The sequence below is a fragment of the Coregonus clupeaformis genome, chromosome 7 (genome assembly GCF_020615455.1).
Source record: "Coregonus clupeaformis isolate EN_2021a chromosome 7, ASM2061545v1, whole genome shotgun sequence".
Taxonomy (NCBI): Eukaryota; Metazoa; Chordata; class Actinopteri; order Salmoniformes; family Salmonidae; genus Coregonus; species Coregonus clupeaformis.
In genome coordinates this window covers 12,556,480-12,700,658 of record NC_059198.1, presented here as the reverse complement: position 1 = coordinate 12,700,658, position 144,179 = coordinate 12,556,480, and the positions used below count along the sequence as shown (strand labels likewise).

The window sequence follows — 144,179 nt, the reverse complement described above, 5'->3', positions numbered from 1 at the left end:
TGATGGTAGGCTTTGTTACTTTGGTCCCAGCTCTCTGCAGGTCATTCACTAGGTCCCCCCGTGTGGTTCTGGGATTTTTGCTCACCGTTCTTGTGATCATTTTGACCCCACGGGGTGAGATCTTGCGTGGAGCCCCAGATCGAGGGAGATTATCAGTGGTCTTGTATGTCTTCCATTTCCTAATAATTGCTCCCACAGTTGATTTCTTCAAACCAAGCTGCTTACCTATTGCAGATGCAGTCTTCCCAGCCTGGTGCATGTCTACAATTTTGTTTCTGGTGTCCTTTGACAGCTCTTTGGTCTTGGCCATAGTGGAGTTTGGAGTGTGACTGTTTGAGGTTGTGGACAGGTGTCTTTTATACTGATAACAAGTTCAAATAGGTGCCTTTAATACAGGTAACGAGTGGAGGACAGAGGAGCCTCTTAAAGAAGAAGTTACAGGTCTGTGAGAGCCAGAAATCTTGCTTGTTTGTAGGTGACCAAATACTTATTTTCCACCATAATTTGCAAATAAATTCATTAAAAATCCTACAATGTGATTTTCTGGAAAAAAAATTCTCAATATGTCTGTCATAGCTGACGTGTACCTATGATGAAAATTACAGGCCTCTCATCTTTTTAAGTGGGAGAACATGCACAATTGGTGGCTGACTAAATACTTTTTTCCCCCACTGTAGTTGAGGTACTTGAGGTAATATGTACATGTAGGTTGGGGTAAAAGTGACTAGGCAATCAGGATAGATAATAAACAGAGTAGCAACAGCGTATGGGAAGAATGTGAACGTGTGTGAGTGTGTGGTGTCACTATGCATGTGTGTGTGTGTTTTGTGTGTGTGAGCGTATGTAGTGTGTATGTAGTGTGTGTGTGTGTGTGTGTGTGTATGTGTGTGTTTGAGTGTCAGTGTAGTATGCGTGAGTGTGTGGGTAGAGTCCAGTGAGTGTGCATAGAGTCAGAGCCAGTGCAAATAAAAAGGGGGTCAATGCAAATAGTCAGGGTAGCCATTTGATTAACTGTTCAGCAGTCTTATGGCTTGGGGGTAGAAGCTATTCAGGAGCCTTTGTATAGGTGTCTTATTTGTTTAGGGAAGTTGTTTGACTTTCCACAATTGTATTATTTTTACAAAAGCCTTTTATTCTTTTATCTTAATTTGCAAACAACCCAACCCTTCTTGTTCCGATAGGTCAGGTGTACTGGAGGAGTACAGTTTATGAATAAATATGCCTGTCAGTCTTTAACCAGTCTCTAATTTATAGAAAGGCCACCAGCAGCCTCAGCGCTCTACTGTGCCTGAATGAAGAACAAACTCAAGTCATAGGATGGGCTGCCAACGTACAGACTGCATTGAGAAGCCCTTGTCGAATCTCTTTGAGAAATTTGGACGAATTGTTGGCACCTACCCGGTCTGGTTTTTTGTTATAACTCTGATAGTGTCCGGAATTCTGGGAGGTGGGTTTTATTTTCTGAAAGACAGGGAAGATAATGACATTGAACGACAATTTACACCAAGGAGTGGACCCTCAAAGATTGCTAGGGCTTTTGTCAAAGAGAACTTTCCAAATGACGACGCAGAGTTTTCAAGCCAGAGGGTCTATGAAGAAGGGAATTACGCATCAATCATCATGGTATCCAATGACGAATCAAATATTCTAAGCACAGAACCTTTTGAGAACATTATCAAAGTGAACAATAAAGTTAAAGATATCTCAGTTGATGTAGACCAAAGGGAGTTGAGGTTCAACCATTTATGTGCAAAGACAAATGGACATTGTGTGTCAAATGAGATTATGGAAATTATTGACTTCAACGCAAGCAGAATTGAGCAGACAAACATTACTTTTCCTCTATATACACACAAATCAAGACAAATCTTTCTGGGATCTGCAATAGGTGGGGTTCGAGCAACTAACAAAAGTGAAGTCAAAAGTGCCAAAGCTGTAAAGCTTTTCTACTTCTTGGAAAGTCACACCACCAGAGCTGAGGCATGGTTAAAAGAATTCCTAAGGATCCTATCAGATGAGAGAGACAATGAAAATATTAAGGTATGTATGTCATTGAAATAATAGCATATACAGCTCTGAAAAAAATTAAGAGATCACTGCAAAAATATATGTTTCTCTGGATTTACTATTTATAGGTATGTGTTTGGGTGAAATTAACATTTTTGTTTTATTCTATAAACTACTGACAACATTTCTCCCAAATTCCAAATAAAAATATTGTCATTTAGAGCATTTATTTGCAGAAAATGAAAACTGGTCAAAATAACAACAAATATGCAGTGTTGTTAGACCTCAAATAATGCAAAGAAAATAAGTTCATGTTCATTTTTAAACAACACAATACTAATGTTTTAACTTAGGAAGAGTTTAGAAATAAATATTTGGTGGAATAACCCTGATTTTCAATCACAGCTTTCATGCGTCTTTGCATGTTCTCCACCAGTCTTTCACATTGATGTTGGGTGACTTTATGCCACTCCTGGCACAAACATTCAAGCAGCTCGGCTTTGTTTGATGGCTTGTGACCATCCATCTTCCTCTTGATCACATTCCAGAAGTTTTCAATGGGGTTCAGGTCTGGAGATTGGGCTGGCCATGACAGGGTCTTGATCTGGTGGTCCTCCATCCACACCTTGATTGACCTGGCTGTGTGGCATGGCGCATTGTCCTGCTGGAAAAACCAATCCTCAGAGTTGGGGAACAATGTCAGAGCAAAAGGAAACAAGTTTTCTTCCAGGACAACCTTATACGTGGCTTGATTCATGCGTCCTTCACAAAGACAAATCTGCCCAATTCCAGCCTTGCTGAAGGACCCCCAGATCATCACCGATCCTCCACCAAATTTCACAGTGGGTGCGAGACACTGTGGCTTGTAGGCCTCTCCAGGTCTCCGTCTAACCATTAGACGACCAGGTGTTAGTGGTGGCAGGTAGCTTAGTGGGTAAGAGCGTTGTGCCAGTAAATGAAAGGTTGCTGGTTCTAATCCCCAAGCCGACTAGGTGAAAAATCTGTCGATGTGCCCTTAAGCAAGGCACTTAACCCTAATTGCTCATGTAAGTTGCTCTGGATAAGAGCGTCTGCTAAATGACGTAAATGTGTTGGGCAAAGCTGAAAATTTGACTCATCAGAGAAGATGGCCTTACTCCAGTCCTCTACGGTCCAATCCTTATGGTCTTTTGCAAACCTCGGCCTGGCTCTTCTTTGCTTCTCATTGATGAAGGGCTTTTTTCTAGCTTTGCACGACTTCAGCCCTGCCCCTAGGATCCTGTTTCGAGCCGTCCTCGCCGTGCACTTCACCCCAGCTGCAGTTTGCCATTCTTTTTGTAGGTCACTTGATGTCATCCTACGGTTGTTGAGTGACATTCAAATTAGTTGGCGGTCATCCCGGTCAGTAGAAAGTCATTTTCGCCCTATTGCAAGAGGATAGTGATGACCACAGCAGTGGTTTTTATACTTTTCCTCGTTAAATAAGATTTGGTTCAGGTGATCACCTAATCAGTACCTAATTCATTAGATAGGGTGTGCCTGTGTTGGAATTCAACAGACACTGGAATGGAATGGCTATCATACATGTAGAGATGCTGATTTAAGAAAATGTGCAGTGGTCTCTTAATTCTTTCCAGAGCTGTATATACTATAGCTTTAGCCAATCTTATGAAAGCATTACGACGAACAGGGTTGGGTAGGATACTTTCTAGATGTAATCCATTACAGTTACTAGTTACCTGTCCAAAATTGTAATCAGTAACATAACTTTTGGATTACCCAAACTCAGTAATGTAATCTGATTACTTTCTGTTACTTTTGGATTACTTAAGAGGCATAAGAAGAACACAAAAAGGATCCAACAAATGCATTTGGTGTGTCATCATAATGGTCTCTGACTTGTGGTCAGACTCGCTCAGGTGGAACAAACTTAAACTTGCCCTTTATTCAATGCCGAATTGAATGTCATTGAGAAATAGAAAGGTGCCAATGTATTTTTTTTCTCGCAAACATCATTTCTGAATTTAAAAATAATCCAAGAAGTAATCGTCTAGTTTTTCAAAAGTATCTGTAATCAGATTACAATATTTTTGCTGGTAACGTAACTGATTACAGTTAGTTTTTTGTAATCCGATTACATGTAACATGTAACCACTTGCTTCCCAACCCTGTCGACTTCACAAGAAGGTTACACAAATCAGTGTTAACTAATCATTTTACATTTAGCAGATGCTCTTATCCAGAGCAACTTACCGTAGTGAGTGCATAGATCTCTGTACTGGTCCCCCATGGGAATCAAACCCACAACCCTGGTGTTGCAAGCACCATGTTCTACCAACTGCACCATTATAAGCTAACAATTATCAATTTGATTCACAAAACATGGGCAATACTTAAATATTTGTTTAACTTTTACTGTTGAAAAGCGATATCCCAAGTATAAATACAGGAAAGTACTAAAGTGTAAAAAAATACGTTTTGAGAAAAGTAGCTGCAAACTTCAAGGAGTAGGGCATTCAAGGAGTTGGTCTGATGGAGATTTGTGATGTCATCGGCCTCCCCCCCTTGCTTGAGAAACAATAGAGGAGCAATAGAGAACAAAAGAGGAAAGTGCCATCAGGTCAGCATGGACCAACATCCCTGTAGAACATTTCCGACTTGTAGAATCCATGCCCTGAAGAATACAGGATGTTCTGTAGGCAAAGGGGGGTCCTAGATGGGTGTACCTAATAAACTGGCTGGTGAATGTATGTTCTTGGTAGCAAATAAGTATCTGGTGGCACTAATGAGACATTAAGGGCATTTTCACACATAGTTCTGAGCTATATTTGAATCAGAGTTTGACTATTTGTTACATTGTATTTTTGCCATTTTTAAACTGGTTGGTTTCACATTCCCAAAATGTCAAACAAACAAAAATTCCTAAACAAAACCACGTGTTCTTGCAAGATATTTGTTTATTGGACAAACATACTCATGTTAAATCCATTTATGATTATCATGAAGCATCACTTGTCTTCCAATTTTCATATTACTTTCACTCTGGTCTTCCAACAACATGCGGGAGGAAACCGCAAAAAACGCTCTTACTGCAAGGTGAATAGGCTATATTCAGTAACCTTTATCCCGGTATAGCCCCCATATCCCCTAATCTGCATCGGATGCGCTCATAAATGCACTCCTACTCACAGAATGTTTCAGAGATATCAAGTTATGATGCTGGGTGTATTTCATCAAATGCTCGCAGTCAAACAACATATAACAATGTGCGCTTCTGGTTATTTTCCTGTGTTTGGTCCGGACTGCGTTCTCACCTGCAGCTAACCGCACCATGGTATGAGTTGCAAATGACCGAGACCACCCTTTTTGAGCAAACCACGGTGTGTTGTTAAGTGCGCTCCAGAATGCACACCAGTCCAAACAAACTGAACTAAGGGGGTAAACGGAAATGCACCAAACCAATTTGGTGTGAAAGTCCCCTAATGCATTCCAGACCAAACAGTTGCAGTTTCAAATCCAGAGAGCATTTATGTCAAGTGTTCCCGAGCACTGCTACTTTTTAGTTGGTGTTGTCAGATAATTGCACAATTATTGACTTCATTCTGGGCAACTTTTAGAAGTACACAAATGAATTCTTGCCAATAAAACTCTGGCCAATCTCTGTCATGGCCACAGACCTGGTGGCGTAGCATGAAATTCAGATTGCTGGCATCCCCCTGACACCTGTTGCATGCTTCCCAGTCTAAACAGTTTGCGCATTATGACAACATGTTGTGACGCTTTTGTTTGTTATGGAGTTTGCATGGAGTTTGGATATAATTATTTTTTCTGTTCGAGCACACACATTTTTTTCTTGAGGCTAGTCTGTTCGCACCAGGTTCGTGTGCACACATTTTTTTCTTGAGGCAAGTCGAGGTTCGGTAGCCGAAGTCTACGCCCCTTCATACGTGATTGGTCAACAGTACTACTCTTAAGAGGAGTGAGAACTATGGACGGGATTCTTCAATAAAGTGTTTGTTGTCATTCAATGAGATGAGACTAGTTTTCATGCACATTTTTTCACTTGAGAAATACTGCACCAAACATCGTAGTTAGATGTAAAATTGTGCGACTAAGACCTCCTCGGCAAAAACGTCAAAATTAATTACAGATTCATTGATTTATCTTACAAACTATTTTGAGGAAGTGTGTACTAGCTATGTTGTAGCTATGTTGTCTCAAGAGGGACAAACAGTAACATTGCCGCTTTTTTCTCGTTTTTCAAGCGAAGGTCTTTAAGGTAGTATGCGAGGCACTGTCACTGGTGTAGAGAGGAGGAGGCAGTCGCAGGTTTAGAACTACTGAATTTATTTAAGTACCATAGATCAAAGTGGGACGAAACCCAAACGGTGTTGTGCTCAAAATATATCTTCATAAACAAAAAGGCACAGGGCGAACCCAAAATGCAAAATATGAAGTACTCAGGAAATAGTAGGAGATTCCTCTCATGAAAACAAGTAACATTTACAATGACCGACAAAGACAAATGGCAGAGGGAGTATATAGAGTGATAGAGCGGGGATTGGAACCAGGTGTGTGTAATGATGACGAGACAAGTCCGGGGTTGATGAGTGAAGGGCGTTTTCCAGCAGTAGGTTTGGCAGCAGCTGGAAGGCCGGCGACGCCGAACGCCTGAGCTGGACAGGAGAGGGAGCCAAAGCGAAGGCTGGTGTGACAGGCACAGACATTCACTTCGCCTAGGCGGAATTCTGCTAGGAGCAAATTATGCGGCCGCATCTACAGAAAAAACACATGATTTCACGTGGAAACTTGGAACAGTTCACATGTGACATTTCACATGATCACGTGACATTCATGTTAGGATATTTGTACGTTTCTCAAGACATTTGTTTTACCATTCGTCAGGATGTCAGGTGATGGTCTTTTATAAGTAAAGTAATGAAATTGTTTTAAAGTTAGTGATATGCTGTCAGCTAAAGTATGACCCCACCTGGGATTGCAACTCACAACCTCTGGATTTGAGGTGCACTAAACTTGCTGCTGCGCCACAAAGTCTATAGCATTCCCATACACATTCGTTACCTATAATACATATCTGCACTTAGCAAAAGAGTGCCATCTGCACTGCTATTTTAGTTATCAATTAATCTGACTAATCTCTCATCATTGATTTCATTGACTTATTTCAGCAATTTGAAGGTTTTCTGTATAGTTGACTAATGTGGTAGGGCATATTATTCAATTTTAATGTTACTCCTGAATCACTATGATAAATATAATCGTATATTTTTAACAAAGCTGAGATACACTTTGATGTCCAACCTGTAAGAATACAGGTGACATCAGTTGTTAACAGAGGCGTGGTGGCACAGCAGAAATATTGGAATGCCGAGAACATAGAGGTTGTGAGTTCAAATCCCAGGTGAGAAAATAATATGATCTTCCACATGTGAAATCATGTGTTTTTTCCATAAGGGACACACGTATGGTGAACATAATGTCAGTTCATGTTATGTAAAAGTTTGTTTGTGTTACTATTCACACCGGTACCATTGACTAACTAATGTCCCATGAGAGCGTGTCTAATCTAATTACAAAATTCCCCATCAAAATATGTCTGTTTAAAGTTGAGATATTTTTTGCATGGGCTGCGTCTCAATCCACCACATCCGCCGCTGTCGGTCTTCCGCCTCTGCAGTGGAAGGTGGCAGAGCCACAGCGTTGTTTGTCAGACCAGGAGACATCCTGAATCTCATGAAAACGTCTTTAGCGTCTGAATGGTTTGGGCTATAAACTAATATTACCACTTTATGGAAATATGAGACACTCACGAACACGATTATCTTCTCCGTTTTGCTCTTCGACCCCACAAGTGTCATGGGACTTGTCTGAAGATAACCAGGTACCAGGCCGAAAAATTAATAATGTTAGAAAGCTCCTTTTTTTCTTCTTTTTTGGGGGGAATTCTTTCAGATATAGGACAGACACTTTGTCTTTTCATGTATGAATCTGTTATTCAATGCGTTTCTATGGGATAATAGCAGTAAAGCCAAATTCGATGTTTCATCAAATCATTTTTATATACTGTATGTCTTTTTTGATACTTACAGGGGTCCTAAAATTCCTAATAAAATAGCTAAATGATCCTTGGTATGACCATCTTAAAACAATTCCATATGTTAGCCTAGTAGTAGCCTTGTCGCGAACCAAGCTTCCCTACAATGGGAAGCCTGGGGAAGTTCCATGGCAGAAATCAACTAAAGAGGGGTAAGAACCGGTGTAAATCAGTGACGCCTTGCAACATGTCAAACCAATCAAATGCCTTGCTTGGGCGAAGCTCCAAAGGTGCTCACTTGATTAGTGCCATAGGAGCTACAGTCCGTAAGGACTAAAAATGTCAACAAATCAAGGACTGGTGACAAAACATTTTAGAACAGTTGCAGCATGCTGGTTTTCACAGCATTTCTCTGTTATTTCGAGATGAGCTAAAGCTGCAGCAAGAGGGGAGAAATGGTCTACAATGCTGGCCATATCAATATTTTTGACATTTCTGAAGTGATATTTGGCTGTAAAGGCTAGTATGAGGGACAAGAAGCCACAATGAGGTTAGTTTTGAAAAAAGTAAGCTAACCTTGTAAGCCACATAGGTATAACTAACTAGCTAGCTACTAGCTAGTTCGATTTATCTCATGCTTATAAAGCCAACGAAGTGTTAATAATAACAGCATATTAATGACCTAAAAGGTTAGCTGTGTTAGCCCAGTCGCTAGCTTATCCAGGGTCAGTGATATAGAGCAGCCATGTACTGTCTATTTATGGGAACAACTGCAATCATTTAGCAAGCAACATTGCTAAAATGAATGGAATTAAATAAAATGAACCTCATAAAATGTTACCTGTAATGCTCATCTCCTGTAGCCTAATTGTAATCTCCTTATTTTCATACTGTACCTAAATTACAAGGGTTGGATTTGCACTAAACAATTTTATATGTCAGCACTTAACCCTCTAGGTACTGGAACTGGAGAATATTTTCATAATGTCCTCCCACAATATTACCTGCCCTATCCGGTAGCCTACACTCTCCCTTTACTGACAGCTGGAGCTGCAATTTCACCCTCTTCCATGGCTGTTATCTACAAATGCATTTGGAGACTGTGTTTTCAATTTACAATTATTAAATTAGAGACTAGCTTAGTAGAAACCCAGCCCCGGGGCCTTAGACCTTAACAAATTGTAATTCATCAGTAGTCCATCGTCTTGTGGACACTATAGTAAAGTGGTTACAGTTCACATCTTTACCAATGACTACCGTTGTCACGAACGTTGACTGATGACTCGTGGAACCAAGGCGCAGCGTGATAAGCGTACATCTTTATTTAGTACACAACACACGAACAAAACAACAAAACGATACGTGAAGTCCTGAGGTTACACAACACAAACCTTTACGGAACAAGATCCCACAAACTAACTGGTGCCAACAGGCTGCCTAAGTATGGTCCCCAATCAGAGACAACGAGCTACAGCTGCCTCTGATTGGGAACCACCCTGGCCAACATAGAACTAAATGATCTAGAACAAAAAACATAGAAAACTAAACATAGAAAATCCACACCCTGGCTCAACATTTAAGAGTCCCCAGAGCCAGGGCGTGACAGTACCCCCCCCCCCCCAAAGGCGCGGACTGCGACCGCGCCACACAAACACAAGAGGGTAGGGGCCGGGTGGGCATTCCGCCTCGGCTCCGGGCGTGACCACCACCTTTTCTCCACCTCCCCGTTGCGCCCCTGGTCTGGTCTGGCCCCACTGACTGGAGCTGGACCCGACGACGGTGGACCAGACCTTACCGGCTCCGGACTGGAGCCGCTGGCCGGAGCTGGACTGGACACAGGTGGAGCGGATTGCTCTGGCTCCGGAGTGGATCCGCTGACTGGAGTTGGACCGGACCCCGGTGGAGCGGATTGCTCTGACTCCGGAGTGGAGCAGCTGACCGGTGCCGGACCAGGCACCGGTGGAACAGGCACGGGCGTGCCGACTGAACACCACGCACCACTGGCTTGGGTGCGGGGAGCAGGAACGGGCCGGACCGGGCTGACAACGCGCACCACTGTCTTGGTGCGGGGAGCAGGAACGGGCCGGACCGGGCTGACGACGCGCACCACTGGCTTGGTGCGGGGAGCAGGAACGGGCCGGACCGGGCTGACGATGCGCACCACTGGCTTGGTGCGGCGAGCAGGAACGGGCCGGACCGGGCTGACGACGCGCACCACTGGCTTGGTGCGAGGGACAGGAACAGGCCGGACCGGGCTGGCGACGCGCACCACTGGCTTGGTGCGAGGGACAGGAACAGGCCGGACCGGGCTGGCGACGCGCACCACTGGCTTGGTGCGATGGACAGGAACAGGCCGGACTGGGCTGGCGACGCGCACCACTGGCTTGGTGCGAGGGACAGGAACAGGCCGGACCGGGCTGGCGACGCGCACCACTGGCTTGGTGCGAGGGACAGGAACAGGCCGGGCTGGACTGGGAACACGCACCACTGGCTTGGTGCGGGGAGCAGGAACAGGCCGAGCTGGACTGGGAACACGCATCACTGGCTTGGTGCGGGGAGAAGGAACAGGCCGGCTGGACTGGGAACACGCACCACTGGCTTGGTGCGGGGAGCCGGAACGGGCCGGGCCGGACTGTGGAGGCGGACTGGAGGTCTGGAGCGGAGAGCTGACACAACCCGTCCTGGCTGAATGCCTATTTCCACACAATATGTGTGAGGCATCAGCACAGGACGTACAGGGCTGTGCACTCGTACTGGCGCTACAGCACGTGGCACTGGCGCAGGACATACGGGACCGAGGAGGCGTACTGGAGGCCACGAGCGTTGAGCCGGCACACCCCGTCCTGGCTGCATGCCCATCTTAGCACGACACGTGCGTGGTGCTAGCACCGGACGTACAGGACAGTGCCGGAACACTCGCGGCACAGTACGTGGCTCCGCATAACACGGAGCCTGCCCAGTCTCACGCTTCCTAGCCTGAGTACGGGGAGTTGGCTCTGCTCTAACTCTAGGCTTCGCCAACCACCCTTTTAGCCCCCCCAAAATGTTTTATTGGGGCTGTCTCTCGGGCTTCCTCCTCGGCCGGTACCCTCTGCGTTGCCGCTGCTCCTCTCTGTAGCGCGCCTCCACAGTCTCCTCCCAAGGACGGCGATCCATTCCGGCCTGAATCTCTTCCCAAGTCCAGGATCCCTTCCCGTCCAGGATCTCCTCCCAAGTCCAGGCTGTCTGTTCCTGGACACGCTGCTTGGTCCTCTTTAGGTGGGATCTTCTGTCACGAACGTTGACTGATGACTCGTGGAACCAAGGCGCAGCGTGATAAGTGTACATCTTTATTTAGTACACAACACACGAACAAAACAACAAAACGATACGTGAAGTCCTGAGGTTCCACAACACAAACCTTTACGGAACAAGATCCCACAAACTAACTGGTGCCAACAGGCTGCCTAAGTATGGTCCCCAATCAGAGACAACGAGCTACAGCTGCCTCTGATTGGGAACCACCCTGACCAACATAGAACTAAACGATCTAGAACAAAAAACATAGAAAACTAAACATAGAAAATCCACACCCTGGCTCAACATTTAAGAGTCCCCAGAGCCAGGGCGTGACAACCGTTAACTAATATGCCATGACAGCTGAACTTCATGCTACTTCATCACTTTAAAAAACGAATTCAGAGTAATCTATTTATTTATTTTTAAGCATAAAGACTGACACAGTCACACAATCACACAAGTGTCACACAATTCCATCACAAGCTAAACATGAAACGTTAGCTAGCCTGCTAAACATTGACTGGCACAGCAGGCGAGCTAGGTATGGCAAATTTAATAGAATACAAACTGTAGACATGTACAATGTTCTGTACTTTACAAACCAGCGGAATCAGCAGAAGTACGATGTTCTCAGATCATTGCTTTATCAATGTATTTGTTAATAATTTTACTCATGCTGATGCATTAGTTAATACTTATGTATGTACCGGTAACCTTATTGTAAAGCATTACCAAGTACAGTAATGGCATGGCTACAGCACTTGAAATATAGCACTCTCTGTACTTTGCTAGGCAGCTAAACATTGACTGGAGAACTGTAGCAAGATAGCTAGCTAGCTATATGACAAATTGAATAGAATATGAACTATGGACGATATTTTCAGAACATTGCTTTGACAATGTATTTGGTAATCATTTACTCATGCTAAAACATTAGTTAATGCAAGTGCACGTAACCATATTGTAAAGTGTTACCAAGTACAGTAGTGGCATGGCTACAGCACATGAAATATAACACTCTCTGTCCTTTACAAACCAGAGGAATCTTCTATACCACAGTTACGATACTGCTCTTATAGATTATTTACTTTTAAGTAGGCCGTACATTGAATTATGTATATTTTGTTTAACAGTTGCTTCACCATGGAACATCTAATTTTGTAGGTGTCTTACTATACATCACGATCAAAGCAGGAGGAGATCGAAAAACACACCACAGATGGGATTCCATTGTTCTCAACCACATATGCCCTTGCCATCGCCTTTTCAGTCATATCTTGCCTAAGGTAAGAAAAATACAATTGAATTTCAGACCAAATTGACCAGTCGCTGTCAAAGTATGGTAAATTGCCATTCAAATGTTGATCATTCCAAGTAAATTCGGTTGTTAGTTGATGACAACCATTTTGTCTTAGGCTGGACAATGTGAGGAACAAAGTGTGGGTGGCTGCCATTGGTGTCCTCTCTGCTGGCCTGGCTGTGCTCTCCTCATTTGGATTGATGTTTTACATTGGAATGCCCTTTGTCATTACTGTGGCAAACTGTCCTTTCCTTATACTTGGTAAGATAATTCATGGAGTCAATAATAAGTCAATTTTCAATGTCAGGTTAAATGCATTTCAAAGCTCCAACTGACTCTGTTCACTAGATGACAACAGCATGTATACTTTACAGGAATTGGTGTCGATGACATGTTCATCATGGTGTCAAACTGGCAGCAGACCAATGTCAAAGACCCCGTGGAGAAACGCATGGCACACACCTACAAAGAAGCTGCCATGTCTATAACCATCACCACCTTGACTGACGTCCTTGGGTTTTACATTGGACTCATGTCCGACTTTCCGTCAGTACAATATTTTTGCCTGTATACAAGCACTGCCATTATATTTTGCTACATTTACAATATAACATTCTTTGGAGCTTTCCTGGCATTGAATGGGAGGAGAGAAAGAAGCAACAGACACTGGTTGACTTGCATGAAGATTCCATCTGAGAATCCCAAAGAATGTTCTAATGGGTATAGTATGTGCTGTGTGGGAGGGAACTATGATAAAGACACTGGGACAGAGAAAGAACAACCAATCAATAATTTATTTAAGAAATACTATGGTCCTTCTCTGACAAAACCATGGACCAAAGTAATTGTAATCTTTATTTATGCTGGGTATTTGGCCACAAGTATCTATGGGTGTTTTCAAATACAGCAAGGAATTGATCTTCGTGATTTGGCAGCTGATGACTCTTACGTTATTCCATATTATGACAATGACAGGCAATACTTCTCTACTTATGGTCCTAATGTCATGGTAATTGTCAGTGAGAAATTTCCATATTGGGATAAGAACAAACGATCTGAACTCCACTCCTGCATGGATGACTTTAAAAAGCTTCAATTTATTGCGGATGATTTGTATACATCCTGGCTTGATTACTATGAAGGCTATGCACGAAGTACACATTTAAATATTGATGATGAAATTGTATTCAGTGCAAATGTATTTCTTTTTCTGAATTTGTACCCTGATTTTAAGCAAGATGTGAACTTCACCAGTAATGCTATCCATGCTTCTCGATTCTTCATCCAAACTGTTAATATAGTCAATGCCAGTATGGAAATTGAAATGGTCAACAGTCTTAAAGAAACAGCAGAGAGTTGTAGTGTTGTCCCATTGATGGTTTACCACCCAGCATTCATCTACTATGACCAGTATGCTGTTATAGTGAGTGGCACCCTCCAGAATATTGGAGTCACGACAGCAGTCATGTTGATTATCGCCCTCCTACTGATTCCTAACCCTCTCTGTTCTCTGTGGGTGACATTCTCTATTGCTTCTGTCATTGTGGGCGTCACTGGTTTCATGGCATTGTGGGACGTCAATCTAGACTCCATATCCATGATCATTCTTGTTGTCTGCATTGGTTTCACCGTTGACTTTTCTGCTCATATATCCTATGCCTTTGTCTCGAGCAAAAAATCGAGTGGCAATGAAAGAGTTGTTGATGCTCTCTTTACTTTGGGCTATCCCATAGTACAAGGGGCTAGTTCGACCATTTTAGGTGTGGTGGTTTTGGCTGCCTCAAATAATCATATTTTCAGGACTTTTTTTAAGATTATGTTCTTGGTAATGCTTTTTGGGCTGATTCATGGCATCACTTTCCTCCCAGTGTTTCTAACTTTATTCACACGCAACTCAGAAAAACAAAAAAGTGATCTGAAACAAGATTTTAAGAGCAGGGTTGTGCCTTATAATAATACTATGCAAAATGAAATGAAACTTGACAAGTGTGTAGCCTGTGACAACAACGCATTTGTTACTGATAATGTTTGCTATGACAAACACGCAATATGTACACAGAAAACACACATTTGTGTAATACAAAACAAAAACTATTTGGCTCACACAATTTGGGCCACAGACCCTGACTGCCCATGAAGAAGTATGGTGAGACTAGCCCAGAATGTCTTCATGTACTGTACAGTTTTGATAAATCTGTGACTGAATATATTATTGACCATGTGTGTCAATTAAGGTGCTGTTTACGGTTGTATTTTTTGGGTTTGTCTATGTTTTTTATCTTTAATATGTTATACAAAATCAGCTTATTTTGTACTTTGACTGTATCTGTTGACTTGTGTCCTAGAAGGAACAGTTTTTTAAAATGTCAAATAAAGTTTGTTTAACACGTCCTATTTAAATGTTATCCAATGGGTATCCAATTATATCACAAGTAGAAATCCTATTTTACAACAATTACCTGATGTCTTAGCTCACCAAATCAGCTAAATAACCTATCAACACAAGTCTTACAGCTTTTTCAATTCCAGAAGAATTGCTAACTACTCTCATCTCTAAACTGTCAGAGAGATCTGGACTTAATGTCTCTCAAGGTCCCAATTATTCTGCATTAGGGTCCTCTGATAAAGTATAGTGTACTTTAAACACTGGCATGTCTTTTTAAGAGACTTAGGGTGCGCTCGTAAATTCACTCTGGAGTGCCAGAGAGCGCTCAGAGTGTGCTCTGGGTGTTTGTAAATTCAGAGCGTTATCGGATTGTCCGTTCGTCAATTCAGAGCGTTTCGCTCTCGGAGCGTACACTGGACGCTCTGGCCAAGGAGTAGGGTTGATCCGAGCATCTGCAAGAGTTCAGCAAGCTGTGATGGATGTGGCTATATTGATACACTTGAAGTTATAATTCAACATATTGCCAAATGTAATGGCAAAACAAACCAAGGAGGTAATTTAGTTATGTAGCGTATGTATGTGTTCATGAAGATTGAAGGTGTATGTAATTTATTACATTCACCTACTAGGTAAGCTAATGTTAGCTAGGTAATTTAGCTAACGTTAGCTAGCTGTGACGAGTACTGAGGATACGAAGAGGCAGGACGCAGACGCAGGAATCAACAATGTAAAGGTTTACTTAACACTGAGCAAGAGAACAACAAAGAGTGAGTACATGACAAGACACTAACAATCTCTCACACACACACACTGAACAGTCCAGGGCTATATAGGGGTGGTGAGGAGATGAGGTGCAGGTGCGCTGGAGGTGATTATGGTGCGTTGGGTTTCCATTCCGGTGTTGCCGAGGTGGTGCGCTCAGACCGGTGGCTCAGTAGACCGGCGAATCAGAGCGCCGGAGGGGAGCAACGGGAGGAGACGTGACACTAGCCAAGTTTCTCCATCCAATTGATCTAGGGGTTGTTATCTTCAACCTAGTAATTAATCAGCCGACAGTAGCCTTATATTGTTGTATTTATTTATTTATTCTTTTGTAGAGTCAGGATCACTGCAGGAGCCAACCAGTGGGGGAGCAAGGGATTCAGGGATTCAGGGAGCCAGTGAAGAAACCTCAGCTGTCAGTCAGGGAGCCATTGAGTCAGGGGTAGCAGGGTTCACCTGGGACCAGGCAGCGTTCCTTCTCCTCATTGCACTTTATGAACAATACAGATCAAATTTCCATTCTTCAAAAATGAGAAAAAAAGCTGCCTGGGAGGTCATAGCACTAGAAATGCAGAAGAAAGGCCATCAGGTCACAGGCCCCCAATATGACAACAAGTGGAAGGGCATGTTAAAAGTGTACAAGGAGACCCTCTCTAATAACAAAAGATTGGGCATAGGAATGGCAATATACCCATATTTGAATGCGCTAGACACCCTCCTTCATAGATACCCCAACATCAACCCTGTGTCAATAGCCCATGTTAGGTCTACCAATTGCTCCAAAGCCCACCGCTCAACCTGACCTGACACAAGCAGAGTCCACCGAGCCAGAGGACAATGCACACCAGCCAGAGGATGAGGGACAAACAACACAATCTGTGAAGCCACCACATCAGAAAAAGGAAACCTGCAGAGGAGCCAGTTTGGCTTAAAGGTTACAGGGTGGAGGATGATACACGACAGCAGGCAGCTGAAAAAAGGGCATTGGAAGCACAGACACGCCACACAGAGAAGATGGCCATGATGAAACAACTACTGGAGCAACAGAGAACTGTAGTAAACATCCTCCAAAGCTTGAAGAAGTGAAGTGTCAAAAATTAAGAACCTGAAAATGGTATTTATTAATTCTGTCAAATAAATATAGTCACATCAAAACAGGTTTAGTTTTGATATAGGCATATCAAAACAATTATTTACAAGTTCATTATTTGTAGTAAATGAAATACATTGACTTTAATTATTCAATAAAAACTATTTAACATTTGTTTCTGTTTTTGTTTGTGGGGGGAAGGAACAGAGCGAGAGCTGCAGTGGAAAAGTAGGTGCTGGCTCCATGGCATACACACATCTTGAGGTGGGGTGCCCAACGCTGGTCCAGAGGCATTGGGTGGGTTTGGGTTTTAGCCTACAGCTCATGAGACAACAGGTGAGCAATGTAGTTCCGCTTCTGCGATGCAACAGGCATCACCCTCTCTTCATCATTGTGGTCCTCTGTAGCTCAGCTGGTAGAGCACGGCGCTTGTAACGCCAAGGTAGTGGGTTCGATCCCCGGGACCACCCATACGTAAAAATGTATGCACGCATGACTGTAAGTCGCTTTGGATAAAAGCGTCTGCTAAATGGCATATTATTATTGACATCCTGCTCTTCTTCCTGTTCACCATGTAGCATGCCCCGGAGCAAACCATCTATGGTATCATCATTGCAGAGGCAAATGTTGTGTAGCACACAACATGCGAGTATACAGAGTGGGATCAGGTCAGTGCGGTTCATATCAAGGTACTTCAGCGCCTGAACCTTTCCTTCAGATGGGTGAAGGACCTCTCTATTGTCTATACCTTGTGGTGCAGAGTGAATACCCTGAGTTGGGATAGGCACTTAATACACTGGTGAAAAGCATTTTGTCGTCGCAGACGGCCTGGAGGTGCATAGAATGGAAAGACTTTTGGTTGACATTTGTCTCAGGGTATTCTCGGGGGGCCTTGATGGGAATGTGTGTTCCGTCAATGGCTCCGATCACCCCAGGGAACTTAGCTGCCGTTGCGAAGCCACTGATGACCTCTTGTGCTCCGGCCCCTGTTGGCCAGACGATGACTCGTGCAGAGAGATGAGATACTGCTTCGATCACCCTCTGGAAGCAGGCCTTGACCGTAGATTTAGAGACATCGAACCTGTCGCTGATTCCCCTGCACAAAGGAATATAATTTTATATTATGATATTATATACATTATGATATAACTGTTATAATAACATTATAACATTACTCTGAACCTAAATTCATTATTTGCCAGCTAGGCCTATCAGTCATGATTCGAGATCAAATCCAAATGATGCTGCAGTAACATGCAGTTCGTCATTAACACAACAAGGCGTAAGCGCTACCATGTGCCTTTTAATACAGTGCTTGATGACAGTTGAAAGGTAATGTCAATATAATGTAAACAAAACCGATTGACCATTTAGCAGGATGGATTTCTGGTGAGTTTTATTGCAGATCGCTTGCCGTTTATTTTATTATATATTTTGAAATGTGCGAGTAACAGTCTGTGGCCCTGTTTACCTGTTGTCTGAGCATTATGACAACGTATTACAGTGTTTGAAGTAGCTAGGTCTATAATTGTATGTTGTTGGTCTGTGCACGTGTATGGACTACAGTAGCTAGCTGTGATGGAGTTGGCTAGTTATGACGTTGCTTGTCAATGGTGTGGTACTGTAGATTTTGACATAATTTTGTCAAGTTCTGTATCTGATCACATCCATGATCATGATTAGTTTATAATGGCACAACAATATTCACCTGAATGACTCCTGATTTCCTAATAACCACAGAACAATCATGAGCTGTTTGTCTGCTAGAATGGCTGGCCGACCGACTGCCTGGTTGGTTATTTGGTTAGCTGTTTCCTAGCAGAGGGTTTGGAAGGTGCTCCTTTTCATTCTGAAGTGCATTTTGAAGTCGTCATCATAAGTACACTTTTTTCGGCATAGTCTGGAATCCGTGTGTGTGTAAATTGCGGATTGGGTGTTAACATATTAAGGATTTCCATGTCAATGTTGGCAGTGTCATACTCCTAAAAAAACCAAATGAAAGACATTGTCCTGTAGCAAGCTAGCTATCTAGAATAGCCTGCTATGTTGCTAACTAAGTAAATTCTGTTATACTACTCTAGCTATTGCCATTTCATCTGACAATCAGCTGACTGCACTTGCTAACGTTAACTAGCTAGCTAGCTTGATGTTACTGTAGCTAAAAACAAGGTTAGTGACACACTGACACGCCAAATTCATGATGCAAGGCCAATGTGTTGATCTTACATTGTCTTCATCACTGTCGCTGTCAACCAGAGTCTCAAAAATAGATGAAACAACATTGTTTACTACCCAAAAGAGAGCAGTCACGCCTTCTCTGTTTTCAGCCATTTTTATTTGTGAACCGTTTTATCATTCGTAAATTCGTCGACATTAACAAGCGCTCTAGACGCTAAAACTAGAGCGCTCGCATTTTCAGAGCAGAGCGTCCAGAGTGAATTTACGAACGCACCCTTAAAAGTCACCTTCAGTTTGTTTATCTAGAATAAATAATTTGAAATGGTTTACATTTGATTGTCTGGGTATGAAGATATTGAACAATCTGTCTAGAAAATGTACACAATACTTTCTAATCGCTACTGTTAGAAAACTGGTTGTTTGGATCCTGGATGGTGATTGGACGAGCAGCGTTCCAAGCCGTGCTGTATTGGCCGTCATAGACACACCTATGCCTGATAACGGTTCCATCTGAAAAGTATCACTGCGCTTCCATAAGAATATCATGTTCATGTTGTTGTCCGAATCATCTCTTGTATTTATGCCAACTCGCACGTTGTTTCCCCTTGCTTCCAGCCTAGCATTTAGTTTGGTACAGCCGGGGTTAATATAAGCCTTGCTGTCTGCCTGTCCGACCTTGGAAACAATATTTCACTTTTGAATTTCGATCTCTAGTAACATACATAGAGTGAACCGTACCCAGACGAGACAACTTTTTCTGAGCCAGTCGAAATCACGCATCAACGTTATTATCATGGACATATCCAAGTAAATGCCAATAGAAAAAAAGTTAAGACAAACGAAAATGCAGCGAGTCATTTCAGGTTCAACGTTTGAGTGACTGAGTTAGCTAAAGTTGGCTAGCTAGCTAGGAAGTGACAATAACGTTAGCTATCCAGCCTGCATAGCAACCATTTTGTTTAGAACGGATTGTAGTCCTTTTGCATAGCAACTATGTAAAAATAATTAACCACTGGGTTGTTAAATCAAAATAACTAACAACCAGATTTTTGTCCGGACTATATCTTCTGGTGGAAGAATGAAATTGTATTAATGTACTTTTCAAAATAACGGTTTAATGAACATATGTAATTCATTGTTATTTTAAATATGGTAACAGTTTTATAAAAGCAATAAGGCACACATTTTGCCATTATATTTAAGTAATCAGGCACAATAGGCAGTGCTGTATCATGAATACAGTCACAGGTAAATGGGTTGACTGGCCCACTGCCTATTGTGCCTGATTACTTAAATATAATGGCATAATGGTGACCTCTTTCAAAATGAACTAATCAGCATATGTGTTTGCTTATGTATCAAATTGCTTTATCTGTGCCATTTACATTGCATCACTCATGGGGATACGGTTGCTATTTTGAATTGAGCCACAATTTATGCAATTCCTCAACCAATATTTTGGAAAAGCAGAGGTTTGAGATGTGGCTGATAACAATGGGTGCACCTGCTGATCCATAAATCTGTCTTGGATGTTGGGTTTGGTGCCCCAGTGGCCCTCAGGAGATGCCCCAGCACCCAGCTGTCACACACCCCCCCTCCCCTCCGTCACGGCTGTATTCCCCCAGCCTCAGCCTCCTCCCTGGATGAGATGCCTCCAGCCCAAACAGCGTGACTTGACATGCCCCTACACCCCAGAGAGAGATAGGGGAGAGAGAGAGAGAGAGGTAGAGGGGGAGGTGGAGAGGGGGATGGATAGAGAGAGGGAGGGAAGGAAGGCGGGGGTGGAGAGAGAGGGAGAGGGGGGGGTGGAGAGAGAGGGAGAGGGGGATGGAGAGAGATAGAGCGAGAGATGGAGATAGAGGTGTGTGTGTGTGTGTGTGTGGGGGGGGTGAAAGACATGCAATGAGATAGATAGATAGAGAGTCCACATGAGTTAATAAAGCCATGATCTTTCAATGATGCTTGCTTGAGTAACACAAATGAGGGACCCACAGCATACTTTAGATGAGTTTATTGATTGGAAGGTGCACGGGTCTATAGTAGATTGTAGGGGAAATACACACCTGAATTTGCAAGGTGCTGCTGGCAGGATATAACATGCTTAAAGGGATGCTTCACCTCATTTTATGCCTCACAAGAGGTATAAAGGAGAATTGGAGTCCATATTCTATTCTATTCTATTAGTCTGATTAGTTTGGAATCATAGAAATGGCTGCATTCTTTGTATATTTTCTTTATTTATTATCTTATTGGGAATACAGTACCACCCATGAGGTGTAGAGAGTTATAGCTTGATTGACAACTTGATTGATTGTGAGGATAGCGGGACCCATTGAAAAGGTGTCAAAAGACTAAGATGCAAAGGTGACAGGAAATGTGTTGTGAATGCCTGACTGTTGTATTGATGGTCTTGGTTGTACAGAATGTTGTTGATGAAGCGAAAAATGTTCTTTAAATATTCATGCCCATAAACATTTATGAGGGTTAAAGTGACACCCTATGGACAACAAGATATCACAGACTCACGTCATTTCTTGACATCCTTAGAGAAACGTTTTTTTTTTAACTTGTAACCTGACTTCATCTCCCGTCATCCTGTATTTAGGCACATAGCTCCCGCATAAGCTCCAGACGATTTAGGCATATATTAGGCACACAGAAATGACTACTGTGTGCGTGTGTTTAGTGGCACAGAATGCATTGATTTTAGTACAAAATCCATAACCATATGATATATTCTGGATATGGAATTGAGTAAGAATGTTGGCCATTTTGTGTGTGACAGTGTTTCACTGCAAATTGCATCTCACATATTGTTTCATTTATAAAGATGAGTGAAATTAACATTGCATAATATGACAGTATGTATTTGTGCAACTCAATCTCGTCACCATTTACCAAGGTTCAATCAGCCATGCCCTAGCATTCATTTAGGATGTCTAAAACGAGAAAAATCTGTTTTTGTGCCACTTGATCCAGTGACGCAAGTCCAAAGAAAGATGAAATTGTTTGTTATTCAATATTACCTTGTTTTCAGACATGAGCCAACGGATTAAGTGGTCGTGCAGCTGCAATGACTCATTGCACCATGATTCACAACTTTAAACGTTTTACATTCAGCTTGTTCTATGTGCCTGTGGTCCCTCATCGCCTTTTGTTGCACCATGTTTGTCTGCGAGGCAGAAAGGATATGAGACAATTTCGATGCCATATAGCCTACTTTGTCTGCGTCTACAGGCAGCCCAATTCTGATCGTTTTTTTCACTAATTGGTCTTTTGACCAATCAGATCAGTTCTGAAAAAGATCTGATTTGAGAATATCTGGTGTGATTGGTCGAAAGACCAATTAGTGGAAAAAATATCAAAATTCGGTTGCCTGTGTAAACGCAGCCATTGTGACCTCTTTCAATATTGTTTTGAAACCTGGAATCAAATGTGTCCAATCAACATCCCATTTGTGATAAAATACAAATTGTGGTTGCCTCCTAGGCCTATAGTCACTAACGGATTTATTAATAAAGACGAAAGCAACGTAATCTTCGCTGTGGCATGTTTTTAGCATTAATCATCAATCCATTTGTAGCCTATACCGATTATAGAGTAGGCTTTAGCGCCTCAGCAGATTGACTATGCACAATCTTAACCTACAACTGACAATCTACTCCGGTTACAACGTATACATTTTCAATTTGTAGTCAAATCCTGCTGTTATCCCTGTTGACTAGCCTATGGACAGCATATTTTATACCACTTCGCCTAAATAAATCAACACGGCGACATTTTACGACATCAGACCTTTATCAATAAAATCTCAAAATCATGTAATCCTATCTTTAGAACGTTATTAAAGATTAGAATAACCGAAAGTCTCCCTCTAAAAAAACATCGTCCGAGAGAGATCACAGTTTGCTGAGCGAGCGACTCCTTTCCTTGGCTGTTTTTCTCGAGCGCAGCTTTCAGCACGAGACAGCTCCTTCGCCTCTCCACCTAACCCGCGCTCCCAGTGCAATGATTGACAGAGGAAACGGCCATTCGCGAATCAAGGGCACTTTAGAAATCCTATAAGATAATGAAAGAGACGGGCTTTAAGAACGAATGGGTCCCGATGTCCCCACGGTTTAGTTACTGCTTGTTGTGGACGGAAGAGGGCGGAGTGTGTTTGTCACCCAAGTGTGAAATCCTGACTCCGTGCTTCCAAAAATCGGAGGATTTTTTTCTCTTTTCAATTCAGGCTGTGTTCAAACATCACAGTCTAAGGAGGACGCCAAGCAACATCCAAGCCCGTCTTCGATGTTCTTTAGATTGGTTTAACCAAAAGGAATCAGAGAGGATAAAACAGCTTCAAGCGGGAGACACATAAACAAGCTAAACGTGACATCTGTTTGGAGAAAAGAAGAAGGGATTTTACTAGAGATTTCAAGATAGTTATCTTATTTTCACGAGCCAAGTGTGGAACTCGCGTGAATATCTACAGGTGAAAAAAAAAAGATTTGTAACTGAGAAATTGGCCTGCTGTACACTGCCCAACGCAATCATTTGCTGAGCATCAATCCAGTCGCCAAACATCTGTAAAATGATTGGGGATATGGCTGTTTTCCGGTTATCATTACTGTTGCAAGTGGGATTTGTTATTGGATCAAATGATCGATTCGTGGAGTGGCCAGAGCACGAGAAAGATATCAGAGCACAGCAGCCGATCTACAACACTCATATCAAGTACCAACAAGCACATCTTCGTGCGTCTCATCCGCCAAAAGGCGCGACAGAGCGCTCCGTCTTGCCGCAGACTATTGAGGAGCATCTTCCTCGGGTCGTCACGGCGTTTTTACACACGGGGGATTCTACCACCTTAAAACATGCCAACTGCTCACGGAGATACGAGCTCAGTGCTCTGCGAGGGAGGTCTCATACAGCCCCGCATTATTCCATGCACAGCGTGCTAGACACTGTGATGCACGCTACTAACTTCCTAAACATGATACTGCAAGCCAACAGGTCAAGGGAGCAGAGTCTCCGACGAGACATTGAGTGGTACCACGCACTGGTCAGGAGTATACTAGAGGGGGACTCCAAGATCCACAGGGCCGTGGTCATATTCAACACTGAGTCGTCTGCCCAAGGGCGCTCTGTCTTTCTCCAAGCTACGAGAGCAGGAGGCGAGATAGTTCTCCAGGATCTCTCCAGCACCGCGCACCATCACCTCAAAAACAGAACGACCGAGACAGAGTGGTACCACGACATCAAAGACAAGAAGAAGCCCCATTTCCACAAAAGGGTGTTGAGCCAAGACATTACATCAGTTGACGCTTCTCTGAAAAGAGGAGAGAGTTTCATACCTGACAAATCCCATATCAAATGGTCAGCACCGTACCTGGAGTGTGAAAACGGGAATTTCATCCCGCGGTGGATTTTGACCCTATCAGCTGGTTTCTATGGCCTCAAACCCAACCTGGCACCAGAGTTCAGGTATGGTTGAACTACTACTGTTGTTTCAGTCATTATTCATAAGCATTGCACCCAGAGGAAACCAGAATAGTAGGCCTATGCTGCTGCTATAACGTAACGTTACTTTTGATTTATGGCACGTGCATAAAGTAGTGAGGCAGCTGCATCCTGGTGTCCTTGTGTAGCCTATACTTTTTTTGTTTAAGTCATCTTTCTTAAAACACCCCAATGCACAAATCAATATAAGACTTTTCAGTTGGTGTGGTAGGTCTACTGGTACTCCTTACTTTTGCGTGAAAGCTAAATATTCATTTCAAGTTGTTATCTACCGCCGCCGTTATTTCCAACTGGTGTCGCTCCTTCTCTCGTCTAAGAACGCGCGTCGTAAAGCGTCACTGCAGGTGCAGAGGATGATGCTAAAAATAACTCCCGATGTTATTCCGTTGCAACGATGGAAACCTCTGGCTAATTAATTTTTCAAACTCGCACACCTCCTTTACGACTCATACAGTGTTGGGTGCGTGCTTTTCCCTTCTCAGAAAAGGAAACCTTCTTTTTTCATATCACTCACATTGTGCATAATAAACATAATATCCTGGTCTTTCGAGTGAAACTGCATCCAAATAAAATGCGAGACAGTCACATGCAGGCTCCAGGGTGGCCAGGTTGCCTCTCAGCTGTAACGAGGAATGTTGAAAAATATATTCTTGAATATGAGTGTTTTATCTATTATTCATGCTCCAATATGTTTACCACCACTACCGCCTAATAGTTCGCCTGTAAGTGTGGTATTGTCATGTTTACGTAGCCTAGCCCAAGTGAGGCTCAATAGAATTGTGACCGACATCTTCGTGATACATTTTTTATTCAGATAGCTAGTTGTGTGCACTGCGTTCAATTAATCTTTAATTGATACACACCAGGGTTGCTCACGGAAAGGCATGGATTGCAAATTAGACATATAGTGCTGAACATTGTATAGGCTCATTCACCAACGTAAATATTGCTGATAGGTTATATTAAGCTTTGGAACCAAATTCATTTTCTATTCAGTTTCTCTTCCCTCATTGCAGACAGCATCATGTCCATTTGTGATAACAATGTTAAGTCAATGTAACAACAACATACAACAAGAATGTTACAATGCATTTTTACCCCATCAACTGTGTAAACTCAATAACAACATCATACTGGTTAAATAGTGGATGTTATGTATTGTCTCAGGTCCTTGGGGAGTGGCCACAACAACAGCAATCAATGGTGCATCTTTTCAATCCAATTGATCCCACAGGTACTCCTGATTCAGGATTATACATTGTCCTCTGAGAATCATTATTGTGAAGCAGTATCCGTACATAAAACATTTGTGTTTCACCTCAATGATTAGTTCAATAACAGCTTGTATCTGTCTGGTCTATTCTTACCCCCACATTCGAACTAGATGAGGACATATTGTGATGCTGTGTCATTAAGACTGCTGTGTTACCTTTTGTTTAACACAGAGGATAGGCCTATCTGGTTATAAGATGATATGTGGTTCATCAGGTTTTTACTTAGTCAACATTTTGTTTTGGTACCCCTTTCCTTCACTCTCTCTTTGAATGGTGTGTTGGTCAATTACCCCCTCTCAGACTAGATTAAAAGTAACATATTTCTTCTCTTAAAACCTTCCTGTCCCTTACCTCCCCCATACACAGATACAAAGGGGGAAATGTTTTGTAATATACTGCGTAAGACATCACTTCTCAGTCTCCCCTCCAGATCAATACGCAATCAATACAATGATGAATTAATAATGAAAGATGTTCAACAACAACCCTGGGCCATTTTAAATCCTTTATTTCTTCAATAGATACATTTTTAAACTAATAATGCCCTCAGTCTGAATTTGAGATTTGTGCCTCGTTAAAATTGTTGCCCACAACACAGAGAGGGAAACTATGAATTTGTTAATGTCTTCCTACAGTATTCAAAGTAGATTAGAGTAAACTTTGTAGTGGTGCAAACACGTACTAATCTGTCCCTATACGGTAGAGTAGATTGGTACAATAGAATGAGTGAGTATCTATATGAACATGTGTGGATGTGTGTGTGACAGATCAACCTGCTCATGTGGAGGTGTGAGAGCTCACACTTTGAACCTCCTCTCAATTCCTCAACATTTGCCTCAGGGGACAAGAGAAGGCCACAGGGTGTAGTTAGAACAGTGTAGAGAGACAGGTTGTCTCTACAGTTCTGGCCCTTAGCTACACCCATCGGGGATGTGTGTGTGTGTGTGTGTGTGTGTGTGTGAGTGTGTGTGTGTGAGAGAGAGAGTGTGGATTTTTACATGTATTTATCCGCTTATTTTAGGCACTAAACTCTCCATATATACTTCCATTCATATTAGTTTGTAACCCAAACTGTTCGGAAACTACAGACAGAAGTTGGCAGAAGAGGCTGTACCAACTTCAGGGGAGTCTTGCGAGGCTTCTGGGCGTCCTAGAGCAAAACGGAGAACACCATCATGTTCGTGAGAGTCTCAGCTTTCAATAGGGTGGTTTGTAGGCCAAACCGTTTGGATGCTACAGACGTTTTCGTGAGAAGACCGATTTTCGGGATGTCTCATGGTCTGACAAACACCGCCCTAGCTCTGGCACCTTTCACCGCAGATTCGGATGGGCGATATCGGCGGATGCGGTGGATTGAGACGCAGACCATGCAAAAAAACACATATCTCTAGCTTAAACAGACAGATTTAGATGGAGATCTTTTTATTATGTTAATTTAGGTTTCAGCGGGGGGCGCAACCATTGTAGGCCAAGGGTGAAATAAAACGCCTCCCTTTTTCCTACAATATTCCCTATCTTTGGTTATGTTACATTGGCCTTAGCTTTCACTGCCTTTTTTCAATTTGCAAGTTTTGGCACATTCATTCCAGCAACATAGCACACTGCATAGCACTGCTGGTTTGCTTCTGAAGCTAAGCAGGGTCTGTCCTTGGATTGGGGAGAAGATGTAGATGGAAGTTAGAAAAATAAACGTGTGAAACATCCCTTCAAATGAGTGGATTCAGCTATTTCAGCCACACCCCTTGCTGACAGGTGTATAAAATCGAGCACACAGCCATGCAATCTCCATAGACAAACATTGGCAGTAGAATTGCCTTACTGAAGAGCTCAGTGACATTCAACGTGGCACCATCATAGGATGCCACCTTTCCAACAAGTCAGTTCGTCACATTTCTGCTCAGCTACAGGTGCCCCAGTCAACTGTAAGAGCTGTTATTGTGAAGTGGAAACGTCTAGGATCAACAATGGCTCAGCATCGAAGTGATAGGCCACACAAGCTCACAGGACGGGACCGCCGAGTGCTGAAGCGCGTAGTGCGTAAAAATCGTAGTGTAACACTCACTTACTACCAAGTTCCAAACTGCCTCGGGAAGCAACGTCAGCACAATAACTGTTTGTCGGGAGCTTCATGAAATGGGTTTCCATGGCCAAGCAGCTGCACACAAACCTAAGATCACCATGCGCAATGCCAAGCGTCGACTGGAGTGGTGTAAACCTCGCCGCCATTGGACTCTTGAGCAGTGGAAACGCGTTCTCTGGAGTGATGAATCATGCTTCACCATCTGGCAGTCCAACGGACGAATCTGTGTTTGGCGGATGCCAGGAGAACTCTACCTGCCCGAATGCATAGTGCCAACTGTAAAGTTTGGTTGAGGAGGATTAGTGATCTGGGGCTGATTTTCATGGTTCGGGCTAGGCCCCTTCGGTCCATTGGAGGGAAATCTTAACGCTACAGCATACAATGACATTCTAGACGGTTCTTTGCTTCCAACTTTGTGGCAACAGTTTGGGGAAGGCCCTTTCCTGTTTCAGCATGACAATGCCCCTGTGCACAAAGCGAGGTCCATACAGAAATGGTTTGTCGAGATCGGTGTGGAAGAACTTGACTGGCCTGCATAGAGCCATGACCTCAACCCCATTGAACACCTTTAGGATGAATTGGAACGCCGACTGCGAGCCAGGCCTAATCGCCAAACATCAGTGCCTGACCTCACTAATTCTCTTGTGGCTGAATAGAAGCAAATCCCCACAGCCATGTTCCAACATCTAGTGGAAAGCCTTCCCAGAAGAGTGGAGGCTGTTATAGCAGCAAAGGGGGGGACCAACTCCCTATAAATGCCCATGATTTTGGAATGAGATGTTCAACGAGCAGGTGTCCACATACTTTTGGTCATGTAGTGTATATACAAGTATATGTTTTTTAATGTGACATTTTTCACAACTTCCAGCTACATCTTGTCTCCCATCCAGGGACCAACCAGGATTTTTTAATGTTTTTCTTTGTAAGGGAGCTCACACTCACATTCTGATCAAGCTGGTAAGAACCCAGCAAGGAAAAGTGTCCTTCCCTTCTGGCCATATAATTAGCACTTTCTAAACAAATAGTTCTTCATCTCATGTACTTGAATTGACTTTATTCCCAGTAAGCAACTGAACTCAGTGTTAGAGGATAACATACAGTTGAAGTCGGAAGTTTACATACACTTAGGTTGGAGTCATTAAAACTTGTTTTCAACCACTCCACACATTTCTTGTTAACAAACTATAGTTTTGGCAAGTCGGTTAGGACATCTACTTTGTGCATGACACAAGTAATTTTTCCAACAATTGTTTACAGACAGATTATTTCACTTATAATTCACTGTATCACAATTCCAGTGGGTCAGAAGTTTACATACACTAAGTTGACTGTGCTTTTAAACAGCTTGGAAAATTCCAGAAAATGATGTCATGGCTTTAGAAGCTTCTGATAGGCTAATTGACATCATTTGAGTCAATTGGAGGTGTACCTGTGGATGTATTTCAAGGCCTACCTTCAAACTCAGTGCCTCTTTGCTTGACATCATGGGAAAATCAAAAGAAATCAGCCAAGACCTCAGAAAAAAAATGGTAGACCTTCACAAGTCTGGTTCATCCTTGGGAGCAATTTCCAAACGCCTGAAGGTACCACGTTCATCTGTACAAACAATAGTATGCAAGTATAAACACCATGGGACCACCAGCCATTATACCGCTCAGGAAGGAGACGCGTTCTGTCTCCTAGAGATGAACGTACTTTGGTGCGAAAAGTGCAAATCAATCCCAGAACAACAGCAAAGGACCTTGTGAAGATGCTGGAGGAAACAGGTACAAAAGTATCTATATCCACAGTAAAACAAGTCCTATATCGCCATAACCTGAAAGGCCGCTCAGCAAGGAAGAAGCCACTGCTCCAAAACTGCCATAAAAAAGCCAGACTACGGTTTGCAACTGCACATGCGGACAAAGATCGTACTTTTTGGAGAAATTTCCTCTGGTCTGATGAAACAAAAATAGAACTGTTTGGCCATAATGACCATCGTTATGTTTGGAGGAAAAAGGGGGGCTGCTTGCAAGCTGAAGAACACCATCCCAACCGTGAAGCACGGGGGTGGCAGCATCATGCTGTGGGGGTGCTTTGCTGCAGGAGGGACACAAAATAGATGGCATCATGAGGAAGGAAAATTATGTGGATATATTGAAGCAACATCTGAAGACATCAGTCAGGAAGTTAAAGCTTGGTTGCAAATGGGTCTTCCAAATGGACAATGACCCCAAGCATACTTCCAAAGTTGTGGCAAAATGGCTTAAGGACAACAAAGTCAAGGTATTGGAGTGACCATCACAAAGCCCTGACCTCAATCCTATAGAACATGTGTGGGCAGAACTGAAAAAGCGTGTGTGAGCAAGGAGGCCTACAAACCTGACTCAGTTACACCAGCTCTGTCAGGAGGAATGGGCCAAAATTCACTCAACTTATTGTGGGAAGCTTGTGGAAGGCTACCCGAAAAGTTTGACCCAAGTTAAACAATTTAAAGGCAATGCTATCAAATACTAATTGAGTGTATGTAAACTTCTGACCCACTGGGAATGTGATGAAAGAAATAAAAGCTGAAATAAATAATTCTCTCTACTATTATTCTGACAGTTCACATTCTTAAAACAAAGTGGTGATCCTAACTGACCTAAAACAGGGAATTTTTTCCAGCATTAAATGTCAGGAATTGTGAAAAACTATTTAAATGTATTTGGCTAAGGTGTTGGTAAATTTCCGACTTCAACTGTATAATGAAGGGATTATCCTCTCTTTGCTTGACATTTGGAGTCCGTTAAAATAAGATTTGTTTTAATTTGTGCACATTATCGCAGTTACTAGGAACAACTTTCCTTGAATATTGACGGGCCAATATTCAAGCCATGATTGCATGGTTGGATACATTAGTCGATCTAGTTTCACAATGCGGTGTCTCTATTACATCAGAATAGACATTCAGAGGAGCTTTGAGTTGAAAAGACCCCATCAAAACACAGATTTTCTACTCTGTTAATGTGATTGCAAATCAATTAATTCAGCACACTACTGTAGAAATACAATGAAAAGAACAAGAAGGCTCATGGCTGATATACTATCTACATGTTTCTTACTCTGTTCAAAATACAAATGTCCTATGAAGTTACAATATGAAACATACTGACTGTACTGTAGACTAGAGCATTAGTGTCGGAGAATGGATGAGGTGGAGTCTACTCTTGGAAAAAAAAGGTTCCAAAAAGGTTATTCGGCTGTCCCCAAAAGAGAACCCTTTTTGGTTCCAGGTAGAACTCTTTTGGGTTCCATGTAGAACCCTCTGTGTAAAAGGTTCTACCTGGAACCAAAAAGGGTTATTCAAAGGGTTATCCTATGGGGACAGCTGAAGAACCCTTGTAGGTTCTAGATAGCACCTTTGTTTCTAAGAGTGTAGAGAGAGGACAAGGCCAACCATTTAATATAGTTATATACAGTATGCAGTGGTAATATCTTGGCACCGCCATGATGACTCTACACTAAGCCAGGCATAATATACATGGTCACTTCTTCATGTGTTATATTAAATCAAAGCTCCTCTGGCCAGAAGTCATTTGTTTAGCCAGCCCAAGTCACATGCTAGCCCACATATATAGCCCACATATAACCAAATATATAATATCTTTCAGAAGAGCACAACAACTTATGCATTACGTCAAAGAATGATCACAATGTCCGATTTTCTCTGGGAAAATGTCTCCAATGTGATGGAAATGCATTAACCTGACAGGACAAGCGGAGACTAATCTGACTAGCTAGCCGCTGGCTGGGCTCTGCCGCTGATGCCTCCATGAAGCAACTAGGGGTCATTTTATTGAGTTCTGTCGCCGGTCATCAAAGCAGACGGAACGCCCATGGCGACTTTAATGTCACAGAAAGCACTGAACGCCGTTCTCTTGAGTGCTCTCGCTTTTCTGTCATAGTGGCACTGCACTCTAAACACCCTCACGTCAACCCTCCTTTCTTTAGACTCTAACCCAGAAATGATTGAGATGATTGAGAAATACCCCCATCTTTATCAAATGAATGAAAGGTGAAAGTATCCATAGTATCCATAGTATCCATAGTATCCATAGTATCCATAGTATCCATAGTATCCATAGTATTGAGAAGATCAAATTTAAGATAATCTCACCATTACTTTGAGTTCAGCTAAACATACAGAGACATGGCCATAGCTGAACTGTTTATCCTTTATTATGCCCTATATTGTTTACAGCATGTATCTTTACCCCTAACTAGCCAGCCCAAACACATCTCTCATTAGGCCATCTCTACTGTATTACAGCTCTAGCTCACTGCAAAAGATTACAGGGGGATAAATCTAAAGACATTACAGGATTAAAATCCCTGTTTGGCGATCTGTAATGCAACAACAGATGGTGATTTGATTATCATTAATAAAACCACTGAGATGGTTATTATTAATGAAATGGTTATTATTAATTGCTTTCTCTCTCTATGTAGGGGAAGTCGTGTTTTTGTGCGTCCTCACTGTGGACATTTACCTGATTGGCGACAGAGTATTGACAAGCAACCTTACTGAGCAGTGGAGCCCCCATGACATCAATGGAAAATGTAGGCAAACCCCAGGGATTGTTAGCTAGCCATTGCACATGTCAAATACAACGTTGCTACAATGCTGTAAACCGTTTAATATACCCTGGCTTAATGTTATTGCAACATTATGGTATGTTTTGTGTTTGTTGCAATTTGAAGTCCCTGATCTTAGAGAGTATGGCTGTCAAAATTATCATGTTCTGTCCTCTCTGATCTTCACAGTTTACTAGCATATTATTCCACTTAGCTAGAGGCATACTGGGGCTTCCTTACAAGCTGTTTCTGGAAGGCCACCATCTCAGCAGATGCTATTGGCACCTCACTGTGCTCCCACTCTGGAGGACAGTGGGATATCCCGTAGCAGTCAAGCTGTCCAGATAGCAGACAGCTGCTGAGCCAAACTGAAAGCCGGCTACCCAGTTCTCTAATGGAAACCATTTGACCATTGGAGAAACATAACAATTTGTTTTGCATTTGGTCTTTCTAGTTATCCAATTCTGAACAACTATTTTGCCCCATTTAGCATTAGGTCTCAGCATTTCTGCAAATCACTGCACATATTAGCTATTGACTTTGAAACACGTGGAAGAGACTTCCGAGTACGTGGGCTAATATTAGCATGGCATTGTGGCTGACTGGTCCATTAGAGGAAGTGGAACCCCCCTGTCCGATGCTCATCCTTTCTCCCACTGCTCTTTAGACCCGCAATGAATGGAGAAGGAGAAAAAAAGAGAGCTCTCTGATTCCTGGGGCAAGACTCTTTCCTGTTCCCTGTGATCTTTCAGCCTTTGTGCCTGAGGGCCCAATGACCACCATGACACCTTTGGAGCCTACTCCTGGTGGCTGCCCAGATTAAATTGCACTCCAACGGTATCGTTCTTATTCATTCACTGCCTCTGTCGGAGAGAGCCATGGTTCTAGGCATTTGGACGCTTCGGAAAACTGCACATGCTCGAGTCTTTTTGCGTACCATATGGCCACTTTAGCTCGGCTGCTGAAAATTGCCTGGGGAATTTGGCTTAGGCTACAAAAGAGATGGATGAATTCGGAAGAAAAAGCCAAGTGATGCTTTTCAGGGTATTTTGGACAAGATGTGATGAGAAGACAGTGTGTTATCTCAGGATCCAGGGGGCAGAACAGAATTGTTTTGTTTGGTGGGAAAGCAATGTCTTGTTATCTGAGCACTGGCTGGGGGTGTGGGTCAGGCGAGGTCGTAGCAAGAGTTATTAATAACAGCATACTGTAGGTAGGGAGTGTTTGTGCACACATTACATTCTGTCCACTGGGTACACTATAAACCAGTTCACTTGCACCTGGAGAAGGTACTTCACCAGCAACATTAACTTGTATGTATGTGTGTGTTTGTGTGCGTGCTTGCTTGCTTGTGAGTGTGTGACTGGAAGGAGTAATAGGAGTAATATTAATATGTCCTAGTACATAGTATCCATTTATGTACACATCCAAATCTTACTTTTTAGGTAGTTGAGACTGAATGATTGTGTCAGAGGCAGAACACTGAAATTCATTCATTTCAAAATATTGTTTACCGGTATCTAGTTTTGACAGCAGCTGGTAGCATCATAGGAGGACGGAGAAATGGCACCTTTTTTCTTTTCTCGTTTCTGTCGGTATCTGCTTGTGCCAAGCTGTTCTCCAAATCACAGTGAGGTTGCCAACAGCAGGTGCAGGTAAATCAGGTGCAAACACCTGCTGCAGCTAGAGTAAAAATAAACAAGGTGAAAAGATAGCAAAGCCTAAACGGCATACTGTGACTGAATAGCACAGTCAACCTCCTATATCCTCTCTCCCATCAGAAATCACCGTCCTCATAAGCCTCATAGATCTAACTTATCAACTACAGGTCAAACACTATTTCATGAGATTCTCCCATGTTAAAGGGATAGTGCGAGATTGTGTCAATCAATCTATTTTTATGTCTCTGCGTGCAGTTTGAAGGAAGTTGAAGGTAGTTTCACAACCCATTGCTATCTAGCATTAGCACAATGACTGGAAGTCTACTGGAACAGCTTCTCTTCATTACCACTAATGAGAAAAATAGACTCATTTCCTCAGCTCTTATTGTTGGGGAGGGAGGTGTAAGGATGAGATGTCATTAGGAATGAGTCCTGGGTTGAAACTTGTTCTCTGTTATTGATACACTCTTCGAAAAAAGGGTTACAAAAGGGTTATTCGGCTGTCCCCATAGGACAATCTTTTTTGCTTACAGGTAGAACTCTTTTGGGTTCCATGTAGAACCGTCTGTGTAAAGGGTTTTACATGGAACCCAAAAGGGTTCTACCTGGAACCAAAAGGATTCTACCTGGAACCAAAAATTGTTATTCAAAGGGTTCTCCTATGGGGACCGCTGAATAACTCTTTTAGGTTCTAGATATCACCTTTTTTTCTAAAAGTATATTGCACAGGAGCATTAGGGTCTATTCTATGGCACTGGGGGCAAAATAACATTAATTATAGAAATCATAAGCACGGTAAAGCCTAATTAACAAAGCAGCAGGTGTAGGGACCTTGTTCCTATTTTGCTCAGGGATAAATCACAAGATAATGGTACATGGATAGTGGTGTCCATTTTTTGTCTTACATATCGACCAGCCTGGTCTCATAGACTAGACGTAACATAGTAAAGCTAAATCCGGGACACTCAAATTAGTTTGATATGTTATGTTTGGTATGGTTACATAAGACAGAAGGTTACTTAAGGCAAAAAAGAAAGTAGAGAGGTTGGTTGCGGTGGATGGATGGATGTATAATGTTAATGTCAAGCAACCCAAAGGTTGCGCGTTCGAATCTCATCACGGACAACTTTAGCATTTTAGCTAATTAGCAACTTTGAAACTACTTACTACTTTTCAGCTACTTTGCAACTACTTAGCGTGTTAGCTAACCCTTCCCCTAACCCTAACCTTAACCCTTTAACCTAACTCTTAACCCTAACCATAACCGTAACCCTAACCTTAACCCCTAACCCTAACCCCTAGCCTAGCTAATGTTAGCCACCTAGCATTAGCCACCTAGCTAACGTTTGCCACATCAAATTGGAATTTGTAACATATCATACGTTTTGCAAATTCGTAAATATTGTACTAATTGCAATTGGTAACATATCATACGATAGCTAGGTGGCTAATGCTAGTTGGCTAACATTAGCTAGGTTAGGGGTTAGGGTTAGGGGTTAAGGTTAGGATAACATTGTGGTCCTCTGTAGCTCAGCTGGTAGAGCACGGCGCTTGTAACGCCAAGGTAGTGGGTTCGATCCCCGGGACCACCCATACACAAAAATGTATGCACGCATGACTGTAAGTCGCTTTGGATAAAAGCGTCTGCTAAATGGCATATTATATTATATATTACATAACATATGAAATGGATAATGGACATCCACAAATGAATACATGTCATAAGAAACATAACATATCATACTAATTGGAGTATCCCGGATTTACATTTACTATGTTACGTCTACCTCTGAGTCCAGGTTGCAGCGACGGGTTGCCTGACAAGGTTACGAAAATTATGTGTGTGTAATGATTCTGAACGGTCAGATAGCAAGCAACAAGTACAATAAGCTGCCATGTGGGGAATCTTATTTGGCTTGTTTTCAGCTAGTTCTTGATACCATATCTTGGTTTGAGGTGTTTATGTCAGCCTATGCTAATATGGCAAATATTCACTAGCTAGCTAACCAACAACTGTAAAAATGTATTTGAAAGACAACAAGTGCTTATTGTGTAAATGTATTTATGTTTTCAATAAACATTTGGAGACTAAATATAGTTCAGATGTTCTCAATCAATAAGCCTTTGAAGTTTACAGTTGTTTTGCCCCAAATCTTGGCCTTACAAGCTCCTGCTTTTCCATTTTCATTAGCAGGCTGACTTCTTCATCAACCTTGCTTTAAGTGTTTTGCCTCCAGCCAAGCGTTTCCTATAATTGTACAATGATTTCTATGCATGTTACTGCAATGTGTCTAGTGCCAATAGCTAATAATAACTCCTACAAGATTTATTGTGAATACGAAATTTACAGATTGGAAGTAGTGTTTACTTTGTAGTACTAGTTCAGGAAGCTTTTCTTATAGATATATTTACAAGTACTGTCAGATATACTGTATGACAGATAGATAGTCTGTAACGGGCTTTGGTAATGCATCATTGTTTCTTCCTCTGTTCCAGGGGTGTGGTTCGAGTGGACGTCAATCTGCAGAGTGTTGACATCGACCAGTGCTCTGTGGACGGTTGGTTTGCTGGGACCCATCGATGCAACCTGACTACTATGGAGGTAGCTACGTCTAATGGATGCATGAATGACTGATTAGTTTGTGTGTGCGTGTGTGTATGTGTGTGCGTGTTTCGGTGTGTGTGTATGTGCGTGTGTGTGTATGTGCATGCGTATGTGTGTGCGTGTGTGCGTGTGTGTGTTTTATGATTCATGCCTTCCATAAACCTGGACACTGACCTGTGGCAAGTCACATTACAATGTCTTGAATGCCATGAATGGGTAAATGCTGAATCATTGCACCACAATGGCAGATACTATATTTCTTGTAATTCATTGATGTTGTACATGTATCACAGCACTTAATAGTCACATTATGTTGCCTGTCATTGTATTGTTGTATTGGCTATATTTTGTCCCATTTTTTGAATGGAGGTCACTCATTTCACTATACATTTTTGTTAAATAAATACAATAATCCCAGAGTTGGATCATGTACAGAAACATATAAACTAATTTCTCATTTTACACTACAATAATACGGTACACTTTGATTGCCTTTACTATTATATTTTTGTACCTACTGTACTTAATAGGTTTTTCTAGTTATCAACTAGTCTTTTGTCGATGGTCTTAATGCTTTAACCTGCTGTTTTAGGATCATCATTGGGAATGATAGATTTTTAAGAGGCACTGTAGATCAGACTGCTTCATAATACATGTGATGTAATGGATTTCAGTGAGCTCTCTGAATAATTAATTAGTCTCTTTGTCTGAGCACTTCCACCTCTCCATGGACAGTTCGCTAGAGTAGCAGACTGGCAGAGTCTGTGTGTGTGTGTGTGTATGTGTGTGTCTCTGTGTGTGTACAAAATAGTAGGCCTGTGTGTTAGTGCAACTGTTTTCTCTCTCTCTGTGTTTGTATGCGGTCATTTTTGTGTGCTTGTTGATACAGTAACCCAGTTCAGTCTGGCCTTGGCATGTAATATATCTGGCCTTGCATACTGTATGTAATAGGAGCTTGACAGCTATATGACAGCTTTGTGAATGTGATAGTAAGCCTTAAGAAAGAAACCCTTGACGGTACAGTATCTACTCCAGCATACACACTCACCGCTATCCTCAGACCTTGTGTTGCTGCCTGCAGTTGCTGTACACATCTGAACGTACTGTAGTGCCATCAATGAGTCGATGTTAGCAATGTATCTGTTACAGTTAACAGCTTGCTTTTTCTATAGGATCGTGCTACAGTATGAGGTAAAGTAAAGGTGGGAGAGTGGGGCTTCTCTAATGATGGAGACTACCCCTATAAATAGCACGTTGGACTGCAATGTAATCAAGACATGCTCAACAGTACTGTAATGGGATAAAAAACAGGGACTCATTTTGTTGTATTACCGTGGTACTTTTTCACACTGAAACTGTACAATCCTCCACCGAAACTATCCCACTGTTACCTAAATAAAAAGGGTTTTGAGGCGTGTCAGTGGGGTGTGAAGAATCAGGAGTCAGGCAGGATTCAGGTGCAAAATGGTGGTATTTATTTACAGATGGTGTGCTGGATCCATTAGTATTTACAAGACATTGGCAAACACTGACATACTGTATAGACTTTCAAGATAACAAGCAGATAAATGTAATAGGCAGAGCACCTTCAAACAAGGTATTGTGCATAAACAAAAGTATTCATCCCCCTTGGTGTTTTTCCTATTTTGTTGCATTACAAGCTGTAATTTAAATGGATTTTTATTTGGATTTCATGTAATGGACATACACAAAATAGTCCAAATTGGTGAAGTGAAATGAAATAAATAATGGAAAAGTGGTGCGTGCATATGTATTCACCCCATTTGCTATGAAGCCCCTAAATAAGATCTGGTGCAACCAATTACCTTCAGAAGTCACATAATTAGTTAAATAAAGTCCACCTGTGTGCAATCTAAGTGTCACATGATCTGTCACATGATCTCAGTATATATCCACACCTGTTCTGAAAGGCCCCAGAGTCTGCAACACCACTAAGCAAGGGGCACCACCAAGCAAGCGGCACCATGAAGATCAAGGAGCTCTCCAAACAGGTCACGGACAAAGTTGTGGAGAAGTACAGATCAGGGTTGTGTTATAAAAAAATATCAGAAACTTTGAACATCCCACGGAGCACCATTAAATCCATTATTAAAAAATTGAAAGAATATGGCACCACAACAAACCTGCCAAGAGAGGGCCGCCCACCAAAACTCACGGACCAGGCAAGGAGGGCATTAATCAGAGAGGCAACAAAGAGACCAAAGATAACCCTGAAGGAGCAGCAAAGCTCCACAGCGGAGATTGGAGTATCTGTCCATAGGACCACTTTAAGCTGTACACTCCACAAAGCTGACAGGGGAGAAGGGCCTTGGTCAGGGAGGTGACCAAGAACCCGATGGTCACTCTGACAGAGCTCCAGAGTTCCTATGTGGAGATGGGAGAACCTTCCAGAAGGACAACCATCTCTGCAGCACTCCACCAATCAGGCCTTTATGGTAGAGTAGCCAGACGGAAGCCACTCCTCAGTAAAAGGCACATGACAGCCTGCTTGGAGTTTGCCAAAAGGCACCTAAAGGACTCTCAGACCATGAGAAACAAAATTCTCTGGTCTGATGAAACCAAGATTGAACTCCTTGGCCTGAATGCCAAGTGTCACGTCTGGAGGAAACCTGGCACCATCCCTACAGTGAAGCATGGTGGTGGCAGCATCATACTGTGGGGATGTTTTTCAGCGGCAGGGACTAGTAGACTAGTCAGGATCGAGGGAAAGATGAATGGAGCAAAGTACAGAGCGGTCCTTGATGAAAACCTGCTCCAGAGCACTCAAGACCTCAGACTGGGGGCGAAAGTTCACCTTCCAACAGGACAATGACCCTAAGCACACAGCCAAGACAATGCAGGAGTGGCTTCGGGACAAGTCTCTGAATATCCTTGAGTGGCCCAGCCAGAGCCCAGACTTGAACCCGATCTAACATCTCTGGAGAGACCTGAAAATAGCTGTGCAGCAACGCTCCCCATCCAACCTGACAGTGCTTCAGAGGATCTACAGAGAAGAATGGGAGAAATGTCCCAAATACAGGTGTGCCAAGCTTGTAGCGTCACACCCAAGAAGACTCGAGGATGTAATTGCTGCCAAAGGTGCTTCAACAATGTACTGAGTAAAGGGTCTGAATACTTATGTAAATGTGATATTTCAGTATTAACCTGTTTTTGCTTTGTCATTATGGGGTATTGTATGTAGATTGATGAGGGAAAAAAACAATTTAATCCATTTTAGAATAAGGCTGAAATGTAACAAAATTTGGAAAACGTCAAGGGGTCTGAATATTTTCCGAATTCACTGTACCTGGAAATTTGTATCTGCGATAAATTGTCTTATAAAACACAGTCTTAATTGAAGTATTTGTGTCTAACTTTTAATGTGTAATTGTTTGCTGCTTTTGAGACATTGGTCTCATTGGGACTCAATGGGACATGTTTAAAGGGATATTTCGTGATTTTGGCAATGAGACAGATGAACTCGTGGATACCATTTTTATGTCTCTGTGTCCAGTATGAAGGAAGTTAGAGGTACTGTAGTTTTGCGAGCCAAATTCACTAGAGGCTAGCGTTAGCACAATGACTGGAAGTCTATGGGTATCTACTAGCATGCTAGCAGTTACCCATAGACTTCCGGTCAATGCGCTAACGCTAGCCTCTAGTGAATTTGAGAATGATTAGTTGCTGCATTCAAAGTCGGCCACGCTACACCACTAGATGGCATCATATAGGACTATAAGGGCTGAACCGATGGACATGGGGCCATGAAATTTGGTATGTAAACCTTATGTACAGTGGGGGAAAAAAGTATTTAGTCAGCCACCAATTGTGCAAGTTCTCCCACTTAAAAAGATGAGAGAGGCCTGTCAATGTCATCATAGGTACACGTCAACTATGACAGACAAATTGAGAGAAAAAAAATCCAGAAAATCACATTGTAGGATTTTTAATGAATTTATTTGCAAATTATGGTGGAAAATAAGTATTTGGTCAATAACAAAAGTTTCTCAATACTTTGTTATATACCCTTTGTTGGCAATGACACAGGTCAAACGTTTTCTGTAAGTCTTCACAAGGTTTTCACACACTGTTGCTGGTATTTTGGCCCATTCCTCCATGCAGATCTCCTCAAGAGCAGTGATGTTTTGGGGCTGTCGCTGGGCAACACAGACTTTCAACTCCCTCCAAAGATTTTCTATGGGGTTGAGATCTGGAGACTGGCTAGGCCACTCCAGGACCTTGAAATGCTTCTTACGAAGCCACTCCTTCGTTGCCCGGGCGGTGTGTTTGGGATCATTGTCATGCTGAAAGACCCAGCCACGTTTCATCTTCAATGCCCTTGCTGATGGAAGGAGGTTTTCACTCAAAATCTCACGATACATGGCCCCATTCATTCTTTCCTTTACACGGATCAGTCGTCCTGGTCCCTTTGCAGAAAAACAGCCCCAAAGCATGATGTTTCCACCCCCATGCTTCACAGTAGGTATGGTGTTCTTTGGATGCAACTCAGCATTCTTTGTCCTCCAAACACGACGAGTTGAGTTTTTACCAAAAAGTTATATTTTAGTTTCATCTGACCATATGATATTCTCCCAATCCTCTTCTGGATCATCCAAATGTACTCTAGCAAACTTCAGACGGGCCTGGACATGTACTGCCTTAAGCAGGGGGACACGTCTGGCACTGCAGGATTTGAGTCCCTGGTGGCATAGTGTGTTACTGATGGTAGGCTTTGTTACTTTGGTCCCAGCTCTCTGCAGGTCATTCACTAGGTCCCCCCGTGTGGTTCTGGGATTTTTGCTCACCGTTCTTGTGATCATTATGACCCCACGGGGTGAGATCTTGCGTGGAGCCCCAGATCGAGGGAGATTATCAATGGTCTTGTATGTCTTCCATTTCCTAATAATTGCTCCCACAGTTGATTTCTTCAAACCAAGCTGCTTACCTATTGCAGATTCAGTCTTCCCAGCCTGGTGCAGGTCTACAATTTTGTTTCTGGTGTCCTTTGACAGCTCTTTGGTCTTGGCCATAGTGGAGTTTGGAGTGTGACTGTTTGAGGTTGTGGACAGGTGTCTTTTATACTGATAACAAGTTCAAACAGGTGCCATTAATACAGGTAACAAGTGGAGGACAGAGGAGCCTATTAAAGAAGAAGTTACAGGTCTGTGAGAGCCAGAAATCTTGCTTGTTTGTAGGTGACCAAATACTTATTTTCCACCATAATTTGCAAATAAATTCATTAAAAATCCTACAATGTGATTTTCTGGATTTTCTTTTCTCAATTTGTCTGTCATAGTTGACGTGTACCTATGATGAAAATTACAGGCCTCTCTCATCTTTTTAAGTGGGAGTACTTGCACAATTGCTGGCTGACTAAATACTTTTTTTCCCCACTGTATATGTCCTTAGAAGATTACCTGCTGCATTCAAAGATAACCAACCTACAGCACAAGACTAAACTTCACATTCGTCAGTTGTTGTTATTAGTCCCATCCTTCAGCTCCATTCAACACCTCCCATCTATCTCTTAACACCATCCATATTGGATTTCTATTTGCCATATATCTTTCAACTGTACTGTGATGTTTTACAAAAGTTCTGAACCTTTTGTATTCTCATTGTTTCTACAGTTTGTGAATTGAAAATAAACATCTTTGCTAAAAGTATTATTATATTATTGATCGATTGACTATGACTTTTCAGATCACCCAGTAGTGCTATCTGCAGGGTCAGCTCCATGCAAATATTGCAATCCTTCAGCCATTCCTGAATCTGTGTCCAGAAACAAGCTACAAATGGACAGTACCAAAACAAATAATCTAATGATTCTGTCTCTTCACAGCCAAATCTGCAGAGCTGGGAAGATTGTATCCCCCATACAAATAACATTCTATTGGTAGCAATAATTTTATATAATAATTTAAATTGAAAAATTCGATGTTTTGAGAGATGATTTTACATAAAGGAAGATCGTTCCTATATGATAGAGTGCTTGCTTTGTTATACAATTGCTATTTTGTCCTTTCTGTCATCCTGTGAACCCTGTTCTTTGCTGCTCGCAGCTATATTTGCTATTTGCAATTGAAAAGATTGTTTGGCAAAGGGTACTTCTTCGACTGAAGTGTCTTATTTCCCAATTATCATCAATGTATCCCCCTCTATCCAAATAATGGTATTTATATGTTAGCTATTTTCCTCCTTTCTTCCTACAATAGTGCCAGTGTAATTGATTGTTTCCCTTCATTGAATGTTTGACAATGTAAGGGGTTAATACAGCACCCCACCCATATCTTACCCCACTGTTCAAGCTGCTGTTTGGCCAGCCAAGCATGCAACTAGCCCAAACTGAGATGGAGGCAGACGGATGTTTGATTCATCACAGAGAGAAAAAACAAAATGAGGCCCAGTCTGTCTCTCTGTCTGAAAAAGAAGACCCAAAGAAACAGCAACAACCCGACAACAACAACCAATGTTTATTTTCTGCCAGACATCGTTATTTTAAGACCCAACCCCCATATCCGTTTGAATCGATCTATTCCCACTGACTCATCCAGCTTTTGTCCTTATTGATCATTTTCACTATCCTTTTTTTTTTTGCCAACCTTTACATAAAGTAGACTGGGCAAATATGAGCATTTGAAGGAGCTGTTTTGTAACATAACTGACTGCCAAACAAACACAGTGGATTGCATAAGCCGTAATATGTTTTACCTTTGTAATATCTTAAATAATCAGTGGTTGTGTGTGTGTATGTGTGTTTGTGCGTGCATGCACAGTTGTGTTCTCTATCGTGAAGTTTGTTAAAAGTACATATTTAGCAAGCCTTTTCTCCTTGCCTGTCTTTTAGAAGTGTCATGAAGGAGATACGTCTTCAAAGAGACGTGGTGGTAATGAGGGGGGCTTCGCTGCATGGTGGCTCAGGAGCAGTTTCTCTGAGGCCTCTTAGAATCAGAAAACAACCACAATGATCAGTTAAAGTTATTCACACTGTCTTCTCCTTTCAAACATCAACATACTTACATCTGTATTGAAATGTTTGCATCCACCAAGTCTCCTTGTACAATCATCCTACTCATTCTGAATTCTGAGATCCACCCGAGTTAATGTCAGATGTTAGATTTTTTTTACCTCTTCCGGCTTACATTTCTGCTTATGGTCTGTTTATGAAAATAACAGCACTCTGATTAAGGCCATTGTAGGCCGAAAAGTTTATATTTTAATCTTACTTAAATAAAATATATATATTTTAATGGTGAGCGAGTGTTGTGCCTTTTCCTTTGCAATGAAAATGAGAGCAAGGCATGAGGAAGTAATATTTGGAAAAGGGTAGCCTGGTGGACCAGCCAGTGATAGCTAGCTAGTTTTGCGCATGCTTCAGGTGATAGAAATCTGAACGCACTACCAACGTTTTTAAAAGTTGGTTTAATAATACTTTCCTGTGGATATATTGTCTCAAATTCCTAGCAGCAAAAGGACCATCCACCCAGACAACCGGTAGAGTGAGTTCAAATGTCATTTTATTCAACATTCCGTCTTGCAGCGGTCCTGGGAGGAGCCTTTCCAAATAATTCCATTCCATTCTACCAGATGGTGCATTAGAGATGTAGGATCTTAATTTGATCACCTTGTAGCAGGAGAACTTTCCTGCAATGCAGGACATTTAAAACTTGTAGTGTATTTGAGGTTAAAAAAGGCTTCTGAAGTTTGTAGATTCCACTTTGGAATTTCAAACTTGATTTTCCCTTACGAAAAATGTATCAATCCATTAAAAAATGTCAATTAATTATAATCCACATAATAATTCACATTTCCTGTTGCTGCAGGATTATTTTCCTGCTGTAGCAAACTGGCTCAAACTACATCTGTAGCTAGCTATCACCGGCTGCTACACCAGGCTAGGAAAAGGGGTGACCAAGCTTTATTCAGTTAACATTTGTAAATACATTTATATCACAGTTGAATACCAGGAAGGCCAATGCATACAGGGTGGAAGCATCAATCAGACTGCTTAGGCCAATGCCAATGTTACTTGGCCTGTCAAGGACAATATATGACAATCAATTTGGTCATGGATTCTAGGCTGTGAACCAACCATCCATTAGCTTAACAGCCAGGCTACTTAGACCGATTGGATCTCTATAAAGTTGTATCAGTAATGCTGTAAAGACTCAATGCATATGAAATGTATTAAATACAGTATATATACAGTACCAGTTAAAAGTTTGGACACCTACTCATTCAAGGGTTTTTCTTTATTTGTACTATTTTCTACATTATAGAATAATAGTGAAGACATCAAAACTATGAAATAACACATATGGAATCATGTAGTAACCAAAAAAGTGTTAAACAAATCAAAATATATTTTAGATTTTAGATTTTTCAAATAGCCACCCTTTGCCTTGATGACAGCTTTGCACACTCTTGGCATTCTCTCAACCAGCTTCATGAGGTAGTCACCTGGAATGCATTTCGACTAACAGGTGTGCCTTCTTAAAAGTTAATTTGTGCAATTTCTTTCCTTCGTTTGAGCTAATCAGTTGTGTTGTGACGATGTAGGGGGGGTATACAGAAGATAACCCTGCTTGGTAAAATACCAAGTCCATATTATGGCAAGAACAGCTCAAATAAGCAAAGAGAAATGACAGTCCATCATTACTTTAAGACATGAAGGTCAGTCATTACCGAAAATGTCAAGAACTTTGAAATTTTCTTCAAGTGCACTCGCAAAAACTATCAAGCGCTATGATGAAACTGGCTCTCATTAGGACCGCCACAGGAATGGAAGACCCAGAGTTACCTCTGCTGCAGAGGATAAGTTCATTAGAGTTACAAGCCTCAGAAATTGCAGCCCAAATAAATGCTTCACAGAGTTCAAGTCACAGACACACCTCAACATCAACTGTTCAGAGGAGACTGTGTGAATCAGGCCTTCATGGTCGAATTGCTGCAAAGAAACCACTACGAAAGGACACCAATAAGAATAAGATACTTGCTTGGGCCAAGAAACACGAGCAATGGACATTAGACTGGTGGAAATGTGTCCTTTGGTCTGGAGTCCAAATTGGAGATTTTTGGTTCCAACTGTCGTGTCTTTGTGAGACGCAGTGTGGGTGAATGGACGATCTCCGCATGTATAGTTCCCACCGTAAAGCATGAAGGAGGAGGTTTTATGGTGTGGGGGTGCATTGCTGGTGACACTGTCTGTGATTTATTTAGAATTCAAGGCACACTTAACCAGCATGGCTACCACAGCATTCTGCAGCGATACGCCATCACATCTGGTTTGGGCTTAGTGGGACTATAATTTGTTTTTCAACAGGACAATAACCCAACACACCCTAGGCTGTGTAAGGACTATTTCACCAAGAAGGAGAGTGATGGAGTGCTGCATCAGATGACCTGGCCTCCACAACCAAATTGAGATGGTTTGGGATGAGTCGGACCGCAGAGTGAAGGAAAAGCAGCCAAGAAGTGCTCAGCATACAGTGAGGGAAAAAAGTATTTGATCCCCTGCTGATTTTGTACGTTTGCCCACTGACAAATAAATGATCAGTCTATAATTTTAATGGTAGGTTTATTTGAACAGTGAGAGACACAATAACAAAACAAAAATCCAGAAAAACGCATGTCAATAATGTTATAAATTGATTTACATTTTAATGAGGGAAATAAGTATTTGACCCCCTCTCAATCAGAAAGATTTCTGGCTCCCAGGTGTCTTTTATACAGGTAACGAGCTGAGATTAGGAGCACACTCTTAAAGGGAGTGCTCCTAATCTCAGCTTGTTACCTGTATAAAAGACACCTGTCCACAGAAGCAATCAATCAATCAGATTCCAAAGTCCAAAGAGCTCTCCAAGGATGTCAGGGACAAGATTGAAGACCTACACAAGGCTGGAATGGGCTACAAGAACATCGCCAAGCAGCTTGGTGAGAAGGTGACAACAGTTGGTGCGATTATTCGCAAATGGAAGAAACACAAAAGAACTGTCAGTCTCCCTCGGCCTGGGGCTCCATGCAAGATCGTGGAGTTGCAATGATCATGAGAACGGTGAGGAATCAGCCCAGAACTACACGGGAGGATCTTGTCAATGATCTCAAGACAGCTGGGACCATAGTCACTGTCACACCCTGGCTCTGGGACTCATTATGTTGAGCCAGGGTGTGTTCATTCTATGTTTTCTGTTTCTATGTTGGGTGTTCTAGGTTGTTTATTTCTATGTTTGACTGAGTGACTCCCAATCAGAGGCAACGAGTGTCAGCTGTGTGCTGGTTGTCTCTGATTGGGAGCCATATTTTACTGTCTGTGTTTCACTTTGTGTTTGTGGGTTTTTGTTCCGTGTTCGGTCATTGTCACTGAGGACTTCACGAGTCGTTTATTGTTTTGTTATTTCGTGTGTATGCTTTAATTAAATAAAGCAAGTATGTTCGCAACTAACGCTGCGCTTTGGTCCACTCCTTCATACGACGTTCGTGACAGTCACCAAGAAAGCAATTGGTAACACACTACGCCGTGAAGGACTGAAATCCTGCAGCGCCCGCAAGGTCCCCCTGCTCAAGAAAGCACATATACATGCCCATCTGAAGTTTGCCAATGAACATCTGAATGATTCAGAGGAGAACTGGGTGAAAGTGTTGTGGTCAGATGAGACCAAAATGTAGCTCTTTGGCATCAACTCAACTCACCGTGTTTGGAGGAGGAGGAATGCTGCCTATGACTCCAAGAACACCATCCCCACCGTCAAACATGGAGGTGGAAACATTATGCTTTGGGGGTGTTTTTCTGCTAAGGGGACAGGACAACTTCACCGCATCAAAGGGACGATGGACGGGGCCATGTACCGTCAAATCTTGGGTGAGAACCTCCTTCCCTCAGCCAGGGCATTGAAAATGGGTCGTGGATGGGTATTCCAGCATGACAATGACCCAAAACACACGGCCGAGGCAACAAAGGAGTGGCTCAAGAAGAAGCACATGAAGGTCCTGGAGTGGCCTAGCCAGTCTCCAGACCTTAATCCCATAGAAAATCTGTGGAGGGAGCTGAAGGTTTGAGTTGCCAAACGTCAGCCTCGAAACCTTAATGACTTGGAGAAGATCTGCAAAGAGGAGTGGGACAAAATCCCTCCTGAGATGTGTGCAAACCTGGTAGCCAACTACAAGAAACGTCTGACCTCTGTGATTGCCAACAAGGGTTTTGCCACCAAGTACTAAGTCATGTTTTGCAGAGGGGTCAAATACTTATTTCTCTTATTAAAATGCAAATCAATTCATAACATTTTTGACATGCGTTTTTCTGGATTTTGTTGTTGTAATTCTGTCTCTCACTGTTCAAATAAACCTACCATTAAAATTATAGACTGATCATTTCTTTGTCAGTGGGCAAACGTACAAAATCAGCAGGGGATCAAATACTTTTTTCCCTCACTGTATGTGGGAATTCCTTCAAGACTGTTGGAAAAGCATTCCAGATGAAGCTGGTTGAGAGAATGCCAAGAGTGTGCAAAGCTGTCATCAAGGCAAATGGTGGCTATTTGAAGAACCTCAAATATAAAATATAGTTTGATTTGTTCAACACTTTTTTGGTTACTACATGATTCGATATGTGTTATTTCTTAGTTTTAATGTCTTCATTATTATTCTTCAATGTAGAAAATAGTAAAAATAAAGAAAAACCCTTGAATGAGCAGGTGTGTCCAAACTTTTGACTGGTACCGTATATATATATATGTTCAATTTTCAATTCAATTTTTCAATTTTATTTTATATAGCCCTTCTTACATCAGCTAATATCTCGAAGTGCTGTACAGAAACCCAGCCTAAAACCCCAAACAGCTAGTAATGCAGGTGTAGAAGCACGGTGGCTAGGAAAAACTCCCTAGAAAGGCGAAAACCTAGGAAGAAACCTAGAGAGGAACCAGGCTATGAGGGGTGGCCAGTCCTCTTCTGGCTGTGCCGGGTGAAGATTATAACAGAACCATGCCAAGATGTTCAAAAATGTTCATAAGTGACAAGCATGGTCAAATAATAATCAGGAATAAATCTCAGTTGGCTTTTCATAGCCGATCATTAAGAGTTGAAAACAGCAGGTCTGGGACAGGTAGGGGTTCCATAACCGCAGGCAGAACAGTTGAAACTGGAATAGCAGCAAGGCCAGGCGGACTGGGGACAGCAAGGAGTCACCACGGCCGGTAGTCCCGACGTATGGTCCTAGGGCTCAGGTCTCTCAGTTGGCTTTTCATAGCCGATCATTAAGAGTTGAAAACAGCAGGTCTGGGACAGGTAGGGGTTTCAGTAACCGCAGGCAGAACAGTTGAAACTGGAATAGCAGCAAGGCCAGGCGGACTGGGGACAGCAAGGTGTCATCATGCCCGGTAGTCCTGACGTATGGTCCTAGGGCTCAGGTTCTCAGAGAGAGAAAGAGAGAACGAGAGAATTAGAGAGAGCATACTTAAATTCACACAGGACACTGGATAAGACAGGAGAAGTACTCCAGGTATAACCAACTAACCCCAGCCCCCGACACATAAACTACTGCAGCATAAATACTGGAGGCTGAGACAGGAGCGGTCCGGAGACACTGTGGCCCCATCCGAAGAAACCCCGGACAGGGCCAAACAGGAAGGATATAACCCCACCCACTCTGCCAAAGCACAGCCCCCGCACCACTAGAGGGATATCCTCAACCACCAACTTACAATCCTGAGACAAGGCCGAGTATAGCCCACAGAGGTCTCCACCACAGCACAAACCAAGGGGGGCGCCAACCCAGACAGGAAGATCACGTCAGTAACTCAACCCACTCAAGTGACGCACCCCTCCCAGGGACGGCATGAAAGAGCACCAGCAAGCCAGTGACTCAGCCCCTGCAACAGGGTTAGAGGCAGAGAACCCCAGTGGAGAGGGGAACCCGGCCCGGCAGAGACAGCAAGGGCTGTTCGTTGCTCCAGAGCCTTTCCGTTCACCTTCACACTCCTGGGCCAGACTACACTCAATCATATGACCTACTGAAGAGATAAGTCTTCAGTAAAGACTTAAAGGTTGAGACCGAGTCTGCGTCTCTCACATGGGTAGGCAGACTGTTCCATAAAAATGGAGATCTATATGATATATATGTATATCTATATATATAATCTAATGGATACACAATGTTTGCAGCCATACTAGTGAGCCATAATGTACTTGCTATCGCTGCATACATTTTTTACAAACAAGATAGGCCTTCAATCAGGAAGCAAATAGGAGACAAACCTGTCATACTTGACATTTTCCTTTTTCCCTTTTTCCCCCATCTCCTAATAATGGCACTTTCATTCGTGTGCTTCGGTGTTCTTCAAAAGTCTTGAACTTTGCCCCGGGGGTCCCTTTCATGCAAATACATAAAGATGATGATGATTGTCTCAATCACTTAGCTTATTGCACAGAACAAGTGGTGAAGCCCTCAGGGACTGGCTGCTGGAGCCCAGTGGAAGCAGTGACACATAGCCTGAATGATTGACCCAGCAGAATAACAGTGACTGTAGGCTTCACAAGGCTCTCAGTTACAAAGACTGGCTGTGGAGAAGTGGTCGTGCTCAGTGCCTGGCTGCACTGGCTGGCCTCAAATCAACAGGCAACAGTGAGCAGGTTTGGGGTCAATTCCATTTCAATTCCAGTCAATTCAGAAAGTACACTGAAATTCAAATTCAAATCATTTTCAATGCTTTTCAATGAGGAAACATTGGAATTGCAATTTGGTTTTCTTTTGGAATTGACTGGAATTTAAATGGAATTGACCCCAACCCTGGCAGTGAGTTAACCCAGTGTTTCATGGAACTTGAGTTCTGATATGTGCTGTTTTTGAAACATAAAGTCTAAGGCTACATCCTCATGTCCATACTAGGATATCACTTAGAATGTCAAATGCATTGCCTCATTCTAGGTAGTATGCTAGTGTGGATATTTGAACAAAGACTTCAAGTGTTTCTCAATATGCATACTTCCGTGTGTCGAACACAAAAATTGGAGCAGGGATTGGTCTTTCAAAGTATGGGAAACAGAGCACCGAGGGCAGTTCTCAGATGCTTACTCCATTTGTACACATTAAGAAGCATGCATCAAAGCAAGCTTCAACTGAAATATTCCCAGGATTGTTAACGTAATATGACGCAACCACATAAAAAACAACGCATGTAAATGTATTAAAAATAATGACGGCTGTTTTTTTTTTTGGGATGAAGCGAGAGAAAATTATTCTCTTACGTCGTAATGAAAAGTTGCCCACTCACATTTTATATACTTTATGTTGCCTGACTTAAATATTTTATCTTGATATGTTAATAAATACATGCTGTGTTCATTTTGACATGTTTAACTCCCTAAAATATCCACTGTAGTGTGCATAGATCGTAGGCTAACTGACAAAGAATTGGTAGCTAGCTAGCTACCCATGAAGAATTTGTAGCTAACGTTGACAATCTACCCTGCATACTACATAGAAACATCCCACTGGTCACAGATGTCAATTTAACATCTAGTTTTGTTTACATTTGGTTGAGTTGTCAACTAAAGTGAATTCAACGTGAAATCAACAAAAAATGTCACCATGTCATTGAATATAGGTTGAAAGTTGTGTGAAAAAAATAGGATGACTATTACGGTGATGACTTTTTGCAAATCCAATCAGTTTTACACGTTGATTCAATAGATGGGTTAGCTGACAATGTCACGAAAACGATATGCGTGGTTCCATGGGGCAGAGGTCAGCGTGTTGTTGTGATTCTGGATGGCCAGATTGTTAGCAAAATGGCAAGAAACTGCGATGTGGGGAATCATAAGTGGCTAGTTTCAGATTGTTTCATCTTGTTATTGATACCATGTCTTGTTTTGAGGTGTTTTGACTGATTCAGTCCAATGCTAGTATGGCAAAAAATTTGGTCGCTAACTAACCAACAACTGTAACGATGTATTTGAGAGACAAAAAGTGCTCATTGTGCAAATGTATTTATGTTTTCAATAAACATCGGAGACGAAATATAGCTTACATGTTGTCAACAATCTAAGCCAACCCCTTCTGTTTTTACATTTACATTTACATTTTAGTCATTTAGCAGACGCTCTTATCCAGAGCGACTTACAGTTAGTGAGTTTTTTTCATACTGGAATCGAACCCACAACCCTGGCGTTGCAAACACCATGCTCTACCAACAGAGCTACATCCCTGCCGGCCATTCCCTCCCCTACCCTGGACGACGCTTGGCCAATTGTGCGCCGCCCCATGGGTCTCCTGGTCGTGGCCGGCTACGACAGAGCCTGGATTCAAACCAGGATCTCTAGTGGCACAGCTAGCACTGCGATGCAGTGCCTTAGACCACTGCGCCACTCGGGAGACATACTGAGTTTTGCCCCATAGTTGCGCACACCTCGGTTTTGTTGCTAAACAACCAACCCGTCTATGTCATCACATTGAATGTTTGTTGTTGAAATGATGTGTAAACAACGTTGGTTCAACCTGGATTTGCCCAGTTGGATTAGTTTTAGGTTGTTTTTTACATGTAAAACTAGCTAGCTAGCTAGATTAAAATAATTCACATATAGCTAGCTGATAATTATGAAGTTAAACTTTTGTGTTTGCTTAATGTAGCCATTTTGTTTAATCTGCGAGTGCTTCTCAAATGTAAAATGTGTTGCTTTCTCCACACTCTCGTCCTCACAAGAACATACGCAAGAGAACGTCCTCAGAGAATGAGCTCAGAGCATGACAGTGTGGAGCACGGTAGTATGCATATTGAGAGACAAGCTTAGTCTTTCCAGTGTGCCACGACCAACTTTATAGTTCCTGAGTGGATAAGCCACTTCTGCCTTTTCAGGTCTTTTCTTTGAATGTGTTTTTTGGTTAATTCTCACCTTGGTTCACAAGGTTATCATTGCCTCACACTGTCATCTCTATCATGCTGTGGTGTTCCCTGTCCCCCTCGTGCTTCTGAATTAATAAGGCAATCTGTGTTCCAGCGACCTGCTGCCCTGTGCTAACACAAACTCCATGAAGAGGAATGAGAAACCAACATGCCTCAGTCTGCTCCATTAATAGTAATCTTTCTCAGTGATACATTTGGGAAAACTTATGATGGCACCGCAGTTCCAATGTTGAAAAGATGTTTGATAGAAGCACTGGCTTCTATCAATATCTATCCATTGAATGTTTAGTAAGGCTATAATGGATTTATGGGAAGTATCACTTATAAATTCAAGGTACCTGATAATTTATAATGTTTAGTGGTGGTAACCAATGATGATGTGGTATTGGCCTCACTGTTTCACAAGTTCAGATAGAGAGATGCAGTATGCATCCCCATGGCCTCAGTGTAATAGCATGAGACAGAGGCCTGCCTTACACTGATAGCTGTGAAAAGAAGTGATCCATCTTCATGTCAACGCAGGACAGTTCATCTGGTGTGCTCACCAGCAACCTGTAGCAACCAGACCCAGCCAAAATGGGTGTCAAAATAACATGCTATAATTGGCTAATGCCGTTTAGATCCTGTCTGGGTGTCCACCCAAAGGGGAGCTCTTAGAGACACTGAGCATTCTCGAAGGGTAGGGCTTTGCAGTGTTAGCATTAGCATTAGCTGAGTAGCATCATTGGACATTGGATTTATCGTCTCTCTAATTGAGTGTGTTTTTAATGAGATAACCAATTAAAGGTCTACAAGGGTATGGTAAGGACTTCACTTTAGTTGAGGCAAAATCGATTGCCGCAGAAATAGCAAACAAAGGATGAATTAGTATAAGTGAGTGATGGGACCCACCCCCTCCCGAAAATGAGCATCAAACACAGACAATAGAAAAAACTATTGAATACATCAACAATTTAATCCAGCTTTTGTTGACTTTGTCTTCAGGCAAGACCCACAAATTACCTTTCAAAGAGCAGGAGAAAACGGCTTTTCTCCACAATTATCTAGCAATTACACTGACAGCTCACACAAAAGCCAGCCAAAGACACTTTGAGATAGTTCAGCCAAGGCTGGCGCTCTCTGAATATGAAGTGGAATATTAAGTTGAGATCCCATGGGTTCCTGTGACACAAATAGGCCTACATGATGCCAAACTTGTGATTCGGGTACTTGAAGCTAGCCATTTTGCCCCCGATAATGTACATAGAATGTGTTGGATTTAGCACTAAATAGGACAAAATTGAATTACAATGTATCAAAACGTACTGTAAATACTAAATAAATAATTAGCAAAACAAAGAATCAAAATGTAACACATGTACGAGAAATATAAAGAAACATGCTAATCACAGTCATCATTGATCAACTGAGATAAAGCAAATCATTGGTTTTTTGTAGTCTAACTATGCTTTCTCAAAGACGTTACTTTGTCTTTGTTTGATGTGGAATACATATACTCCCCCATGCAGCCCTGGGAAAGAAGGGGATATGTTAGCAGAACATCAGTGAGTAACATATTTTTCTGTTAATAACAGTGACAGCTTCTCCGCCTTGGTTCTCCTTCTACACGGATAAAAAAAAAGGGCTTACTCTCTCATCTCCAGCCTTAGTTCCAGATTGCTCGATAAACATAGCGAATTCTCCTGTTCCGGAGGGATTTCCCTGCGTTATAAACATTGTGTCATACTGAGGGCCGGGAGTCCCAAGTAGGGCCCTATGTCAACGAATGAGGGCCCCTGCTTCTCTCTGTGAGAACTCCTCCTCCCCCCACCCCCAATCTACAGTACAACTGATTAGGGGCCAGACAGTGACACTGAGCAAAGGGATTGTGAGTAAGCATACAACAATGATTATTTGCTCTGCCTGTTATGACACACTGGGGTGTATCACATGTGTGAGAGATTTGGGTTGGAAGGGATAGAAAATTATTTTGAACATTTTAGCGCAACCAGTCTTTTGTATCAGACCCTATTGTATGAATTAGCCAGGCACGGTAATGGGACCCCAATGATATTCGCAGAGCTCAAAGTCCAAAGTGGACACCGCTGAGAAATAACATTTCCATAACTCCATAACTCCACAGGGCCAGCCAGATAAAAACATCAAATGTAACATTTGGGCTGTTGCCCGTGATACTGTTAGTGGAGAGATCACAGAACACGTGTGGATTTAACAGTAGCCTCCGGCCTTGTCTGTACGGGCCTTCCTTAAGCACTGTCCCGTTAATTGGCCGTGTGGATAATGTTGGAACTCTGAATTTACATGAAAATGCTTTGAAGACTTGAATACACATGCCCTCAGGCATACTTTCACATTTTAGTTTCCCATGTCTGTGTATGAAGCAGAAAGCTAAAGCAGCAAGGAAACAGATTCAGTCAGGGAAGTATGGGATGATAGAAGGGTTTTCAGATACTGCAAGTCCAGAGCTCTTGAGTTTAAATACGAATGGGATTTGATCTTAAACCTTGGCTGGTAATTAAATGCAAGTTGTTGGTGTACCTGAACAAGAAACTATACACTGTTGGCTTCAGCAAAAAGCCATCGCAATACAGCAAATAGAAAAAGAAAGAAAGAAAGCACTATAATGAGAGACAATGGGTCAGGTCAGTGGAGGACAGCTCAGTATCTCCCCACACTGCATAATTATGATGGGCCTGAGCTTTACTATATCAGCCATGAAACGATTTAGGCCTTCTCCCCCCTGGGGCTGTTATGGGCCTGTCAGAAGGCTGAGAGTGGGTGTCCATCCTCTGCCTACTCTCTCCTCATCTCTGCTCTCCATGCCCCTATGCTTATCAGCGTATGTACGCCTACTCTACGTTTTTAAGAGTGTGTGTGCGTGTGTGTGTTGATATGTGTGGATGATCAGAGCAATATGTCACAAGCTGTCTGTGCTAGTGGCCACAGTCCTTGCATGGTAGGCTGTTTAGCTCAGTGTTGGTCTCAGTGGTTATCTCAGTGCCGTTTAGAGGCTGGCCGTTGGACATTACCCAGGGCATTGCCTCTTGCAGACCAGACTGCTCAAAGGTGTGTGTGTGTGTGTGTGTGTGTGTGTTTGTGTTTGTGTTTATCAGAATGTATTTAATGAGAATAAGTGTGGTGTCAAGATGGTGCTATGTTTAGAAATTCTCACAAAACTCCTCCTGCTGTTTTTCTCTTCTAACAAACAAAACATGCACTGGCTTAATATCCTCTTATTTCCCCCGAGCCTTCACACATACTGTAGTCTGAGCTGGCATCTTAGCTGAAGCACACACACACAAACACACACACACACACACACGCACACACGCACACACGCACGCACGCACGCACGCACACGCACACACACACACACATTTCGACATCATGCCTGGAATTGTTGCATTTATAAATGTCATAGAAATGCATGGACCTCCTAAAAAAGCTACATGTATGAAGGTTATAGCGTGCTGGATCTTATTTCAGTATCTCATGAAAACAATGGGATAAGTAAAATCTTGAAATGTCACCTTGTCATTGGTGTAGCCATAGAATTTGGCTTGGGAGCGAGCCGAATGGCTTATGACAGGACATCATAGCGATTATCACTATGATCATCATTACCATATAACTATCAGTGTTACTTTGAATGTCTTCTATATGGAGGTCCACGATCACGCTAAAATCTCCTTCAACATGATAACTCCCACAGCACTTTTTTACCTTAAAGTGAACATTGAAAAGGTTTCAACTTCATATTCATCATCTCCAGCACCACCCCAACATCAACATATGTGAACATTTTGAAATTCTAGGTTTTGTAGTAAAAGATATAGACGAAGATGAGTGTTTCCAATGACATCATTGGTGTGCATTGTGTGATTTTAACCAATTGTGAGTAGACATTGCCTACTAATTGTCTACTAATTGGTTGATGATGTCATTGGAAACACTTATCTTCCTCTACCTTTTGTATTACAAAACATAGAAATGCACAATTTTCACATATGTTGATGTTGGGGTGGTGCTGGAGATGATGAATATGAAGTTGAAAATTGTTGAAATTTCCCTTTAACTCCCCCCAAAATACCATGCCATATACCATATAGGTTCCTCAGCAGTAACCACTGTATGATGAGCATTCGTTCCTCTGTGCTTTGCATGAAGACTTGGAGGGATCACTCAGTCCACATCCAGAGCCCTATTAGAGAGTTGATGAGGCGCTGTGTTTGACCGGAGGAGTGTGGGCTTAATTCAAAGAGAAGGGGTTTATGGGTAAAGGTCTAATGATCTAGCAGTGTACCTAGGAAGGCTTCTGTATCAATTAGCCCAATCGCAGTATGTTTTTATTCCCCCATTCAATGTCAGAGAGACGTGAATGAGGAGACCCTCTTATATGTCATGTGAAAGTGTGTGTGTTTTTGTGTGTGTGTTTGTGCCCATATTAGCAGACTTATTTAATTTCAAACTTTATATTTCTCTAGTATAGGCTATTTACTGTGATTATCAATATTAGTAAAATGCCCTCGATAAGTGGCCGGTGTCAATAATTTTCTGTTTATCGTCCCAGCTCTACAGTATATTTGTGGAGCCATATACTGTGAACCAAATGTGTAAGTTTTCCTGCAGGCAATACTTATTGTATAATGTGTTTGTGCTGGAGCCAGTGTGTCCACCGTTTATTACTGACTCCTATAGGTACCCTGTCATAAGCTCTCGGTACCGATGGCCCCCTCTGGCGTGACAACATGACGCTCTCCAATAAAAAGGCTCCCGCTCCCGGTCACACACGTCACCATGGCAATTAGCGTGCCAGAGAGTGGGTGATTGACAGCTGCCACAGCTGTGGTGTAAACAAAGAGCAGTTGTGCTCGTAGGGAGACCTACGGCAACCACTGCATCATACCTTTTCTTTTATGATTAATAGTTGAAATACATTATATAGGTATCTCTGTACATCCGCAAGTGCAAGGTGGAAACAGATGGTCAAAAACAGATATCATTATAATGATAATGTATGACAGAATGTATGATAGAATACATATCAGGTATACATCCATAAACTATGCCATATAATACCTAGCATCCTCCTCTCTGTCACTTCTAAAGCTCCTTATCCCTGTGTGGAAAGGTTTATGTATCTTGTCCAAACGGCCCATTTTACGGCCCATTGGAAGTGATACCACTCCTGGCTTGGGCCGATGTTGCTGAGATCACATGTGACGGATGGCAGGTAGCTGGGAGGCAGACTGCTCTGTCTGGCCTCCTTCACCACTCAACACACTCCGGGCACAGCCCGCATCAATCACCTAGTCAGAGTGGTGGGGGAGTGCTGGGACTATTCCCGGCCCCTCACACTTTTATACACACACACACACACACACAAACACACAAACAAACACACACACACACACACAAACACTTCTCATTTCCCAAGCTAATGCAAAGAGACTGTATTGAAAGTGGCAGACAGGTCCACCGCGCCCCACCTTCCCTTCCTTCCCCACACACAGAGTAGATTTCAACAGCTGTTTGTTCTGTCAGATGGAGAATTGGGAATGACTTGCATTTCAAACCAAGTTGCACAAAGTTATAGTCTCAATTGGTAGGAAAATATCTGCAACAAGGCATTTCACTTCATCAACTGAGCTAATTGATCAATTTCAGTGATTTCAGGAAAAATCTCACCTACAGTTGAAGTCGGAAGTTTACATACACCTTAGTCAAATACGTTTAAACTCAGTTTTTCACAATTTCTGACATTTAATCCTAGTAAAGATTCCCTGTCTTAGGTCAGTTAGGATCACCACTTTATTTTAAGAATGTGAAATGTCAGAATAATAGTAGAGAGAATTATTTATTTCAGCTTTTATTTATTTAATCACATTCCCAGTGGGTCAGAAGTTTACATACACTCAATTAGTATTTGGTAGCATTGCCTTTAAATTGTTTATCTTGGGTGAAATGTGTCGGGTAGCCTTCCACAAGCTTCCCACAATAAGTTGGGTGAATTTTGGCCCATTCCTCCTGACAGAGCTGGTGTAACTGAGTCAGGTTTGTAGGCCTCCCTGCTCGCACACGCTTTTTCAGGTCTGCCCACAAAATGTTCTATTGGATTGAGGTCAGAGCTTTGTGATGGCCACTACAATACCTTGACTTTGTTGTCCTTAAGCTATTTTGCCACAACTTTGGAAGTATGCTTGGGGTCATTGTCCATTTGGAAGACCCATTTGCGACCAAGCTTTAACTTCCACATAAATTTTCCTTCCTCATGATGCCATCTATTTTGTGAAGTGCACCAGTCCCTCCTGCAGCAAAGCACCCCCACATAATGATGCTGCCACCCCCGTGCTTCATGGTTGGGATGGTGTTCTTCAGCTTGCAAGCGACCCCCTTTTTCCTCCAAACATAACAATGGTCATTATGGCCAAACAGTACTACCTTTGTTTCATCAGACCAGAGGACATTTCCCCAAAAAGTACGATCTTTGTCCCCATGTGCAGTTGCAAACCGTAGTCTGGCTTTTTTATGGCGGTTTTGGAGCAGTGGCTTCTTCCTTGCTGAGCAGCCTTTCAGGTTATGTCGATATAGGACTTGTTTTACTGTGGATACAGATACTTTTGTACCTGTTTCCTCCAGCATCTTCACAAGGTCCTTTGCTGTTGTTCTGGGATTGATTTTCACTTTTCGCACAAAGGTACGTTCATCTCTAGAAGACAGAACGCGTCTCCTTCCTGAGCGGTATGACGGCTGCGTGGTCCCATGGTGTTTATACTTACGTACTATTGATTGTACAAATGAACGTGGTACCTTCAGGCGTTTGGAAATTGCTCCGAACGATGAACCAGACATTTTTTTCTGCGTCTTGGCTGATTTCTTTTGATTTTCCCATGATGTCAAGCAAAGAGGCACTGAGTTTGAAGGTAGGCCTTGAAATACATCCACAGGTACACCTCCAATTGACTCAAATGATGTAAATTAGCCTATCAGAAGCTTCTAAAGCCATGACATCATTTTCTGGAATTTTCCAAACTGTTTAAAGGCACAGTTAACTTAGTGTATGTAAACTTCTGACCCACTGGAATTGTGATACAGTGAATTATAAGTGAAATTATCTGTCTGTAAACAATTGTTGGAAAATGTACTTGTGTCATGCAAAACTTTAGTTTGTTAACAAGAAATGTGTTGAGTGGTTGAAAAACGAGTTTTAATGACTCCAACCTAAGTGTATATAAACTTCCAACTTCAACTGTACATATGAGATGAGTAGTGCAAGATATGTAAACATTATTAAAGTGACTAGTGTTCCATTTCTTAAAGTGGCCAGTGATTTCAATAGGCAGTAGCAGCATTTAATGTGCTAGTGATGGCTATTTAATGGCCTTGAGATAGAAGCTGTTTTTCATTCTCTCGGTCCCAGCTTTGATGCACCTGTACTGACCTCGTCTTCTGGATGATAGCGGGGTGAACAGGCAGTGGCTCGGGTGGTTGATGTCCTTGATGATCTTTTTGGCCTTCCTGTGACATCGGGTGCTGTATGTGTCTTGGAGGGCGGGTAGTTTGCCCCCGGTAATGCGTTCGGCAGACTGCACCACCCACTGGAGAGCCCTGCGGTTGTGGGCGGTGCATTTGCCTCACCAGGCGGTTATACAGCCCGACAGGATGCTCTCAATTGTGCATCTGTAAAAGTTTGTGAGGGTTTTAGGTGCTAAGCCGAATTTGTTCAGCCTCCTGAGGTTGAAGAGGCTCTGTTGCGCCTTCTTCACCACACTGTATGCGTGTGCACCATTTCAGTTTGTCGGTGATGTGTATGCCAAGGAACTTGAAGCTTTCCACCTTCTCCACTGCGGTCCTGTCGATGTGGATAGGGGGGTGCACCCTCTGAGGGTGTTTCCTGAAGTCCACAATCATCTCCTTTGTTTTGTTGATGTTGAGTGAGAGGTTACTTTCCTGGCACCACACTTCCAGAGAACATCCCTGGTCATCCTACTACCTCTGATCTGGCGGACTCACTAAACACACATGCTTAGTTTATAAAGTATGCCACTGGCTATCCGTACATTAAAATAACAAGAAAATGGTGCCGTCTGGTTTGCTTAATATAAAGAATTTGAAATGATTTATACTTTTACTTTTACTTTTGATACTTAAGTATATTGGAGCAATTACATTTACTTTTGATACTTAAGTATATTTAAAACCAAATACTTTTAGACTTTTACTCATGTAGTATTTTACTGGGTGACTTTCACTTTTACTTGAGTCATTTTCTATTAAGGTATCTTTACTTTTACTCAAGTATGACAATTGGGTACTTTTTCTAGTATTTTACTGTGTGACTTTCACTTTTACTTGAGTCATTTTCTATTAAGGTATCTTTACTTTTACTCAAGTATGACAATTGGGTACTTTTTCCACAACTGGATAGATGGCCTACACGTAGAGAGACCGAGGGGCGCTGTTTCGCTCGTTCTGATGCTTTCTCCTGTGAGATACATTCAGCCTCTTGCGAATTGAAGGAAAGTATGAAACACAGAGAGACAAAATATACATTATTTTATTTTATTTAATTTTGGGGGGGGGGAGCCTGGCTTCCCTTGGCCTCCATAAATACACGCCACTGAACATGACACGTAAAAAATCTGACCTGCCTGCGATACTCCAGAAAAAGGGTTGCCAGTCCTCCCATAGCTCACAGAAAATAAAACATGCTGACACAACATATGTTCTCTGTTCTAAAGGCAATAGAGAGAGAGTGCTGTATGACACTATAGTAACGTGTTGTCCCGGAGTTGTTCACTGCTGGCCGCTTTGTGAAGCAGGGTGAGCAAAGTTCAGTAGGTCAACACACATTCTTAATGATTCATAGGGTTTGGAAGCATGGTGGTCCCAGTTGACCTTACTGAAGGTCTGAGAAGATGCCTGCTGAGTGGGGAATTCAGAGGACTAACGCTAAAAGAGATGGCAAAGATTCAGCAGGAACTGTGCTACACTATCCTATTCCATGGAATTTGAAATATGCTGTATCAGTGAAAAACCTCAGCAGCATCATTTGTTTTCAGAAAAGTATTTAATGCAATTTCAGCCTGAGCCAGTTATAGGATTCTCTGGCACACTCTGAGGATGAGGGGTGGAACCCTCTTCCCCTGCAGCAGATTTGCATCCGATTGTAAAGAAGATCTGCTGGAAGGAGTTTTCCACAGATTGTCATGGCAAATTAGGTGTCACTGAAGTTAGGATTTGGCGCCTTGTAAGGGGAATCTCATCGTACCCTATATGGCAAATTTGATTTGAATGCACATCCCACTTCTGACACCATATAACTCGGGCGGGGCTTGTATCAAGGACCCCACACATGGTCACCCAATATGCCACCATTCTGCTGAATACTGCCCTTTAACAAAGCTGTGTAGTGCTGATTTAGGTGGCTTGGTGACATCAGTTGCTATTTGTCTGAGAAGAGCATCCATTGAGCGGTAACTTGATAATTACCATGCGATTGCAGATGGTCGGGAAGGAGAGTCTCAAAGGATTTGTCTAAGGGTCTGGTTGACTGTTTTCAGATTTGTAAATGCAGATGGCCGGCTCAGAGCTCCTTGAGAGACAGCCAGAAATAGCATCCTGTTAATGCGAAGTCCAGTCATAATAGCCGCTGCTTCTCTTATAGTAGACGGTGCCTCTGCCATTGGCCCTGAACCATAGGTCACCAACACTTCAACACTTCACATCATGTTAAGTGTCTGGTGGAGTACAATACTTAGTCTGGGTCCTTGTTGTTATCCTGGGATTCTCAACTTAAGTTATATTAATAATCTGGGCTGAGAAAATAAAATATTGTTTCAGTTTGAAAATCAGACTGTACTCTTAAAAGAAAAGAAAATTGCATTAGAAAGTTTTGTCTCATTGTGACCCAGATGTTTTAGAAGTAGAATGGAAGATGGAATCAGGTCCCCCGAGACATAGAATTAATAGTTGTCTTTTAATCCTTGCAAATACGCCTGTTCTTAATTTAGATATTAATTACATCTTGTAATTTGGCAAATGCAGAGAAAAGTCTGCCAAGGATGCCCCTTGACACTCCTCTGGAGCTCTCTCTAACAGGCCTCTCTCTGTTTCCTATCAGCTCAATCAAATGAAACAGCCTCGCCTAATTTAATATGGAGCATTTCACTGGTTTTCACATTATGTTCATTGATTAAGACGAGGCTTTGGAGGTTTGTGCTCACTGTTGTAAGTGTTTTTCATTGGTTAATTGCTGAGAGAATTGAGTGTGATTCTTTGTCATATGTTTTTTAAATGTAAATAGAATTACCATTGAGAGCAACTGCTTCTCAAGATGAAGACATATACAGTAAATACATATATTGTCCATTGTATTCAACATATATTGACACCTGTACCTACAGTAGATGCCAAATACTGTATTGTCATCTTTCCTTTCCACAGTGCATGCCTATCCGAGGCCATGGGTTTGTGCTCGACAAATACAAATGCCAGTGCAAGACAGGCTTCTACCACCCCAACAGAGTGGCGGTCAATGGCTTCAAAAGTAAGTAACTTTATTGATATTTGTCAATGTGTTACAAACATGCTCTGCGATGTGTGACATCACTTGGGATGGGAGCAGGGTGAGGACTGAAGGCAAGTCATGGTCCTCAAAAACTCGGACACACTGTCAATCAAGTGATGTTTACCCGATTGATATAAAATATGATCATCATTTGTAGCAGCTGCAAGTCAGTGATGTGTTAACCATGCAAATGTATTCAAGTTCTTCTTCTTTCTGTTGTTCCCTCCAGTCACATAGGATGGCTCCTAATCAGGATGAGGAATTTAGCAGATGTAGCTCTCTGACCCTCCGAACGCTCTCTCGCGACATGTTCAGCAGTGTTAGTAGCATTAGCATTACCGTTGCTACGACGACATTACCATTGTTGCGACAACATTACCATTGTTATGACGACATTATGCTAAACCTCGCCTGGTGTTGGCACCATGTGGTCCTTTATAATCCTTTATTTAAGTGATAATGCCCTCGAAGCCGGTGTTTGGAGGATATAACAGGTTACCAACATATTCAAATAATGATTGACATATTTTCATTAAAAACGTTATTTGATGAATTTATTCATACTATTTCATCCTTCTACAAGATATAGTCCCGACACAAATCTAGGGTTGCTACCCAAGCCGGCTGGTCGTTCGTTCAATCGGTTCGGTCGTTCAGTCTTTTTGTTCTGTATCTATGGACGCAACCCAGTCGTTTGTTCTAAATGTTCCATTGCCATACTGGCTGGCAACGTTCATATCCCTTGCTTGCTAGCTAGCCAGCTATGGCTAACTTACAGTCACGTCAAACAGTGCAGCCAGAATAAGTAGCAGCATTTGCATTTGTTTAAGCTGTTTTCTAATGACATTTATTTGGACACATCCATTACAATGAGCTAATGAGGCGCGATTTCGCCTGGCATAGAAAATGTGCTCTCTCGTCAGGACACTGTTGTTCAGAGGAGCTAGCCAACAACAAACTGAAGCTGGAAAGACTGCAAACTAGCTGCACTTAGTTTCATTTGACCTTTTTTCAATTGACATTTCTTTGTATATATCCATAAAAATGATGCCAGCTGATTCATGATTTCGACAGGCTGAGAAACGCTGCCTGCCTTTCTGTCTCGTCCCGACTCCCGACACGTTCATTACTATGGGATAACAGGAGATCGAATTTGAATATTGAAACAATGTTGCAAATGTCAGAGAGACAGACAGCAAGCTTTATACAAATCTCCGCTGTTGAAAACTAAATGTTAGTCTAAAAGAATTGTGAGATAATGTCTAGATGCTTTTTATAGTGGAGATCAAGTTTATAAAGTGCCTGCCTGGGTTGATGAGACAGTGGATTGCGCAGTCAGATGGAACAGAGTAAATAGGCATTTTAACGTCATAGATTTAGCCAGTGGTAACTTGTGGAATAGACACCGGCTGGAATGTGGTTTCAGCATTCAGGATTAGACCCACCCGTTGTATAATTAAGGAACAATATACAGTGGAATCCTTATTTTGTGACCCTCCCTCTTTCCCTCCATAGTGTTTTAATTAGAATAGGCCCTTGCAGACATGAAGCCCCTGTGGTATTCGGTCGGTCAGCCTTGAAGCCCACTCCCACTCCGGTGTCCTCCTCCCAGCTCTCTCCCTCAGTCTCCTCATCACACCCGGACCTCTGCATGTCTCTCTGTGTCTGCATCAGTCCCCCCCTCCATCCCTCCCTCTATCCCTCCATCCCTACCCACACTCGTCCCTTTTTGCATATGACAGCACAGCAAGAGCTCCCACCATGAAGTTACGCTCTCTCTCATACAGAGAGGGTGGATGTGTGTGTGCATGTGTGCGTGGATGTGTGTGAATGTGCATAGGCGTGTGTAGAGGGCGGGGGGGGGATAATTTAATCAGAGCGAACAGAGGCAAGCGCCTTACAGACATGTTCTTCAGCAGTCTTGCCCACCACCGGGCCAATAACAACAGTTGTCTTAATCTCAAAGGGAACATCCTCCATCCTCAACACTCTTTGTAGAGGAAACCGGCACTGTTCACCTTTCCATCTTGATTCCTTACATTTCCATAGCTTTTGCTTCCAATTATATGGGACAAGTCAGGTTCGCTTTCAGACCGTGAGAAACTGAGTCAACAGGAGAAGCAATGAGCCAAATGAGAGACAGCTATGAGTCATACGATCAAACCAATGGGAGATAAGTAGGTCTTTTCAGGAGATCAAGGATGTGCAGAGTCATAGATTTCTAAAATAGTCTTTGGTTAAGAGCAAAGTCCCAGTAAATGAGAGAAACGGTTGGAGTTTGGATAGTGAAGTGGTTTAAACCCTGTTTTACCCAATATCGCAGCCAAACCGGCATCACTAAAGGGTTTCTCGCTCTCTCCATCGACACCCCTCTTGAGATAATTATCTGAGCCCACCAGCCTTTCCCATGCCCTGAATTTGTCCATGTAGAAATAATGTGAGCCTTGTACATTTCTCTGTGCTTTAGCCATGAGTATTCTCTGCGGAATCCTGTTATGATATGCCAATCGTTGAACCAGGGAAACAGTGTTGACTCTTCATGTTCACACATATGCTTTGATGTGTAGGTGCAGTACGGACACCAGAGAGAGCTTAGGTTTCATCCTCCAGGCTTTCACTCTATCATAGGGTGGAAGGTAGCCTAGCGTTTACAGCGTTGGACCATTAACCGAAAGGTCGCTGGTTCGAATACCTGAGCCAACAAGGTGAAAAATCTGTTGATGTGCCCTTCAGCAAGGCACTTAACCCTAGCTCCAGGGGCACCGTACTGCTATGGCTGACCCTGTAAAACCACACATTTCACTGCACCTATCCATTGTATTATTTTTTAACTTTCATAAAAATACTGTTTACTTAAAGGCCCAGTGCAGTCAAAAACTAGATTTTCCTGTGTTTTATATATATTTCCACACTATGAGGTTGGAATAATACTTTAATAATACTATAATAATAATACTAATTGTGAAAATTATGATAATGCCCTTTTAGTGCAAATGCTGTTTGAAAGACCACCTGAAATTTCTGCCTGTTTTGGTGGGATGGAGTTTTGGCCTGCCTGGTGACATCATTATTAGACCAATAAGAAAGAAAGTTCCAAACCTCTCTGCCAATAACAGCTAGTTTTTAGTTTTCCCCTTCCCACTCAGACCACTTCCAGACAGTCCTAGCAAAATTATTTCTTGAGAAATTGCTCTTTGCTGAGAAGCTATTTTTGTTTCTTTTTGACAATTTTAATTGAAAACAATCACAGCAAGGTATTTAATTGTGTCACGACTTCCGCAGAGGCTGCCCCCCCTCCTGGTTCGGGCAGGCTTCGGCGTTCGTCGTCACTGGAGTACTAGCTACTGCCGATCCCATTCTCATCACTCCACTTGTCATGTCTTGTCAATCACACACACCTAGTGCTCATTCCCCTAATTAGTATGTGTATAAGTGTTCCCTCTGTTCCCCTTGTCTTTGTGAGTGATCGTTTTGTTGTGAGAGCGTGTAGCTCGGTTGAGCTACATTTCACTGTGTTATTTGCCAAGGTGGATGTTTTCCCTTGTACAGTTTCGTTTGACACTTGGGGCGTTTAATTAAACTCTGGAATTCGGTATTTTACCTCCTGCGCCTGACTCCTTCATTCACACCTCGTCACAGAATCACTCACCTGATCTGATATGGAGTCAGCAGGAGAAGACTGCATGCCTGGAGTTGTGGCAAGGGTCCAGGAGCATTCCTCGATGTTGGCCAGCTTGGGGGAAGCGATGGATCAGGTTCTTCAGGTGGTAGAACGCCTGGAGAGGAGAGGATCCGATCTATCGAGACCAGCTGGTCAACCGGATCCAGCCACCTACACCCCAGCCGCTGGAGGGATCCATATATCCCGGCCACCGGCATTTGACGGGACTGCAGCGCGATGTAAGGGATTCCTACTCCAACTGGAGTTGTATTTCTCCAGCATCAGGCCGGAGCCCCAGGACGGGAGAAGGTATCCGTCCTAGTTTCCTGCCTTTGTGGGAGAGCCCTGGAGTGGGCTAACGCGGTATGGAACGAGGGAGGTACCACGTTGGAGAACTACGGGGAGTTTGCTCGCCTCTTTTCGGCCGTTTTTGATCACCCGCCTGAGGGTCGAGAGGCGGGCGAACGACTGGTTAATCTACTGCAGGGGACGAGGACCGCTCAGGACTACGCGCTGGAGTTCCGGTTGCTGGCAGCGGGGTCCGGGTGGAACGAGCGGGCCCTGATAGACCATTTCCGGTGCCACCTAAGGGAGGACGTCCGATGGGAGCTAGCCTGCCGGGATGCCATGCTATCGTTCTCCCAACTGGTGGATATGGCCATCCGGCTGGACAATCTGCTAGCAGCCAGAGGACGTCCTGGTAGGGGTCTGCCCGTTCCCACTCCGGAGACTCTGACCCCGAGCAGATGGAGCTGGGGGGAGCCGCCGGTAGAGAAAGCGCAGGAGGACAGCGATAGTGCCATTCTGGTGGCACGAAGGGACAATCCACCTTACGTCGCAGTCAACGTTATTTTGGGTCTGGAGGCGGTAGGCAGGGTACTCATGCATCACCCCAGGTAACGAACACCCAAACGTGTTCAGAGCCCTTTGCGGCGCATTGTACTTTATCTATCTCCTTTCCAGATCACTTGGTAGGTTCCCAGTGTAAGGCACTAGTCAATTCAGGCGCAGCTGGGAATTTTATGGACAGGGCATTTGCACACCGTCAAGGCATTTCATTGGTTCCCCTAACCATTCCACTCCCCATCAGAGCACTAGATAGTCGACCATTAGGGTCCGGGTTGGTTAAGGAAGTTACTGTACCAGTCACCATGATTACGCAGGAGACACATGTTGAGCATATCACCTTTATGATTATTGAGTCTCCTGCTTACCCTGTAGTCTTGGGTATCCCGTGGTTAGCCCTTCACAACCCCAATTTCTCATGGCCGCAGAGGGTTCTGACGGGGTGGTCGCGTGAGTGTCCGGCTAGATGTCTAGGTGTTTCCGTTGGTGCGACCACGGTGGAAAGTCCAGACGGTACCCCCACCGTGCGCATTGCCTCCGAATACCATGATCTGCCGCTCGCGTTTTCCAAGACGCAAGCGACTAAATTACCACCTCATCGGGAGGGGGATTGTGCGATAAACCTTCGGGTATACGCTGTACCTCCCAAGAGTCATGTGTATCCCCTGTCGCAGACTGAAACGGAGGCTATGGAAATATACGTCACCGAGTCCCTGCGCCAGGGGTATATACAGTCATGGCCAAAATTGTTGGCACCCCTGAAATTTTTCCAGAAAATGAAGTATTTCTCACAGAAAAGTATTGAAATTACACATGTTTTGCTATGCACATGTTTATTTCCTTTGTGTGTATTGGAATAACACAAAAAAAAACAGGAAAAAAGCAAATTTGACATAATTTCACACAAAACTAAAAAAATGGGCCGGACAAAGTTATTGGCACCCTTTCAAAATTGTGGATAAATAAGTTTGTTCCAAGCATGTGATGCTCCTTTAAACTCACCTGGGGCAAGTAACAGGTGTGGGCAATCTAAAAATCACACCTGAAAGCAGATAAAAAGGAGAGAAGTTGACTCAGTCTTTGCATTGTGTTTCTGTGTGTGCCACACTAAGCATGGAGAACAGAAAGAGGAAAAGAGAACTGTCTGAGGACTTGAGAACCAAAATTGTGGAAAAATATCAACAATCTCAAGGTTACAAGTCCATCTCCAGAGATCTAGATGTTCCTTTGTCCACAGTGCGCAACATGATCAAGAAGTTTGCAACCCATGGCACTGTAGCTAATCTCCCTGGACGTGGACGGAAGAGAAAAATTGATGAAAGGTTGCAACGCAGGATAGTCCGGATGGTGGATAAGCAGCCCCAAACAAGTTCCAAAGAAATTCAAGCTGTCCTGCAGGCTCAGGGGTGCATCAGTGTCAGCGCCGAACTATACGTCGAAATTTGAATGAAATGAAACGCTATGGCAGGAGACCCAGGAGGACCCCACTGCTGACACAGAGACATAAAAAAGCAAGACTACAGTTTGCCAAAATGTACATGAGTAAGCCAAATTCCTTCTGGGAGAACGTCTTATGGACAGATGAGACCAAGATAGAGCTTTTTGGTAAAGCACATCGTTCTACTGTTTACCGAAAATGTAATGAAGCCTTCAAAGAAAAGAACACAGTACCTACAGTCAAATATGGTGGAGGTTCAAAGATGTTTTGGGGTTGTTTTGCTGCCTCTGGCACTGGGTGCCTTGACTGTGTGCAAGGCATCATGAAATCTGAGGATTACCAAAGATTTTGGGTCGCAATGTAGGGCCCAGTGTCAGAAAGCTGGGTTTGCGTCCGAGATCATGGGTCTTCCAGCAGGACAATGACCCCAAACATACTTCAAAAAGCACCCAGAAATGGATGGCAACAAAGCGCTGGAGAGTTCTGAAGTGGCCAGCAATGAGTCCAGATCTTAATCCCATTGAACACCTGTGGAGAGATCTTAAAATTGCTGTTGGGAAAAGGCACCCATCCAATATGAGAGACCTGGAGCAGTTTGCAAAAGAAGAGTGGTCCAAAATTCCGGGTGAGAGGTGTAAGAAGCTTATTGATGGTTATAGGAAGCGACTGATTTCAGTTATTTTTTCCAAAGGGTGTGCAACTAAATATTAAGTTAAGGGTGCCAATCATTTTGTCCGGCCCATTTTTTGAGTTTTGTGTGAAATTATGTCAAATTGGCTTTTTTCCTGTTTTTTTTGTGTTATTCCAATACACACAAAGGAAATAAACATGTGCATAGCAAAACATGTGTAATTTCAATACTTTTCTGTGAGAAATACTTCATTTTCTGGAAAAATTTCAGGGGTGCCAACAATTTTGGCCATGACTGTACGTCCCTCCACTTCACCAACCTCCTCGAATTTCTTCTTTGTGAAGAAGAAAGATGGCGGTTTACGCCCGTGCATTGATTATCGACCACTGAATAATGTGACGGTACGATTTAGTTATCCTCTTCCCCTCATTCCTTCAGTGATTGAGTCAATGCATGGGGCCCGTTTTTTCACCAAATTAGACCTCAGGAGTGCCTACAACCTGGTGCGTATTCGGGAAGGGGATGAGTGGAAAACAGCATTCAGCACAATCTCTCAGAATGACCTTCTTGATCCAAACCAGTCAGGTTTCAAGACTGGTCATTCAACTGAGACTGCTCTTCTCTGTGTCACGGAGGCTCTCCGCACTGCTAAAGCTAACTCTCTCTCCTCTGCTCTTGTCCTTCTAGACCTGTCTGCTGCCTTTGATACTGTGAACCATCAGATCCTCCTCTCCACCCTCTCCAAGTTGGGCATCTCTGGCGCGGCTCACTCTTGGATTGCGTCCTACCTGACCGGTCGCTCCTACCAAGTGGCGTGGCGAGAATCTGTCTCCGCACCACGTGCTCTAACCACTGGTGTCCCCCAGTGCTCAGTTCTAGGCCCTCTCCTATTCTCGCTATACACCAAGTCACTTGGCTCTGTCATATCCTCACATGGCCTCTCCTATCATTGCTACGCAGACGACACACACCTAATCTTCTCCTTTCCCCCTTCTGATAACCAGGTGGCGAATCGCATCTCTGCATGTCTGGCAGACATATCAGTGTGGATGACGGATCACCACCTCAAGCTGAACCTCTGCAAGACGGAGCTGCTCTTCCTCCCAGGGAAGGACTGCCCGTTCCATGATCTCGCCATCACGGTTGACAACTCTGTTGTGTCCTCCTCCCAGAGTGCAAAGAGCCTTGGCGTGACGCTGGACAACACCCTGTCGTTCTCCGATAACATCAAGGCGGTGACCCGATCCTGTAGGTTCATGCTCTACAACATTCGGAGAGTACGACCCTGCCTTACACAGGAAGCGGCACAGGTCCTAATCCAGGCACTTGTCATCTCCCGTCTGGATTACTGCAACTCGCTGTTGGCTGGGCTCCCTGCCTGTGCCATTAAACCCCTACAACTCATCCAGAATGCCGCAGCCCGTCAGGTGTTCAACCTTCCCAAGTTCTCTCACGTCACCCCGCTCCTCCGCACACTCCACTGGCTTCCAGTTGAAGCTCGCATCTGCTACAAGACCATGGTGCTTGCCTACGGAGCTGTGAGGGGAACGGCACCTCTGTACCTTCAGGCTCTGATCAGTCCCTACACCCAAACGAGGGCATTGCGTTCATCCACCTCTGGTCTGCTGGCCCCCCTACCTCTGCGGAAGCACAGTTCCCGCTCAGCCCAGTCAAAACTGTTCGCTGCTCTGGCACCCCAATGGTGGAACAAGCTCCCTCACGACGCCAGGACAGCGGAGTCACTCACCACCTTCCGGTGACACTTGAAACCCCACCTCTTTAAGGAATACCTGGGATAGTATAAAGTAATCCTTCTACCCCCCCTTACCCCACCCCAAAGAAAGACAAAAAAAACATATTGTAAAGTGGTTATCCCACTGGCTATAAGGTGAATGCACCAATTTGTAAGTCGCTCTGGATAAGAGTGTCTGCTAAATGACGTAAATGTAAATGTAAATGTAAATCTCGGGGCATTATGAATACCTGGTGATGCCCTACGGTTTGATGAATTCTCCATCTGTTTTCCAGTCCTTTGTGAACGAGGTGTTGCGGGACATGCTTGGTCGTGGTGTGGTGGTCTACATCGATGACATCCTGGTGTATTCCGTTACGCACACCGAGCATGTGTCCCTGGTTCACAAAGTACTGGTCCGACTGCTGGAAAATTATCTTTATGCCAAGGCAGAGAAGTGTGAGTTTTTCCAGCAGTCAATCTCCTTCCTCGGATATCGCATTACCACCACAGGTGTAGAGATGGAGGGAGACCGCATTGCAGCCGTGCGTAATTGGCCGACTCCAACCCCGGTAAAGGAGGTGCAGCGTTTTCTTGGCTTTGCCAACTACTATCGAAGGTTTATTCTGGGTTTTGGCAAGGTCGCAGCTCCCATTACCTCCTTGTTGAAGGGTGTGCCGTCCCGGCTCCGCTGGTCTGCTGAGGCTGATTTGGCATTCAGTAGATTGCGGGGTCTGTTCACCTCAGCCCCGGTACTGGCTCACCCCGATCCATCACTACCGTTCGTAGTGGAGGTAGATGTGTCCGAGGTAGGGATAGGAGCTGTCTTATCCCAACGCTCGGGCACGCCACCCAAGCTTGATTTCACAGTCTCATACATTCCGGGTACGAAGAACGTGAAGGCAGACGCACTGTCTCGGCTGTATGACACAGAGGAGAGGCCCAGAGACAACACCCCCATACTCCCGGCCTCATGCATTGTGGCACCAGTAGTATGGACGCAGATATAGCGCAGGCATTACGCACAGATCCATCTCCACTGCAGTGTCCAGCTGGGCTGCAGTACGTGCTTGCGCTTATCCGTGATCGTCTGATCTACTGGGCACACACGTCACCCTCCTCTGGTCATCCAGGTATCGGTCGTACAATGCGCTGCCTGACCGAGAAGTACTGATGGCCTACCGTGGCTAAGGACGTGAGGGTGTATGTTTCCTCATGCTCAGTGTGCGCCCAGAGTAAGGCACCTAGGCGCCTTCCAGCGGGTAAGCTACAACCTTTACCAGTTCCACAACGACCATGGTCTCACCTGAGTATTGATTTTCTCACTGATCTTCCCCCCTCCCAAGGTAACACCACAATCCTGGTCGTTGTGGACCGCTTTTCAAAGTCCTGCCGCCTCCTTCCTCTGCCCGGTCTCCCCACGGCCCTACAAACTGCGGAGGCTCTGTTTACTCACGTCTTCCGGCACTACGGGGTACCAGAGGATATAGTGTCCGACCGAGGTCCCCAGTTCACGTCTAGAGTCTGGAAGGCGTTCATGGAACGTCTGGGGGTCTCGGTCAGCCTGACCTCTGGTTTTCACCCCGAGAGCAATGGGCAGGTGGAAAGGGTGAATCAAGATGTGGGTAGGTTCCTGCGGACCTACTGTCAGGACCGGCCGGGGGAGTGGTCGGTGTTCCTGCCATGGGCAGAATATGCTCAGAACTCTCTCCGCCACTCCTCCACTAACCTAACACCCTTCCAATGTGTTTTGGGGTACCAACCGGTCCTGGCACCGTGGCACCAGAGCCAGACCGAGGCTCCCGCGGTGGATGACTGGTTTCAGTGCGCAGAAGGCCAACGCTGACCGTCACCGCAGGGAGGCCCCAGTGTTCGTACCGGGGGATTGGGTCTGGCTCTCGACCTGGAATCTGCCTCTCCGCCTGCCCTGCCGGAAGCTGAGCCCGCGGTTTGTGGGGCCGTTTAAAGTCCTGAGGAGAATAAACGAGGTGACATACAGGTTGTTACTCCCCCCTGATTACCGTATTAACCCCTCGTTTCATGTGTCTCTCCTCAGGCCGGTGGTAGCTGGTCCGCTCCAGGAGTCTGAGGTACGGGACGTTCCTCCACCTCCTCTGGACATTGAGGGGGCCCCGGCGTACTCGGTCCGTTCCATCCTGGATTCGAGGCGTCGGGTGGGGGTGTGCGTTCAATATCTCGTGGAGTGGGAGGGGTACGGTCCGGAGGAACGGTGCTGGGTCCCAAGGCGGGACATCCTCTATCCCTCCCTGTTGAGGGATTTCCACCGTCGCCATCCGACTCACCCTGCTCCGCGTCCTCCTGGCCGTCGCACTGCTGGAGCCGCGCGTCGGGGGTGGGGGGGGTACTGTCACGACTTCTGCCGAGGCTGCCCCCCCTCCTGGTTCGGGCAGGCTTTGACGTTCGTCGTCACCGGAGTACTAGCTACTGCCGATCCCATTCTCATCACTCCACTTGTCATGTCTTGTCAATCACACACACTTGGTGCTCATTCCCCTAATTAGTATGTGTATAAGTGTTCCCCTTGTCTTTGTGAGTGATTGTTTTGTTGTGAGAGCGTGTAGCTCGGTTGAGCTACATTTCACTGTGTTATTTGCCAAGGTGGATGTTTTCCCTTGTACAGTTTCGTTTGACGCTTGGGGCGTTTGATTTATGTAAACGGATTAAACTCTGGACTTCAGTATTTTTACCTCCTGCGCCTGACTCCTTCTTTCACACCTCATCACAAATTGTTACCCAGAAATGATTTGATATTGAGATAAAAACGGCTGCATTGGACCTTTAACACTAGAGCCAAGTGAGTCATTTTGACTCAATATGAATTCAAAATGTTAAACAAGATGTGTTTCTATGCCCTCATTCATACAGCCAATCAAACATTCAGCAACATTTAAAGTGTCCATTACTTAGCTATGGCTTTAGTAGTGTCAGGTGTAGGTGTACAGTGCCTTGCAAAAGTATTCATCCCCCTTGCCGTTTTTCCTATTTTGTTGCATTACAACCTGTAATTTAAATTGATTTTTATTTGGATTTCACGTAATGGACATACACAAAATAGTCCAAATTGGTGAAGTGAAATGAAAAAAATAACTTGTTTCAAAAAAAAAAAAATACGGAAAAGTGGTGCATGCATATGTATTCACCCCCTTTGCTATGAAGTTTACACACTGAAAATGATGTCATCAATGATCGAAAGATGTGGAAGTTAATCAATGGCACCCTATTCCCTTTATAGTGCAGTACTTTTGACCAGGGCCCGGGATAGGGTGACATTTGTGGCACATGCTGGGTCTTATCTTAAAAAACAGCTGTGAAATTCCAATAAATGGAGGTGAGATGATATGATGATGATGATGGTGCCGAAGCCAGAGAAGCTATTGGAGCTATAAAGGCCTGGCACAGATGGTGTTCGAACACCCACGTAGAGACCTACAGGAAACCACAGGAGGAGCAGCCATAATCAGAGAGAAGGGCCTATGTTTAACACGTTTAGGGAGAGCCACTTGAACAGGGTGAAAGGTTACGTTGACATGAGGAGTCTGACTCCCTCTAATTGCTACAAAGGAGCAAAAAAATAGCACTAAGTAATTTACCACATAAAGCTACCATAAAGTACTACAAAGTACCTAATTTAGTTGAGTGTTGAAATGCCATTTTATTTGAAATTGTTTTTATGACCCTGGTGAAAAATCTTTAAGAATGATTTCTGTCACAGGTTGGGGCAGAATGGGGAAAACTTCAGACGGCGGTCCTAACCTGGCAGAGGGGTCGTCCAGCGACTGCCTGCCCTGTCAGGAGGGCTGTGCCTACTGCAAGGATGACACGCCCTGCGTTGCTCGAGGCGACAGCGCCCTGCGCATGGCCATGCTCTCCTTCCAGGTCCTGTGTATGCTGGTGGACTTTGTCAGCATGGTGGTCATCTACCACTTCCGCAGGAACAAGGTGCGGCACTATTCAGTCGTAATTCATCCCCTTTTACGTTGATTATAATCACTATTCATTGATATATGAGTTAATTCATGTCTTGATACATGTATTCATGTTATTTCCCATCATTATTCGTCATCTATGTTGATGTATTAGTTAATGGATGACTTGATACATGTTATTCATGTTATTTTCCATCATTATTCATAATCTATGTGGATGTATTAGTTGATGGATGACTTGATACATGTTATTCATGTTATTTTCCATCATTATTCATAATCTATGTGGATGTATTAGTTAATGGATGACTTGATACATGTTATTCATGTTATTTTCCATCATTATTCATCATCTAGCCTATTAGCCTACATTGATTTATTCATTAATATGAAAAATGTATGCACTCACTAACTGTAAGTCGCTCTGGATAAGAGCTTCTGCTAAATTACTAAAATGTAAAAAAAAATTATGGATGACTGGATCCATCTTATCCTTTCCTTTTCTTTGTTCTTGAACCTGAATGAGAACAGGGGCACATACTGTACTGTTCTGGTACAGTTTGCCACATTGATGGGAGAACTAAGGTTCCAACTCTGAGCTTTTATGCTGATGGACATATTTAGTTGGCATTTGCACCAGTATCTTTAGTTTCAACTGAACTGGGGTGAGTTTCCCAAAACATTCCTGGCACTAAGACCAGCGTTCATCCCTTGCCAACCAAATGTTTTACTCTTAGATGAGATGATCTTAGCTACAAAGTTTATAGAGCTGGGCCTCTATTCACGAGGAGTCTCAGAGTAGGAGTGCTGGTCTAGGAACAGGTCCACCCTGTCGACATTATCTTATTCATTATGATCTTAAAGGGAAAACTGATCCCAGATCAGCACGCTTTAAGAATATGGGCCCTGATGTTCAGCATATGTTATGAAGGGAGAATGTTAGGACAGTGAAGTTGAGAACAGTGCTGTAGGTGCATACCTTAGGTAGATGATAATAACTATGTTGAGTCTAAGACAAGGGCTTAGTCTAGGCCTCACTGGTAAGTAAGCCTTGTCAGAGCCAGAACAGCCCAAAGGGGCAGGAGCCTATAACCTATTTCTGTAGCGTGAGGCAGCTTGTACACCCCCTGGACAGGATGCTAGACTTTCGCAGGGCCAATCCATCTCCTTAATGCTGAGTGCCAAGCAGGGCATTAGGTCCCATTTTTAGAGTCTTTGGTATGACTCGACTAGGGATCAGACTCCAAACCTTTCAATCTCAGGGCGGACACTCTAACCACAAGGCCACTGAGTTGGTACAGTTGGGAGAACAAGTATTTGATACACTGCCGATTTTGCAGATTTTCCTACTTACAAAGCATGTAGAGGTCTGTAATTTTTATCATAGGTACACTTCAACTGTGAGTGATGGAATCTAAAACAAAAATCCAGAAAATCACATTGTATGATTTTTAAGTAATTAATTTGCATTTTATTGCATGACATAAGTATTTGATACATCAGAAAAGCAGAACTTAATATTTGGTACAGAAACCTTTGTTTGCAATTACAGAGATTACGTTTCCTGTAGGTCTTGACCAGGTTTGCACACACTGCAGCAGGGATTTTGGCCCACTCCTCCATACAGACCTTCTCCAGATCCTTCAGGTTTTGGGGCTGTCGCTGAGCAATACAGACTTTCAGCTCCCTCCAAAGATTTTCTATTGGGTTCAGGTCTGGAGACTGGCTAGGCCACTCCAGGACCTTGAGATGCTTCTTACGGAGCCACTCCTTAGTTGCCCTGGCTGTGTGTTTCGGTCGTTGTCATGCTGGAAGACCCAGCCACGACCCATCTTCAATGCTCTTACTGAGGGAAGGAGGTTGTTGGCCAAGATCTCGCGATACATGGCCCCATCCATCCTCCCCTCAATATGGTGCAGTCGTCCTGTCCCCTTTGCAGAAAAGCATCCCCAAAGAATGATGTTTCCACCTCCATGCTTCACGGTTGGGGTGGTGTTCTTGGGGTTGTACTCATCCTTCTTCTTCCTCCAAACACGGCGAGAAAAAAGCTCTATTTTTGTCTCATCAGACCACATGACCTTCTCCCATTCCTCCTCTGGATCATCCAGATGGTCATTGGCAAACTTCAGACGGGCCTGGACATGCGCTGGCTTGAGCAGGGGGACCTTGCGTGCACTGCAGGATTTTAATCCATGACGGTGTAGTGTGTTACTAATGGTTTTCTCTGAGACTGTGGTCCCAGCTCTCTTCAGGTCATTGACCAGGTCCTGCCGTGTAGTTCTGGGCTGATCCCTCACCTTCCTCATGATCATTGATGCCCCACGAGGTGTCATCTTGCATGGAGCCCCAGACCGAAGGTGATTGACCGTCATCTTGAACTTCTTCCATTTTCTAATAATTGCGCCAACAGTTGTTGCCTTCTCACCAAGCTGCTTGCCTATTGTCCTGTAGCCTATCCCAGCCTTGTGCAGGTCTACAATTTCATCCCTGATGTCCTTACACAGCTTTCTGGTCTTGGCCATTGTGGAGAGGTTGGAGTCTGTTTGATTGAGTGTGTGGACAGGTGTCTTTTATACAGATAACAAGTTCAAACAGGTGCAGTTAATACAGGTAATGAGTGGAGAACAGGAGGGCTTCTTAAAGAAAAACTAACAGGTCTGTGAGAGCCGAAATTCTTACTGGTTGGTAGGTGATCAAATACTTATGTCATGCAATAAAATGCAAATTAATTACTTAAAAATCATACAATGTGATTTTCTGGATTTTTGTTTTAGATTCCGTCTCTCACAGTTGAAGTGTACCTATGATACAAATTACAGACCTCTACATGCTTTGTAAGTAGGAAAACCTGCAAAATCGGCAGTGTATCAAATACTTGTTCTCCCCACTGTATGTGGAGGGATCTGATTTCTCTTAACAAGATTCAGTTTCTCCATGGCTGTCCTCCATGCTATGGGCTTATAAATAGATCTGCCTAGCTTCTCCAATGCCCACACACTCTCCAAATCCCCCCAGGCTTCTTACAGTAAAATAATATAACATATCTGAGATAGAACAATCTTGGGTACAGTGATATTCTTCGATACAAGTAAAAATGTTAAGAAACCTCCTTGCCATGGATATGGAATCCTCAAGACTGTGTTTACTGGCAAAATATGGCAAGGCCAATACTTAGACTTGACAGTATTAAAGGCAACTTCACTGTTCTACATCCACAATATGACATTTACTTTATATAGTAGATCCGTATAGTCCTGAACCAGTTCACTATTCACAGCCTGGTGAACTTTTGGCTGTGGAACTTTTGGCTCTATAATCGCATTAGCTTTCTGGATTGGAGCACACCACCTAAGCCCTCAGTTGGGTTCTGTCAATTAATTGGCTTCATTTAGGACTTTGTCTTAAGCGTGAGAAATCTCTGGATTAGGATGGAGGTTAACAGATTTACTAACAGGAGAAAATCTCCTTACTGGATCACACACACCTTGGGATGAGTTAGCCCTAATAGGGTTGAGACGAACAATACCTTTTCTCACTAATACAACTTGTAGAAGTTGGAGGTATGTCATATTGAATGACACTGTATGTAATCATAATTTATCCTCTAAAATGAAGTTTAAATTAGAGACTTTACTTCTGTTGCCACTCTATGCATGGTAACAGCACTATCATTTGCTCAAGGTTCAAGAGCAGTAAGCTGTGTATACTGTATGTTTGCAAACCGATGGCACAGCTGTCCATTGCCCCTTGAAAGCATCCTCAAGCACTGTTTACTGTAAAATTATGCATGGCTGAATGTCTGATGTACTGTAAGAGGAGCCTGGAAATATCCATGAAATGGAAAACCATAGAAATACGTAGAATGTTCTAGTTCTGTGGGGCAAACATTTATTTGATGAGGTTTGATAAGCCTTAGGATACAGCTGTTATTTATTTTGTTTGTTTACGAATGAACTATTACATTTACATTTTAGTCATTTAGCAGATGCTCTTACTGAGCGACTTACGGTTAGTACATTCATCTTAAGGTAATTACTGTAGGTGAGACAACCACATATCACAGTCATAGTAAGTACATTTTTCCTCAGTAAAGTAGCTATGAAAGTAGGCTTTATTCATGTCGTCTTGGCTCTTACTAATACGTTGTTAAATGTTGTTTCTGTCTCCTGTGTTCCAGAGTATCAGAGCCTCTGGGGTAGTTCTATTGGAGGCCATCCTGACTGGAGCACTGCTTCTCTACTTTCCGGTGAGTCACAGTGTGTGTGTGTGTGTGTTTGGACGGGGGGAGGGGTTATTTACTACCTATAGTATGATTGGCCTCTGGCCTAGTTATTATTTAAAAGTTTACATCAAAGTTAGTATGTGACTAAAAGTTGCCATTCAGTTTGACCTTTGATCCAGTTGAAGTCGGAAGTTTACATACACCTTAGCCAAATACATTTAAACTCAGTTTTTCAAAATTCCTGACATTTAATCCTAGTAAAAATGCCCTGTCTTAGGTCAGTTAGGATCACCACTTTATTTTAAGAATATGAAATGTCAGAATAATAGTAGAGAGAATGATTTATTTCAGCTTTTATTTATTTCATCACATTCCCAGTGGGTCAGAAGTTTACATACACTCAATTAATATTTGGTAGCATTGCCTTTAAATTGTTTAACTTGGGTCAAACGTTTCGGGTAGCCTTCCACAAGCTTCCCACAATAAGTTGGGTGAATTTTGGCCCATTCCTCCTGACAGAGCTAGTGTAACTGATTCAGGTTTGTAGGCCTCCTTGCTCGCACACACTTTTTCAGTCCTGCCCACAAATGTTCTATAGGATTGAGGTCAGGGCTTTGTGATGGCCACTACAATACCTTGACTTTGTTGTCCTTAAGCCATTTTGCCACAACTTTGGAAGTATGCTTGGGGTCATTGTCCATTTGGAAGACCCATTTGCGACCAAGCTTTAACTTCCTGACTGATGTCTTGAGATGTTGCTTCAATATATCCACATAATTTTCCTTCCTCATGATGCCATCTATTTTGTGAAGTGCACTTGTCCCTCCTGCAGCAAAGCACCCCCACAGCATGATGCTGCCACCCCCGTGCTTCACGGTTGGGATGGTGTTCTTTGGCTTGCAAGCGTCCCCCTTTTTCCTCCAAACATAACGATGATCATTATGGCCAAACAGTTCTATTTTTGTTTCATCAGACCAGAGGACATTTCTCCAAAAAGTATGATCTTTGTCCCAATGTGCAGTTGTAAACCATAGTCTGGCTTTTTTATGGCGGTTTTGGAGCAGTGGCTTCTTCCTTGCTGAGCGGCCTTTCAGGTTATGTCGATATAGGACTCGTTTTACTGTGGATATAGATACTTTTGTACCTGTTTCCTCCAGCATCTTCACAAGGTCCTTTGCTGTTGTTCTGGGATTGATTTGCACTTTTCGCACCAAAGTACGTTCATCTCAAGGAGACAGAACGCGTCTCCTTCCTGAGCGGTATGACGGCTGCGTGGTCCCATGGTGTTTATACTTGCGTACTATTGTTTGTACAGATGAACGTGGTACCATCAGACGTTTGGAAATTGCTCCCAAGGATGAACCAGACTTGTGGAGGTCTACAATTTTTTTCTGAGGTCTTGGCTGATATCTTTTCATTTTCCCATGATGTCAAGCAAAGAGGCACTGAGTTTGAAGGTAGGCCTTGAAATACATCCACAGGTACACCTCCAATTGACTCAAATCATGTCAATTAGGCTATCAGAAGCTTCTAAAGCCATGACATCATTTTCTGGAATTTTCCAAGCTGTTTAAAGGCTCAGTCAACTTAGTGTATGTAAACTTCTGACCCACTGGAATTGTGATACAGTGAATTATAAGTGAAATAATCTGTAAACAATTGATGGAAAAATTAGTTGTGTCATGCACAAAGTAGATGTCCTAACCGACTTGCCAAAACTATAGTTTGTTAACAAGAAATGTGTGGAGTGATTGAAAAACAAGTTTTAATGACTCCAACCTAAGTGTATGTAAACTTCCGACTTCAACTGTATTAATTCAACAAAACACAAAAAAACGTTTTTGTATGACAAGACTAATGGGGTATGTAGGCAGCCATGGAATGTTGGTTTGGTCAGGTAATAGAAAACTGTTGATCAATCACAGTCCCTTGTTTTGGATGGTTTCTACAGAGTAGAGTTAAACAGTGTTTCTTTGTTTGGTGGAGACAAACATCCTGGGCTCTCCTCTGACCTCCTGCTAACTGTACGCTGCTAATCTGGCCAATGAACCCGGCAACCTGTGAAATATACCATCTGTTGACCATCCACTCATGTTAAATGTGCGCAGCACCTATTCAGACCTTAGCAAGTCTCCTATTCAATTATTTTACATTTGCTAACACATTTCTTCACAATAAGGATGGAACATTAACTGTCTATAACCTTATTTGACACATGTTACATCACTTATAACAGATGTTATGCTATTCTAATTGTAGAAACTCATAGAAATGATCAATTATGCTAGATTGAGTATCATTAAGAGCAAACGATACAATTTAGAGGGATATGAAAATAACCAAATAACCAGAGTTTCAATTTGAAGCGTCCGATTATTTCCACAGATGACCAAGCCTCAGGGCGTCTCCACATAACATTGATTTACGCAGATGTACTGTTATGTCTTAGTCAGTGGTGCCCCGGGCCTCTGGGTGATTGCAATTTAGTGGCGATCGCAGCGAGCTATAGGCTTAGCATAGCCACGAAGGGTCAATTAAAGTGAACTGATTTAGAGCACCTCGCTAATCAATGCAATTAGCCAGTGACAAGGAAAGTAATCATCTTTGAAATTGCAATGAAATAGTGAGCGAAAGTAGGGGTTGGTTGGATGAGGATGGGCTCGTCTGTGATTGGATGGACAACGTCAGTCCTGTTGGAGGATTGGTGAACGAGCAGGAAGTGGGCATTTCTCAGATAGTTCATTAAAATATGGAAATGACAACAACAAATTAATTGAAAATAGTGTCTTGTGTTTCCATTGAAATGGAATGGACCACAATTCTTATGTAACACCATTTTGGCAAACATCTTCCATTATCAGAATTAGCCATCCCAATTGAATACTGAACATGCTGGAAGACTGAGCAAATTATTTATACCCATATTTTATAATGATGTATTGAAATCCAAGACACCACAAGACCTCCCTATCTCATTTTGATATGCTGTCTTTCAGTCCCTCTATATGAAAATAGTTTACGTAGCACGCTAGATTGCTCTCCAGCCTGATCCCTTTGCATGTCTCCTCTGTGAATCTCACATGAGCCTTCCTTCCTGCCTGCTAGGGCGAGTCGCATCACTCCCAATCTAAAAATAGATTCAGAAATATTCCATCGCTGCTGCTGCTTCTATTTTAAATAATTCCAGTGTTATTAAGGAGCAATGAGATGCATCTCATCCCAGCACTCTCTTGGCATTCCATTCTTTGGAGTAATGCAATCCCCCCCCTTTCCCCCCCTTTCCCCCGATCTCCTCAGTGTGTCACATGCAATAACTTCAGTCCCTGCCCAGAATAAGGCGGGAGAAGAGACAGGGAGCGAGCAGAAAAAAGGAGAGAAACGAAATTACGGGAGTACCAAAGCTGGCTATTTCTGTCTGGCTGTGTGGAGATGAGAGGAGGGAACAGACACACAAGTTGTGATTCTCCATGTGATCTGTGGATTAGCTTTCCAGCTCTATATTTGTCTCTTATTCAGGTGGCTCGAAAGCCTGAGATTGGAGTAAAGTGACAGTTTGGATTGCTATTTCTCCTCATTTTCAAAATGCCACCAAGTTTCCCAATCAAGGGGGAATATATTCAGATAGAATAATTTGTGGGAGCTGTCCATCGTGGTACAACCTCGCTCACTCACTCACAATTCTCTCCTCCCCTTATTCACTGTTGTGTAGCTCTATCTCTCTCTCTTTCGTTCCCTGTCTTCTCCTCCCCCACAGTGTTTTGTGCTGCTCCCTCTCCCAGCCCATCTGTGTGTGTGGTAGCGCAGGCTGCCACTGAGACCCCCCGTCTTTCCCTCTCCCCCGCCTGGGTACCCCATCAGAGACTCTGGGCTTTTACTCTGCTGCCTTCCTGTCGCTTCACATACATACACCCACAAACATGCACACACACTCACATATACACAGTCAACCACAACAACCGCAACATGCATCCATATACTCTCTCTCTCTCTCTCTCTCTCTCTCTCTCTCTCTCTCTCTCTCTCTCTCTCTCTCTCTCTCTCTCTCTCTCTCTCTCTCTCTCTCTCTCTCTCTCTCTCTCTCTCTCTCTCTCTCTCTCATACATACACACACTCCACCTCTGCCTCCTCCGTTTCTCTCCTACTCCTTCTCCTCCTCCACCTGTCTGCTTGCGTCTCTCCTCTCCTCTTCCATCTCAGGCCTCCCCAGTCCCCATGCAGTGCAGGGCAGACAGACATAGCGTCACAGCACATCAGGGGGCTAATGAGAAACAGTATGTCTGAGGGATAATGCATCCTGACCTGTCAGGCCATGAAACACAGCCCGCTTGGCATCTCCTTCCCCCTTCCTGCTTCCCATCCAAGCTGTTCTGACACTTTCAATCTGCCTTAAGTGGATCTGTTGTGGGTGGAGGGTGAAGTAGCGTGTTTTGGACCCCCCCCACCCCTCCACCGCCAGATCGTGTGCCTCCCTGCTTCCCTGCTTCCCTGCAAAGTGCTGAGGCGTAGGGCACATCCAAAACCCACAGATGGTCTCTGAGTAGAACGTTAGGGGGTAGATGAACTTGTGCTATCGTGATACTTGATGTGTTTACAGAGAAAGAGGAACCTGAGAGAGTGAGATTGAATTTAGATGGAAGAACATGAAAGAGGGTTGGACAAACACAGTACATTGACTTAGGTCAACCAGTCGCCAACTTTCAACCCTCACTGTTCGTTCCTCTTCTTCCTAGAGTGTAGTTTGCATATTCAATGAGGCCATACAATGCATCCCCTGATTTCGTAATGTGGAGGGTTGGAGGGTTGAGTTCAGTTTTCACCTCTCGGACAGTAATGTGACAACATGTGAAGTGTGCACAGCTGAATTCTGAGTAACTTGGGGACCTGTGTGTTGGTGACACATATCAAAATGTCCAGATTAACATCCTGTATGCACACTGTAAATTGTGGGCACCCATGCACACACGTGTATGTACACACACAAGCACGTATGCACACACTGACAGATGCACGCATGCACATACACACAAACAGTCTAACATGTCCCATGTCTCATTGAGAGGGAATATCTCACAGGAAATAGCGGTGACGAGGAGAAGGTATTGTGGGAGGCCAAGCTGGATGTAATTTACACAAGGCCAACCTCAGGGGGACGAGTGGGAGAAACCATTACCTCGCCCATAGACACTGGGCCCTCTCATATCATATCATTGGGGAGTAGCTGTCAGCTTTCATATCAAAACAGATTCATTTCCCCTATCCCATAACAACCCCACCTCCCACCACTCTCTCCCTTTACGGTGTTTCCTCGATTAGAGTGGAATAGACAGAGGAGGGGAAAGAGATGATGACCAGAAAAGAGAGGATTGAGAGAGATGGATGGATGGAATGGCAGTGGGCATGTCAAAGCAGTAGAATTGGTGTTGAAGGACTGTAATGACATGATACTTTCCTGAGGCTCCAGTCTTACATTATCTCCTTCTCAGATGGAAACAGACAGACATGTTAAATAGCTCAAAGTGATTTGTTCTTCTTTTTTTTTTCCTCAGGCCCAACACATGTTGACAGTTATCGTTGTATGAAAAGATTGGAATGCCCCACATAGCGAGCCGTCTTGCATTAACTAGTTAATATCTGCTGGTTGGGGAGCATGGTTCTGGCAATGTTCTAGCAACATTCTGGCAACTAGAGGCGTTTCTAGGATTTGCACACATTTCTTTTTGAGGAGGAGGAGGATCTGGGGGAAATTGTCTTCTTATAAATGCATTTCTTGCAATTCTACGTCATATTACATGACTTGATAAATTACCAGAATTTGTTTTAATAAGGCAAAAATGACAGAAAATACTAGGCTACTATCACGTTGTATAATGATTCGAAGACAGGCGCAGGAATACATATTAGGTTTTTTTATTACCCAAAACAAATGTATATACACTACCGTTCAAAAGTTTGGGGTCACTTAGAAATGTCCTTGTTTTCGAAAGAAAAGCAATTTTTTTGTCCATTAAAATAACATCAAATTGATCAGAAATACAGTGTAGACATTGTTAATGTTGTACATGGCTATTGTAGCTGGAAACGGCTGATTTTTAATGGAATATCTACATAGGCGTACAGAGGCCCATTATCAGCAACCATCAGTCCTGTTTTCAGCTGTGCTAACATAATTGCAAAAGGGTTTTGTAATGATTAATTAGCCTTTTAAAATGATAAACTTGGATAAGCAAACACAACGTGCCATTGCAACACAGGACTGATGGTTGCTGATAATGGGCCTCTGTGACCCCAAACTTTTGAACGGTAGTGTATATAACACAGGGATGGTTCCCAAACAAAAGAGCAAGGTGTAAACCTCTAAACAATACATGGGACGAGACCCGTAATAACAAGAGCACAATACACGGTACTCACGAGATCAACAGACATGGGACAATAATCGACAAGGACAATGGGGAACAGAGGGCACATATATATACATAGTAATCAGGGGAAATGGGAACCAGGTGTTCGTAATGAGACAAGACAGTCCGGGGTTGGTGGTAATGATCCAGGTCAGTGACGCCTAGAAGACTGGTGAACGGAATGAGCAGCAGTACCGGGGGGATCCGTGACAGGACCCCACCCCCTGACGTGCTGCACCAGCAGCGGGACGACACCGGCCTCGGGGACGACCACAGGATCGCGGTGCAGGTCGGTCAGGGCGCCGACGGTGAAAATCCCTGGTCAGCGAAGCGTCCAGGATGTCTACTTCAGGAAACCAGCACTGCTCCTCTGGGCTGTACCCCTCCCAGTCGATGAGGTACTGGAGACGCCCCGTCCGACGCCTCGAATCCAGGACTTCACGGACCGAGTACGCCGGATCTCCCTTGATGTTCAGAGGAGGAGGCGGGGCGTCACTGGGTCCAGCCACAGCGAGGGGACCAGGCACCACTGGCCTGAGGAGAGACACATGAAAAGTCGGGTTAATGCGGTAATCAGCAGGGAGTTGCAAACGGTACGTTACCTCATTAACCATCCGCAGGACTTTAAACAGACCCACAAACCGCGGGCTCAGCTTCCAGCAGGGCAAGCGGAGGGGCAGGTTCCGGATGGAGAACCAGACCCGGTCGCCTGGAGAGAAAACAGGCGCCTCACTGCGGTGGAGGTCGGCCTGTTCCTTGTGCCGACGCACGGCCCGCTGGAGACGAGTGTGCGCAGCGTTCCAGATCTCCTCAGCGCGCCAAAACCACTCGTACACCGCAGGGACCTCGGTCTGGTTTGGATGCCAAGGTGCCAGGGCCGGCTGATACCCCAACACGCACTGGACAGGAGTGAGGTTAGTGGAGGAATGGCGGCGGGAATTCGGCGCATACACAGCCCAAGGTAGAAAATCCGCCCACTCCCCCGGCTAGTCCTGACAGTAACACCTCAGGAACCTGCCCAATTCCTGATTGACCCTCTCCACCTGCCCATTAGCTTGAGGACGGTACCCGGAGGTGAGACTGACTGTGACCCCCAGGTGTTCCATGAACGCTTTCCATACATGTGAGGTGAACTGAGGGCCACGGTCTGACACAATGTCCTCCGGTATCCCGTAGTGCCAGAAGACATGCGTAAAAAGAGCCTCCGCTGTTTGCATTTCCGACGGGAGCCCAGGCAGAGGAAGGAGGCGACAAGCTTTGGAAAACCGTTCCACAACGACGAGAACAGTGGTGTTCACATGGGAGGGGGGAAGGTCAGTGACAAAGTCCACTGAGAGGTGAGACCAGGATCGTTGTGGAACCGGCAGGGGAAGGAGCTTTCCATAAGGGAGGTGTCTGGGTATCTTTGACTGGGCACAGATGGAGCAGGAAGAGACGTAAACCCTGACGTCCCTAGCCAAGGTGGGCCACCAGTACTTCTCAGTCAGGCAGGCGATGGTACGGCCTATACCAGGATGACCCGACATAGGCGGCGTGTGCGCCCAGGAAAAGAGGCGGTCCCGCACACCCATGGGCACATAGGCGTGGTTCTCCAGGCACTGTGCAGGTGCTGGTTCCGTACGCAGGGCCATATGTCGGCATCCACGTCCCACACCACTGTTCGCGATGATATGGAACGGAGGGATGATGGGGGTCTCCTCTCCCTGCCTCTCCTCTGCGTCATAGAGGCGAGACAGGGCGTCCACCTTCACATTCTTCAAGCCTGGCCTATAGGAAAGTGTGAATTGGAACCTGGCAAAGAATAGAGCCCACCTGGCCTGTCTCGGGTTTAGCCTCTTCGCTGCCCTGATGTACTCCTGGTTGCGGTGGTCCGTCCACACCAGGAAAGGGTGTTTGGACCCCTCCAGCCAGTGCCTCCACGCCTTCAGAGCCTTCTTGACCGACAAGAGTTCCCGGTCCCCTATGTCGTAGTTCCTCTGGGCAGGGCTCAGCTGCTTGGAGTAGAAGGCGCAGGGCCGCAGTTTTGGAGAGGTTCCGGTGTGCTGGGACAGCACTGCCCCGACTCCTACTTCGGAGGCATCCACTTCGATGATGAAGGGGAGTGAGGGGTCGGTATGTGCCAGCACGGGAGCAGTGGTGAAGCGTGCCTTCAGTGTCTCGAACGCCCTCTCCGCCTCCGCCGTCCAACGAAGCCGCTGGGGACCTCCTCTCAGCAGGGAGGTAAGAGGCGCAACCACCGTGCTGAAGCCCCGGATGAACCTCCGGACATAGTTGGCGAACCCCAGGAATCGCTGGACTACTTTCACGGAGTTGGGGATGGGCCATGACCTGACTGCGCTGACGCGTTGCTCCTCCATCTCCACTCCCTCCGTGGATTTGAGGTAGCCCAAAAAGGACACGGACCGCTGGAAAAACGAACATTTTTCTTGTTTAACATATAGGTTATGCTCCAACAGTCTTCCCAGCACAGACCTGACTAACGAGACATGCTGGGCTCAGTCAGCAGGATAGACCAAAATGTTGTCTATATAAACTACTACACCCCTTCCCAGCATGTCCCGAAACACTTCGTTTATAAAGGCCTGGAAGACTGAAGGAACATTAGACAGGCCAAAGGGCATTACAAGATACTCGTAATGCTCCATGGTCGTGGAAAAGGCCGTTTTCCATTCGTCGCCTGCACGAATGCGCACCAGATTGTAGGCGCTCCTCAAGTCCAGTTTCGTGAAGTACTGCGCCCCGTGCATTTGTTCGATGATGGTTGGGATGAGGGGTAAAGGATAGCTGAACTTAACGGTGGCTTTATTCAGTGTCCGATAATCAATGCAGGGGCGCAGTCCCCCATCTTTCTTCTTAACAAATAATACGCTTGAGGAGGCTGGTGACGTAGAGGGGTGGATAAACCCCTGCTGGAGGCTCTCCTGTACGTAGGTCTCCATGGCCTCGGTCTCCGAGTAGGAGACGATATAAACGTGTCCTCTCGGGAGGGCTGCGTCAGACAGCAGGTCAATGGCACAGTCCCAGGGGCGATGAGGAGGCAGGCATATAGCCTGGGTCTTAGAGAAAACCCGGTGCAGATCCTGGTATTCCTCCGGTAAATCCACTTGAATGGCGTGGTCCGGACTTTCCACCGTAGTGGTGCTGACAGACACCGCGAGACACCTCCCCTGACACTCCTGCGACCAACCCAGCAGTCTCCTCTCAGACCAGGAAATAACAGGGTTATGCCAACTCAACCAAGGGAGACCTAAAACAACGGGGTGCGTGTGGGTGTCTATAATCAAAAAGGTGTGATCTGTTTTAAATGCTAAATGATTGTCATGGGTCAGCAGAGAAACGGGATCAGTGATGTGATGTACGAGGCCCTTCCCTATTGGACGATTATCCAGGGCTCGAACAGGAATGGGTGACTGTAGGGGAACCAAAGGAATGCATAATGCAGTGGCCAGTGCGCTACCTAAAAGATTCCCGGCAGCTCCGGAATTAATCAGAGCCAACGGGAGTGAGGGGCTAGGGTATTCAGGGAATTTAATGGAAAATTCTGAGTTGACAGAAAAGGAGAGGAGATCTTGCGTCCTACCTGGGTTGGAGCAGGGGAATTCCCCAGCTTGTCACCTCCTCGCCTATTAGTGGATAGAGGGCAGGTCAGGGAGAAATGACCCCTTTCTCCACAATAGGAACAGAGGCCCAGATTCCTCCTGCTCCTACGCTCTGCTTCTGGCAAACGTGCAGAGCCCACCTCCATCGGCTCTGGCCACGGAGCAGGTGTAACCATGGGGCTCCGGATTCCGCGCAGGTCTTCGTCGGGACCGCAGGAGGTTGTCCAACCGGATCGCCATGCTGATGAGCTGGTCCAGTGACAGGTTGTCATCACGGCATGCTAACTCCCTCTGTACCTCCTCCTGCAGTCCACTGCGGAAAACGGTGACCAGAGCAGACTTGTTCCATCCGGTGGAGGCCGCGATGTTCCGGAACTCCAGGGCAAACTCCGAGGTGGGCCTAGATCCCTGGCGTAGTCGGAGAATCACCACTTTATTTTAAGAATGTGAAATGTCAGAATAATAGAGAGAATTATTTATTTCAGCTTTTATTTCTTTCATCACATTCCCAGTGGGTCAGAAGTTTACATACACTCAATTAGTATTTGGTAGCATTGCCTTTAAATTGTTTAACTTGGGTCAAACGTTTCGGGTAGCCTTCCACAAGCTCCCTACAATAAGTTGGGTGAATTTTGGCCCATTCCTCCTGACAGAGCAGGTGTAAATGAGTCAGGTTTGTAGGCCTCCTTGCTCGCACACGCTTTTTCAGTTCTGCCCACAAGTGTTCTATAGGATTGAGGTCAGGGCTTTGTGATGGCCACTCCAATACCTTGACTTTGTTGTCCTTAAGCCATTTTGCCACTACTTTGGAAGTATGCTTGGGGTCATTGTCCATTTGGAAGACCCATTTGCGCCCGAGCTTTAACTTCCTGACTGATGTCTTGAGATGTTGCTTCAATATATCCACGTAATTTTCCTTCCTCATGATGCCATCTATTTTGTGAAGTGCACCAGTCCCTCCTGCAGCAAAGCACCCCCACAGCATGATGCTGCCACCCCTGTGCTTCACGGTTGGGATGGTGTTCTTCGGCTTGCAAGCTACCCCCTTTTTCCTCCAAATATAACGATGGTCATTATTGCCTAACAGTTCTATTTTTGTTTCATCAGACCAGAGGACATTTCTCCCAAAAGTACGATCTTTGTCCCCATGTGCAGTTGCAAACCCTAGTCTGGCTTTTTTATGGCGGTTTTGTAGCAGTTGCTTCTTCCTTGCTGAGCGGCCTTTCAGGTTATATCGATATAGGACTCGTTTTACTGTGGATATAGATACTTTTGTACCTGTTTCCTCCAGCATCTTCACAAGGTCCTTTGCTGTTGTTCTAGGATTTGATTTGCACTTTTCACACCAAAGTACGTTCATCTCTAGGAGACAGAACACGTCTCCTTCCTGAGCGGTATGACGGCTGTGTGGTCCCATGCTGTTTATACTTGCGTACTATTGTTTGTACAGATGAACGTGGTACCTTCAGGTGTTTGGAAATTGCTCCCAAGGATGAACCAGACTTGTGGAGGTCTACCATTTTTTTCTGAGGTCTTGGCTGATTTCTTTTCATTTTCCCATGATGTCAAGCAAAGAGGCACTGAGTTTGAAGGTAGGCCTTGAAATACATCCACAGGTACACCTCCAATTGACTTAATTGATGTCAATTAGCCTATCAGAAGCTTCTAAAACCATGACATCATTTTCTGGAATTTTCCAAACTGTTTAAAGGGACAGTCAATTTAGTGTATGTAAACTTCTGACCCACTGGAATTGTGATAATCTGTCTGTAAACAATTGTTGGAAAAATTACTTGTGTCATGCACAAAGTAGATGTCCTAACCGACTTGCCAAAACTATAGTTTGTTAACAAGAAATTTGTGGAGTGGTTGAAAAATGAGTTTTAATGACTCCAACCTAAGTGTACAGTGGGGAAAAAAAGTATTAGTCAGCCACCAATTGTGCAAGTTCTCCCACTTAAAAAGATGAGAGAGGCCTGTAATTTTCATCATAGGTACACGTCAACTATGACAGACAAATTTAGATTTTTTTTCTCCAGAAAATCACATTGTAGGATTTTTAATGAATTTATTTGCAAATTATGGTGGAAAATAAGTATTTGGTCACCTACAAACAAGCAAGATTTCTGGCTCTCACAGACCTGTAACTTCTTCTTTAAGAGGCTCCTCTGTCCTCCACTCGTTACCTGTATTAATGGCACCTGTTTGAACTTGTTATCAGTATAAAAGACACCTGTCCACAACCTCAAACAGTCACACTCCAAACTCCACTATGGCCAAGATCAAAGAGCTGTCAAAGGACACCAGAAACCAAATTGTAGACCTGCACCAGGCTGGGAAGACTGAATCTGCAATAGGTAAGCAGCTTGGTTTGAAGAAATCAACTGTGGGAGCAATTATTAGGAAATGGAAGACATACAAGACCACTGATAATCTCCCTCGATCTGGGGCTCCACGTAAGATCTCACCCCGTGGGGTCAAAATGATCACAAGAACGGTGAGCTAAAATCCCAGAACCACACGGGGGGACCTAGTGAATGACCTGCAGAGAGCTGGGACCAAAGTAACAAAGCCTACCATCAGTAACACACTACGCCACCAGGGACTCAAATCCTGCAGTGCCAGACGTGTCCTCCTGCTTAAGCCAGTAAATGTCCAGGCCCGTCTGAAGTTTGCTAGAGTGCATTTGGATGATCCAGAAGAGGATTGGGAGAATGTCATATGGTCAGATGAAACCAAAATATAACTTTTTGGTAAAAACTCAACTTGTCGTGTTTGGAGGACAAAGAATGCTGAGTTGCATCCAAAGAACACCATACCTACTGTGATGCATGGGGGTGGAAACATCATGCTTTGGGGCTGTTTTTCTGCAAAGGGACCAGGACGACTGATCCGTGTAAAGGAAAGAATGAATGGGGCCATGTATCGTGAGATTTTGAGTGAAAACCTCCTTCCATCAGCAAGGGCATTGACGATGAAACGTGGCTGGGTCTTTAAGCATGACAATGATCCCAAACACACCGCCCGGGCAACGAAGGAGTGGCTTCGTAAGAAGCATTTCAAGGTCCTGGAGTGGCCTAGCCAGTCTCCAGACCTGAACCCAATAGAAAATCTTTGGAGGGAGCTGAAAGTCCGTATTGCCCAGCGACAGCCCCGAAACCTGAAGGATCTGGAGAAGGTCTGTATGGAGGAGTGGGCCAAAATCCCTGCTGCAGTGTGTGCAAACCTGGTCAAGACCTACAGGAAACGTATGATCTCTGTAATTGCAAACAAAGGTTTCTGTACCAAATATTAAGTTCTGCTTTTCTGATGTATCAAATACTTATGTCATGCAATAAAATGCAAATGAATTACTTAAAAATCCTACAATGTGATTTTCTGTATTTTTGTTTTAGATTCCGTCTCTCACAGTTGAAGTGTACCTATGATAAAGATTACAGACCTCTACATGCTTTGTAAGTAGGAAAACCTGCAAAATCGGCAGTGTATCAAATACTTGTTCTCCCCACTGTATATACACATACTAATCAGGGGAAATGGGAACCAGGTGTGCGTAATGAGACAAGACAGTCCGGGGTTGGTGGTAATGATCCAGGTCAGTGACGCCTAGAAGACCGGTGACGTAGACCTCCAGAGCTGGTGAACGGAATGAGCAGCAGTACCGGGGGGATCCGTGACAGCTACTCTGACACTGATAACCCGAGATCAATAAAAACGACATTGTCTTGAATGCAACCAATACAAAAATTTTAGAGTGGAGACAAATTGTAGCCTACAATATTTCATGCACCGGGAGGCTTTTTTCCCTTTTTGCCCATGTGAACCTTAGTAAACCCAGACTCTCAGACCCTTAGCCATGCATGTTTATTGGCGCCACACACCATCACACACTGCCTTGGCTGAATTCAATCTTCTCCCCAAAACTCACACTCATGAAATGTCATAAGCTTGCAGAGGAGACAGGCAGTCAAAGCAGCTGAACCAAGGTGTGATTTGAAGCTTAAGAAATTTCAGTTTTGGGGAGTAGATTTGATTTCAAGCACTGCTTGGCTTCCTACAGACATGCGCCCTTCCAACTGAAAGTAAGGATACTACCCTGTAGGAGGAAAAAAGAAGGAAAGTGTACCGGACACATCACCATGATGATGTGACCGGTGACACTTTGTGTCTTGAAAGTCCAATATCTTGAAACTTTGACTGCTGACATGCGAAACATTTTGAGACTGTATCAACAGTGGACTAATGAAGAAAAATACCAAAATATTGTTTTAAGGTCACAACTCCACAGCTGGACTTCTGTGTATTTCCCAGTGTCCTGTATGACATGCATTATATTGTATTCATTCAAATCAAGCAGAATAAAGAACAGGCGACTTTTCTATTTAGTGTATTTCTACGCCAGACAATTTACTATGGGGTTACTATGTGTATGGGGGAAATACAGTGCATTCGGAAAGTATTCAGACCCCTTGACTTTTTCCACATTTTGTTACATTAAAGACTTATTCTAAAATTGATTAAATAAAACATTTTCCTTATCAATCTACACACAATACCCCATAATGACAAATCAAAAAACGTTATTTAGAAAAATGGTATTTACATAAGTATACAGACCCTTTGCTATGAGACTCGAAATTGAGCTTAGGTGTATCCTGTTTCCATTGATCATCTTGAGATGTTTCTACAACTTCATTGGTGTCCACCTGTGGTAAATTCAATTGATTGGACATGATTTGTGAAGGCACACACCAGTATATATAAGGTCCCACAGATGACAGTTCATGTCAGAGCAAAAACCAAGCCATGGGGTCGAAATAATTCTCTGTAGAGCTCTGAGACAGGATTGTGTCGAGGCACAGATCTGGGGAAGGGTACCAAAAAATGTCTGCAGCATTAAAGGTCCCCAAGAACACAGTGGCCTCCATCATTCTTAAATGGAAGAACTTTTGAACCACCAAGACTTCCTAGAGCTGGCTGCCCGGCCAAACTGAGCAATCGGGGGAGAAGGGTATTGGTCAGAGAGGTGACCAAGAACCCAATAGTCACTCTGACAGAGCTCCAGAGTTCCTCTGTGGAGATGGGAGAACCTTCCAGAAGGACAACCATCTCTGCAGCACTCCACCAATCAGGCCTTTACGGTAGCGTGGCCAGACGGAAGCCACTCCATAGTAAAAGGCACATGACAGCCCACTTGGAGTTTGTCAAAAGGCCCAAAAGACTCTCTGACCATGAGAAACAAGATTTTCTGGTCTGATGAAACCAAGATTGAACTCTTTGGCCTGAAAGCCAAGTGTCATGTCTGGAGGAAACCTGGCACCATCCCTACGGTGAAGCATGGTGGTGGCAGCATCATGCTGTGGGGATGTTTGTCAGCGGCAGGGACTGGGAGACTAGTCAGGATTGAGGGAAAGATGAACTGAGCAAAGTACAGAGAGATCCTTGATGAAAGTGCTCAGGACCTCAGACTGGGGCGAAGGTTCACCTTCCAACAGGACAATGACCCTAAGCACACAGCCAAGACAACGCATGCGTGGCTTCGGGACAAGTCTCTAAATGTTCTTGAGTGGCCCAGCCAGAGCCTGGACTTGAACCCGATCAAACATCTCTGGAGAAACCTGAAAATAGCTGTGCAGCGACGCTCCCCATCCAACCTGACAGAGCTTGAGAGGATCTGCAGAGAAGAATGGGAGAAACTCCTCAAATACAAGTGTGTCAAGCTTGTAGCATCAAACCCAAGAAGACTCGAGGCTGTAATCGCTGCCAAAGGTGCTTCAACAAAGTACTGAGTAAAGGGTCTGAATACTTATGTAAATGTGATATTTCAGTTTGTTATTTTTTATTCATTTGCAAAAATTTCTAAAGACCTGCTTTTGCTTTGCCATTATGGGGTATTGTGTGTAGATTGATGAGGGGAAAAAATAATTTCATCAATTTTAGAATAAGGCTGTAACGTAAACAAAATGTGGAAAAAGTCAAGGGGGCTGAATACTTAAAATAAAATCACCCGCTGGCCGCCAGTTGGGGAATCCTGCAATATACAGTGCCTTTGGAAAGTATTCAGACCCCTTGACTTTTTCCATATTTTGTTAGGTTACAGCCTTATTCTGAAATTTATTAAATTGTTATTTTCCCTCATCAATCTACACGCAATACCCCAAAATGACAAAGCAAATGAAGTTTGCACACACACAGTTTGCACACACACACACACACACACACACACACACACACACACACACACACACACACACACACACACACACACACACACTGTCAGTTCAGTTGTTTTAACTAACTAAATAACAGTGGAATCAAATAGCTGACGGGAGCTCAATACCCGGGGCCACACGTCCTGACCTTGACAGGAAGGAAGGGGTCCATGTGGGGGATCGATCCCTCAGGTACTCACCCCCCTCCAAGCATCTATCGATACTACCTCTCCATCTCATTTGCATGTTTATTGTCTACAGACTATAAGTCAATTACATAAGGCCCCCCCCCCCCCACTCCTTGCATCACAATGGGATTCGATAAACTATTAGCGGCCCATTCTCTGGTGGTCAAAGGCTATGTTGTTGTGATCTCAGAACTCTATCTCAGTGTCTCATGTGGTCAATAGCTCCCTCCTCACCTCCCCACTGTAGCACGGCTAAATCTCAAATGGCACCCTATTCCCTATATAGTACACTATGGCCATATGGGCCCTGGTCAAAAGTAGTGCAGTTCGTAGGGCATAGGTTGTCATTTGGGACAAACGCAGGGTTTTACACATTGATGTAAAAGAACAACACGGAACAGTCCTACTCAGTAGACTACTGAGAGAAATGAGGTGAATTGAGCTACCCCGGTGGAGTAGGAACTAATGAATAAAGCTCACTCTAATGACTAACACAATTGAGTGGTACACCTGGCTAACGACGTCATAACTGTGTTTATACGTATAGATTGCATTTGGATTACTGTTACAGTGCTATTTGGTGGTTAATTGGGGCGGCAGGTAGCCTAAGAGCATTGGTCCAGTAACCAAAACATTGCTGGTTCGAATCCACAAGCAGACTAGGTGAAAAATCTGTTGGTGTGCCCTTGAGCAAGTGTCACGATCGTTGGTTAGAGATGAGGACCAAGGCGCAGCGTTGAAGGTGAACATATCTTTTTATTACTGATCACACGATCAAAACAATAAACGATAACGTGACGTCTACAGTTTAACACAAACCGAAATGAACAAGAAACCACAAACACAAAGTGAAAGACAGACAGTTAAATATGGCTCCCAATCAGAGACACCCAGCTGACACTCGTTGCCTCTGATTGGGAGTCACTCAGCCCAACATAGAAAATCAAACATAGAATTACACACCCTGGCTCAACATAACATAGTCCCCAGAGCCAGGGCGTGACAGCAAGGCACTTAACCCTAATTGTTCATGTAAGTCGCTCTGGATAAGAGTGTCTGCTAAAAATGTAAAATTGGATTTGTTTAGACATTTATTTTTCTATTTTAATTGTTTTATTATTGTGCATTGTTTAACATTTACTGCATTGCTAGTAGCTAGTTACATAAGCATTTTGCTGCACCTGCTACAACATCTGCTAAACTGTGTAGGCGACCACTAAACATTGATTTGATTTGAGCAACAACACCCATGATGACAGCTTTGCCACAGCTTTGTGGCTGCTTGGCGTCACTCGTGTCAAAAGGGACACACTCTTCTAAGACTCAGGCTGGTCACGATTGAGCATTATGGGTGCTTGAATGAGCTCCATTCTATAGAATTTTCTGCTCATTCCCACCTCTGTGACTGAGATGCTGTGAAAAGTGAGTGGATTTGGTGGGCAAACAGCAGTAAAGTCACAATTATAGACTTATGGCCATCAATACGTTTGTTTATCTATTTGTATCAAGCCTAGAGTCATACAATCTGACGCAGGCAGCTCGCCAGCAGAGCTCTCTACTGTACTGTAGCACAATTACGTTCTCAGGACCCACAGGCCTTTGTGAATGAAGCACAGCAGTCAAAGAATCCCAGCTAATGTACGTGGGTGCAAAAACCAAATCACTCCCGCTGGAATAGAAAGATGTGAATGTATTCTAACTACGCTTTGAACTGACAAACGCTGGTTTTGAGATCCCAGTGCTATGATGCACTGATGAGCAGTGATGAGCAACAATAGGAGTGTTCATTCAGGAAAGGCGGTCATTAACACTGGAATGAGAGCATGATTGATGTATGGTGCATTATGATCTTTCTCTCTCCTTTCTTTCTCTCTCTTTCTTTTTTTTTTCTTTCTCTCTTTCTCTTCCTCTCACTCTGTCATCTCACTCTTTGCCTCTCTCTCTCTACACTCTGCCAATCTTATATTGCCTTGAACAATGTTTGAGCAAAGGACTGAGGTGGTTAATGGGGCGATGCTAACGTATGTCGATGTCTAGCACGTTAAGTGAATGTTGTGGGCTCTTTCAGACTGTGGTGATTGACAAAAGTGTTATTATCAAACTCATCCCTGTCTCCACTCGTGTCTGTGTTCAAACACTTACTGACAGGTTCTCTACTACACCGATGCTCTTATTGTGTTCTGTAGAAAGAAGAAAATGTAATGCTGTAGGACCAGACATAAGGTAGGTAAGTGCTTAATAATATATAAATGGTGAAATCACAATGGACAGAGTATAAGAACTTCTAAGAAAATACTATGAGAGTAATTATGAGATTAAACCATGTATCCTGTCATACATGTAGATAGTTAATGAGTAGTCTTCATAATAGCTTATGGGAGATTCCACCCCAGGAAAGCCTGAAGATATTTTGGTATCTCCGATTTTTCTGGCAATTCTCACATAAAAACCTAATTGGGAGGGAAGGATGTTTGACATGCTTTTTACATTTGTATCACAAACCATTTATTTTTTTTGCATGACGAAAGTGGCCATTTTAGGCCCTTTTTAGACATGCCTCCTGTAAGCCCTATGATCTGTGAACCGTACATAAAACAGACAACATATTGGTGTCATTATACTCCTTATATTGTGTTCTATCATATGGAGTATGTCTAGATTCTGAAATATTTTTTTTCACATTCATTTATTAAACAATACAAATATTAATATTAATATCTCAAAAGTACCCATTTTTTATTCTGCTTATTTTTAGACATGTTGTTTGAAAAAACATACTCTTCAAACATGTTCCTTTCCAGGGTGGGCTCTGTTACTTTTGCACCATTTTGTCGTAGAAATTGACATTATAGGTCATTAACCAATCACAGCCCTCCTTTAGGATTACACATTCAGCAAATCACCAGCTGAGAGAGTTTCCTTTAAATCCATCTTCCCATTCACTGTGTTGGTGGTGCTCATAAAATGTATCATAACTTTAAAAGTAGCAGAGAGCCCACTCTGGAAATGTGATGTACTTATAGAGTATATTGTTTAAAACAATATGTCAGGGTTATTTTGAGAAATCCATATGAATATTTATATTGTTGAATAAATTATTGTGAAAAATTGTATTTCAGAATCTAGACATACTCCATATTTGAGAACACACTATAAGGAGTATAATGACACCAAGATGTTGTCTGTATCGGTTCACAGATCATAGGGTCTTATAGGAGGCATGTATATGTCTAAAAAGGGCCTAAAATGGCCACTTTAATCATGGCTTTCTCAAAAATTGTTTGTGACACAAATGTAAAAAGCATGTCAAACATACTGTCTCGCAATGAGAGAATTCTATGTGAGAATTGCCAGAACAATCTGAGATACCAATAATATTTCCGGCCTACGCTGGCATGGAATCGCCCTATACTGTAAATGGAGCCTTGATGGCCACGGTAGACATTCTAGAGATGAGTGTGTGTTGATAATGGTCTCCAGGATATTGATGTCTGTTAGAAAAGTATAAGGTAGACTACCCCTCCCCCCACCCATACACATCTCCCACACACAAACAACACCCAATCCCCTCCCTCTTCCCCTCCCTCTTCCCCCAGAACAGAGTCCAAGGTTCCAAGCATTTAGGATTGATTATTAATAGAAGGTTTTAAAACAGAAAGGGGAGGGGAATTGTCCTCCTTTTTATGCATACTGGAATGAACGCCCACTTGTCAAAGCATCAGGGCTTTCCTTTTCCCAGAACTGATGCAGTCTGAGGAAAGTGCAGTTCAACAGTGTGTTGCTAGTCTAATGGCTCTCTGCTGAATAGGAGGTTGTGTGTGTGTGTGTGTGTGTGTGTGTTTGTGTATGTATGTGTGTGTGAGTGTGTGTGTGTAGGTAAGTAGGTAGCAGTGCATGGTGGTGGTAAGAGAGAGATGTGTGGGTGGTAGAGGATATCGTATTGGATATCTGATACGTAGCTACAGAGGAGAGTGGAGAATTTTGGACCTTGTGTTTCGGCCAAGTCATCTCCACTCATTGTTTTGGAATAGGAAATTAGAGCCTTGTAAAATTCTCTTGTATGAGTTACTATGAGCAATTATTTTTTAAGCCTTGAGACAACTGAGACATGGATTGTGTATGTGTGCCATTCAGAGGGTGAATGGGCAAGGCAAAAGATTTAAGTGCCTTTGAACGGGGTATGGTAGTAGGTGCCAGGCGCACCGGTTTGTGTCAAGAACCGCAACACTGCTGGGTTTTTCACGCTCAACAGTTTCCCGTGTGTATCAAAAATGGTCCACAACCCAAAGGACATCCAGCCAACTTGACACAACTGTGGGAAGCATTGGAGTCAACATGGGCCAGCATCCTTGTGGAATGCTTTCGACACCTTGTAGAGTCCATGCCCCGACAAATTGAGGCTGCAACTCAATATTAGGAAGGTTGTTCTTATTGTTATGTACACTCAGTGTATGATAATAATTAAACAACTCTCAACTAGCCATACTGTGGGGAATAATACCATAGACACACGTATGTATGCACACACTTCATTCCCCTGATATATCTCACAGTAGTCATCATGACATTGCTTTCAAAAAAAGGTAAATCATTGATCAAATCATTAATACTATTACAATGTACGAGTAGAGTCGGTTCAGTTTCAGTTGTGGCATCCTGCAGAAGCACACCTTATACAGCCACATCACAGATTCAGTGGGTATTTATGCAATTTATCTAAAAGGGTGTCATGATCTGTGTTTTCCCATGGTGCATTTTACAAATCATGTGACCTCTTGTGCCTTGTTAATTCCCAATGGACCTGGGCATGCGTCAGCAAGTTGCTCAGTGCCTGCCTCACTCCTACTCTCTCTCTGTCTCTCACTCTCTCTCTCAGAACTTGTTATTAGGGCATTCTCTTCTATCACTTGCAATTGGGGAAAGTGGGACTTGAGACCAATTGGCACAACTTTCTTTGTGGTCTTTGTGTATTCCCAGGACAAGATGTGGAGGGACATTGATTTGTTTGTTGTATAAATATTGAGTCACCAGTGCAATTTAAGTATACAGTAGCATAGTAACGTCATAGTTAAGAAAGAATAGAAAGAAGCAGACTAACACGTAGGGATGTGAATTGCCATTGACCTCACGATACGATCTTATCACGATACTAAGGTGCCGATACGATATGTATTAAGATCTCACGATTCGGGCCTCCCGAGTGGCGCAGCGGACTAAGGCACTGCATCGCAGTGTTAGAGGCGTTACTACAGACCCGGGTTCATTCCCGGGCTGTGCATTAACCGGCCATGGCCGGGAGTCCCATAGGACGGCGCACAATTGGCCCAGCGTCGTCCGGGTTAGGGGAGGGTTTGGCCGGGGGGGCTTTACTTGGCTCATCGCGCCCTAGCTACTCCTTGTGGCGGGCCGGGTGCCTGCAGGCTGACCCCGGTATCCAGTTGAAAAGTGTTTCCTCAGACACATTGGTACGGCTGGCTTCCAGGTTAAGCTGGCGGGTGTTAAGGAGCGCGGTTAGGCGGGTCATGTGCGGAGGACGCATGACTCCACCTTCGCCTCTCCCAAGCCCATTGGGAAGTTGCAGCGATGAGACAAGGTCGAAATAAAATATTTTTATGTAAATAAAAATAAAAGATCTCACGATTCTGTATGTATTACGATTGGATACTGTGATTTTATGGTCCAAACATATTGCTGCAGAGGGACAAGAGAGAGCCATGAGAACAGGTTTTGATCAGTCATGGAAATAAAATGGCTGAAAACAAATTGGCTCCCTATTTAAAAAGAAGTGGAAAAACAAGCTATGAAGGAAAAATAGTGCAGGTGCAGGCACAGCCAACTAGTGCAAAAATAATATTGCGATATTGTCAATACGATACATTACAATTTATCGTCAAAGATAATATCACAATATGTAACTGATTTTTCCCCCATCACAACTAAGACAGTATGTAGGCCTATGTTTGACTTAAGAGCCTGGAGCTCTGTAATTACAAGACTGGTCCCCAAAATACTTTCTCAACTAAAGGAAGTTAAATAGACCTGCTTCAATCAAAGCAGGTCTATTTCAGGAAGAGTAACTGTAGTTAACGTTGTCCCACTTAGTGCAGTGGAGGTTTTGGTTCGAACCAGTCTACTTTGTTTAGTGTGTTATTAGCCAGTTTAATTCAGTTCAGTCTGCTCAGTGTTGTCGGTCTGCTTCTAAGCTGCTGCTGATGATGTGGGACTCATCCATCTCCAGTGGGGTCCTTCGCTGTCCTCTGACTGACTCAAACCTAGTGAGCACAAAAATTACTATGCTTGCATGCGTCTTCACTAGCCTACTGCCTCTCTGCCTGGGGGGAAATATTAATGCCTCTGCTAATCGGATTAACATGAACTATCCCACATCTGCAATGCACAGATAATTATGTCGCCTCAAATGTTTGTTATTTTCTCGCTTTTAGGTTCTGGATTTTTTTGGACAACATTCAGTGTTTTGTCTGTTGTCTACTAGGCCGGGCATCGTTTCAGTGAGTTTCCGGGGCTTATAGCTAACATGGACGAAAGACCGCTTTCCTTGTCTAAAGGGCAATTTTGGTTGTTGTTGCGATGATTCATGTTTTTAGTATGATTGATTTGTGATTACTGAGCATTAAATTAAGTTTTGTTATAGACGTCTTTAAAGAGAGTCATAATAAATTATGCTCGTAGTGAATACTTACAGTACATCCATACTGTAGATATGCATTTAGTACATTGAGGAACAAAAGTGCAGGAAGCTTAAACCCCATACACTCATTAAAACCCACTGGGCGCAAACTGGTTTCAATGTAATTTTTAAACCAATTTTCAAATCAAATCAAATCAAATGATATTGGTGACATACACATGTTTAGCAGATGTTATTGCAGGTGTAATGAAATGCTTATGTTTCTAGCTCCAACAGTGCAGTAATATCTAACAATTCACAACAATACACACAATACACACACATCTAAAAGTAAAAGAATGGAATTAAGAAATATATAAATATTAGGACGAGTAATGTCGGAGTGGCATAGACTAAAAAACAGTAGTATAGAATACAGTATATACATATGAGATGAGTAAAGCAAAAATATGTAAACATTATTAAAGTGACTAGTGTTCCATTATTAAAGTGGCCAGAGATTTCAAGTCAATGTATATGGGGCAGCAGCCTCTAAGGTGCAGGGTTACATAACCGGGTGGAAGCCGCCTAGTGATGGCTATTTAACAGTCTGATGGCCTTGAGATAGAAGCTGTTTTTCAGTCTCTCAGTCCCAGCTTTGATGCACCTGTACTGACCTCGCCTTCTGGATGATAGCGGGGTGAACAGGCAGTGGCTCATGTGGTTGTTGTCCTTGATTATCTTTTTGGCCTTCCTGTGACATCGGGTGCTGTAGGTGTCCTGGAGGGCAGGTAGTTTGCTACCGGTGATGCGTTGGGCAGACCGCACCACCCTCTGGAGAGCCCTGCGGTTGCGGGCGGTGCAGTTGCCGTACCAGGCTGTGATACAGCCCGACAGGATGCTCTGTAAAAGTTTGTGAGGGTTTTAGGTACCAAGCCAAATTTCTTCAGCCTCCTGAGGTTGAAGAGGCGCTGTTGCGCCTTCTTCACCACACTGTCTGCGTGGGTGGACCATTTCAGATCGTCAGTGATGTGTATGCAGAGGAACTTTAAGTCTTCCACCTTCTCCACTGCGGTCCCGTCGATGTGGATAGGGGCGTGCTCCCTCCCCTGTTTCCTGAAGTCCACGATCAGCTCCTTTGTTTTGTTGACGTTGAGTGAGAGGTTATGTTGGATTTGAAAAATGTATAATTGATATGTTGGATTCACGTCTCCATCTCAACCAAAAAATGTAAGTTAAAGAATAGGACAAATGAACTCAAATCAAACATAAATGCACTTAACATAATGTTTGATTTGATTTAGTCCCATTATTTAACTTTGATTCTTGGTTGAGATGAATCCAACAAATAAATTATTAATTGGTAGACAAACTGGAATTAAAGCCAGACAAATTCAGTGGCACAAAAGATACATCGCCTTCAAATGTTGATATTTGACTGTGTTGACAACCAAACACAATTCAATATCACTTTTGTAATATAGTAAATAGCCTTAAGTTAAGGCTATTTTACAAACATTTTGTTGTACTATTAGATGAACCACAGTGATAACACATTAAGTTGTTGTATGAACACAAAACATCTTTGAACTTTGTTTTGCTTTTAAATAGTTGAAAGTGCAGTGATAACACATTTAGATGACAACTAAACCAAAAATCGGACATTGTTTTCCCTTTGGTATTTGGTATTTGGTTGTGCTTTTAGATGGTTGAAAGCATAGTGATTACAATTCAACAAACTTCTGACTGTCTTTTTGAGAAGTAAATAAAGGTTGAAATCTCATTGATCAACATCACAACCAAATATTACCTATATTTCCACGTTGAATGACTTGGTGTGACCAGTGGGAAGTCTGCTCACAGTATAGACTGTTGGGACTGGGCATCAGACAAGTGTCTGGGGTAACACACTGTGTCTGTCTGGGGATGGAGTCAGACAGACATACCGCCTGGGGCTACAGCCAGATGACCTGTACTGGGGCTATGGTTAGAAACTTTTACTCACCAAGGAAATTAACACAGAGTCAACACAACAGAACCCCTCCACAACATCAGACTTTGACTCCAAAACCCAATACTTTTCCTGATACATCAACACCCAATGGTATTTACCCATTACCAGTTCTCTCTCTCTCTCTCTCTCTCTCTCTCTCTCTCTCTCTCTCTCTCTCTCTCTCTCTCTCTCTCTCTCTCTCTCTCTCTCTCTCTCTCTCTCTCTCTCTCTCTCTCTCTCTCTCTCTCTCTCTCTCTCTCTCTCTCTCTCTCTCTCTCTCTCTCTCTCTCTCTCTCTCTCTCTCTCTCTCTCTCTCTCTCTCTCTCTGTCTCACTCTCTCTCCTCTCCTCTTCTCTCCTCTCCTAACCATCTTAGCACTCAATTACGACCAAACAGTCAGTACTTCAAACACGGCCGAGATGTAATTAATCTGCACGGAAGCAGTTTTAGCTAATCAATCCGATGGACTCACATTGGCAGTGAGCATACAGGCTTTATTGGATTATACAGAGTGAGCATTTCCTCCATTCACACACTACTAAGGGCTAAACCAGGAAGACTCCCTACAGCAGATGCTCGTGGAGGTCCGCAGGAGGCCAAGGCACAGCTGTGCCTCTTTTTCAATTACAGACCCTCATCTGGTGCCCGCTGCCTTGTTTTGGAGGGTGAGAGGGAGAGTGTACGCCCTCAGAATATATGAGAGAGATTAATGTTAACACAGATCCAGCTATGGGTACAGTGTTGATGAGTTTGTGTGTGTGTGTGTGTGTGTGTGTGTGTGTGTGTGTGTGTGTGTGTGTGTGTGTGTGTGTGTGTGTGTGTGTGTGTGTGTGTGTGTGTGTGTGTGTGTGTGTGCGTGCGTGCGTGCGTGTGTTTAGGTATGTGTGTGCGTATGTGTGTCCATCCCACCATACATACATACAATGGGGATCAAAATTATTGACACCATTGATAAAGATGAGCAATAATGACTATAAAATAAATAATTCAAATACTGAGCTAAAATGTATATTGTATGCTAAATTTTTAGGGGAAATTATAATATTTTATACTAATACAATAGTAATCCTGAATTAATCATGAATGAATCGTGAATAATGATAAGTGAGAAAGTTACAGAGGGTCAAAGATCATACCACCAAGACATGCTAACCTCCCCTGTTATTGGTAATTGTGAGAGGTTAGCATGTCTTGGGGGTATGATCATTGACCCTCTGTAACTTTCTCACGCATCATTATTCACGATTCATTCAGGATTATCCGTAATCATGGTAGCATCTACATTAATGAAGAAGTGTTTAGAAACCTATTCTATTCTTATTTATAATAAAAGTGACTCCAAAATGACACAATACATTATGTACCATTCATTTCTATTGGGCACAAATAATCTGAAACGCAACCAAAACAAACTGAAAATGCATCCAACAAGTTTATAGAGTCACAGGGTTGATGTAGTCATTGCGTGCTAGGAATATGGGACCAAATACTAAAAGTTTGACTACTTTATTTATCAGAATCTTTAGGGGTGTCAATAATTTTGACCCCTTTGTCCCCTACCTTTTTGAGAAAAAAAGCATTACTTGTTGAACAAAATCTCTTTCTCTGAGTAATTGTATAATATATTGTATAAAATAATATATATATATTCTGTGCATACAATATAGCTCAGTATTTGAATTATTTATTTTATACAGTCCTTATTGCTTATCTTTATGAAGAGTGTCAATAATTTCACACCCCACTGTACATACTTTGCATACACTGAACAAAAATATAAAGGCAACATGTAAAGTGTTGGTCCCATGTTTCATGAGCAGAAATAAAAGATCCCAGAAATGTTCTAAACGCAGAAAAAGTTTATTTCTCTCAAATGTTGCGCACAAATTTGTTTACATCCCTGTTAGTGAACATTTCTCCTTTGCCAAGATAATCCATCCACCTGACAGGTGTGGCATATCAAGAAGCTGATTAAACAGCATGATCATTACACAGGTGCACCTTGTGCTGGAGACAATAAATGAGGGAGCTCACAATTGGCATGCTGACAGCAGGAATGTCCACTAGAGCTGTTGCCAGATAATTGAATGTTCATTTCTCTACCATAAGAGAATTTGGCAGTACGTCCAACTGGCCTCACAACCGCAGACCATGTGTAACCACACCAGCCCAGGACCTCCACATCCGGCTTCTTCACCTGCGGGATTGTCTGAGACCAGCCATCCGGACAGCTGATGAAACTGTGGGTTTGCACAACCGAATAATCTCTGCACAAAATGTCAGACCTTCGAAGGGAAGTTCATTCTTGATCTGACTACAGTTCGCCGTCGTAACCGACTTCAGTGGGATCTCAGGGATTCCAACATGAGGCCAATGGTGATTTTAAAACAGTTCAAGAGTTTAATGGCTGTGATAGGAGAAAACTGAAGATGGATCAAAACATTGTAGTTACTCCACAATACTAAACTAAATGACAGAGTGAAAAGAAGGAAGCCTGTACAGAATACAAATATTCCAAAACATGCATCTTGTTTTCAATCAGGCTCTAAAGTAAAACTGCAGAAAATGTGGTAAAGAAATGAACGTTATGTCCTGAATACAAAGCATTATGTTTGAGGCAAATCCAACATGCTACATCACTGTGTACCACTCTAAATATTTTCAAGCATGGTGGTGGCTGCATCCATGTTGCTAAATGGCCTAGTTACAGTTGACTTAAATCGGCTTGAAAATCTATGGCAAGACTTGAAAATGGCTGTCTAGCAATGATCAACTATCAACTTGACAGAGCTTGAAGAATTATGGGCAAATATTGTACAATCCAGGTGTGCAAAGCTCTTAGAGACTTACCCAAAAAGACTCACAGCTGTAATCACCACCAAAGGTGCTTCTACAAAGTATTGACTCAGTGGTGTGAATACTTATGTTAATGAGATATTTCTGCAAAAATAATTCAAAAATGTCTAAAAACCTGTTTTCACTTTGTCATTATGGGTTATTGTGTGCAGAAGGGTGAAAAAAACAACAACATTTAATCAATTTTGAATTCATTCTGTAACACAACAACCTGTGGAATAAGTCAATGGGTATTCATATTTTCTGAAGGCACTTCATACAGAAGGTGAATTGATGGCTTATTGGTTGAATGGACACAATTCTGATTACACGACTATACTTTAAAAGTCACCCTTAGAAGTTGAATGTAGGCGATGTCTCACCACTTCACTCAGTGTTTATTTGACCTATGCTCTTGTCTCTCAAAGATAGACCACATTAACATTAAAAAGGAGAACAGAAACAGCAGGGGTTTTCCAGGAACTTATTTTGGCAAATAAGGTTTGTGTTATTTATCAGTCCTTCCATCCTTCAAAGGTCAAGGACAACTAGGTTTGTTACTAATACCATTTTGTATGATTTTACAGTATGTGACTGTCCTAATATGGACACCATAGCAGCATAATCACATACACAGAAACTATTGTAATTTACACTCATGTTCTCTCTCTGTTTGAATGCAGGTGGTCATTCTATATTTCCAGCCCAGTGTATTCCGCTGTATCTTGTTGAGATGGGTTCGCCTGTTGGGATTCACCACAGTCTATGGGACAGTGACCCTAAAGCTATACAGGTACTATTTTACCATGTTTAATCATTATTATTAACCAGGAATGGGATAAATTATGTTATATTGCTACCTACTGAGTAATTACTTTAGGATGAGAGTCATGTCCCAAGAAAGGGACTCTGGAAAGTACTTGATTGATGGGTTTTTAAAGGGTTACATGCAGTGGAAAACACACATGCACGCGCATGTGTAACAGAGTATATTCTACACGCACACACACACACACACACACAGCTCAACATTTTCATAAATAAACAGGGTGATTCATTGGCAGTTTCTAGATGGCCATGTTATTACATGTCACATCCATCTCTAGGTGACTGGGGCTGTCCTCTTTCACAGGGACATCCCAATACCAATGTCCTGTGAACACCAGAGAAAGATGTGCACTAAGAGAGGAAGGGAAGGATTCTACTGTAGTTGATTGTGTACTGGAGGAAAGAAGCTAAGGTTGAACATAGCCAATCACATCCTGCCTGTGCTCTGCCAGCTTTAGAGTTCAGGGTGTTACTCAAGGATATGGTTTACTCTGAACATGAATCAAATGGAATGCTATAAGGGCCATTCTGCAAACATTCAAAGTCTGTCTCATCCGCAATGGTAATGAACTAAAGGAAAGGGAAAACAATGGAAAGGATATACCCCAAGGTCCGGTTTCCTGGACCTACAGTAGATTAAGCTCCTGGACTAAAAATATATTTCACTGCAGATGAGACAAAGTCTGGCACATACAATTACAGTAATTTACAGTAATAATGTATTAAGTCCTGTAAGTGCATTCACATTTACAGTACAATCTCTTGTTTTATCCACCAGCCACCTACATTTGTCTCAACCTCATTAAACAAGCCAGTTAATACCTATTGACCCACTGTGATACTGTGAAAGTAAGAGCCCTGATAAAGTATGGGGTGCAGCTAGTGGTGTTTCTTGGCTTGTTCATCAGGCCACACTTTAGAAAATATTCACTACCTCGTTAAGCGAGACTGAGAGTTTGCCCAGTTAAAGTTTGGGAGGAAGAGAGGGGAGAAAAAACAAACAACAGAGAGCACTTTGGCCCAAATGGTCTCAATTTATTACATTTTATCGAATGGCTGAGACAGGCCATGAGGCAGAAAACAAATAGAGTGAGGAATGATGGTAGAAAGAGGGAAACCACTTAGTCAAAGCTAGCTGTGGGAGAGAGGGGGGGATCTAGAGGAGGAGAGGAGGAGGCTGAGCCCCTGTGAACGGTTGATAATGAGACATGGGGCGGACGTATTTAAAGAGATACAGGAGCGTGATCGGAAATGGCGACAGCGGCAGGGTTCTCGGCAGGTGTAAGTGCCAAAAATACCTAATGAAGCTCTTAATTATGGTGAGGGGAAATTAATTTAGGCAAGGGTAATCGGAAGGTGAGTTGTGGAGGAAGTCATGGAGGGGAAAGTGAGCACAATGCATAGATCCATTTTTGAGAGAAGCTCATTAGGGGGATGCACAGGACACTTCATCAATGTGTCTGGAAGTTTAGGGGCTAATAATGAGGATAGGCTGATGTTAGAACACTTAACGGGGCCTCTCTGTCTCTGAAGGCCCCCATGGCTGTTCATTTGAGAAAAGGGAAGGGAATTAAGAGACATAGCAATGCCACTATTACATCATTACATTGAAATCATTGCATGATGATGCTGATGAGAAAGATGAAAGTGACTATAATGACGAATGTTTAGGTAATTCATAGATGAAGATGACAATAAAACCACAACAATAAAATCAACAAGAAGCACCACAACAGCACCTCTCCTTGTCTTGATGTTGCGCTGCCCCATTTCCCCAGGGTCCTGAAGGTGTTCCTGTCACGAACGGCCCAGCGGATCCCCTACATGACCAGTTGGCGGGTGCTGCGTCTGCTGGCCATTATCCTGCTCATCGTCTGCTGGTTCCTGGTGGCCTGGACCTCGGCCGTCTGCCAGAACCTGGACAGGAACCTGGCCCTCATCGAGGTGGGCTACACCCCTGACCCGGACAGCCTCCAGTTCAGCATGTGCCTGCTAGATAGCTGGGACTACATGATGGCCGTCGGTAAGTGACATTTTAAAAATCTTTATTTAACCTGGAAACTCTTTTGTGTTGGCGATAATAATACATGCCACTTAGCAGACTCTGCAAGCGAGTGCATTTTTAGTATGTGATGCTTGCGGGAATTGCCAGCTCCTTTCGCTCACCAACTGAGACAGAACCACAGTGATCTTACTGCTTCCTCTTAAAGATACGAGGGCCAATCATGTATTTTATGGCTTAAGAGAGAGAGAGAGAGAGAGAGAGAGAGAGAGAGAGAGAGAGAGAGAGAGAGAGAACGCTTATAAATATATTATATGAATACGTTGTTTTTGGGATAGATTCCCTTTTTATATGGAGTTTATCTTGTGATACATGTGCCTGATTTTGAAAATGGGGTCGTGAGAGAAAAATAAATACAAAATTGCTCTTGGTTCATTGAACCAGAGTCACGTCAGTAGCCGCTAGATGCAGTTGTAATAAACAGAGCGGTTTCGGTTTTCTTCTTACATATGTGGCTCTATCTTTTTTCTTCTTTTTGTTTTGTACGATTTTTTAAACTATTTTTTTATAATACAAAACATAAACATACAAACGACAGTCTCCAGCGCCCGTATCACTCTCCACCACATGGCCTCAAACTGCACCATTTTGTTTCTCTCTGTCGCCCACACACTTTCAACATTTAGATAATAAAGCATTTGATCTTTCCATTGTTTTAACGATGGAGGATTGGTTGATTTCCAGTTTGTAAGTATACGTTTTTTCAAGATGATTGACGAGAAAAGTATTGTCCAACCCATCGGGTATCTTTTGAACGGTTTAAGCTACAAAATATTATGACCCCTTCACTGAAAGATAAGACTCTCAGGAACACGTGTGTGTCTTCTGTTTCCCTCAAACCATGCCTTGGGTAGCCTGCAAGTCAGCCCAAATTGAGAGTGAAAAGCAGACTTGTTTTAAGCATATGCTGTCTAAGGTCCAGGAAAACAGAACGCCGGCCCTGCTTTGTATTTGTGCAACAGGTGTAGCCCAGGACAACCATTACGAGCTGTGATCTAATGAAGCCAAACATCTTTGTGTTCAAGAAGGGCAAAACTGGAGAATGGAACACAGGGTTGTTTTCAAAGTCCAGCTAAATTTGACTCACTAAGCTGTGTATGAGCAACTGGGTCGTTCCACGAAATGAGTCCCTTTATTTTATTTTATTTTATTTTACCTTTATTCAAGCAGTGAGTCACCATTGAGACCAGGGTCTCTTTCACAAGGGAGGCCTGCATATACAATTTCATAAGACAAAATCAAAAATCAAATACAACATAAAACAAGTAAAATGCAGCACAACACAAATATTTAAAAAAAACATTACATTCCTCAATAAGAAGGTTTGATGTTTTAAGTAGAAATTGTGCACCAATATCGGATTTTAAAAGCCTGTTATATTAAATAGAGTTCTCTTTAATATATACTGTAAATAAAATTCAGCATTTTGGCATGTCCCTCTGTGTACCCTCTGTGACTTCTAGGAAGGTTTTTACCAATTTAACCCCAACATTTTCCATGTTTTCATAATCATTGTAAAGCCCTAGTTATTTTGTTGCTTTCACAATGTCATTTCTGAAGATGATTATTTATTTAATGTGATTATTGATTCATTTTAATATTTAAAAAACAACAACAATGTCAACCCTATTAAGTGAACTGAACTCTCATTTTAATATGGTGAAACTATTATTTAAAAAAAAATATTATTCAAAAGAAACATTGAACATCTACAGTGCCTTCAGAAAATATTCACACCCCTTGACTTTTCCCACATTTTGTTGTGTTACAGCCTGAATTTAAAATGGATTAACATGAGATTGGGTGTCACTGGCCTACACACAATACCCCATAATGTCAAAGTGGAATTATGTTTTTTGACATTTTTACAAATTAATGAAAAATGAAAAGCTGAAATGTCTTGAGTAAAGAGTATTCAACCCCTTTCTTATGGCAAGCCTAAATAAGTTCAGGAGTAAAAATTACATTTACATTTACATTTTAGTCATTTAGCAGACGCTCTTATCCAGAGCGACTTACAGGAGCAATTAGGGTTAAGTGCCTTGCTCAAGGGCACATTTACGTCATTTAGCAGACGCTCTTATCCAGAGCGACTCACAAATTGGTGCATTCACCCTATAGCCAGTGGGATAACCACTTTACACATTTTTTTTGGGGTGGGGGGGGTATTCCTTAAAGAGGTGGGGTTTCAAATGTCTCCGGAAGGTGGTGAGTGACTCCGCTGTCCTGGCGTCGTGAGGGAGCTTGTTCCACCATTGGGGTGCCAGAGCAGCGAACAGTTTTGACTGGGCTGAGCGGGAACTATGCTTCCGCAGAGGAAGGGAGCCAGCAGGCCAGAGGTGGATGAACGCAATGCCCTCGTTTGGGTGTAGGGACTGATCAGAGCCCGAAGGTACAGAGGTGCCGTTCCCCTCACTGCTCCATAGGCAAGCACCATGGTCTTGTAACGGATGCGAGCTTCAACTGGAAGCCAGTGGAGTGTGCGGAGGAGGGGGGTGACGTGAGAGAACTTGGGAAGGTTGAACACCAGACGGGCTGCGGCGTTCTGGATGAGTTGTAGGGGTTTAATGGCACAGGCAGGGAGGCCAGCCAACAGCGAGTTGCAGTAATCCAGACGGGAGATGACAAGTGCCTGGATTAGGACCTGTGCCGCTTAAAAATGTGCTTAACAAGTCACATAATAAGTTGCATGGACTCACTCTGTGTAGTAATGGTGTTTAACATGCTTTTGAATGACTACCTCATCGCTGTACCCCACACATACAATTATCTGTAAGGTCCCTCAGTCGAACAGTTAATTTCAAACACAGATTCAACCACAATGACCAGGGAGGTTTTCCAATGCCTCACAAAGAAGGGCACCTATTAGTAGATGGGTAAAAAAAAAATACATTGAATATCCCTTTGAGCATGGTGAAGTTATTAATTACACTTTGGATGGTGTATCAATACACCCAGTAACTACAAAGATACAGGCATCCTTCCTAACTCAGTTGCCCGCGAGGAAGGAAACCTCTCAGGGATTTCACCATGAGGCCAATGGTGACTTTGAAACAGTTACAGAGTTTAATGGCTGTGATAGGAGAAAACTGAGGCTGGATCAACAACATTGTAGTTTCTCCACAGTACTAACCTAAATAACAGAGTGAAAAGAAGGAAGCCTGTACAGAATAACAATATTCCAAAACATGCGTCCTGTGTGCAATAAGGCACTAAAGTAAAACTGCAAAAAACATGGCAAAGAAATGAACTTTATGTCCTGAATACAAAGCCTTATGTTTGGGGCAAATCCAACACAACACATCACGGAGTACCACTCTTCATATTTTCAAGCATGGTGGTGGCTGTATCATGTTATGGGTATGCTTTTATGAGTATGCTTGTCAATGGCAAGGACTAGGGAGTTTTTTAGGTAGAAAAACAACAACAGAATAGAGCTAAGCACAGGCAACATCCTAAAGAAAAACCTGGTTCAGTCTGCTTTCCAACAGACAGTGGGAGACAAATTCACATTTCAGCATGACAATAACCTAAAACAAAAGGCCAAATATACACTGGAGTGGCTTACCAAGACGACATTGGATGTTCCTGAGTGGCCTAGTTACAATTTTGACTTAAATCGGCTTGAATATCTATGGCAGGACTTGAAAATGGCTGTCTAGAAATGATCAACAACCAACTTTATTTTTTTTATTTTACCCTTATTTTACCAGGTAAATTGACTGAGAACATATTCTCATTTACAGCAACGATGTGGGGAATAGTTACAGGAAAGAGGAGGGGAGATGAATGAGCCAATTGGAAGCTGGAGATGAGAAGGTGGCCATGATGGTATGAGGGCCAGAGGGGGGAATTTAGCCAGGTCACTGGGGTTAACACCCCTACTCTTTCGATAAGTGCCATGGGATCTTTAGTGACCACAGAGAGTCAGGACACCCGTTTAACGTCCCATCCAAAAGATAGCACCCTACACAGGGCAATGTCCCCAATCACTGCCCTGGGGCATTGGGATATTTTTTTGACCAGAGGAACTTGACAGAGCTTGAAGAATTTAAAAAATAATAATGTGCAAATATTGTACAATCCAGGTGTGCAAAGCTCTTAGACTTACCCAGAATGACTCACAGCTTTAATCGGTGCCAAAGGTGATTCTAACATTGACTCAGGGGTTTGAATACTTATTTTATTTTACAAATGTTCGAATTTTTCTTCCACTTTGACATATTTTTCTTTCACTTTGAGTATTTTGTGTATATCGTTGACAAAAAAATGACAATTCAATCATTTTAATCCCACCTTGTCACAAAAAAATTGGAAAAAGTTAAGGGGTGTGAATACTTTCTGAAGACACTGTAATAGTCAAATCATAGTCTAAAAGCAGGTGAGCTGGTTCTACTCTTTTTGGCCATTTTCTGGTGTTTTGTGGTGAAAAACTGAGCGGGTCGAGGATAACACGTCAACCCTGTTACCCATAGATAGACAGGCTAGAAATATTTTAACAATTTAATTTTTTTGTAACAAGGGGATTCATGGCTGATTTAAGATTAAATCATCAACCCTGTTACGGTCAACCCTGTTACTTTATTTGGCACATAGTAGACACTTACTATAGAAATTTATTTTATTTTACCTTATTAAAATATGTCATGACAGAATGTTAAAATAAGGTGAGTTACACTACCCAAAAGGGACTTCTTTCGCGGAACGACTCAACTATAGGAAACACAGGGCGGCCATTTTGTGTTGTCGCTTATTGATGTAGACCTAAATATCTATCCAGGGCCATGGTAGATTACAGACTGTCAGAGCTCTTGATGGATCTTAGTCCTTAGATAAACATAGCTCACTCAAAATGCCATTTGTTATGGCACTCAATAGTGTTTATCCTGCTGTGTAATGTACATAGGCCTCTGTCAGACCTTGGAGCACTTCCTTGGAGCACTTTCCATTCATGCAGACAAACAATGTGAATGTCAAAATAATGGTGACTAATTTCCATGGAAACGGCAGACGTTTATTGCTGTCAAGCCGGCTAAGCTACACCCAGAAAACCTTGGACGAATCTCATATAGCTTCATCAGCAGTTGTCACTCATGGAGTGTCCAGAGAATACATCCAGTAGGAGCAGGTTTGCATTTTCGTTGCATTTATTGAACATGTCGTTTTTCAACATGCCAGTGTTAGACAATCTATATTGCCCTGAGTCCATGAAATCAGTTAACTGTGGAGTGCATGGGTGGTCGATGTCGATAGTAATACTGCTAAGGTGAGGAAGGGAGCATTTAAGGGTGAAACCTCCCATGCTATCCTCCTTTGCATTCCAAGCTTAATGCATAGGCTATGTATGTATTGCTTGTTGTTACTCTTATGTCTTTCCCCCTGAGTATAAATAAAGTATTCTATCTATCTATTTTTAAAGGGGCAATCAGCAGTTGCTACATTTTGAAGAATATAACTTATAAATGCCTCATGAGTTTAGTTCAACTGTTGTATCCCATCAGAACCCAAATTATAAGCTTGTTTCACTCCAATGTTTGTAAACAAAGGAAATATAAACAAACACTACAGCCTCAAAACATGCTTAAAACTATAATTTTGATATCATGGATGATCAGTCCTTGCATCCATAGCTATATCTATGAATTTGACTGTGGTTACATTTCTCCAGCCCCATCACTCAGCTTTTTACCGAAACAGGGGCTGGGAAAAAGCGTTGTTATTATTGCTACTGCTGATTTCCGCTTTAACTCCTCTCCTACAGTAGCTGTATAGTTTCCATTGTGTAGAAGTTCTCTATATCCTTCTTCCTGTTTCTCCCACAGCAGAGTTCCTGTTCCTGCTGTGGGGAGTGTACCTGTGTTACACTGTGAGGACAGTGCCGTCGGCCTTCCATGAGCCCCGTTACATGGCCATCGCCCTCCACAACGAGCTCATCCTGTCTGCCATCTTCCATGTTATTAGGTAAAGACCCCAACCTGTGGTGGGGAGAGATATGACAGTATGGATGTGTATTTATTTTGTCATATTTAGCTATATTTAGAGATTAGTATATGGATTGAATATTACACATCATGGACTTTAATATGTTTTATAGATAAACAATCTGACACTTTCTTATCACTCACTGTTGGCTTGCCTATTGCTGTACACCAATTTGCAACTATATTCAATGAGCCACAAGTTTAGTATCTATGCATTTCAAAGGGGAGTTTTGTTATGGTATCCAAGACTGAATGTGCCCTCTGCTTTCCGTGTAGCCTGTATATCAAGTACTAGACATCCTAAATTAGATGTTGCACCGTTTCAGCTGACACCACCAAACCCATTCCCAGTTGGAATCCTCCTTATTGAGAGCTCAGCTACATCAGATTATTCAGTCATTAGGCACGTCATCATGATTTATGTTTTGACACACCATAGATATTCAGAGCTATTGGCAGCATAATTTAAGTTAGACGTTAACAGAAATTACAGAAAAATTGCCCGCCAATGTTTCCCACAAATAGGATGGGAAGGCATGGAGGTTTACCTTTTAACCGGTCTGTTATATTTGTCCTGTTTCACACATGTACAAGTGCATATCCCAACTTCCCATGAGACACCCTTGGAGAGTGGGGTCAAGGCCAGCCATTATCAACGGCAACCCTGGAGCAATTAGGGTTAAGTTGGATTGCTCAAGGGCACATAAACATATTTTTCACCTTGTCAACTCATGGACCTTTCAGTTGCTGACCCAACCTTCTAACAGCTAGGCTACCAGTATTAGCTAGAAATTTGACACCCAGCGTGTGTTTATGCCGTCGTTTGACTTCTGTTATGGCGTTGGGATGGTTTTAGCAGCTAAAAGCAAAGACGAGGCCCAACGTAAATGCAAAATGTGTCTTGTCTGTTTGGGAGATGCTGAGAGCTTGTCACCAGGGAGTATCACCTGGGCTTGTTAGAGCTAAAATAATCTATGGCTGTTACTCATAGAACCTGCATGTGGTCCCACTGTGGCCAGTTAAAGTCAAGGATACTTTCTGTGGCATCTGTAGGGACAATTAGGGAACTCTCTGTGCTAAGTGTTCAGATCATTATTTGTGATTATTTCACAATCCACAAATTTACTCATCGCTCTACCAATGATTTTACTGAATGTTTGCTTAATGAGGTGTTTTGGGAAACACTCATGAAATTGTACCACCCGTTCTCTCTAGACCTTAGCCTCCCCTCATGGTTTTTAGCTATAACTACTTTAACTGTACATTAAATAACCATTCACCAACTCCTGCCAAGTAATGAGCCTGCTGGATGCCATTTACTGGGATGTAGGCTTTCAAGTGGTTAAATTACTGTGTGACAGGACACGCCTCCTAATCACTCAACCTGGTTTCAGAGCAAATTCATATTATTCTGTACGTAAAACCACGACACTCCATTTAATATGATATGTTACATTTCGTATGGTTTGTATTAACTTGTGGATGTTAGGTTAGGGGTTAGGGGTTAAGGTTAGGAGTTTGGTTAATGGTTACGTTACGAATTCTAATTTGTTGTGGCTAACGTTAGCTAGGTTAGGATTAGGGGTAGGGGAAGGTTAGCTAAAAGGGTTAAGGTTAGGGTTAGGGGAAGGGTTATCTAACATGCTAAGTAGTTGCCAAGTAGCAAGTAGTTGAAAAATGGCTAATGAGATAAAATGCTAAAGTTGTCCATGATGAGATTCAAACATGCAACCTTTTGGTTACTAGACGTTCGCGGTATACGCCACCATGACCAACCATCCTCCTTTAGTTTTTGCCTTAAGTAACCTTCTGTCTTACGTAACCATACCAAACGTAACATACAGTATCATACTCATTTCAGTGTCCCGGACAATGAGACCAGGCTGAATCACTACACTGTAGCTACTGTAATTAAAGCACTATTCCACTATTACATTTTGGTCACTCTGGACACTGTTAGTATGTTTCCTCCTTGGTCGTCGGTCCAGAAGTCAGTAGAAAATAGAATTGCAGTGGATCTGTAATCAATGTTGTTGCTGCCTCAAAATGCCTTTTTTAATATAGTTCAGCAAGGAACCCACTGGGCACAGACGTCTATTCCAACCTCTATTCCACGTTGGTTTCAATGAAATTACGTGGAAACAACATTGATTCAACTAGTGTGTGCCCAGTGGGAAGTTATCAAGCTGCTTCTTCTAAATCAGAGAGAATCAGTGCCCTATACAGTAACAATCCAAGGTGAAGACAATCTCCCTGATGGGAAATGGATTACTGAGGCAATAATCAGCATGGATAAACCACTCCAAGCAGTGGAATGAAATATGTTCACGCCCAGACAGACAGTGCATAAATCGAGTTTGGTTTAAAATTAACATGTTATATCCTGTGTATGTCTCTCACACTGTCTGTGTCTGAGGGGTTTACTGCAGCACAACAATACATGTCTTACTTGATACAGTACACAAAAACCACTGTCATTCACTTAAATTCTGCAACGTGCATTATGTGCTTAGTGTGATGCTTAGAATCAGTTGTTTTGTCTGTCACGCTATAATGTTTCTGCCAATGACTTTTTGGTTACGGGTTAGGTTTACAGCTAGAATGAAATAACATTGCCTGTCACAATCTATTAAATATGACATGTATGGATCAGCTATCGAATAAAAACATGCTAACGGTGACATTGTGTAGTGGAGCTAACAGGCCTAATATCTTCACTGTAAACTGTCAGTTAGGCAGATGCCAGCACTCAGTGGATTTCTCAATGAGCTCTATGATTAATGACTCTGCATAGCATTATTCAAATGGGAATCTCATCTGTACCCCAACACAACCTCTGCTAAATATAGAACCGGGTCCTACTGTATGTCTTGTAATGTGTTTTTTATTACAGTTTCACACTCCCTTTTTTTGCTTACCGTCTCTCTCTCTCTCTCTCTCTCTCTCTCTCTCTCTCTCTCTCTCTCTCTCTCTCTCTCTCTCTCTTTCTCTCTCAATTCAATTCAATTCAATAGACTTTATTGACATGGCAAGTTAAATTACTTACATTGTCAAAGTATACATATAACAAAAATGGTGGGACCAACAGCAATAATAATAGTAGTAGTGGAAATTGGATTACCATTAACAGCAACTACAACAACAATATTAATGAGAATAACAATACATTAAAACAAATGAATATTACATTTTATAGTTTCAAATTCTTTGTACTGAATGATAATTTTGGGAAAGAAAGATTCTCTTAGGTCTGAGTAGTTGTCACAGTGTAATAGGAAATGCAGCTCTGTCTCTACCTCTCCCCAGGGGCAGAGTGAGCAAAGCCTGTCCTCTCTGGGCAGCCAGGTTTGCCTGTGACGACCGGTCTCTATAGCCAGACTGTGCTCACTGAGTCTGTACCTAGTCATTGTTTTCCTCAGTTTTCTATCAGTCACAGTGGTCAGATAGTCTGCCACCATGTACTGTCTGTTTAGAGCCAAATAGCATTGAAGTGTACTTTTATTTTTTGTGGTGTCTTTCCAATAGTTGATATATTTTTATTTTTGCTTTGTGATGATTTGGTTGGGCCAGATTTTATGAGTGCTCTCCTGAGGCTCAATGAGGTTGGTTTGGGTTAGTGAACTGTGCCTCAGAACCAGCTGGCTGAGGGGACTCTTCTCTTGTATCATCTCTTGACATAGTAGAGCTGTGTGATGGAATGTTTTGGGGTCACTTGTTTTTAGATGGTTGTAAAATTTGATGGCTCTTTTTTCTATTCGAATAAGGAGGGGGTATTGGCCCAATTCTGCTCTACATGCGTTATTTTGAGTTTTTCTTTGCACTTGCAATACAGTCTTGCAAAACTCTGCATGCAGTATTTCGATTGGATGTTTGTCCCATTTGGTGAATTCATTATTAGAGAGCGGACCCCATACTTCGCTGCCATATAGAGAAATTGGTTCTATAACTGATTGGAAAATGTTGAGCCAGATTCTAATTGGAATTTCGATTTTAATATTCATTTTATATCTCTACTCACTCACTAATTCCCTCTCTCTCTCTCTCTCTCTCTCTCTCTCTCTCTCTCTCTCTCTCTCTCTCTCTCTCTCTCTCTCTCTCTCTCTCTCTCTCTCTCTCTCACTCACTCACTAATTCCCTTCTCTCTCTCTCTCTCTCTCTCTCTCTCTCTCTCTCTCTCTCTCTCTCTCTCTCTCTCTCTCTCTCTCTCACACACTCACTAATTCTCTCCCTCTCTCTCTCTCTCTCTCTCTCTCTCTCTCTCTCTCTCTCTCTCTCTCTCACTCACTCACTAATTCCCCCCTCTCTCTCTCTCTCTCTCTCTCTCTCTCTCTCTCTCTCTCTCTCTCTCTCTCTCTCTCTCTCTCTCTCTCTCTCTCTCTCTCTCTCTCTCTCTCTCTCTCTCTCTCTCTCTCTCTCTCTCTCTCTCTGTACAGGTTTACTCTTGCACCTGAGCTCCACCCAGACTGGATGCTGTTACTATGGTTTGCTCACACCCACCTGACTGTAACTGTCACTCTGGGGCTAATGATTGTCCCCAAGGTAAAGCTCTTATTCTGAGCATAGCATTACTTGCTATTTTACATCGAAACCAAATCAAACTAAGTCATTGCACTCTCTTTTGTCGACTACAGTTTCTGTTTCATGGTACTCACATGAGAGATGATATTGCCTCTGAGGCCTATGAGGATGAGTTGGACATGGGTCGCTCTGGATCTTACCTCAACAGCAGCATAACATCAGCCTGGAGCGAACACAGTCTGGATCCAGAGGACATCCGGGTGAGCAGCCTTCCCTTTCCATTTTTTAAAATCTATTCTCTCATTTAATTGCATAACCTTGTTGATACAGTAGCTTTTGAATCCTTGTCCTCTGACTGTGGCAAAAAGAAAGATTTTTGCAGACATAAGGTCTAGCGACAGTCTTTAGGAAAAATGTAGCAATGTGAGCAGAGGTTTCTGTTTGTTAGAGCTGAAGAAGTCTCTTGCCAAAGACTTGAGCACATTGTCCAAGTGTATTTATCAGTGCGAGAGATAAGATCTCCTATTTCTATGCTACCCATGCTTAGGTTTTGTTTTTGCATCTTTTACTTTCGGTTTTGTACACCAGCTTTAAACAGCTGAAAATACAATATTTTTGGTTATGGAAAATATATTTTACAGCAGTTTAGATGGTACAATGATTCTCTACACAATGACTGCTTGTTTTTTCACATAAACTGAAATTAGGTGAACTGTTAGAGTTTTAGCAACCAGGAAATGGCGAAGCGATTTCTGCCTATTGCATCTTTAATACTGTCCAAAACCTGTCTTTTATTTATGTCAAAGAGCATGTTATACACTGTAGTACGTTGTTGAAGCACTGTCAGTAGTTTAAGCACCGTTCGTGTTTCAAATTCAAATGTGCATGTTCTGTATGCAATAGATGCATCGTTAAAACACTTGGAAGCTTAAGTTGAATCGCTATCGGAAAACAGGCCCAGTTTACTTTTAGTCATATTCATTCATTTTAATGGCTCTTTTTTTCTTTTCTTATTCTTGTCCTTATGTGTTTTCAACAAATGTCCAGGAGGAGCTGAAGAAACTGTACTCCCAGTTGGAGATATACAAGAGGAAGAAGATGTTGGCCAACAACCCTCACCTGCAGAAGAAGCGCAGCTCCAAGAAGGGACTGGGTCGTTCCCTGATGAGACGCATTACGGAGATCCCAGAGACGGTACACCGGCAGTGCAGCCGTGAAGACAAGGAAGGGGGCGATCATGGGAGCAATCGCAACAGCATCTGCGTCTTGAGAAAGAACCCATTCGACCCCTCTCATCCGGGGAAGCCTGCCAAAGAGGAGTCCCTGAAGAGCAAGGTCTTCACCCTGAAGAAGTCGCACAGTAGCTACGACCACGTCCGTGACCAGAGCGAGGACTCCAGCAGCTCTGCTACTGACAAGATGGAGGTTATGACCACTGAGGGATCCCTTATAGACACCTTGATGGGCAAAAAGCTGGTCAAGAAGAAGTCCAATGACAAGATAGACGCTGTGAGCGAATCGACTGAGAACGTTCCCTTGGTCTGCAAGTCGGCCAGTGCTCATAACCTGACACAAGACAAGAAGCCCATCCACCCAAGAACGTCCATGCTGCAGAAGTCACTGAGCGTCATCGCCAGCGCCAAAGAGAAGACCTTGGGCTTGACAGGAGGGAAGACACAGACTGTTGAAGACAGCAGCAAGAAGGTCCAACAGAACGCTAAAGAAACCAAGGAAAGTCCAGAGTCAGAGGATGATTGCTATCCCCACATGATCGGTAGCCAGTCGGTGGAATACAAGCAGACTGCAGCCAAAACTGGGATCATGAAGCAGCAGGTGAGTGGCAGCCAGCCGTCCATCTGTTCCGACCCATCGAAGGCCAAGGAAATCCAAGACCTCACAGAGGTGTGTCCTTGGGAAGTAGAGGACCTGCCAACACCTTCTGAGAACAGGGTCCAGAAGCATGTCTCCATAGCACCCGAGGAAACCACCACAGTCCATGGAAATGGAACCAAGGGGGTCAAGCCCCAACAGCAAAAGCAGAAAGGCAGTGACCAATCTTCCACAAGCTCCCGGCATTCTAAAGACATCCAGCGAGCAGAAATATGCCCTTGGGAGGATGGAGGTGAGAGCAAAGCCCCAGTGGAGGGATCCAAGCCGCAATCCTCCAGTCAGGTTCCTCAACCTGCTAAGAATATCCAGTCTAACCAGCCTCCACCTGCAGCAGAGAGCTCTAAAAAGAAGGTTGATGTATGCCCTTGGGACTTTGAAGAGGTGCCTGCCAAGACAGCTGAGGTAACTTGTTCACCTGACAAGACCAGGCACAACAAGTTCACTACTCCAGTGGAGAGCAAAGGGAATGGTGCTCTGTCAGAACCACCCTGCAAATCACCAGGCAGCTCTCTCCTCCAGCTGGTTGCAAAGGTTGACGTCTGTCCCTGGGATTATGACAACCCAGCTATATCTCCCAATTCTGAGAAAACTCCTAGTCCTACTACGGTTTCCAAAACAAAGGAATTCCCCTCCAAAAAGAAGAGCACACCTTTCACAAGAACCTTTGAGAAGGAGAAAGAGAAGGCAAAATACACTGACGATGACAACAGTAGAGCGAAAGCCAAGGACAGAAGTAAATCCACAGAGAAACATACGAGCCAATCCAAAATGACAGAAGTGTGCCCTTGGGATGTGGAGAGTGGTCAGGAAGTGCCAACGGTAGAAAAACAGAAAAGTGGCAATGTTGGAGCAGTTAAAGGGAAGCCAGTTGAAGTCTGTCCGTGGGATTATGAGGATGCATCAGAGAAAAAAGGAACAGACAAGGGTACTTCTGCAGTGAAACAGAGCAATCCAAAGCCCAAAGGGGGGGTTGTAAGTGGTGGGAAAAAAGCAGATGTATGTCCTTGGGACTTTGACGACAGTACTGCAGGGAAAAAGGCCTGACATAAATCAACATTTATGGACAACTGGAAATGTAGTTGTTGTATACATTGTTTTCCACTTTAGAATCCTCAAATATTGACTTTTACTATGAATATGGTGACTTGGACGAAAATAAGATAAAATTGCCTTCCTTTCCAATATTTCCCCCCCTTTTTTTGTCTTACAAAAACAAAGCAACAAAATCATATTAAGCATTCCAGATTCTTACAGAGTATTCTGAATGATAAATCTTAGTCATACAATTATGCAACTTCCAATCCACTTTATGTGCAATGTTGAATAGACATTTCTCATGTTCTTTATTCAGTGGACATTTGCATTAAAAAAAAATATGTATCTTCTTTCAATCGGTCATATAAAGCACTCCACACACTAACATGGCACACTTAGAATATAAGGTGAATCGATATCATGTAAATAGATGTTCTGCTGCAGGTTTTATTAACTGAAATGTACTAATGGTTGAGCATGAACTACCATGTTTATGTTTAAAGTCAGAGTGGCTTGTTGAACAAATAATAGAATGCCAAAGATATAGGGAACATCTTTAACAAAATGGTGTAAGAACTCACAACAATCGTGTCATGACAAACAACCTAATAACTTTTGTGTGCCCAAGCCAAGGCGCTGCTAGTGAGGGAATCAGCTTATAGCACTTTAGCGAAAACTTTAGTGAAAATTGTTTTTAATCACATACTTTATTCAGCCTCATGGTTCTAGCAAGTTAACACGTATACATCCATGTCTAAATTGCTGAGTTTTTAGATTTCCGTTAGTTCTCAGCAATGTCTAATGCTTCCAAGTTTGCAGAAATGTATTACTGTATGTGCCTAACTAACTAGAACTGTCTTCTTTCAGTCTGTATAAAGTCATGAGTGGAACAGGGATTGTTCTTCAGCATTCTGTGAAGGTGTATTATATAAACAGCATGCACAGCGAGGTAACGAGAGGGGTGGGATCCAAATGGTTTGTCAACTGAAGCAAATAATTCATTTGTGTTAATAATACTTTAGCATGTTTTTTTAACTGTTAGAAAAGCATTAGCTCATCCTTTTAAGCTTTTGCATTCCCAAAAGCGCATTGAGAGTTGAAATGATACAATGGAGGGAGGCAATATGGCATTAATGTGTGTCGAATTGTTCCTCTTTCTGTATAGAACATATACCTGTATTTGTGTTAGTTTTAGCATTTTTATACATACAGTATATTTCTAGTGTTTCAACTTTAATGCTCGTTTTATTGTCTTAGGACTTTTGCTTAACACTGTCTCTACAAATTCTTGGCAGAATAAATTCACACCTGGTTTTCATTATTCATATTCAAAAGTATTATTCATATTCACACTTTATGTCTAACGTTTCCAAAAGCTTCAATTGTTTGAGCAAGCAAAAAATATTTTTGCTTTCATGCATCAATTAAAGATGAATGTTTACAGGAATATCTGAGTTACAAAATAGGAATCATTTATTGTAGTTTAGTAAACTCTCTGGTTCCTAGCAACATCTGATGAAAAGTAATGTAATGGAAATAATATATCAATATAACATTAATATAACAGTGTACTCATTTAAATTAGATGGTATTTTGGACTGCGTTGAATGTTGTCATTGGTAATGATTCCTGTACAGCTATCATAGTTGTTTGTTACAGTTGGCATGGATTACTGTAGGGTATGATGCCTTGCTATGAGGCTTTAAAGTGAAGCAATACAAATGTTCATAAGTGACCATGAATGCGATTAGGTAATCACATTTCTGCTTCATTCAAATTATTACATTATCCTTTCTTTGCTCAGTAACTTAACAAGTAGATTTAACTTGTTTTCAAAAGCAAAATAATTCTCAAATAATATTTTTTAATGCTTTTATTATCTCTTTATTTTATTTCACTAGATCGATTTTGTTTAACAACCAAACAGGTACAGTACAGTGGGGAAAAAAAGTATTTAGTCAGCCACCAATTGTGCAAGTTCTCCCACTTAAAAAGATGAGAGAGGCCTGTAATTTTCATCATAGGTGCATGTCAACTATGACAGACAAATTGAGAAAAAAAATATCCAGAAAATCACATTGTAGGATTTTTTATGAATTTATTTGCAAATTATGGTGGAAAATAAGTATTTGGTCACCTACAAACAAGCAAGATTTCTGTCTCTCACAGACCTGTAACTTCTTCTTTAAGAGGCTCCTCTGTCCTCCACTCGTTACCTGTATTAATGGCACCTGTTTGAACTTGTTATCAGTATAAAAGACACCTGTCCACAACCTCAAACAGTCACACTCCAAACTCCACTATGGCCAAGACCAAAGAGCTGTCAAAGGACACCAGAAACAAAATTGTAGACCTGCACCAGGCTGGGAAGACTTAATCTGCAATAGGTAAGCAGCTTGGTTTGAAGAAATGAACTGTGGGAGCAATTATTAGGAAATGGAAGACATACAAGACCACTGATAATCTCCCTCGATCTGGGGCTCCACGCAAGATCTCACCCCGTGGGGTCAAAATGATCACAAGAACGGTGAGCAAAAATCCCAGAACCACACGGGGGGACCTAGTGAATGACCTGCAGAGAGCTGGGACCAAAGTAACAAAGCCTACCATCAGTAACACACTACGCCGCCAGGGACTCAAATCCTGCAGTGCGAGACGTGTCCCCCTGCTTAAGCCAGTACATGTCCAGGCCCATCTGAAGTTTGCTAGAGTGCATTTGAATGATCCAGAAGAGGATTGGGAGAATGTCATATGGTCAGATGAAACCAAAATATAACTTTTTGGTAAAAACTCAACTCGTCGTGTTTGGAGGACAAAGAATGCTGAGTTGCATCCAAAGAACACCATACCTTGTGAAGCATGGGGGTGGAAACATCATGCTTTGGGGCTGTTTTTCTGCAAAGGGACCAGGACGACTGATCCGTGTAAAGGAAAGATGAATGGGGCCATGTATCGTGAGATTTTGAGTGAAAACCTCCTTCCATCAGCAAGGGCATTGACGATGAAACGTGGCTGGGTCTTTCAGCATGACAATGATCCCAAACACACCGCCCGGGCAACGAAGGAGTGGCTTCGTAAGAAGCATTTCAAGGTCCTGGAGTGGCCTAGCCAGTCTCCAGATCTCAACCTTATAGAAAATCTTTGGAGGGAGTTGAAAGTCCGTGTTGCCCAGCGACAGCCCCAAAACATCACTGCTCTAGAGGAGATCTGCATGGAGGAATGGGCCAAAATACCAGCAACAGTGTGTGAAAACCTTGTGAAGACTTACAGAAAACGTTTGACCTGTGTCATTGCCAACAAAGGGTATATAACAAAGTATTGAGAAACTTTTGTTATTGACCAAATACTTATTTTCCACCATAATTTGCAAATAAATTCATTAAAAATCCTACAATGTGATTTTCTGGATTTTTTTTCTCATTTTGTCTGTCATAGTTGACGTGTACCTATGATGAAAATTACAGGCCTCTCTCATCTTTTTAAGTGGGAGAACTTGCACAATTGGTGGCTGACTAAATACTTTTTTTCCCCACTGTATATCATAATATAGCAACTCCACAGCCAGACTCTATAAAACATGATTTAGATGTTGTGTCTTATTTCTGTCTCCCTCTACAGAGAATTATATCTACCATTGACATCATGGGGCTCGTCTGAAATATGTAAAACCCAGACTATCAGCCTTAGAGCATGAGATTGAGATTTGTCACAGGCTCTGCTTAATGGGCAGCTGGAATGGTGTCTGAAAGGAAATGTCACCCTGCCTAGTTTGATTGTAATGGTTTGATGGACCTTGATGATATTTATGAACTAGGCGTATCAACCATCACATACATTGTAATATCTGTTCCTAAATGCCAACTTTAGACAATCCCAGGGACCTAGCCTGCCCCTAGCTAACATTATTCCCTCAAACACTGATAAGATGAACCCATTGGCTCTTGAGCATATGATACCTGGTCATTTCAGACACTGTACCTCTCAAATGGCGTGAAAGTGCTGTTAAATACCAATAACAAAAATTGGTCACAATAGATACACTTAACCTTCAATGATATGTGCAGCAGTACCCTGTGGCAGTTGAATCAGCTCATGGATTTGTAACAAAGTGTATCAATCTGTGTCTATTTTGTCAGTCCCTCTGGAAATGATCATTGTATTGCAGTATGTCCTACATACTTCGGTTCTTGAACATAATGATGACTAAAGACCCATTGTTACCTGTAACCTTTTCAACATGAATATTGTGTCCAGTTGCTACTCCTTGATCTCCTGATTTGACTTTTTATCATGGGTGATTTCCATTTGTAAGCTTGTTTGATTTAAGCTGACTTCTCTTGTGACCAAACCAAGTCACTGGATGGGAAATACTACTACTACTACTCAGTGCTGTAACGTTGTAACTATTGCTCTCGTGGCTTCTGCATGATATCAATAAATTCGTAGGACCAATGTTTCACTGCCCTTGATAGAACAAAAAAAAAAAGGTATATTTTATGGACTGTTACAAGTTGTTTAGTGAGTGATACTGTACCATTGCCCACTGTATTATGTGCTTGTTATACATATTGCTCTATGACAAGCTTATAGCATCCGTATATGGGAATATTTGGTAGATTTATATTGTGTTATATTGTGATAGCATGTACATAAAAATACCTCCTCTGCAATAAATATTTATATGAAACTCAACTGTCTGCTTGGTGTTTTACAGGTAAGAATTTTCTGACATCGTAGGCTACAGGTGTATCTGTTGATAGCTTACTCCGGCTAAAGCCAGGAGACTGAAAAGCAAACTTCAAGGTATTTCTCAACTAAACAAGGACATTTTTCAAACATTTTGTTTTGCTCATGGTGTGTCTTTTACCTATCTTGATGAATGAGAAAATCTTGTCAAAGATAACAAGATGTAGAAGTGAAATAGTTGACAGTCAAAATCTCCAATTGGGAGTCTCTGAGGTGAAAAGATAGCAGAGGGGAAACAAACATACCAAGAGTTCCTTATTTCCTGCCTTTTTATACTGAGTTATTGTAATTATGCATTTAACCTGTGTTAGAGAAATTGAGCGGAGATCCTAATTAGGCATAGCCTACTCGTCAACTGTATAACGTGAGTGAAGCATGCTTAATTCTTAAGACTGAACAGGTGCCTGCCATAATTGAAATGTGGTAGAAATAAATACAAGCAAATTCTTGAGTTTATATGCACATTCTCAATAGCTCTCAAAATATTTCAACAGGTGCTCCATCTTCAAAGCATCCACAGAACCTATTTCAGCTAAATCCCCACACAGTATGATGATGAAGCCACACTGGGATTTGAGAATTACAGTATCTCAGCCTTTCTCCTTCCACCACCATTGTGTGCATACAATACAATAGCAGTGGCTCCAGTCTAAGATGGACACTGGACACTCCCAGTGTGCATTGTGCCGGGCCAGTAATTTTCCCTCCCCTGTCTCAGGTTACTTTACTGTCTCTGAATCCCGACTTGGAGAAATGTAGTCCTTTAAAAGCATTGTGCACCATAACCACTTTAGGATATTCGTATGCATGTCCTGGCTGCTTTCCTGCAATGCTTTTATGGGATGTTGTGGTCTTTTAAGCCTTATTTATACTTGGTTCTAATATGTGTCCTGTGTCCTGATCTTGTCTATATTCTGATTGTGCACATATTTTCAGACGTGTCTACACATTGTATTAAAATGTGTCTCTTACCCGTCCACTGTGTCCGCAATGTGACCAGATTTTCTGGTCCCTCCCTGTATGCAAGTTATTTGACAGATATTCTTTCAAAATAATATTTATTTTCACACATATTGATGCCACAAGTCAATTATTTCACACATAATTGATGCACAATGGTGCCAACTGTCAAAGATTTTACAGGGTGGAATAATGATGATTTAAATGGTTTCACTGTCCAGATCCGTCCACACTTGTAAGATATCCCACCACAATGCATGCCTGACTACCTTTGGTTGTGGGCAAGAAGATCTGATCACAATCAGATCACAATGTGTCTTTTGATTGCCTACACCTGTGGGCACAATAAGAATGTGGACAAGATCAGGACGAAGGACACATGTTAGGACCATGTATAAACGGGGCTTTATACAGAGATCAATAGTTCCCCTGCAGAAAGAGAGAGCAGGATCAGATGTCATCACATTCTGGCTGGCTTATACCTCCTACAGAAGCTTGAAATCTATTAAATCAAGCTGAGGAAATACAAGTATGCTATTGCCCAATGCCCAGGCTAACAGCCGTTTGAATTTCCAGTCTCGAATGTGTGTATTTCAAATTACTTTGTACTGACCAAAATGAAAGCAATCGTTTCACTATCAAGCCACTATGCTTTTCTCTTTTAACAATGAAGCAGAGAAATAGCCAAACATTAGTCAAAAATCTAATCAAATCACATTTTATTGGCTACATGCCCCGAATACAACAGGTGTAGACATTACAGTGAAATGCTTACTTAGCCCTTAACCAACAATGCATTTATTTTTTAATAAAAAAGTAAAATAAAACAACAACAAACACATTCTGAGAAAAAAAGAGCAGAAGTAAAATAAAATAACAGTAGGGAGGCTATACAGTATATACAGGGGGGTACCGGTGCAGAGTCAATGTGTGGGGGCACTGGCTAGTTGAGGTAGTTGAGGTAATATGTACATGTGGGTAGAGTTAAAGTGACTATGCATAAATAATTAACAGAGTAGCAGCAGCGTAAAAATATGGGGTGGGGGTGGGGGTGCGGGGGCAGTGCAAATAGTCAGGGTAGCCATGATTAGCTGTTCAGGAGTCTTATGGCTTGGGGGTAGAAGCTGTTGAGAAGTCTTTTGGACCTAGACTTGGCACTCCGGTACCGCTTGCCGTGCGGTAACAGAGAGAACAGTCTATGACTAGGGTGGCTGGAGTCTTTGACAATTTTGAGGGCCTTCCTCTGACACCGCCTGGTATAGAGGTCCTGGATGGCAGGAAGCTTGGCCCCAGTGATGTACTGGGCCGTACGCACTACCCTCTGTAGTACCTTGCGGTCGGAGGCCGAGCAGTGGCTATACCAGGCGGTGATGCAACCAGTCAGGATGCTCTCGATGGTGCAGCTGTATAATTTTTTGAGGATCTGAGGACCCATGCCAAATCTTTTCAGTCTCCTGAGGGGGAATAGGCTTTGTCGTGCCCTCTTCACGACTGTCTTGGTGTGTTTGGACCATGATAGTTCGTTGGTGATGTGGACACCAAGGAACTTGAAGCTCTCAACCTGTTCCACTACAGCCCCGTCGATGAGAATGGGGGCGTGCTCAGTCCTCTTTTTTTTTCCTGTAGTCCACAATCATCTCCTTTGTCTTGGTCACGTTGAGGGAGAGGTTGTTATCCTGGCACCACACAGCCAGGTCTCTGACCTCCTCCCTATAGGCTGTCTCATCGTTGTCGGTGATCAGGCCTACCACTGTTGTGTCGTCGGCAAACTTAATGATGGTGTTGGAATCGTGCCTGGCCATCAACCCATCAACCCATCAATGGATTGACTAGAGTTGATCAATGCAAACCCATCAAGTCAAACCCAACAATAGATTGACTAGAGCTCCAAATAGAACCCCAAGGCCTAGATTTAAATGTCCTGGTTCCTGAGAACTGTTCACCGTATGTTCATATCATCAATCAGTATGCTGGCATTTTAGCGCCCGGGTATTAAGAGACTAAACACATAGTAGCGCTTCCTCTCCCTGTCAATCTGAAAATATGATGAGCTATAATGTAACCTAAACGCGCTTCCTCTCCCTGTCAATCTGAAAATATGATGAGCTATAATGTAACCTAAACGCGCTTCCTCTCCCTGTCAATCTGAAAATATGATGAGCTATAATGTAACCTAAACGCACTTCCTCTCCCTGTCAATCTGAAAATATGATGAGCTATAATGTAACCTAAACGCACTTCCTCTCCCTGTCAATCTGAAAATATGATGAGCTATAATGTAACCTAAACGCACTTCCTCTCCCTGTCAATCTGAAAATATGATGAGCTATAATGTAACCTAAACGCACTTCCTCTCCCTGTCAATCTGAAAATATGATGAGCTATAATGTAACCTAAACGCACTTCCTCTCCCTGTCAATCTGAAAATATGATGAGCTATAATGTAACCTAAACGCGCTTCCTCTCCCTGTCAATCTGAAAATATGATGAGCTATAATGTAACCTAAACGCACTTCCTCTCCCTGTCAATCTGAAAATATGATGAGCTATAATGTAACCTAAACGCGCTTCCTCTCCCTGTCAATCTGAAAATATGATGAGCTATAATGTAACCTAAACGCGCTTCCTCTCCCTGTCAATCTGAAAATATGATGAGCTATAATGTAACCTAAACGCGCTTCCTCTCCCTGTCAATCTGAAAATATGATGAGCTATAATGTAACCTAAACGCACTTCCTCTCCCTGTCAATCTGAAAATATGATGAGCTATAATGTAACCTAAACGCACTTCCTCTCCCTGTCAATCTGAAAATATGATGAGCTATAATGTAACCTAAACGCACTTCCTCTCCCTGTCAATCTGAAAATATGATGAGCTATAATGTAACCTAAACGCACTTCCTCTCCCTGTCAATCTGAAAATATGATGAGCTATAATGTAACCTAAACGCACTTCCTCTCCCTGTCAATCTGAAAATATGATGAGCTATAATGTAACCTAAACGCGCTTCCTCTCCCTGTCAATCTGAAAATATGATGAGCTATAATGTAACCTAAACGCGCTTCCTCTCCCTGTCAATCTGAAAATATGATGAGCTATAATGTAACCTAAACGCGCTTCCTCTCCCTGTCAATCTGAAAATATGATGAGCTATAATGTAACCTAAACGCGCTTCCTCTCCCTGTCAATCTGAAAATATGATGAGCTATAATGTAACCTAAACGCGCTTCCTCTCCCTGTCAATCTGAAAATATGATGAGCTATAATGTAACCTAAACGCGCTTCCTCTCCCTGTCAATCTGAAAATATGATGAGCTATAATGTAACCTAAACGCGCTTCCTCTCCCTGTCAATCTGAAAATATGATGAGCTATAATGTAACCTAAACGCGCTTCCTCTCCCCTGTCAATCTGAAAATATGATGAGCTATAATGTAACCTAAACGCACTTCCTCTCCCTGTCAATCTGAAAATATGATGAGCTATAATGTAACCCTAAACGCACTTCCCCTCCCTGTCAATCTGAAAATATGATGAGCTATAATGTAACCTAAACGCGCTTCCTCTCCCTGTCAATCTGAAAATATGATGAGCTATAATGTAACCTAAACGCGCTTCCTCTCCCTGTCAATCTGAAAATATGATGAGCTATAATGTAACCTAAACGCACTTCCCCTCCCTGTCAATCTGAAAATATGATGAGCTATAATGTAACCTAAACGCATTTCACCTCCCTGTCAATCTGAAAATATGATGAGCTATAATGTAACCTAAACGCACTTCCCCTCCCTGTCAATCTGAAAATATGATGAGCTATAATGTAACCTAAACGCATTTCACCTCCCTGTCAATCTGAAAATATGATGAGCTATAATGTAACCTAAACGCGCTTCCTCTCCCTGTCAATCTGAAAATATGATGAGCTATAATGTAACCTAAACGCGCTTCCTCTCCCTGTCAATCTGAAAATATGATGAGCTATAATGTAACCTAAACGCGCTTCCTCTCCCTGTCAATCTGAAAATATGATGAGCTATAATGTAACCTAAACGCGCTTCCTCTCCCTGTCAATCTGAAAATATGATGAGCTATAATGTAACCTAAACGCCTTCCTCTCCCTGTCAATCTGAAAATATGATGAGCTATAATGTAACCTAAACGCGCTTCCTCTCCCTGTCAATCTGAAAATATGATGAGCTATAATGTAACCTAAACGCGCTTCCTCTCCCTGTCAATCTGAAAATATGATGAGCTATAATGTAACCTAAACGCACTTCCTCTCCCTGTCAATCTGAAAATATGATGAGCTATAATGTAACCTAAACGCACTTCCCCTCCCTGTCAATCTGAAAATATGATGAGCTATAATGTAACCTAAACGCGCTTCCTCTCCCTGTCAATCTGAAAATATGATGAGCTATAATGTAACCTAAACGCGCTTCCTCTCCCTGTCAATCTGAAAATATGATGAGCTATAATGTAACCTAAACGCACTTCCCCTCCCTGTCAATCTGAAAATATGATGAGCTATAATGTAACCTAAACGCATTTCACCTCCCTGTCAATCTGAAAATATGATGAGCTATAATGTAACCTAAACGCACTTCCCCTCCCTGTCAATCTGAAAATATGATGAGCTATAATGTAACCTAAACGCATTTCACCTCCCTGTCAATCTGAAAATATGATGAGCTATAATGTAACCTAAACGCACCCTGAAAGAATATAAAGAAACCATTTTAGCATTGATTTCTGTTTTCAAATGCTCTATGTGTGCCTGCCTGTCTAATGAAGAGGTTTGACTGCTCGGCTACAGGGATCTCAAATTTAGAAATATTGGTTGGAGAAATAGTAAACTATGAGAAATGACCTGTAACTAGTAGACATTATTGGTTTTCTCTTATCAATATCTTATAGGTCGTCTTCGAGGTCATTCATTCTACTGTATGTTATGGAAAAATGAATGTTGTGTTTCTGTGATGGAATGGAATGGCAAAGTGTAAGTGCATTTAACTAGGCCTATAAAGAATGATCAAAAATAAGTCAATAGAGGTAAATGTCATGCAATTAACATTCAATTCAATTCAACAGCATTAAATGATACTGTATGAGTATGTTGACTCAATCTGCTGGATTAATCTGAGATGCATCATAATCTAAAAGCAGGTTTGTATATCATACTAATGATGTTATGTTTCATATTTTCCCAATTAAATTAATCAACGTAGCTGACTACAGTAAACCTTCTACTGCACGACAACAGTTCTTAGGCAACTGTTTGTGATTATGCCCATCTAGTATGTGTGTGTGCCTGTGTGTGCAAAATTTCAACATGTGATACTATGAAACTACACGTGACAACATTTGAGCACGTGAAAACCCAGATGTCAAATTCAATTGAGAATATTTTACTTTAAAATGCATAATTTATATTACTTCAATTTAAACAGTCTTGGTCCCCTGCAAGTTTTTATCTAGTTCCCGGTTTGTTCCAGGTTCATCCCCCAGAATATTTTTAGAGCATTGTGTCAATATCCCCTAGATTACTTGGGACTCAACCTTACTTGGGATTTGAACTCACAATCTCTTGGTTGCTAGGTATCTAAAGTTCCTGCTGCACTACCAGGTATGTGGACATAATGCAGATTGGCTATACATACACTCAGTGGGCAGTTTATTAGGTACACCATCTAGTACCGGGTCGGACCCCCCTTTGCCTCCAGAACAGCCTTAATTCTTTGGGGCATGGAAACAATGCTCATTTGGTATCAAGGGACCTAACGTGTGCCAATAAAAAATTCCCCACACCATTACTCCACCGCCACCAGCCTGTACCGTTGACACCTGGCAGGACGGGGCCATGGACTCATGCTGTTACGCCAAATCCTGACTCTGCCATCAGCATGACGCAACAGGAAGCGGGATTTGTCGGACCAGTCAATATTTTTCCACGCCTCAATTGTCCAGTGTTGGTGATCGCGTGCCCACTGGAGCGCTTCTTCTTGTTTATAGCTGATAGGAGTGGAATCCGGTGTGGTCGTCTGCTGCAATAGCCCATCCATGACAAGGACCGACAAGTTGTGCGTTCCGAGATGTCGTTCTGCACACCACTGATGTACTGCGCCATTATTTGCCTGTTTGTGGCCCGCCTGTTAGCTTTCACGATTTTTTCCATTCTCCTTCAATCTCTCATCAACGAGCTGTTTTCGCCCACAGGACTGCCGCTGACTGGGTATTTCTTGTTTGTCGCATCATTCTCGGTAATCCCTAGACATTGTAGTGCGTGAAAAGCTCAAGAGGCTGGCTGTTTCTGAGATACTGAAACCGAAACACCTGGCACCAACGATAATACCACGCTCAAAGTCACTTAGGTCACTCGTTTTGCCCATTCTAACGTTCAATCGAACAGTAACTGAATGCCTCGATGCCTGTCTGCCTGCTTTATATAGCAAGCCACGGCCACGTGACTCACTGTCTGTAGGAGCGAACCATTTTTGTGAATGTAATAGTGTAAAACCTTTTTGTTGTTGTTGTGCTGTGACCACACTTGGGACTCAGCCTTAACTGGGATTTGAACTTCAAACCTCTTGGTTGCTCGCAACTTGAAATGTCCTACTACACCACCAGGTCTGTGAGCAAAAAAAGACTACAGACATATTGGCAAGAATGCATTGCTGTTCAGAAAAAAACAAAAATATTGATTTAGATTTTTTATATCTCCTAGATATAGATGGGTTAGCTGACAACATAACAGAAACTATGTGTGCGCTTCCATGGGGCAGAAGTCAGCGTATTGTTGAGATTCTGGATTGCCAGATTGCTAGCAAGAATGACAAGAAACTGCCATGTGGGGTATCATAAGTGGCTAATTTCAGCTCGTTTCATCTTGTTCTTGATATCATGTCTTGTTTTGAGGTCTGTTGACTGATTTCATGTAAATGTTAATATGGCTAAAATTAGCTAGCTAGCTAAGCAACAAGGGTAAAGATGTATTTGAGAGACAAGTGCTCATTGTGCAGATGTATTTATGTTTTCAACAAACATTGGAGACAAAATATAGCTTACATGTTGTTGTAAATATATATTTTTTATACATACAGGTGTCCTAAAATTCTAAATCAAATAGCAAAATGATCCATGGTATGACCATCTTAAAACAATTCCATATGTTAGCTTAGTAGAATTGTGCTCCTTTGACCTTTTTGTAAACCAGGGAACAACATTATACTGTAACCATACTCTTATTTTCGAGAGTGTGTGGATATACAGTACCAGTCAAGAGTTTGGACACACCTGCTCATTCCAGGGTTTTTCTTTATTTTTAAGAATAATAGTGAAGACATCAAAACTATGAAATAACACATATGGAATCATGTAGTAACCAAAAAAGTGTTAAACAAATCTAATTATATTTTATATTTGAGATTCTTCAAATAGCCACCCTACTGAGTATACGAAGAGGCAGGATGCAGACGCAGGAATTAACAAGGTAAAGGTTTACTTAACAATGAGACCGAGAATAACAACGAGCAAGTAAACGACACGACGCTAACACTTACACACAACAATGAACGAACAGTCCAGGGCTATATAGTGGTGGTGATGAGATGATGAGTTGCAGGTGCGCTGGAGGTGATTAGGGTGTGTTGGGTTTCCATTCCTGTGTCTGCCGAGGTGGTGCGCTCAGACCGGTGGCAACGGGAGAAGACGTGACACACCCTTTGCCTTGATGACAGCTTTGCACACTCTTGGCATTCTCTCAACCAGCTTCACCTGGAATGCTTTTCCAACAGTCTTGAAGGAGTTCCCACATATGCTGAGCACTTGTTGGCTGCTTTTCCTTCACTCTGCGGTCCGACTCATCCCAAACCATCTCAATTGGGTTGAGGTCGGGGGATTGTGGAGGCCAGGTCATCTGATGCAGCACTCCATCACTCTCCTTCTTGGTCAAATAGCCCTTACACAGCCTGGAGGTGTGTTGGGTCATTGTCCTGTTGAAAAACAAATGATAGTCCCACTAAGCCCAAACCAGATGGGATGGCTTATCGCTGCAAAATGCTGGGGTAGCCATGAAGGTTAAGTGTGCCTTGAATTTTAAATAAATCACAGACAGTGTCACCAGCAAAGCACCCCCACACCATAACACCTCCTTCTCCATGCTTTACGGTGGGAAACACACATGCAGAGATAATCCGTTCACCCACACGCATCTCACAAACCCACGGCGGTTGGAACCAAAAATCTCAAATTTGGACTCCAGACCAAAGGACATATTTCCACCGGTCTAATGTCCATTGCTCGTGTTTCTTGGCTCAAGCAAGTCTATTCTTCTTATTGGTGTCCTTTAGTAGTGGTTTCTTTGCAGCAATTCGACCACGAAGGCCTGATTCACACAGACCCCTCTGAACAGTTGATGTGGAGATGTGTCTTTTACTTGAACTCTGTGAAGCATTTATTTGGGTTGCAATTTCTGAGACTGGTGACTCTGATGAACTTTATCCTCTGCAGCAGAGGTAACTCTGGGTCTTCCATTCCTGTCATGAGAGCCAGTTTCATCATAGCGTTTGATGGTTTTTGCGACTGCACATGAAGAAACTTTCAAAGTTCTTGAAATGTTCCATATTGACTGACCTTCATGTCTTAAAGTAATGATGGCCTGTTGTTTCTCTTTGCTTATTTGAGCTGTTCTTGCCATAATATGGACTTGGTATTTTACCAAATAGGGCTATCTTCTGTATACCCCACTACCTTGTCACAACACAACTGATTGGCTCAAACGCATTAAGAAGGAAAGAAATTCCACACATTAACTTTTAAGAAGGCACACCTGTTAATTGAAATGAATTCCAGGTGACTACCTCATGAAGTTGGTTGAGAGAATGCCAAGAGTGTGCAAAGATGTCAACAAGGCAAAGGGTGGCTATTTGAAGAATCTCAAATATAAAATACACTTTTTTGGTTACTACATGATTCCATATGTGTTATTTCATAGTTTTTATGTCTTCACTATTATTCTACAATGTAGAAAATAGTACAAATAAAGAAAAACCCTTGAATGAGTGGGTGTGTCCAAACTTTTGACTGGTACTGTATGTTCTTGGTAACAAATCAGTATCTGGTGGCACTGCTGAGACATTAATGCACTCCAGACCAAAAGGTTGCAAGTTCTCGAGAGCATTAATGTCAAGTGTCCCTGAGTACTGCTACTTTTTTGTTGGTGTTGTCAGATAATCACACAATTATTGACTTGATTCTGTACAGATTTTAGCAATGCAGAAATGTATTCTTGCCAATAAATCTGTGGTCGATCCCTGTCATGGCCGCAGACCTGGTGGCCACAGACCAAATTCAGATAGCTGGCCACATGATTTTACATGGAAAATCACAATTTCACTTATGAAATTTCACATGTGAAATCAAATGAAAACATGTGCTTTTTAAACACATCATGTGGTCTTTCACTTGAAAATATGTGGTTTTTCACATGTGAAAATGTGTTTTTGGAACACTTTCCCATACACATTCATTACCTACACTACCGTTCAAAAGTTTGGGGTCACTTAGAAATATCCTTGTTTTCGAAAGAAAAGCAATTTTTTTGTCCACCAATCTCAACGTCAACAGTGAAGAGGCGACTCCGGGATGCTGACCTTCTAGGCAGAGTTGCAAGGAAAAAGCCATATCTCAGACTGGCCAATAAAAATAATAGATTAAGATGGGCAAAAGATCACAGACACTGGACTTTTTCTTTGCAGCTCTGCCTAGGTCAGCATCACGGAGTCGCCTCTTCACAATTGACGTTGAGACTGGTGTTTTGCAGGTACTATTTAATGAAGCTGCCAGTTGAGAACCTGTGAGGTGTCTGTTTCTCAAACTAGACACTCTAATGTATTTGTCCTCTTGCTCAGTTGTGCACCGGGCCTCCCACTCCTCTTTCTATTCTGGTTAGAGCCAGTTTGCGCTGTTCTGTGAAGAGAGTAGTACACAGCGTTGTACGAGATCTTCAGTTTCTTGGCAATTTCTCGCATGAAATAGCCTTCATTTCTCAGAACAAGAGTAGACTGATGAGTTTCAGAAGAAAGTTATTTGTTTCAGGCCATTTTGAGCCTGTAATCGAACCCACAATTGCTGATGCTCCAGATACTCAACTAGTCTCAAGAAGGCCAGTGTTATTGCTTCTTTAATCAGCACAACTGTTTTCAGCTGTGCTAACATAATTGCAAAAGGGTTTTCTAATGATCAATTAGCCATTTAAAATGATAAACTTGGATTAGCAAACACAACGTGCCATTGGAACACAGGACTGATGGTTGCTGATAATGGGCCTCTGTACGTCTATGTAAATATTCCATAAAAAATCAGCCGTTTCCAGCTACAATAGCCATTTACAACATTAACAATGTCTACACTGTATTTCTGATCAATTTGATGTTATTTTAATGGACAAAAAAATTGCTTTTCTTTCGAAAACAAAGACATTTCTAAGTGACCCCAAACTTTTGAACGGTAGTGTATAATACATCTCTGCACTTAGCAAAAGAGTGCCATCTGCACTGGTGTTAGTTATCAATTAATTCTAAGATATGGGGGGCTTTTTCCGTATTTTGTTACTTTACAGACTTCTTCTAAAATGGATTAAGTAGTTTTTTCCCCCTAATCAATCTTCACACAATACCCCATAATGACAAAGCAAAAACAGGTTTTTAAGACATTTTAGCAAATTGATTACGAATAAAAAACGGAAATGTCACATTTACATTAGTATTCAGACTCTTTACTCAGTACTTTGTTGAAGCACCTTTGGCAGCGATTACAGCCTCGAGTGTTTTGGGGTATGATGCTACAAGCTTGGCACACCTGTATTTGGGGAGTTTCTCCCATTCTTCTCTGCAGATCCTGTCAAGCTCTGTCAGGTTGGATGGGGAGCGTTGCTGCACAGCTATTTTCAGGTCTCTCCAGAGATGTTCGATTGGGTTCAAGTCCGGGCTTTGGCTGGGCCACTCAAGGACATTCAGATACTAGTCGCGAATCGGGTCGCTGTCCTGTTGGAAGGTGAACCTTTGCCCCAGTCTGAGGTCCTGAGCGCTCTGGAGCAGGTTTTCATCAAGAATCTCTCTGTACTTTGCTCTGATAATCTTTCCCTCGATCCTGACTAGTCTCCCAGTCCCTGCCGCTGAAAAAGATCCCCACAGCATGATGCTGCCACCACCGTGCTTCACCGTAGGGATGATGCCACGTTTCCTCCAAACGTGATGCTTGGCATTCAGGCCAACTAGTTAAATCCCATCTCCACAGAGGAACTGTGGAGCTCTGTTAGAGTGACCATTGGGTTCTTGGTTACCTCCCTGACCAAGGCCCTTCTCCCCCGATTGCTCAGTTTGGCCGGGCGGCCAGCTCTAGGAAGATTCTTGGTGGTTCTAAACTTCTTCCATTTAAGAATGATGGAGGCCACTGTGTTCTTGGGGACCTTCAATTCTGCAGACATTTTTTGGTACCCTTCCCCAGATCTGTGCCGCGACACAATCCTGTCTCGGAGCTCTACGGACAATTCCTTCGACCTCATGGCTTGGTTTTTGCTCTGACATGCACTGTCAATTGTGGGACCTTATATAGACAGGTCTCATCGACGGGGCTGTAGTGGATCAGGTTGAGAGCTTCAAGTTCCTTGGTGTCCACATCACCAACAAACTAACATGGTCCAAGCACACCAAGACAGTCGTGAAGAGGGCATGACAAAACCTATTCCCCTAAGGAGACTGAAAAGATTTGGCATGGATCCTCAGATCCTCAAAAAGTTTTACAGCTGCACCATCGAGAGCATCCTGACTGGTTGCATAACTGCCTGGTATGTCAACTGCTCGGCCTCCGACCGCAAGGCACTACAGAGGGTAGTGTGTACGACCCAGTACATCACTGGGGCCAAGCTTCCAGCCATCCAGGACCTCTATAAAAGACTCCAGCCACCCTAGTCATAGACTGTTCTCTCTGCTACTGCACGGCAAGCGGTACAGGAGTGCCAAGTCTAGGTCCAAGAGGCTTCTAAACAGCTTCTACCCCCAAGCCATAAGACTCCTGAACATCTAATCTAATCAAATAGCTACCCAGACTATTTGCATTGCCCCCCCTATTTTACGCTGCTGCTACTTTCTGTTATCTATGCATAGTCACTTTAATAACTCTACCTACAGTGCCTTGCAAAAGTATTCATCCCCCTTGCCATTTTTCCTATTTTGTTGCATTACAACCTGTAATTTAAATGGATTTTTATTTGGATTTCATGTAATGGACAAACACAAAATAGTCCAAATTGGTGAAGTGAAATGAAAAAAATAACTTACGAAAAAGTGGTGCGTGCATATGTATTCACCCCCTTTGCTATGAAGCCCCTAAATAAGATCTGGTGCAACTGATTACCTTCAGAAGTCACATAATTAGTTAAATAAAGTCCACCTGTGTGCAATCTAAGTGTCACATGATCTCAGTATATATACACCTGTTCTGAAAGGCCCCAGAGTCTGCAACACCACTAAGCAAGGGGCACCACCAAGCAATCGGCACCATGAAGACCAAGGAGCTCTCCAAACAGATCAGGGACAAAGTTGTGGAGAATTACAGATCAGGGTTGGGTTATAAAAAAATATCTGAAACTTTGAACATCCCTCGGAGCACCATTAAATTTAAATTTACGTCATTTAGCAGACGCTCTTATCCAGAGCGACTTACAGTGAGGGAAAAAAGTATTTGATCCCTTGCTGATTTTGTACGTTTGCCCACTGACAAAGAGATGATCAGTCTATAATTTTAATGGTAGGTTTATTTGAACAGTGAGAGACAGAATAACAACAAAAAAATCCAGAAAAACACATGTCAAAAATGTTATACATTGATTTGCATTTTAATGAGGGAAATAAGTATTTGACCCCCTCTCAATCAGAAAGATTTCTGGCTCCCAGGTGTCTTTTATACAGTTAACGAGCTGAGATTAGGAGCACACTCTTAAAGGGAGTGCTCCTAATCTCAGTTTATTACCTGTATAAAAGACACCTGTCCACAGAAGCAATCAATCAGTCAGATTCCAAACTCTCCACCATGGCCAAGACCAAAGAGCTCTCCAAGGATGTCAGGAACAAGATTGTAGACCTACACAAGGCTGGAATGGGCTACAAGACCATCGCCAAGCAGCTTGGTGAGAAGGTGACAACAGTTGGTGCGATTATTCGCAAATGGAAGAAACACAAAAGAACTGTCAATCTCCCTCGGCCTGGGGCTCCATGCAAGATCTCACCTCGTGGAGTTGCAATGATCATGAGAACGGTGAGGAATCAGCCCAGAACTACACGGGAGGATCTTGTCAATGATCTCAAGGCAGCTGGGACCATAGTCACCAAGAAAACAATTGGTAACACACTACACCATGAAGGACTGAAATCCTGTAGCGCCCGCAAGGTCCCCCTGCTCAAGAAAGCACATATACAGGGCCGTCTGAAGTTTGCCAATGAACATCTGAAAGATTCAGAGGAGAACTGGGTGAAAGTGTTGTGGTCAGATGAAACCAAAATTGAGCTCTTTGGCATCAACTCAACTCGCCGTGTTTGGAGGAGGAGGAATGCTGCCTATGACCCCATCCCCACCGTCAAACATGGAGGTGGAAACATTATGCTTTGGGGGTGTTTTTCTGCTAAGGGGACAGGACAACTTCACCGCATCAAAGGGACAATGGATGGGGCCATGTACTTTCAAATCTTGGGTGAGAACCTCCTTCCCTCAGCCAGGGCATTGAAAATGGGTCGTGGATGGGTATTCCAGCATGACAATGACCCAAAACACACGGCCAAGGCAACAAAGGAGTGGCTCAAGAAGAAGCACATTAAGGTCCTGGAGTGGCCTAGCCAGTCTCCAGACCTTAATCCCATATAAAATCTGTGGAAGGAGCTGAAGGTTCGAGTTGCCAAACTTCAGCCTCGAAACCTTAATGACTTGGAGAAGATCTGCAAAGAGGAGTGGAACAAAATCCCTCCTGAGATGTGTGCAAACCTAGTGGCCAACTACAAGAAACGTCTGACCTCTGTGATTGCCAACAAGGGTTTTGCCACCAAGTACTAAGTCATGTTTTGCAGAGGGGTCAAATACTTATTTCCCTAATTAAAATGCAAATCAATTTATAACATTTTTGACATGCGTTTTTCTGGATTATTTTGTTGTTATTCTGTCTCTCACTGTTCAAATAAACCTACCATTAAAAGTATAGACTGATCATGTCTTTGTCAGTGGGCAAACGTACAAAATCAGCAGGGGATCAAATACTTTTTCCCCTCACTGTACAGTTAGTGAGTGCATACATTTTTATTTTATTTTTTATACTGGAATCAAACCCACAACCCTGGCGTTGCAAATGCCATGCTCTACCAACTGAGCTACATCTCTGCCGGCCATTCCCTCCCCTACCCTGGACGACGCTGGGCCAATTGTGCGCCGCCCCATGGGTCTCCCGGTCGCGGCCAGCTACGACAGAGCCTGGATTCGAACCAGGATTTCTAGTGGCACAGCTAGCACTGCAATGCAGTGCCTTAGACCACTGCGCCACTCGGGAGTCATCATTAAAAAAT

The 144,179-nt window shown here is 42.9% G+C and overlaps 2 protein-coding genes across 2 annotated transcripts; both read left to right on the top strand.

Moving 5' to 3' along the window:
* Positions 1-1,317: 1,317 nt before the first annotated feature.
* Positions 1,318-20,708, top strand: LOC123491172 (patched domain-containing protein 3-like). Its single transcript, XM_045221021.1, has 5 exons — positions 1,318-2,040; positions 12,485-12,606; positions 12,736-12,881; positions 12,995-14,530; positions 20,587-20,708. Exons 1-5 carry the CDS (start codon positions 1,318-1,320, stop codon positions 20,706-20,708), a joined length of 2,649 nt encoding a protein of 882 aa, XP_045076956.1.
* Positions 20,709-23,153: 2,445 nt separating this feature from the next.
* On the top strand, positions 23,154-125,800 carry gpr158a (G protein-coupled receptor 158a). The gene is made up of 11 exons (XM_041880271.2): positions 23,154-24,502; positions 36,646-36,751; positions 63,097-63,199; positions 75,262-75,488; positions 79,653-79,721; positions 108,237-108,346; positions 110,160-110,404; positions 116,266-116,404; positions 120,858-120,963; positions 121,056-121,202; positions 121,990-125,800. Exons 1-11 carry the CDS (start codon positions 23,610-23,612, stop codon positions 123,874-123,876), a joined length of 4,032 nt encoding a protein of 1,343 aa, XP_041736205.2. The 5' UTR covers positions 23,154-23,609; the 3' UTR covers positions 123,877-125,800.
* Positions 125,801-144,179: the final 18,379 nt, after the last annotated feature.

What these genes read in the sequence shown, in the direction of transcription:
- LOC123491172 (XM_045221021.1), top strand. Translation starts at nt 1,318, where the DNA reads ATGGGCTGCCAACGTACAGACTGCATTGAGAAGCCCTTGTCGAATCTC. An exon ending in TCAGTCATATCTTGCCTAAG is followed by an intron (nt 12,607 to 12,735) that starts GTAAGAAAAATA and finishes ATTTTGTCTTAG; the next exon opens with GCTGGACAATGTGAGGAACA. An exon ending in CTGTCCTTTCCTTATACTTG is followed by an intron (nt 12,882 to 12,994) that starts GTAAGATAATTC and finishes TATACTTTACAG; the next exon opens with GAATTGGTGTCGATGACATG.
- gpr158a (XM_041880271.2), top strand. Translation starts at nt 23,610, where the DNA reads ATGATTGGGGATATGGCTGTTTTCCGGTTATCATTACTGTTGCAAGTG. An exon ending in GTGACCCTAAAGCTATACAG is followed by an intron (nt 108,347 to 110,159) that starts GTACTATTTTAC and finishes CCATTTCCCCAG; the next exon opens with GGTCCTGAAGGTGTTCCTGT. An exon ending in TGGATCCAGAGGACATCCGG is followed by an intron (nt 121,203 to 121,989) that starts GTGAGCAGCCTT and finishes ACAAATGTCCAG; the next exon opens with GAGGAGCTGAAGAAACTGTA.